Here is a 144,179-nt window from a genome sequence, read left to right as displayed (position 1 = left end):
AGGCATCCAATTTAAAAAAATTTTGTTTAAAATTTTATTATGTTGTATCCGAACCATTAATCTAATATTATATAATGAAAATTAAAATTAGAGGTTCGACTTAATACCAACTCCCCTCCCCCACCAATAATTACCTTAATCGGCTACTAGTGCCTCAGCCGCTAGTTTTTTATTAAAAATACATGCATTTTGCCAAATTCATTAGAATGATTAATAGCTTATTTAAAGCAAGCGCATAATAGAAACATAAATAGTTGATAAAATATGTAGAATGATTAAAATTTTAAAAATACGGGAAAGTATTTTAAATCCTCAGGTAAAAAAATACTTATATATACTTACACCTCAAAAAAATTTAACTGACTATTCAAATTTTAATCGGTCACTGTTGATTTTGTTCATTTAAACCACTTTATTTCAAATACTGATCTTTATTGAACCTTCTATTGTTTTGGAATAAGCAAAAAACAGCAAAAAAAGCTTTCTAAAATATTTTATTCTTTTGCATAATTATTTTAACAGCGAAGTAATAATTCTTTGAGAAAAGAAAAAAACTAAAGAAGGATGCAAAATTGTATGATTAGTACTCTATTAAGTTTCAGATGTAAAATATTCGTTTATTAACGAAAATATTGATTACCTATGTATATTTGTATGCAACGGTCATAATAATTTGAAATGTGAATAAAAATCTTATAGCTACATAAAGTTATGCAAAAACCAATTAAAAAATTGCAGACATTTGAACCTTTATTGTACAGGTACAAAAAAATATTCCTTTTAATTAACTTTTAGCTGACTACAAGGTGTAACTATATTGAAAATTTCAAATCAGGAAAGAAATGAAATAAAAACAAAATTTGAAGAAAATTAAGCTATACAGATAGACACACATACAGACAGACTGAGTGAGACAAAATTAGCTGTTTTAAACACGTTATAAATGAATTCCCATCCAAACTTTTTTAAAAATATAGGCAGAATAATATAACTGTATTATTATTATTAATTATAAAGTCTAATTAGTAAACTTGTGACCATTATCTAACAATAATTAAATGGCCTAACCTTTTTAAATCAAAGCTAATCTTACATAAGGCTTGTGTTTAAGTAACTTAGAATATAAGATAGATTTGTGATGTAAGATAGAAAACTAAATTTTTTGTGTAGATTCCCACATTGTGCAGAATTAACATTCTATTGCAAAAAATTAAATTTTTTCCCATTCATGCTAAAGGAGGGATTGAGGGGGGGGGGACGGGAAAATACGCCCCTATAGTCCACCCCCTTGACAAGGCTCAATTATCCCCATAAAACATTTAAGAGTTGTGTCAATTTTAAAAGTCCCATATTGAATTTAAATAAGGTGTGAAAAAAATGCGTCAATTTGTCAATCAAAAGACTCTTATTTCACTTTTGAGAGCGTTGATTTTGGTCTAAGGCGGGTATTAGAATTTTCAAGAGCGATTCACGCACCCCCAGGTACCACCCTGTGCACGCCATTGAGTTGACTGTATCCTTCGTACCATCAAGTGACTGCTTATTAATTACTCACATACTACACACACACACTCCCATACACACCAACACTGCACACACAAACATACATACACACACACTCACACATATATTACACAAATAGTATGAAAGACAGTTTTAATTAACATTTGACTTCATATAAGCACATTATCAAGATCAATTTACGTAAAGTTTACAAAAATATTAGGAATTCAATATCTTACCTGTTCTTATGTGGCTGTATCAATAGCGATACTACTCAATCAATCTTGCTTGATAGTCTGTACTTACATCTCTAGAGGATGGGCTATAAACCATTTAACTTCACACCAGGCTACAATTAAATCAAAACAAAAGTAAGTGCCGAGCTCTATGACCTATGTATGGTGAAATTTGACATAAAACCATGATGATTCCAGGTAAAACAAAATATTTCAGCGGGATCTTTTTGAGAAAATTAGATTTGAAAATTTCAAATTCAACTTTCACCCCCTAGGAGTTGCCACATAATCAAGACAAGAAAAGCAAAGATTATCAATTTGAAATTTTGAACAACGTTGCTTTTATGAAAACTTTCATAAAACCTCTCTATATATGATTTATTTAAGGATGAATTTCCGTGACCTTAGCAAAACAACTGATAAAAATGGCAACAAATTAACTCCCTTCAGGAGTGGTTTTTAATTTTTTAAAAGCAAAGTTGTTCAAAATTTTAAATAAATAATCTTTGCTTTTCTTGTCATGATTATGCAGCAACTCCTAGGGGGTGAAAATTGAACTTGAAATTTTTAAATCTAATTTTCTCAAAAAGATCCCGCTGAAATATTTTGGTTTTACCTGAAATCATCATGGTTATATGTCTAATTTCACCATACATAGGTCCCAGAGCTCGTCACTTACTTTTGTCTTGATTCAATTGTAGCTTGGCGTGACTTTAAATCAATCAGAAAGGGAACGTTGGACTGTAAATCATACTGGTCCTCGAAGTATTTTAAACAGGTTCTCTCATTCGTTGGCTTGAAATCTTTTGGTCTCTCCCATTTATCCAAGCTATAATAGGTAGAATTACATGAAGATTGATTTCTTGTCCTATATCCTATACCTGTATTTATAAGTTGCGAGCACACTGAATATCATGGGGGTAAAAAGGGGTACCAAAAATTTTAAAAATTGAAAAAAAAAATTCTAGAAGGATATCGCCGAAATGTTAAGTTTTTAATGTAGAAATAGCAATCTATATAATATTAAATGTAGTTTTATTGGCTCATTTTTGATGTACTTACATCGACTTTAGGTCCTAAAATTTAGGAGAAATGGTAGAAATCTCTATCTACAATGTCATGTCTTTAATGAAGTCATGGCTTAAATAACAAGATATTCAAGTAAAAGTGTTTGATTTATACATTAATAGATCAACCTTTATTTTCTAACCCGATGGTATTTTTAATCTCACTTCATATAGATTGTAAATGTTTCTTATTATATGTATAAATAGGCTAGGCTTCTAGAGGGATATCAAACTTAATGGGATTGTAAAACTTTAAAAATCCTTTATAACCATTTATTTAAAAAATAACATAACTTTTTAACATTCAGATTTACTCAATAATGTTTTTTTTTGCAAAATTCAGATTTACTCAATAATGTTTTTGGCAAAAACAATATATTTTTAGCAACCCAGATAAGGTTAGAAGTATTGAAAAGGCGGATTTTCCTGCAGCTACGGGTTAAAACTGCTTAAAAAGGGCCGTTATTGCTTTCAGCTGCAATTAACTACCTTATCAAAGTGTGCAGAAGACAGGGTTAGCTGCTGTTCTATTGTCTCCCCGACGACGTCTGATTGTCCTAAATTTGGGCGGAAACTGTGGCTTACCTTCCCATAGGCGAGGAAGGAGATGTTGGACTGTAAATTACGCTGGTAGCCAAAATTCGCTTTAAAACTTTGGGAACTTTTGTTAATTCTTAATTCTTAATTGGTTGCTCTAAAAAAGCGTCCAGTTTCTTATCCCTTTAATGTCTTTTTTGCCTAGATATTAATTTTATATTTTATAACCTCAGCACAAGTCTAGTCATTAACTGTATGACAATAGAATCATTGTAATGACATTGTTTTAACCCCATTCAAGCCACACAAACAGATATCAGGGCTTCAGAGTTAGGTTAATTGTAGTAGTTACTTTTAGGTATGTCTTTGATTTGTTTAAATCCACTTTTAGCAGACCTCCTATAATTACAATTTGGACTAGAATTGAATATTAAATTGCATGTATTATTTAAAATCAACACAAATTAATTTAGTAATATAGTAGCTACATTGTAAATGTATAGATAATGTTTGTTGGATCTGGTCGGTTATGCAAGTAAGTTAGGTTTTAGACAACCCTATTTTCTGCTGAAGAAAAAACGCACATCGTCAAAACAAACATTATAGGACCTACAAATACCCTTAAATAGCTTATATTGAAAATAAGTAATTGCGCCAAAAACACTGATTTTATGAGTGATGAGAGTTTTGGCTCATGAAACAAGAATTCCATTATCCATAAATAGCGAAGCCAAAAAAATGGAATGGAACAACGAAAAAAGTAAGCTATAGAGGATAGGAAAAAAAAGAAAAAGAACAAAATATGCAAAACCTCAAATAAAATCACGAAACCTATAAAAAGGTGTATAACTGTTAAAGCAAGGCCGACGGACATAACAATCTATCAACTACGTAGATGAGCAGGAATATACACTCAAAATTTTAGCCGTCTAATTTTAATAGAAAATAACATATCCAGCACAATGTTACGGACTGACTGACGGACAGACAAAGTGAATTAAAAAGTACCTTCGCTTCAATACTGAAAAAAAGCCTTTCTTCTCATTTTCTACTTGGTCCTATTTGTTGTATGCAGGGATCCAAGGGATAAGACAATGGCAGATATATTGATGTATATCCCCAAAGATGATACACAATATTACTCTTTATGTAATCTAAAACTAGTGATTGAAACGTTTGGACACTCAACCTAATAATCCAACCAATCTATCAATAAAAACCCCAGTTGTTAAGCCAACGAATAAGAAACTTGAAAATTTGGGAACTAGTTTAATAAAGAGCCCAATGTCCCCTCCCTCCATGCGTTGTATATGTATAACTGTGACAAGGATCAAGAGATTAACAGTCAACTATTATGTCGACAACAGAAAAACCAAATATCAATTTGCGCATCTTATTGTGCTATCTTCAAATCTTGAGTCAAAAAGTTTTTTTGTGCTTCCCATAAAGTGCTTATGGAGCACTGGAACCCCCCACTCATTATTCTTAAATATTTTTAAAATGAGGTGGGTAGTTTCACTATGCCTAGACCATGCGAAAATCCCTTACCTTAGGGTTATCAGTACACAATATAACATATCCAAACCTGACACAAAGTAATAAACAAACAACCGAAAAACTAACCCCCTTCCATTCCCTTAGTTCCAATTTATTTAAAAGATAATTGGGGGGAGGGTTTGAAACTAAAAATTTTGAGGAAAATGCCATTTTTTTTCTTTTCGTCTTTGTGGATGCATATGTTGGTGTGGGGTTGGGGGGTTGGGGGGGCTGGGGTGGCAGGTTGTCTGCTATAGAAGATGTATGATATGAAATAAAACATACATTATTTCTCAAATCAGATATTTATAATAAATAAAAATAAAAATATTCAAAGTGTCACTAGAGGCCTCTAGGGGCGTAGCCGATAGTATAGTATATAATGACAATTTTACGATTGGACATAAACACTTATCCCAAACCCTAGGGCCCCTATCTAGAACTTAATCTCTCGGGGCCTAGATGGAGGGAGCTGAATATAACCCCTTCTATTATCTCTAATTATTTATTTTTTAAAAGTTTAATTAAATGTCAATGTTAATTTTGGATTCCTTTAACTATTCTCATGACATCACACACAGGGGTAGAAAGGATTAATTTTAGAGAAAATATTTTTAAAAAGTTTACAGGCAGACACCCTGCAATTTTTATAATAGCAAATGTCATGAAACTTAGATGTAGGTAAATAAGCCATATGAATCTACAAATATATAAATATCCTTAACAACATATCTTTAGTATAGAGGTATTTACAGATAACTAACTCTCCCCCTTTTCAATAACCTTTTTTGTGTGCTAGCAAATTGTTTTCTGCTACTTGGCTGTGTTAATATTCCCGTTGCCAGTGGTTGATTTTCGAAGACCCAATTGAGTGTCGGCACAAGGTCATTGCGATAGGGAGATACAGTTATTTTATCCTTTCTCCCTCTAGTATTTTACTCTAATTCCTTAACTATATTAAAGTAAAGATTGTTAAAAAGTAGTAAGTTGTGTGTAAGTGTATGTATCGAAAGATTAATAGATAGATAGATAGGAGATGGATATAATATATTAAATTAATTCTATATTTGATTACTTTTCAATGATATTTCATTAACCCTTGGGGTCTTCGCAGGATGAACTGAATTTTAGTTTCCGAAAGTGTACCTAGCATCCGCGTCCTATCTCAATATTTACTACTAGCTAAAAACTTCAAAAAAAATCAAAATTTTAAAAATTAAAATTTTGAATGTATAAATCGTTTATACATTATATCGCTTTTCCCTTTGACCGGAGTAGCTGAAAATAGTGTTTGCAATAATTGGGTTATCTGCTGTACACATTTGGAAATTATTGAATAAATAGGCAATCCATTTTCAGCACATCCTTCGCAGGTATCTTAAGGGATAGGGAAATAGCCGATAAATTTACATAAACTTCAAATAATGATAAATAAAATAATCTGGTTTTTTAAAATTTATTTGTGGAAATGTTTTTTCACTGCTATATTGGTGGAGTCTAAAAGGGTCCTGAATGTCCTGCTTGTACTGTCAGATATCTTGAATTTTTACGTGTTCCTTTTTTGACGACTTTTTATACAGTTTTGTACTATGAGAGGTGTACTTGGAATTTATAGTTGGGTGGGGAACACGAATATAATAGTGTGTTAACACTTTATGGACGAAATGGGCAAACTTTCTATTAAAAAGTTATGAGCTATTTTTTTAAAGAAAATTTAATAATAATGGGAATAAGATATTTAAGAATATCGCATTAATATTGAAAGAGGACAATGAATAGAAAAATTAATATCATTATGAATCTTTTGAAGCGAAGCTTTTCTAAAATTATGGTTACTTTGTCCGCCCTAAGCCCGCAGCGCTCGGCTCCCTAGTCTGCCTAGCCACAGCGCTCGGCCCTCTTGCCTGCCTAGCCGCAGCACTCTGCCCCCTTGCCTGCCTAGCCGCAGCGCTCGGCCCCCTTGCCTGCCTAGCTAGAAAAAAACGCCGATAATTAATTTAGGCATGCTAGAATTACCCTATGAATTTCAAAATTTGTATTATCATTCTTAATCTTAATGCATTATTTATAGGTCGTAGCAACTCTAAAAAACTGTATATAATCTTTAACAAATGTCTGTATGTCACTTTCAAACATGATTTTAAAACGTTGACTTTTAGGACGTTTAGGAACAATGTAATAATTAATGCAAATTGATGATCAAGTATAAAAATGTTGAAAAAAAGTTTCAGCCTTTTATTTTTTATAGGAGCCGAGAAAATCACGTTTTCCTTTAACTAATACATACAGACAGACGGACATTTTAAATTATAGAGTAGCTTCGTAGAGTTGACAAGAAGTTTCAGCCTTTTATCTTTTATAGGAGCTGAGAAAATCATGTTTCCCCCAAACTGAGACATACGGACAGATGGACAGACGGACATTTCAAATTATAAAGTAGCTTCGCTACTAAAAATGTTAATTCACAATTAACAAAGATGACAACATCCGTTATTAGCGAAGCACAGATGTATCCTATTGTATAAAGTAGTAAGCTTTTTTGTCTGTAGCTTCTTATTAGTCCAGGGAAGGTTTTAACTATTTTAACTATTTATAACAATAACTCTTATAGAGTTTCAGAAGCAGAACATTAATTTTTAAGTCTAAACAAAATTATACATAAATGTGTTGCAAAATTGCACATAGGATCAAATAAAAGGGCATACTTTCATTTTTAGGATTTTATTGTAGAGTTGCCTTGCTTATAATACTTTACCTTGTTGTCCTAAGAATCAATATTCCAAAAATCAGATGAATAGGAGAAGCATATTATACAACAACATGTTGTCAAAATGCTAAGCTTTATAAATTGTAACTAACTGTCATGGGAATCATCATGCAAAGTTTGATATCGATGGGACAATTCTAACATGCCAAAATTAACGAAAAGAGCTAACCATTACGGACGGACCGACCCTAATTTTACAAAACTCTCTCTTATTTGACAAAAAGGCGGGGTAGTTTATTGTTTGTTTTTAAAAGCGAAGCTTTTCTATAATTAAAGCCAGTCTGTCCGTCAGTCCGTCCGTAACGGTTAGCTCTTTTTGTTAATTTAGACATGTTAGAATTGTCCTAGCGATTTCAAACTTTGCATGATAATTCCTATAACAGTTAAGTAAAGATTTATGAAGCGTAGCAACTCTATAATCCTTACTAGAAAGTCCGCACGTCCAACCTTTTTAATGTTTTTAAAAGCGAAGCTTTTCTATAATTAGGGCCGGTCCGTCCGTACGTCCGTCCGTCCGTCCGTACATCCGTAACGGATAGCTTTTTTCGTTAATTTAGGCATGTTAGAATTGTCCTATCGATTTCAAATTTTGCATGGTGATTCCTTTAATAGTTAGGTACGATTTAGAAAGCGTAGCAACTCTATAATCATCACCAAAATGTCCGTACGTCCATTTTAAACATGTTGATTTTTTTACTTTTTTAACAACAAATTTTTATGTGATCTAATCATCCGATTGATCTGATTTTTGGTATATTGATTCCTGGGACAACAAAGTATAATGTAATAAGCGAAGCAACTCTATAATCAAGTCCTAGAAATGTAAGTATGTCCATAAACATTATCCTGAATCAAGAAGTTTTTCAACACATTTTACTTACAATTTTGCTTTGACTCTTATACATTTATATTATGATTATTCAGTTCTGACACTATATAAGTGTTAATGTCCGTTTGTCCTACTCTTTAAGTGCTTCGCTTTTATGGATGTTGTCATCCTTGTTTTTTTATATCTTATAATCAATCTTTATATCTGATTTTTAAAGCGAAGCTTTTCTATAATTAGGGTCAGTCTGTCCGTACGTCCGTCCATAACGGATAGCTTTTTTCGTTAATTTAGGCAAGTTAGAATTGTCCTATTGATTTCAAATTTTGCATGGTGATTCCTTTAGTAGTTAGGTACAATTTAGAAAGCGTAGCAACTCTATAATCATTACCAAAATTTCCGTACGTCCATTTTAAACATAATGAACAACAAATTTTACTTTTTAAAAGCGAAGCTTTTCTATAATTAGGGTCGGTCCGTTCGTCCGTAACGGATGTTTTTTTTTGTTAATTTAGGCATGTTAGAATTGACCTATCGATTTTAAATTTTGCATGGTGATTCCTTTAATAGTTAGGTACGATTTAGAAAGCGTAGCAACTCTATTATTATCACAAAAATGTCCGTTCGTCCATTTTAAACATAAAGATTTTTTTACTTTTTTAACAACAAATTTTTATGTATCTAATCAATCATCCGATTGATCTGATTTTTGGTATATTGATTCCAGGGACAACAAAGTATAATGTAATAAGCGAAGCAACTCTATAATCAAGTCCTAAAAATGTATGTATGTCCTGACATTATCCTGAATCAAGCAGTTTTTCAACAAATTTACTTACAATTTTGCTTTGACTCTTATACATTTATATTATGATTATTCAGTTCTGACACTATACAAGTGTTAATGTCCGTTTGTCCTACCGTTTCAGTGCTTAGCTTTTATGGATGTTGTCATCCTTGTTTAACAACAAATGTTTATGTGATCTAATCATCCGATTGATCTAATTTTTGGTATATTGATTCCTAGGACAACAAAGTATAATATTATAAGCAAAGCAACTCTATAATCAAGTTCTAAATATGTAAATATGTCCATAAACATTATCCTGTATAAAGCAGTTTTTCAACAAATTTACTTACAATTTTGCTCCGACTCTTATACATTTATAATCTAATTATTCAGGTCTGACACTATATAAGTGTTCACGTCCGTTTGTCCTACCGTTTCAGTGCTTCACTTTTATGGATGTTGTCATCCTTGTTTTAATACCGTTTCCTATTACATCTAGGTATAATGTTATAAGCGAAGCATCTCCAAAATCAAGTCCTAAAAATGTAAGTATGTCCTTAAACAGTGTCTGTATTTTAGCAGTTTTGCCTACAATTTTGTTGACAAATATACATTTATATTCTTCTGCTTATTTAGTTCTGACACTCAAGGGTTTATGTTCGTTTGTCCTACTGTTATGGAGCTTCTCTTTTATGGATGTTGTTATAATTGTTTTACTGTAGGTCAGGCATTATGTTATAATACAAAGAATTTCTATTATCAAGCTTTATAATATAAGATAAAAACCTAAAACCTAATTGGACAACAATTAATTTAGGTTAGGTTAGATTTAGTCATATTAGAATATGTATTTTAAAGAGGTACTAGCTAGGAGCATGGACTTAAGTCAAAATATATCTATTTTTCTCAACAATATTCCTAGTTTTAAAGAGTTCGCTTATCAGGCAGTCTAATTTAATAAGCTTCACATGTTTAAATATGAAATCCTTGTTATAATCGAAGCTTTTCTACAATTAAGATTGCTCCGTCTGTCCATTATTGTTCTATCTATTTTAAACTATGCATGTAGAACAGTGGGAAAAGGAGAAAAGGTGTTTTAATTGAAATGAAAAAATCAATCAAAACATTTTTAATTATTAATTTATTACCTATTCTTTTTCAATTAAACTGTAGGTAATTTTGATGAAATAAAATCTTAATTTAGAAAAAATTAAATTAAAACAATTTTTTTATAATTTTCCCAACAAGAAATAATGTAAATTTTTCATAAATAAAGAGATGAAAAAAAAGGAAGTATATGATAAAAAAAACATTATAAGTGACAAAATTATTTGTTTATTATGATACGGAATTTCGGTTAACTATTATTATGCAATAACATTTTTTATTAAAAATATTAATATGTACTTTATTACCTTTTCATGGAAACAAAGACAAGACTGGGGGCTCTACTTATAGTCAAACAAAAAGGGGGAAATGAACCCACCATCTAATTTGTTATTTAATAGATACATTACTTACAATTTTATGATAAGAAAAGGTAAAATAGATAATTTTGAAAGCGAAGCCATTCTATAATTGGGATCAGTCCCTCCTTACGTCTGTATGTCAGTTTGTACGTTTGTACTTTTGTACGTTACAAGCAGCTCTTATTGTTAATCTAGACATGTTAAAATTTCCTATTAATTTTATTTTTTCAATATCTAAGCGATTTTAGTATTTTTAGATTAAATCTTTAATAGGTTTTTTTTGGCTATTTTTATATTTTTCACATTTCCCGATTGTATCTTTTGTGGTCTGATTTTAAAAACTTCAGTAAATAAGGGTATTAACCCTTAACGGTCGGGGGGGGGGGGGGGCGTTGAACGCCCCCCAATCCAGTTTTTTCTATCTCATTTTCTGTGTGTGAAAGATAAAGAGCCCAAACTGCTTGACTTTTTAAGTATGGGTATGACACATAACTGAGAGCGGGCACAGGATGCCAGCAAACCTGGCAGGGTCATCCAGGTAAAGAGCAAAAATATTTTTTTGACTAAAACAAAGCATTTTATCATACCAAAATACTAAAAAATCCTCTAGTAGTACATCCTTATATAAAATACAGGTGTTCAAGTCACTTTCAGGTTCCAGGTATGATCCTGCAGGTCCTGATCCTCCAGGTCTCCAGAAATCTTTAAAAGGCTCCTGTGGCCGCAATTTTTGACTTAGAGACTTCAAATTTTAAACTTAAGCTTTTCTTACATGTTTACGTAACATATTAAAATTTCATGAAGATCCGCCGCCGTTTTCCCGCCGACCGCCGATTGCGGCGTCTGGCAGCTGCCAAGTACAGCTGCGGCCGCTGAAATTTATATTTTGATATTTCTAATGTAAAATTTACATAAAAATAAACATTTTCTGGGAAAAAATTTTTCTTCTAGCTTCAAAAATAAGAAAATTACAGCCGTTTGAAATTTTTAAATAAAAAAAAGACCTAAAAACAAAGGTTGTTAAATAAAAGGGTGAAGGAAGCGAAAATTGACTTAGACTTATAAAAGGTCGGAAATTCATTATCAGACAAACCACAAAAAAATTTAGCCCTCTAGCTCTAATAGGAACTGAGATAATTAGGGGGCGCCCCCCCCTCCGACCGATTAAGGTGCGGCAAGGGGCCCGACTGTAAAGGGTTAAAATTGAATTTTCCATCATTGTAAGGTATCTGTAGATGACAGGGCAAGTAACTTTTTCTTATTTCACATATTTCTTCATTTCTTGATAATGATAACCCTTTGTTCTTATCATCCTTAAACTGTTTTTAACCTATTTTTGAATGGGGGGTCAAAAATATATTAGGACACCTATAGAATCAGACTGCAGAGCCCAAATTTGTATTAAATCCCCAATAAACTTTTTTTGGGGGATTTAAAAATTAATTTTTAGTGTTGCTGTAATCATTTTGCAAAAGCTCTTTTTTTATTTCGGCTAATATTGTGGCTCACAGAACATTTTTATAAAATTCACTTTATATTGATACAATAAAAAAACATTACTCTGTTCATTAGAAGTAATTTTTTTTCCAAAACAATTAATTTCATTGAAACATCTAACATTTACATTAAAACAAATAATTCTGAAATCTAACCAATAAGAAGTCTTGTTTTATATAATTCTTTACAATTCAAAAAAAGAGTGTTTTCACAAAGTGACGTATTTCCAATGTAGTTAAATATTTTTTATTTAATTAAAATGAAAAGAATGAAAACCATACACATAAAAGATACGTTTTTTTTTAAATTATTTTAAAAGATAAGTTTGAATAATCTTATTGTATAACACATTTGTATATGTGACAAAAATAAATTTGTTGTATTGCATAAACATTTGTTGTCATTTAACCATTTACAGCCATTTTTTTATGTTTTTAAAATAAGTGAGAGAACACAAACATGTTAATGTTAATTTGTTGATATATTATAAAGAATTAACTTTTTAGTGAATTTTTATAGTAAAATCATAAGGCCTAATTTTACTCTATACCAGAATACAATATTTATGAAGCAAAACACTCTAAAAGCTACGAATTTTACCCAAAGAAAAAAAAGACCTTTTGCTTCAGTCAAAATGATCATGGCAACAGTAAAAATTAATATTTAAATCCCCCCAAAAAAGTTTATTGGGGACTTAATTCAAATTTAGGCTCTGAAGTCTCATTCTACTGGTGTCATAGTATATTTTTTATATATGTTTTAAAAATAGGTTAAAAACAGTTTAACCCTTAAAAGTAAGGCCCCTTGCTGCGCCTATTAGTCGGTGGGGGGGGGGGGGGGGTGGGGGTGCAATTATCTCAGCTCCTATTAGAGCTAGAAAGCTAAGAAAATTTGTGCATGTTCCCTGTTTAATAATAAATTTCCAACTAAAAGTGAGTCAAAGTCAATTTCAGCTTCCTTCACCCTTTTATTTAACAATCTTTGTTTTTATGTCCTTTTTTTATTAAGCAATTTTAAAAGGCTGCCATTTTCTAAATTTTGAAGCTAGAAAACTATTTCTTTTTTCAGAAAATGTTATCTTTATGTAAATTTTGTATTACAAATCTCAAAACATAAATTTTGGCGGGCACAGCTGTACTTGGCAGCTGCCAGCTGCCGCAGTCATCAGGCAAACTACGGCAGATCATAATGAAATTTTATTATGTTATTAAATGCCCCCCCCCCCTTTCAGTTTTTCATGTGTAAAAGATTGAAAACCTTAAATAAGTGACTTATTACATATGGATATAACATATACCAGAGACTTAAACAAAGAATTTACCTTACAAAGATACTAAATATCCTCTTTTAGTAAATCCCTATATGAATTATAAGTATAATTAAGATAAACATTTTCTTAAATATTTGCTTTTCTACCTTAAAAATAAAAAAAATACTTTGACTGACTTATAGTCTAAATTCATTATTAAACAGTGGCCTTGCATAATTCTTTTTAGGACTCTAGCTCTGAAAAGAGCTGAAATAAAAGCAAGGGTATTCATGCCACCCCCCCCCCCTCCCTTCCTACAGATTAGGGTCTGAAAAGGGGCCCGACTGTTAACCCTTAACTTATAAGTATGACTTTTATAAGTATGGGTATGACACATAACTGAGAGTTAAAACTTTTTGAATATCTCCATCCTGGCGGGAACAGGATGCCAGCAAACCTGGAAATTTCATCCAGGTAAAAAAGCAAATATATTATTGTGACTTAAACAAAGCATTTTATCTTACCATAAAACTGAAATATCCTCTAGTGATACATCCTCAGATGAAATACAGGTGTTCAAGTCAATTTCAGGTTCCAGGTATGATCCTTCAGGTCCTGATCCTCCAGGTCTCCAGAAATCTTTAAAAGATTCCTGTGACCGCAATTTTTGACTTAGAGACATCAAATTGCTTTTCTTACATGTCTACATAATGTATTAAAATTTCATAAAGATTTGCCAACATTTTCCGCCGACTGCGGCGGCTTGCAGCTACCAAGTACAGCTGCGGCCGCTAAAATTTATGTTTTGATATTTCTAATATAAAATTTACTTAAAGATAAACATTTTCTGCAAAAAAATTGTTCTTCTTGCTACAAAAATAAAAAAATTACAGCTGTTTGAAATTTTTAAGTAGAAAAGGACTTAAAAACAAAGGTTGGTTAATAAAAGGGTGAAGGAAGCGAAAATTGACTTTGATTCACTTGAGGTCAGAAATTCATTATCAAACAGGGAACCTGCAGAATTTTTTTTTAGCCCTCTAGCTCTAATAGGAAATGAGATAATAGAGGGTAGCGTTGAACGCAACCCCACCCCCACCCCAACCCCAATCATAAAATCATAAAAAATGTTGTCAAAAAGAAAAAATTTGCATTTTATAATGAACGTCTGGAATTTCTGGTTGACTACAGATATCGTACAGGCACCCTACTACTACGTTGGAAATCAATAAGACAACTCTAAAATTCCTAATGACAATAAAAGCTATCCGTTATGAACAAATCAACCAACGGACCATTTATAAGCTTTTTTTATTTACACAAGTATCATAAAATATGTTATTAAAAAGTGTACATGGACGCAAGGATTTTTTATTAACAATAAGCGATAATTGTTACCAACAGAAAGGCGGACCAACCTCAACTATACAAAAGCTAAACTTTTAGTGATTATAGAAAAGCTTTCTTTAAAAAAAAGTTGATTAATTTAATTCATTAAAAATGTCGCACATTACTGAGTTTGCGTTTTTTGAGATAGACCAAATTACATTCAGGACCCTTTTAGACTCCACCGCTATATTATACATTGATAGAACCTAATCAAAATTTAATGTAATAAAAGTGCTTAAAGTTTTTTTTCAAATTAATGCAAGTACGTGTTTATCAAACTTTGGGGACCAATAAAATCCAATATCCCATACCTCCCTGGGTCTTAGAGTAGGTGCTAGGAAGGTAGGGAACAATAGTTGTAATACTAATTATCGATTTTTCCCTAAATAAGTAACTACTATAGACAGAGTTTTTCTTATATCACAAGAGGAAAAATTACCAATTGCGGATTTTCCTAATTCTGTATCCCTGGTAGGTTTAGTACTTGGATTAATATTTTGATTTAGGGATGAAACAAAGTGCAAGTGAATTTGCTAATATCTTGGTTCCTTGTTTCTGATGTTGTACATAGGTGAGTGTGTGTGTTAATAGGGTTTGTGATTGTGTGTGTGAAAATGTGGGTGTGTGTTTGTGTGTTAGTAGGGTTTGTGTGTGTGAAAATGTGGGTGTGTGTTTGTGTTTGAGTCAATACGGGTTTGTGTGTGTAAAATCAAGTTTTAGGATTAACTTTTACTTTTTTATGTAATTCCTTAACGGGATAAGAAAAGATAAGGATTTTTCATAGATTTTACTTTTGGGTCCCATTTTTAAAACCATTTTATTAGTAACTCCTAAAGAGTTAGATTAAGAAGAATGGCATTGCCCATAAAGGGACGAAAGTCATCACCCTGCTCAGTAAGGACATTCAGTAAACTCCTTGTGTAAAATAAATTATTGGTGGAAAAGTTTGGACACTGCTATTTTGTAAGTACAATTCTATAAACTTTGGGTATCAGCAAAATTTATAGTAATCATTTTTAAAATTAAGTATTATACTTTAGGGTTTAAAAACATAAATAAATCAGTATTATAACTGTCCCTAAATTTATATTATTATAGGTTTATCCGGCAATACAGATTTATTTATCACCATTGTCCTTCAATGGAGCGTAATATACAAATCAAAGATTAAATCAAATTGTTAATTTTTTGCAATTTCATTTGAATATTTATTGTAAAATATGGAGCTTTCAATTTAGCATAAATTTTTTAAGAGGTTTGGTGTTTTTTCATCAGATTATATTTATTCTTGAAATGAAAGTAATAAGCATGCTTTACTGACTTGGTTTTTCATTTCAGAGAAGTTTCTTTTCATAGATTTTTAATTTGTTTTGGGTAAAGGTTTCAACGTTTTCCTTTTCACATAAAAGATTTTTTTTCTCCTTAAAAAAAAGGACATGTTACTACATCTAATTATCAAAACATTTTACATTAAAAAAAATGGCTCTTGGCTCCACTGTTCTTTTTATGATAATATTCTTCATGTCGTGACTATAGCTCGTCAGTAACAGCTAACAAATAATGTATTTCCCCAATGATAATACACAAAATTACCTATTCTGTAGGTTACCATTAAAGGGTCGAAAAGTTTAGACACTTCAAAAATTCAATAAAATTCCCCAAAGTTGTTTAAGCAACTTATACCAAAACGTTATTATAGAACTTTAATCACTAGTGGAATAAACCGCCCAATGTCGCCCCCCTCTCTAAAAGCTCGTCAATAAATTATTTTTCTTCTGGCCTATTGTGTATTTTGAAATTATATTTCATCTAGTCCCACTGTGGATTGTATGATAATATTCGCGATGTCATGACTGGCGTCAATAAAAGCTGCGAGATTCTGATACTGATCAAATTTATAACAATATCCATTTTAAGTAAAATGAAGGAATTTAAATATTTTAAAAGTTTGAATTAAAATATGATTTAAAGTAATTTCTTCGTTTACAATAAAATTTTTAACTAATCAATAGGAGATTAAAATATTTAACAAACTTTTGTAAAATAAAATTTAAAGAAGAAAAATATTATAATTTCATTCATTAGCAATTGAGCTAGCTGAAGGGAAGTATCATTACCCCCTTAAAACTGGAACTGGGAAGGCAATCCTTCCCTTTTTTAAATCAAGAAATACATCCCCCACCACCTACCTGTCAAAACTCTGTGCACGACACTGATTCATCATTATATAGTAAGTACAAAATAAAACGCAGAAATGCAGTACATTTTTAATTGTTATCTTGATGTTGATGACATTTAAGTTTTTCTTCGGGATCTCAATTCTAGTTTTTATATTTAGATACTCTAAATTTATCATTAAAAAGTAGGGCCATTATTATCCAAAGTGGACGATACCAAAAGCCACAGTCTTACATACACAATGAAAAATGATATAACAATAATATTTTAGATAATTTCAGCAGATAAAAATGTATTTATGGGTATTGAACCCAAACAATCAAAATAATTTAGCTTTTTACAATAATGTTTCTGTTTTGTTTTGTCTGAAATCTCGGACATAGAATAAAAATCTGACAAAATCCATAATAGCGTAGATAAAAAAAATCAGACAGACAAAAGAGTAAAAAAAAACATTAACATATATAACAGCTCATTTAATATCTAACATTATTTATAAGTTTCAACGAAAATATCTCAATATTACTTCAATATAGAATACTTGATAAGGACATGTAATCGTCATAGAAATAAAAATTCCATAAATCAAGTGAATAATCCTTGTACTAAAGTAACAGGATGTCTATTTGTCTGTCTATGTGTTTGTACCGAAGGATCTCACTAACCGCTGAACCGATCGGGTTCTTCTTAACAGGGTAGCTTCATAGGTCCCGGGAAGGTTTATAACTATTTTGGTGGAGGGTCAAGAGAAATCGCCCATAGAAAAAATTACCTCCCCAAAAAAAATTTTTAAACTTTTTCTTTTAAAATCTAAAATGATAAATTGGGTTATTAAATTCGACTCTCCCCTCTTCAAGTGCCCTTAGAGGCCTCGAGGGGCGTTGCCGCTAGTCCTTTTACTAAAGTAACAGGATGTTTGTCTGTGTGTTTGTATGTTCGTACCGAAGGATCTCGCTAACCGCTGAACCGATCGGGTTCTCCTTAACAGGGTAGCTTCTCATAGGTCCCGGGAAGGTTTATAACTATTTTGGGGGATGGTACCACCACCCTCCCAAAGAAAAATCACAATAAATTGAAATTTTTTTTCATGAATAGAGATTCCTACGTAACATTGCAAAGTATCGTAGAAATTTGAAAGAGACTTCGCAACATTGCAAGATATCGTAATTTTTTTAAAACACTAAACATTTAAAGTGCCATAAGAGGCCTCTAGGGGCGTAGCCGCTAGTATAATTATATAGTATATAAAATTGTATCTAAATGTTACAGAGATAATCATTAAAAGTTTAAAATACATAGAACAATTCTAAGCTTAGGTGATAAAATATCGGGATCTCATTTAGTATAGGCTACGCTATTTTGAATTGTTATCTTGTTAAGGTGTGTAGTGTTTTATCCTTGTTGTTTTTAACTAACCACAAATGGAAACCAATGCAATGCTGAAATATAATATTTCATTCAACATCTTCTTAATATCTTGTTGAATAGATATCTGGCTATCTAGCTAGTTCAGTTTCAAAATATCTATCTTCTGACTGTTTTTTTCAAGATATACATTTATAGTTGCTAAGTAGCTGTGCTCCTAATGTGTGGAGGTTAACTGATTACTCATAAATAAAGGGACGTACAGACATTTAAAGTTAGTAGCTGCGCTAATAAGGTTTGGAGGTTAACTGATTGCCCAGAAAGGATGGGACGGACAGGACATCAAAAGTTTAAAAAGTAGCTGCACTGCTAATGTGTGGTAAACTAGTTACCCAGAATAAAAGAGACGTACAGACATCTAAAGTTACAAAATAGCTACGCTGCTATGGTATAAATGAAACTTATTACCCAAGAAGAAAGGTATTGTACATTTAGAGTTATATAGAAGCTGTGCTGCAAAGGTGTGGTTAACTGATTACCCAGAAAGCTTCTTTTTAATCATAACAGATAACAAATCTGAACATTTAAGGGATAGAGAAATCAATTTAGAAAAACTAATAAATTACTGTACAACCGAATTAATCCGCAATTTTGAAGTAGAAAAAGCAAACACCACTCGAATTTTGGGCAATCCACAAGAAAAACAGAAATCTACAGCCAAAGCCTAAATTAGAAACTATAAAACTATTTTTTTAAATGCCACTTTAAGTTAGATTGATTTTGGATCTTTAATAGTGAAGTAAATGTCATTTTTCTTTACCATTGCTTATTCTTAAGTTGCTAGGTAAGAGGCATAATACGACTTCCAGGTTTCTGCAATCCTGTATTCTAGGGTTGATGCTTTCCCTCAAAGTAACTAGCGAGCTCAGAATCACCTCCCCCCCCCCCATATTCAAAATTAATTGGAAATAAAGGTGGGGTAGTTTTTATTCTTTATGTAAAACCCCTGCTACCTGTGCCTAAAATAACTTAACCTTACCTTCAAAATAAGTTCACTTTGGGATCATTGTCTGTAATGCGAATGAGATTTGTTGGTGCATTATAATGACTATAGTATAGTTTAACTTTAAACACAAAATATAAAATATAAAATATTTTGTAGAAAATTTGTCAAGAATTTAAAAAAGATATTAATCTGAACAATAATTTTAGTTGCATTTACATAAATATTTTTGGCTAGTTAATAAAATGTACATTTTTTATGAGACTTGCACTGATATTTCTAAAGTGATATTATAACAAAGTTTTGTATACATTTTCTTACCGGTTGGCTTAAAAACTGTTGCTTACAGTAATTTGAATTGTACATCAATTTATCGTATTATACCAGGAATTCTTAATAATGGGTTTATCAAAAAAATTAACTATTGATTTTATTTGATTGCAACGAGACTGTAACTAATTTTTTCCCCTGATTCTTCAAAGGATGTAGATTAAGTTAATTTATTTAGCATAATTAATGCAAAGGTAATTCTTTCTTGCTGTTCTTCATTTGTCAAATATCATCCTTGTTATGAAAAAATGTACAATTACTAAATTGTTCAATTTAGTTTCGAGAAGATTATATTAAACGGTGGTCAACAAATGGAACAGAAATTTTGTACTTTGCTACTATGGAAATCAGCAATTGCAACCGAGTTGTACATTTTTCAGTCGCAATCGCTAAATTCGCGGCTGCAGGCATAAGACATAGATTTTATTTATCTACAAAAAAAAGTTGGCGATTCGCAGCCATTCTTTCAATAACACATTTAAATACCCAGCAGACACCAAAACAGAGACAGCTGGCGAGCACAGCTAAATACGTACATACCGACGCGATCAAGTAAGGGGTATCTTAACCCAAAATTAAAATGTTTATCTTTTACTAGCGGTTACGCCCCTAGGTATCTATGTTGAGATATGCTGTTTACCAATAGATGGGGTCAGTTATTTTTTCTTTGTTGAAATAGATTTATCTTGGGAGGGTGGTGGCATCTTTCCCCGAAATAGCTATAAACCTTCCCAGGACCTACGATAGCAGTCGAGAAAATTACAATTCCCCCATTTCGTTACGGAAGGCTAACGGCCGGCCGGACAGACAGACAAAAAATATAGAGTAGCATCGCTAATTAAAATTATCATCGGTTAAGAAATTATATTTGAAGTGAAATGTACAAAGATTTATGGTCAAACTGTGTTTACCGATTAAATATCTTGATTAAAGTATAACCCGATATTGTGCTGCAAGACGCTCAGAAAAAGAAGGCTTTAAATCACTGTGGATCTTTTGTACCTAGATGCCTCTATATTCTAAAAGTAACAGGATGTCTATCTGTGTATCCTAATGTAGTAAATGATCTCGCTAACCCCTGGATGATTATGAGATTATTGAACTAAGCACAATGTACAATACCGTTGTTTATTTGTCTCTCTTTGTCCTGTTATATCTCATAAACGGATGTACTTATATTTGCTACAATATGTGAAGGGTTAAAGCTGCACAGTGGTGTATTTTGATATGATTCTGATTCTTATCTTGACAAAACTATTAATCCTCATTACATTGCAGTCTGCAAAGTGACCACGCCCGCATATTTTAAAACGTAGTAGCTTCATAACTCACATTGGCTGTATGTTTCTTATCAAGGGTAGGATTCTTACATTTTTTGTGATTTACTGACTCTTTCACTTTTTCGGAGATTTTCCTAAAAGTTAATAGAAAACCTCCTTTCCCATCTTACCTTCAAAAAATTCTAACAAACGAATGTAATATATAACTAAAGATATACATAAAAACTTGCAATACTTTTAGAGCAACTTCGACTACAAAAAAACCTAACTATCTGTGTTTTATGCTAACTATCGTTCTTGTAAGAACAAATATGAATTAAGCAAACAGAAATGTTAACAACATTAGTTTAGAATGAGTTAAAAGCCTTTCTGTCTTTTTGCACAAATTTATTATTACATGCGGAATAAAAAATGTAAAAAAGTTGAATCCTTTACAAATTAGCTATGTTGTAAATCCGATCTTTAAATATTTAATTTCGTGTTGTTTTACAATGACTATTCTATAATTTCTTAGTAGTAAGTCTGATTTATAAGCAGCAGAGACTTTTAGGGATGCTTTTGGGAAAGAGGTGGGATAAGTGAACCCTCCTATTTTAACTTTTTTTTCTTAAAGTAAAAAATTTGTGAGAGTGGTGATTTCTCTTGGGAGAGTTGAGGTACCATCCAAAAAAAATTTATAATCCCTTTCTCGTATTCATTCGAATCCGGTGGATAGGAACCGGTTCTCATCCATACGAAAAAACTATGTCTAGCATCGTATTATATCCAGCTTTCTACGAATATAAAAATGTACAATCATAAGATTAAAACCAGTTTTTTTAGCCCCGGGGTGCCGAATCTTTTAATCTTATAATTGTACTTTCTATATCCGCGGAAAGCTGTTTATAATACGATGCGAGAAATAACTATTCTGGACCTGTAAGAAGCTGAGCTGTAAAGGATAACCATGTTGGTCCAGTGGTAAGCTAGCTCTTAAGCTAAAGATAAACAATCAAAAAATCTAATTTTAAAACTGTTCCTGTGATCTTTTTGTAACTCATAACTTCAAAGTAAAATAAGAAACATGAAATTCACTTAAATTAAAACATAGTTTTTGTAAATTTTTTTATATGCATTTATTTCTCATTTTATTACCGTTATTTTAATTTATTTGATCATAAAACAATATGTAAAAGCTTTTTTTTATGAAAACGTTTCATAATATTTTTGTGTAAAAGAGCATTTAAAATTAAATTATAATTCATCTATTTCTTCCCTCTTATGATTTCTTGCTATATTAGAAGTCAGAACTTCACGCATAAATATTTGATGAAAGATTGTTTTATCGTCCACTGTCTTTACTTTTCTTAACTGAGAAAACCGGACATATTTGACAACCTATCGTAGCTTAACACGTAACGTATCCGCTCGTCGTCTGGGTGGTTAAAACGACGCTAAAGACGTTAAAAATAGTTCCTATTGCTGCTATGTCAAATGCATAGACGTCCAAGGGGGGGGTGGTAATGGGGCGTAGGCACCCCCAACCATTTAGGAGGGGGTATTTACCCCCCCCCAATATTTTAGGGGGGTAAATCCCCCCCCCCAAAATAAAAAATCTTTAACAAAAAAAATTTTTGCGCGCTTCGCGCGCATTTTAAATACTAAATTTTTGATAAAATTTAAATTACCCCCCCCAAAAATTTTACCCCGGGGGTGAATTTTTTTTGGGGGGGGGGTAAACAAATTTTACCCCTGCCAACAGATTTCAGGGGGGGTAATTACCCCCCCAAGCAAATTTTATCCCCAGGGTAAAAATTTTGGGGGGGGGGGGTAAAAAAAATTTGCGGCGCGCTTCGCGTGCCATTTTACCCCCCCCCCCCCCTCGACATTATTTGTTAGAGTAGGGAGAAAGCCTTGGCCCAAAACAGGCGCAATTCATTAATATGCACAGTTAGATCTTCCAGACAAAGGTCGTGCAATTAAAGATTTGGTTGTCCGTTTTATGTTACTTTACCTATTTGGACAGAAAAGGAGAGTATAGCCCCCCTTAGTTATCCTTACGTTAAAGAGTCATCGACAGCAGCCTCTGGCTCGTATGAGATAAATTATGGGTAGAAAATAAAAACTGACCTTTCTAACCATAATATATCAATATAAAATAAATCAGAATTCTTTAAAGCCAACATTATGGTGATAAACGACGATCTTTAAGGAATAATTTTGAAATTTTATGATTATTAGATTCGTAGTATAAATCTACATATACTAGGTATACAATGGCGGAGAGAAAGAAATGATAATATTGGGTAAGGTTATAAGTTTTAAAGAAAAGACCCTAGAGAAAGGGAAGGGGATATGACGAGAGTAAAAACGCAGAACATATGGTAAGGCTCCGAGAGAAATGGCAACAAATAAGAACTTGCTCCGAGAGCCACTTGAGGGATATGGAATGTAGCACAATTGAAAGAAAAGAGGGGTATATATGTACATTCAGTTGTCTTTCTATGTTTCGTTCAGTTAAGTAATTTACTTTGAATTGTGAGAAGTGCACATGGTATTTTTGGTAAGTTTATGTTGATATTATTCATGCAGTTAAAAAAAAACATATGTATGTATGTACATGTTATTTTACAAAATTAACATAAGTTTTTATAAATGTAAATGATTTTTAAACTCTTCAATTTTCATTTTTGTCCAAATTATCATGCATATCGTAACTCAATACAGCCAATTAGTCGAGAAAAAAACTGAATCCAAAATACTACCCATTAATGCGTACAGTTTCCAAAGGAAAGGAACTAATATCATGAAAATTAATTGAGAAGTAAAACATATTTAATTTAGAAAAGATTTATTTTGTGTGTTCATAATAAATAGAATAATATTGTCAACAAGAAGCGCAGCAATAACAACATAATAGCAATTCATATGAAAAAAGAATAATAAAGTATAATTTTATATAATAAGATTTGAATTATAACAGCTATGTACTAAAATTGTTTTGATGACTGGTTTTGTAAAGGCATTGTTCGATTTCACTTGATAAATAGCAAATATATTAAATTTTGAAGGTTAAGACAACGAAAAAAAATTGGTGGACATAATTAATTAAGATAAACAAAATTAACCCATCTGTATATAGTTGAAGATTAATTCTCGAAAAGTTTAAACACTGCACCGATGGTAATTTCTTTATGACAAGGGTTTATTAAAAGCAACCACAGATTTTAAACAACCGAATTAAATTTCGTTTTTATAAAACTTTGGGACCATTATGATTTATATTCTAATGTCATCTTCCGTCCTGACTCACATCTATTATCTTAGTCATTTTGTATTTCTGGACATAAGTCACTGCGTTTATGTTACTAATTTGTTATAGCTTATATAAAATACATTACAGGCAAAGCAACTAGTACATTAGATGACTGTTTTATCACCTTGTTTTTTTTTGTCAATAATATTAAAGCGATAATTAAACGATAAATTAAAATACATCCCCAATATTGATAAGCAGATTATATTAAAATTTTTGGTTGAAAGTTTGGACTCTATTAGTTTGAAACCACCCAATTAAAATTCTATACAAGAACCCAAAGTTTTTGAGCCAACAAATATGAAAACATGGTTATAAAACTGTGGGTACTATTTTGATTTACACTTCAATGTACTAGCATAAAGTGGCTTTACTTCTAATGTTTAGCCTATCCTTGCTAAAAAAAATATGTCCAATTATTGAACATTCTCATGAAAATTATACACTCAAACTGATTTGGACCGTTTCGTGGTAACAAAAACAGAATTATAATTCAAAATAGAATTTAATTGGTAATAAAATAAAATAAAAAAAAATAAGGTTTTTGATAATTAAATTGAAAAAAAAATCATTGATTATTTATGGATATGAAATGTTTTGCTTACAATTTTATATCTAATAAATTTATTATCTTAAAAATAAGCTCCTACAAAATCTTTTAAATAAGCTTATATAAACAACGAAATTAATTCAAAAAATCACGAAACTTATACATATTTTCAGCTGTCGTTGACGACCTTTCCATCAGTCCCCCAGATATTATTTTAGATTGATTTTGCTTGTTTGTTATACCTTCTACCTGCTTTTAAATGCTTGAATTTGCACTACTTGTGGATAATATTGTGCTTGTTCTATTAAAGATAGGATAAGATTTGATTGCTTGGTTTTCCGCCTTCTGTCTTATTAAAAATTATGTTGTGGGATGCTAACATATTTATCTCACGCATAGCTGCTGTACAATTGTAGTCAAATATCGTAAAACAAGGATGACAACTATCAAAAAAGCGAAGCTCAATTAGTACGATTTATATAAGAATATTGACAAATATGAAGTAACAACGCATTTAATATGCTAAAGGTTTAGAACTCTCAAACAAAAATTCCGTTAATACAAGATGCATAATACGGACATACTAACTTTTCAAGACTTATTTCTTTATAGAGATGCTTCGCTTATAATATAATTGAGAATTTGAAATTATCTAGTTTTTTAACTTTTAAGACATGTCAATAATCAATACTAAGACATAAAAGTTTAACCTAAGGACTTATATTAGGGTTATACAATTGGTTTACTAGTATTGTAAATAATGTTTTTTTAATAACATAATACGTTCTTATATTTTTTCTAAGGTAAAGAGCAAGTAGGTAAATTCTTGCATACATACACTTTACAATACACTTAAGATTCACGTATGCTAACATTTTGTAGGATTATTAATAAAATGATCGTGCACACTTCAATGGGGGCTTCGGGGTTTTTGCATGGTGAATGCTTTAAGGCTTTGGGGGATTTTTTGGGGGGAAGGTTTGTGGGCTTCAGGGGGTTTTGAGTGAGGCAGATTATTACATATTTAACCTATTGATATTTCCTACTTTTAAAAAACTGTCGTACCATTATAGAACAAAGACAATTATGTCCATAATTATTACAGCAATAATAAACACTAAACAGACATAGAAAAAGAATTAAAATTATATTGTAATACAGGAAAATATAGTAAATATGAGTCGATCATGTTTTGAAAAAAAATTTCTTAACCAAACCTACAGATAGACGGGAGGATATTCTGAAAGAACCTAGCTATAGAGTAGTTGTGCTTCTATTGATTTGATAGATTCAAATTATGTACATATAATATAGGCACTTGTCTGCAGATTGGAAAATGAAAGATTTTTTGGAATTATTAATGCTTGTTATTTTTCTTAATTTTTTCTTTTCTTTTTCGTAGATAATTTCTACATCAAACGATACATGGTTTAATGTGGTTATTTAAGTATGTCTGTTTATCTTCCCAACTGAATAAGGCTTGCCATCCAATTAAGCAAAATGATTCTAGGTTCAATACAAACAATTTTATGGGAGGTCTCAACTTAATAGGAGCGTAGCTTCTCTGTAAATAAATCTTTTTATTATAATTAATTTGTATAGCTAGTGCGTAAAATATGTCAAGACTAGATTTTTTTGTCATAAACATAGATTTGAGCCAATAAAAACATGCATTTTGTTAACAAATAAATAACCAATTACAAAAATACCTGATTGTCCTAGGAATCACTTTATCATATAACATTGATATTATGAATGGAACCGAGAAGTTAATAATAAGAAAGGACAGACATGTTGTATGGAAACTTAACGTTCAAAAATTGAAAGCAACTATTTTTTTGTGTATAAGTACTTCGCTTTTACTAATGTCATTATTCTTGAACTCTTAAAAATCTTCTTCCTTGTCCTCTTTGAAATCAAAGCCTTTCTATAATTTTGTCTATATGTCCGTCTGTACGTCCGCCCGTACGTAACAGTTAGATCTATTCGTTAATTCAGGTATTTTCGGATTATCAGAGCAATTTCAAATTATATATGGTGATTTCTGTAACAATGTAAAAAGCGTAGCAACACTACAAACAGAAAGTTTGTACGTCCGTTAAAAACATTCTGATTTTTTACTTTTTGGTCAACAAATCTAGTCCTGCAAATGTAAGTTTGTCATTAATCAGAACCCTATATTTACGTTTTTGGTATACATTCTGCTTATTATTCTGTATTATCTTGTTCTGCTTTGAAACTCTACAATGGTTCCTGTTCGTTTTTTTTCCTTTGATTTCAGTGCTTTTCTTTTATGAGTGTTTTCATCCTTGTTCTATACATAGTTTACATTCTTAATTACACATTTTATTTTATTAATAGTTTGCACGAAGTTATTGTATATTTTGTAAGTGTGCAACTTACTTTATATTTTACTAAAACTTAAAAATGGTACATAAATTTATCGTTCGTTGTCTTATCCCTTAAGTTCCATAGCTATTATAAATTCATAGATTAGTCTAAAAAACGAAAAAAGAAATTATTTAATTGGATCAAACTTATTGATTACCAATAATTATAATTTAATTGTAAAGCAGAAAAGTATGGTGGATATATAAAAGCTACACAACTGTATATTAATTGTACATAAATTGTTCGCAAGTTTAAACGTTTCAAGAATAAATGGAACAAGTTAATATCCGCAAAAATAAAGTTCATCTTGATATATTTTTTTTTAAAGCAAATCTTTGCTATATAATGTTGGTCCGTCCACCTGTCCGTAATTAATATCCCTCATCTTTGATCGTCCTATTTTAGACTTTGAATGATGATTTCTGTTTGTAAAGCAAATAGGTACACTTCTGAAAGCGTAGGAACTCTATACCCTATGTTTACCAAAATGTACTAATGTTTTGTTTGTTGATATACGCATATTTAAAGCATTTAAACATAAATCCCATTTTATTAAAATGGCATATAGGAGCCCTTTTGTCTAATATTTACATCAACATTATTACAAAATCAATGATTACTACTTTAATCCGACATATAATAAGTTTCGTTGCCATTAATGTAATAATGATATAAAGAATTATATAAACAAAATAGTCATAATCCTGTAAGGTTCATAAGCTAGATAACCATTGCCTTACATATGTATAGCGTAAACCCTAGGCTAGAATTAGCAATTTTATATTTTGTGTCCAAATTTAAAGTTTTAAGTTTAACAGTTTCGAAATACTTAAGTTTATTTAAATTTTACTTTTTAAGAATATACTATTCGCCTTATCCCGTCGACATACATATATTAAAGTATGGTAAGGCAAAAAAAATAGTGACTATTTACTTCCTTACTTTAAGCTATTCTTAAAATAATTTCATAGAGTGATAAAACAGTTATTTTCAAGTTCATACCAACCTGCAACTTTACTGTGATTTTTTATTTTAAAAGTTCTTAGAAATTAGTTTAGGTGTGTCTCTTTTATTATTGTAGCAGCATTTACATTAATAAATTTGCTGCTAATTCATATATATTGTCCGAAGGTAGTAAATTTTTTAGTAGCGAAGCTACTCTATAATTCACTTTGTCCGTTAGTCCGTCCGTCAGTCCATCCATCCTTAACGCTATGGGAGAAACGTGATTTTCTCGGCTCCTATAAAAGATAGACAGCTGATATTTTAGTGAAGATTCCTATGACATATGCCCATCTAATTTTTACATTGTTTTGTCCATCTGTCTGTTATTTTGGGTGCTAGATCGTTTACTAGATTTTAAAGTTTTCGTGATTTTCTCAATTCCTTTTCAAGATAGAGAGCTGAAAATTTCAGGGATTAATAAATTTTAGAATCTTCACGAAGTTTTGGTAAGATTTGTCTATTAATTGGGGTGCTAGATCGATGCCTAGATTTTTAGGTTTTCTGGATTTTCTCGATTCCTATTCAGGATTGACGGCTGAAATTATCAGGGATTGAGTTTGCTCATATTATACAAATTTCCAGCAAGTTTCATTCAGATTTGTCTATTAATGGGGGTGCCAGATTGATTCCTAGATTTTTAAGCTTTTGTGGTTTTAAAGGTTTCTTGTTTTACCTATTTTATCATGTTAAATGTTTTTTTTGTATATGACACTTCTCTAAAGTAATTTTTCCCTTTATAATTTTTGAGCTTCGTTACTTATGTATGTTGTCATCCTTGTTTGCAGTATTGTTCCTTAAGGTAATTTTGCTGCATGTATATTTTTATTAAAAAGCTTTATAACATTCACTTTGTCAGTCCGTGGGTTATTCTGTCCGTCTGTTTGTCAGTTCACAACGCTATGGGGGAAATGTGATTTTTTTCAGCTGATTTAGGATAGACTCCTGTTTTTGTGAAGACACTCTTTACCAAAGAGCATCTAGTATATAGTTGCTTCGTCAACATGTCGGAACATTAGAAATTTATAGGTAAAGGTTTCGTGATTTCGATTTTTTTGTCATATGCACTAAACTTTTTTTTAACAATCCATGATTTTTTATGCTTCGCTTCTTATAGATAAATGAGTACAATATTTAATAAATTAAAATGTACAAACGGACAGACAAGTGAGTTTTAGAGTTTATGTTCATCTCAAAGAATAAGCATAAATTTGAAAACACATTAACGAAAAAAAAACATGGGTTGAATGATAAATGCTCATTGATCAAACATATTATTGGCAAGCTATCTCCAACAGCTGCTGAGCGAATCATTTTTTCCGCTTTGAACGGACAAATGAAGTGATTTTTAGTAGCTTCGCTTCAACAAACTTCTAATTTTTTAATGGTCACGTTTTATATCCTTTTGAAAACGGTTGTTTTCTTAAACTCATTTGTATTCAAAACACCCATTATCATTGTCATAATTATGATAAGTAAATATTTAATTTTATTTATCTGTTTAGGCATCATCTAGGCTTTTATCTTTTCATGGGGTGTACCTATTTGTTTATCCAATGATATATCAGCATGTTATTTGTTGTTTTAGTTAACACTTGATGACGGGGGTGGGACCCTACACCCCTTTAAGGATAAAGTTCTATTCAAGGCCCGGCCGTCACGCAAGGATTTTAGCTACTTATGCACATAATTATCCTTGTTAAAACACAAAAATATTCATGACTACCAAAAAAGCAGAAATCTACTTTCCTTTTTTCGCCAAAACTTGTAATAAAAAATAGTTTTCTAATTTTATTCTTTTTATTTGGATGAGCAAATGTTGTGGGTGGGGAGATAAGAAATTATAATATCGAATAAGGAATATTTGTCTCAAAAGTAAATAGCCAAGTCAGATATATTCTAAAAAATATTAAATTAGAAAATAAAATAAAATCTGCATAAGGACTTTTTATGTCGTCAAAAGTTATTAGTATCGCAAACTTAAGTACAAAGTTCCCTCCTACATTTATTTAAACTAATCACAAAGCAGTCTCTCTAAATGACTCTAATTTTCTAAAGAGAAACTTTTCTGACTTCTGTTTGTAACGGATAGCTCATAAATATCTTTAATTTTAATTAAGGCATATTAGAATAGTTCTATTAAATTCAATCTTTTGCATTATAATTCCTAAAAGTCTATTATAAAGGAAGTTGAATTTTTATATATTTGGAATTTCTTTCTTTTGTTTTTAAGAATATTTGTTCCTTTTTGATTAGAAAATTCACGAAGGATTGCGGCGCCCTTTATTTGAATGGACCAAAACCATCCCACGAGTTAAATCATAAAATCAGATGACTTAAAACAATCCTGTGTACAATGAAAAGCTTCCCCAAAATAGAGAACAAATAACAATCTACTTTATGTAATTGAACCAATACAAAGCCCTTTCTGGAACTATTGGGTTCCTATATATTCTTATTTAGATTCTACTGTAACAATGAAAATTAAATGTTCTTTTATTATATTCTAATATTCATGCATGAAAATTATGTGGAAAGGCAAATTTATAGAGTAGCTACTATAAAATCCAAACCAGAAGCGTGCAGAAATTACATACACCCCCCTAATTCACTCAAGGGGATGTCTAGGTATAAAAGTCAAACATACTATAAATTTTAAGGGGTTGTAATAAAAATTGCGCGCTTCGAGCGACAATTTACTAGTTAATAGGAACATTTTTTACTTTATAGAATGTTGATTATGTGGGGTTGGACTCACTTCCCTTGCACTAAAATTACACTCCCACTTGAAGATAATACAACCCATTCGTTTTTTGTTTTAGGGAGGGTGTACAATTTTTTTAGAGCGCTTCACGCACCCCCTTGGTAAAATCCTCTGCACGCCTCTGATCAAAACTATTGCACAATTATCAAAATTTTGTATGTTATCAAGTCATACTGACAGATGTTACAACATTTATTTAAATTTCGTCAAACTGGAGAAGTTTTTTGGATGGATATATTAAAGGAGCGCCAAACAGCTTAGGGTTGGGATACGTATTCTATATAAAAAAATATGCATAATTATTTGTCCTATCGATTTCAAACTTTGCATGGTGATTTCTGAAGTAGTTAGGTATGATTTAGAAAGCGTAGCAACTCTATAATCATTACCAGAATGTCCGTACGTCCATTTTAAACATGTTGCTTTTTTACTTTTTTAACAAAAAAATTTTATGTGATCTAATTATCCGAATGTTCTGATTTTTAGTATACTGATTCATGGGACAACAAAGTACAATATTATAAGCAAAGCAACTCTAAAATCAAGTCCTAAAAATGTAAGTATGTCCATAAACATTATCCTGTATCAAGAAGTTTTTCAACAAATTTACTCACAATTTTGCTTTGACTCTTATTCATTTATATTCTGATTATTCAGTTCTGACACTATACAAGTGTTAATGTCCGTGTGTCCTATCGTTTCAGAGCTTCGCTTTTATGGATGTTGTCATCCTTGTTTTTTTTTTGCAAATTTCTGTAGTCAAGTTTTCCAGCCAGGTATTCCATTATTGGGTCCTTCAGATTATTTGTAGGTATTTTGGTGCCCATTTAAACAAGGATGTACACTACGAACATCCTTTTGCCTTTTGGGGGTTAGCAGGCAACCAAGTACAATAAATGTGAAAAGAAGGATTAAAAATGTCTTCGTATTTTCATCTTGTTAGTAAGGTTTCGTGATGTTTTAGTTCATTAATTGTGAAATTTAAATATATTTGTTAATATTAATTTTGTGTAATATAATACAAACTGTTAAATTTAGACTTTAATTCAATTAATTCGCCACAATATAAGATTAATTATAAATATATATAATTGTAAAATGGCTTGTCCTTAAAATAAGTTTATGGTCTACTTCATTAGTAATTTACAAAATTATTATATTGCTAAAATTTTAACTCTAAATTAATTATCTTAATGAAATAGTCTTTAAGAGAATTTGATATAACTTAATCTACTACTCTTTCTTTCCACCATGATAATTAGTTACTAAAATAATTATTTCATTTCATTTTAGAATAAATTAATTCATTGTTTATTAAAGGTCTAACCAATGAAGTCCAAGCTTTTTATTTTTTGAAGGGTGAAGTAGGGGTAAAGTAAGAAATTTCAAAGGTGAGGATAGTGGGGTATTAAATGCGCATGTGCATTTGTTTTTGTTTTTTTTGGGGGGGGACACCCCTTTCCCTTCCTACTTGGACGTCTCTTGGTCTGATTGAAAAGTATAATTGTTGATATTAAAAACGTCAAAAAATATTTCTTTAAATTGTCTCAATAAACCTAGCACACCGTATCTAGTCTGTATGAAAAAGGGACATATAATCTAAATAGTTAATATCAAATAAACTTAAAGCTGTCGACTTTTAATTATTCTATATGTCATTTTTTGAAAAAAAGAAAAACATATTACTGTACCTAATAAATTGTATTATCTTATAACAATATCCCAATAATCATTTATGAATCTAATTTTACGTTTATTCACATTATAGAAGTATAGTAATATTTACTGTAACATCAAGAAAAATAGCTTTTATAACCTCATTTCGACATTATATAGCTACTCTATAATTTGAAACGTCCATCTGTCCATCCTTATGTCTGTATTTAAGTATGATTGTCTGAAACTTTTTAGGGGAAACGTGATTTTCTCAAGATAGGCGCCTGAAATTTTCAACGCCTTGTAATCGTTACTTAGTTCTTGAAAATAACAAACAAAACTTAAAGGGTCCTACGACAAACGCAGGAGTCCCAAACGTCGGACTTTTTAAATGCCTTACCCCTGCGGGGGGCTTATTTGTTCATTCATATCGTAACCTAACCTAATCTGTATAGAAATACTTAATAAAATTAATATTTAACACTCCTGCGTTTGTCCACTCCGACGTTTGGGACTCCTGTGTTTGTCCTGGAACCACTTAAAGTTGTCAATTTTGTTTAACATTTTTCTTTTGAAAAAATTATCCATTTCCTTGGTGAAGAATTTTATATGGCTATGGATAATATCATATACGAACAGGAAGGGTGGGGCGTATCAAGACCTACCCCCCCCCCCCCCCTACGTCCCAAGAAATACTTACATATCCTCTAAACAATTAGTGTATAAAAGTATCCCCTTAATTCAATAATATAAAGAAAGGAGGACAAATAGACAAAATAAATGTTTTTTTTATAATTTTACTACAATGTTTAATACAAGCATCTTTTTAAAATGTTTATAGGTTTTTTCAGGTTGCGCCCATATCATCTACGGGGGTCTGTATTAAAAAGGGTAGAAAAGCACAAAAATAAAAATAACCCTTCAAAAGCTACTATGAAAATACGATGAAACCGGCAACTTCGTTTTCTTTCCATGATCCAAATAGCCTAATTACACCCAAAGACATTAACCCATAAATAAAATAGTCAAAAATATCGAAATCTTAAGCTGTGCCTCTAGTATAAATCTGTAGGAAAAGAAAAAAGCATCCCTGTACCTATTTGGAGCTTATCCAAAATTTAGAACTCAATCGGTTCAGTGGTTAGCGAGATCTTAAAGGTAAGACAAAAAAATATTAGATAGGATAGAAGGGAAACAAGAAGAAATTAATTCATCCAATACACACATTGTATTATTTAAAGATGAAAGCGTGATGTTAAGTTACCAACCTTTCTATATAACCAACAATAAAGTGTTCCCATCGAAGCGTGTCATATGTCAATGTTATGAACGGGATTGACAGCCGTAAAGCCAAAACTATTTTTGCCGCAAAATTTATTTTCTGTATGCCTACACTATTTAAGACATTTTATCCTCATTAATAACTAAACCCCCATGGTTTTCTCTTTACTTTTAAAGAATCGAACCTTGTAACAAAACATTAATATGAATTATGTCTATAAGCGGTGTAACTGTATTAAGTACAACGTACATATTCTTGGCTATTATTGTTTGTTATAAAAATTTAAGCTTTCTTATGTATTTTATAGCATTAGACAATCCCCAGAAATGATAGGCAGATTAAACAATATCCTTATTTCATATCAAGACATAAAAATAATTCTGTTTTGTCAAAATAATAATTTAAACATCTTAACCTAGTTTTCAGTTTTAGTTTTCGGTCATAGGACGGATTAAGGCTATTTTATCCCTTCTCTACCCTTTTGAACACAAAGCCCTTTTGTGCTAGAAGTGCATTCACTAGTTACTACATATATAGATTTTATGAGTAGGAGCGATACTAAAACTATTTTCACATAATTTGGTTCCCTAGGGCTAACCATTTTGTCAGAATGCATTAAACACTTTCTTAGGGGGAAATAGAAACGGCCCAAAACATTTGGGACTAGCATTAAGAAAAAAAAAGTTACCATAAAAATAACTTCCTCTATTTAAAAGTGACATAGGTCATAGACGTCCAAGGGGGGGGGGGGGTAAAGTGGGGATTACCCCCCCCCCCCCCAAATGAATTTAGGGTTGCCATAGGCACCCCCAACCATTAAAAGGGGGTATTTACCCCCCCCCAAAAAAAATAAAAAAATATCTAACAAATAAAATTTACCTCTGCCAACAGATTTCAGGGGGGGGTAAATACACCTCAAGCAAATTTTACCCCCGGGGTAAAAATTTTTTTTTGGGGGGGGGAAATTTGTCATTTTACCCCCAAAAAATACGAATTTCCCCCCCCCCCCCCCTTTAACAAATTTTTACCCCCCCCCAAAAAAAAAGCTTGGACGCCTCTGCATTAGGTCAAACAAATATTTTGAATATCCTTGTATAAAAGTAACAGAAGATTTGTCTGACTATCTTTGTTTTGTCTGTAGCTTAAAATTTAGCTAACCGCTGGACTGATAAGGTTCTCCTTCACAGTAAGCTTATAGGCCAAGAGAAGGTTTATAACTATTTTAAGAAAGAGTACTCCCACCCTCCTAAGATAATTTATCTCTGGAAAAAAATATCCCCCTCCAGATATATAAGATACCTTTAGAGGCGTAACCGCTTTTAACTGATAAAGAATTTAAGATAGGGTCAGACTGCTTAAACATTATTTTTACAGGAATCTGCATACAAATAAATGTAAGGTTTCATTAGTTATCTTATAACATATTTGTTGACATACTGGTACAGACGGACAAACGAACGGATATATCCTAAATATATAGTAGCCGCGCTACTAAACTGTAACTATTTTGAAATATTTAGTTTTTTAAGAATCCTACTCCTACACTCAAATAGACATTAGAACAACTTATAAATCTTTAAAGACAAAATAATACAATTTTGCTCAAAATACAAGAATGGTGTAATTCAAAGGTAGCTTATTTTAATTATAAAACTATAGTTTTTTTCATTTTAAAATTTTAGACCGATCATGTACTTGATCATTTATTCGCTTAGATTTATGTTTCGTCGGTAACTATTGACCCCCAACCGCATACTCAATTAAATCTAAAAAATAAATTAAATTTTTTTGATGTTGTTGTTACCCTCTCCCAAAATCTCATAAACCTGGCCTTTTAGGACCTATGAGAAGCTAAATTGTAAAGAAGAACCATATAAGTCAAGCGGTTAGTGAGATCCTTCGGTACAACCAGACACACAGACATTCTGTTACTTTTTACATACGGATTATTTATTACCCACAAACAATAAATGGAAAGGAATAGATATTCTAAACATTAATTGTAGTAAATAATTTCTTTTAAATAGCAGTAAACATAACACATATCATTTATTATTGTAGTATGTAAATTAAAAACAATTGTAAGGGGAAATAGTTGTTTATTCTTTTCCCCTTAAAAGGGTTGACCTACCACCCTACAAATAAATAAAAACCTATCAATATCTTTAATAAAAATTCCTTAATTAAAGTTTTTTAACAGAACTACACATAGACATTAAGAGATATAAGTTTTCCGGAATTGTAATGTAGGGAGTAGATTTGAAATCTGCATCAAATTTTAAGGATTTTTTATAAAATTCGTTTTTTGTATAATTCTTTATCTAAAAGCGGAAATACAAATTAAGTTAATTAATTTTGGCATCTGTGATTGGTGAATTTAAAAAATCTGCGCTCTGATTGGATGTCGTACATCATTCAACCAATTAGAGCGCAGGTAGTTTAAAATCCACCTATCCTATTGGTCAAAATTAATTAACTTAAAATGTATTTTCGCTTTTAGATAAAGAATTTTACAAAAAACGAATTTTATAAAAAATCCTTAAAATTTGATGCAGATTTCAAATCTACTCCCTACATTAAAATTCCGGAAAACTTATATCTCTTAATAGACATCCCACTTCTTTTATACAAAGTTTGCATATAATTGTATCTGCTCCTGCGAATTAACTAATTGCTCAATATCTATACAGAAATTTTCTAATTATTTTAATCCTAGATCTGAAAGTTTTATGGCTAAAAAATTATAACTTCTATTCTTAAACGATAAAAGGGTTTTATCTAAGGTAGAATAAATCAGAAAAGTTATTGCTCTTAATGAGGGTTCTATTCATTAAACATCCTTGTCTTTAATTTTGTTTGAATTGTTTCTTCTCTCTCTCCAATTCCTCCTTTAAATCCCTTTATAATAGGAGACTATGCAGTTTTAGCTTTTGATACATGTTTATAGCTTCATTTATTGTAGTGTAGTAAAATACAATCGTAAAACTAAAAAAATCCTAGATTAAATGCGTTTTAAAATATATGTATCGCTCGTTGAAAACATTTGTAATCGCATTGTAAACAGAAATAGTTGACAATTCTCAAAATTGCACAAACTGTTGGCAACTTAAAATATTTCTCGAAAACTTAAGGCAAAAGGGTGGGGTTGCCCTCAAACGATAGCTTCCTTTTACGAGAAATTTAGTATTGATCCAGGGTATGTTTTGGTCTATTTAAATGGGCAGAAGCTACGTATTCCTTCTCAGCAGATTAAAAAGATACTCCCTTTCCCTAAAGGGTTGAATCTTTTCTGATACAAAAATAAAGATACTTTTGATTTATTTAAGCTAGTTTTTTAATTTCAAACTTTTTAGGCTAATTAATTTGGTATGTTATTGTTGACATCCTTGTATAAAAAGAAAGCCTTTATATAAAGCACATATATAAATTGGCTAAAGCGACAATTTTTGGGGTAATGGAGTCTAATTAGAGTTTTAGTGAGCAGCTTGCCTGGAATTTCCTTCCCTTTTTCATGCGTACCAAGTCTTTGTAGGGGGCATTTGGATAGCAGTGAGAAAACCTGGGACATTCACATGTCTCCTGAAAAAAAGTGATTAAAATAATTCGTAGGACTATTGGAAAAGTGAGTTAAAAAGCATATGTTCAGTTGTCCAATGAATACGTAGAAAATCAAAAAAGAAATTGTGACAATTTTAAAGAAAGATAAATGTCTTTTGTAGCTTGACCGACAGACCAACGGGCCGAAAGGTTATAATTGGAATATCATTAGTATAGAGAATCTTAACACACAAAAAAAGATCAGATGACATATGGATTTGACATTTTATTAGATTACTTTTCTTAAATTGTTTCAATGAGTAGCTCTGCCAATTAAGGATGCTTTCATCCTTGTCAATTTTATTTTTATAATTTTTCTTATTAAGAATCTAGATTTTCGATCATTCTTAAATCTACTTATTTCTATAAAAAAAATTAGTTTTTAATATCCTAATATTAACTTTGAGAGAACTCTTCTGATTCCCTGTATATTAGTGGGCAGATAAAGTTGCGGAATTTTATTACTGGCCCTATCTTTTCTATTCTTAATCCAGACTTTCCTATCTTTTACATAAACTAGTATGTTATATGAAATACATAAGACAGGTCTTTTATAAAAGCCTTTCTTATATGATGATGATTTTATAAATAGTAGTTTTAATGTATTGTATTTATTAATATTTCTTTCCTATATGTATCTAATTTGTTTCTTTGAAATAAATTATTTATGAACAGAAAGTGTTAGTCTTATTCAAAAGAGATTAATTTATCAGCTAAAAACATTAATTAAAACTACAAAAAGAGAATTTTACCATAAAAATGAAAAAATGATCTTATTTAACTAAAATTTAATTATTACTTCAATAAATAGGATAAGCTTAGATAAAAAATAAAATAAAAACATGAATTAGATAGGGGAAAATCATGGGTTAGACTTTGATTCCTTGTTAATTTTAAATAATATTTCTAGCTGTTCTTTTTTTCTTTTTCTAATCAGACAAACAATAATATTATTACATATTATGTAACCTCTTAAATGTTTTGGTAAGTAGACATTAGAAAATAGTATTTTAATATCTGTAATATGAAAATATTTAATCATTAATAGAACAGGGTAAATAAAGGTGTTTAAAATAAAGTTTCATTTGAAATCTTACTTAGAATAAAAGCCTCATTAAGATGGATTTTTACAAATAACATTCGAGTGCAGTAATAGCTATAAAAGATAAATAACAAGCAATTGGATATAATATGGATATAAATGTTTTGGGTAAATAATTAAAGTGTTACTATTTATAAATTGAATTATATGTGAAGTTTGTTCTACAATTTTCTTATTTGGAGTTTAGTCAACTAACACCAAAACATAATCTTAATAAAATTTCTTTAATTGCCAACCATACTGAAGCAGCTATCCTTTTTTTATAAGCCACGGCCTTATATTGAAGATCGCAGTAAGAGAGTAAGTATAATAGTTATTTCTCGAATCGTATTAAAAACAGCTTTCCGCGGATATAGAATGCACAATTATCAGAATAAAACCAGTTTTTTTAGCCCCGAGGTGCCGAAGGAACGGGCTAAAAACTGGTTCTAATCTTATGATTGTAAATTTCTATATTCTTAGAAAGATGGATATAATACGATGCTAGACATAGTTTTTTCGTATGGATGAGAACCGGTTCCTATCCACCGGATTCGAATGAATACGAGAAAAGTATTTATGGTTACAAGGTTTTAAGCTACTGAATTTTGCAAGATCTACAATAAAAGATTCACCAAACCTTTCCACTATCTAATCAGAAATACCTGTAAAAATAAAATAAAAACATAGTCTAACCATGAATTATAAACAATTTATGCTTCGCCTCAAGCATCGAGGGGAAATTGATTGGAGAAAGTAAAAAAAAAAGTCTAAACCACTCAAATACTTCCATAAAGGTTACCTGAAACCCACATACCAATCAGACCAGTCTATAAATAATAGCCCAATACAATCTAAATTTAATAAAATAGCTTAAAACCACCCCTGAACATATGTATGTGAAGCTTCCCTAAAATGGGGAACTCAATCGGTTCAGAATTTATTTAAACCTTAAGCTACAGACAAAAAAAACCTTACTACTTTATAGAATAGCATATAGTATCATTTTAATGATACAGCCATCTCAGAGATATTAGAAATAAACAAATTCCTTGTCTTTTTTATACATTTAGTGCCTTACTAGTCATTAAAATATTTATCCCAGAAGCACACAACCAAATACTTTAAACCAATAAAGAACATATTCTAGTAGTGTGAGATACCCAGTAGTTCGAGAATGTACTTAAATTAAAAAAGTACAAGGGAAATTAACTTTCTGAATACTACTTCGAAAAATAAAAAAGTTAAAGTTTAAACTAAACATTCGGTTTTGTTAAAAAAAACATATTTTTCATGCTTACTTTAAGATTAAGTAACAGTTGTAAGAATCGTGCGTATGGATAGGGACCCGCAAGGTTAGAGCCTCTGCACGGGACAGAAAAGATAAGGGAGTGAGGTTCACGAAATTAGTTTGATTGAAAACGTTCATTTTAGTATTTACAATAATTTGATAATAGTTTAAGTCTTTGCTTGTTATCCATTTAGATGTATTTCATTTTGCTACTTTACCAGGGATCTAATAGGATAAGACAATGGCCGATACATTGATGTAAATTCCCATTAATGTTACACTAAATTACCCTTTCTGTAGATTAAAATTAGTGATTGAAACGTTCGAACACTCAACTGAATGAATCAACCAATCATAGTTCACTAAATTCCCCAAAGTTGTTAGGTCAACGAATAAGAAAAGGTTATTATAAACTTTGGGGACTAGTTAATAAACAACCCATTGTCCCCTCTCTCTCTCTCTTTCTCTGCTCTTTACCCATTAAATATTTCGTAATTAAGATTCTTGGCTTCTGCGAACCATATAAATATGTATAAACAGTTTCGTGTGCTCAAATTCACTACAAGCTTTTTTATGGAAGGAGGTTATTTAAGAAATTATGTAAAATATTCTAGTGTAAACAAAATTGAAAAATGAGTAATTTATTGAACCAATTTGCATCTGGAAATGAAATCCAAAACAAAAAAATATTATAAAAGTGATATATAATTTAAACAAAATACATAGAAACTTATCCATAATAGCTGCTATATTCCCTTGAAATTCTTTATGGGTAGGTTGTACATTCCCCATAGTTTCTTTTTAAATTCTATATAAAAAAGTTTTAAAGTTCAGACCATAGGCGTCCAAGGGGGGGGGGGGTAATGGGGCGATTACCCCCCCCCCCCCAAACGATTTTAGGGGTGCCGTAGGCACCCCCAAAATTTTTTTTTCATTTTACCCCCCCCATTCAAAATTTACCCCTACCCTGGGGGTGCCGTAGGCACCCCCAACCATTTATGAGGGGGTATTTACTAAGAGATATAAGTTTTCCAGATTTGAAATCTGCATCAAATTTTAAGGATTTTTTATAAAGTTCGTTTTTTGTATAATTCTTTATCTAAAAGCGGAAATACATTTTAAGTTAATTAATTTTGACCAATAGGATAGGTGGATTTTAAACTACCTGCGCTCTAATTGGTTGAATGATGTACGACATCCAATCAGAGCGCAGATTTTTTAAATCCACCAATCACGGATGCTAAAATTAATTAACTTAATTTGTATTTCCGCTTTTAGATAAAGAATTATACAAAAAACGAATTTTATAAAAAATCCTTAAAATTTGATGCAGATTTCAAATCTCCTCCCTACATTAAAATTCCGGAAAACTTATATCTCTTAGTATTTACCCCCCCCCCCCCCAAACAATTTTGAGGGGTTAAATACCCCCCCCAAAATAAAAAATCTCTAATAAAAAAATTTTTTTGTGCGCTTCGCGCGCATTTTCAATACTATATATTTAATAAAATTGAAATTATCCCCCCCAAAAATTTTACCCCAGGGGTAAATTTTGGGGGGGGTAAACTAAATTTACCTCTGCAAACAGATTTCAGGGGGGGTAATTACCCCCCCCCCAAGCAAATTTTACCCCCGGGGTAAAAATTTTCGGGGGGGATAAAAAAAATTTGCGGCGCGCTTCGCGCACCATTTTAACCCCCCCCCAAACACGAATTACCCCACCCCCCTAAAAAATTTTTACCCCCCCCCCAAAAAATAAAAAGCTTGGACGCCCCTGGTTCAGACGAAGAGAGAATGCAGAAAAATGTAAAGAAAGGGAAATAGGTTTTGTTAAGACTGTATACAAATGAGCTTTAAAGAATATGAATGTCTTTTTAAAATATATAGTAAAAATACAGTTTTGCCATTTTGAACCAGCCTAATTTATATGTACATGATACATTTGATGCTTTAAAAGTACACACCCTTGTAATGTAGTTCATGCAGGGACCCTGAGGGATAGGACAAACCTTATATGACAGGATGTATATCTGTGTGTCTGTATGTGTGTACCAAAGGATATGGTTCTCCCTTACAATTTAGCCTCTCAGGGGTCCTAGGAAGGCATATTACTATTTTGGGGGTAGGTCGAGGCTTCTAGAGGCGGAGCAGCTAGTGGACTACTAATATTGATAAAATCCCCAATGAACAAAAGTACCCCTTACGGCGAATATTATTGATTGAGTCGGAGCACAACTGGTTTGAAACCAACCAATCAAAACTCAACAAGTATGATAATGAGATTATAAATGTTTACTACCAGTGTAATTTACAGTTCACTGTCCCCTCCCTCCCTGAGTTCATGTGTATTTGTACCAATTTGTTCACTACCAAAACTATTTACAAGTATAGGAAGTATTATTTTTTTATTCAAACAGGGGTAATTATTTCATTGGTTGGCCTATTTGTTGGTTATTCCTTTGTGTAATAACTTTAAACATAGGATATCTAAAAATCTAAACCTAAATCTAAAACTTGAGTTTAGTGTTAGCTCTCAGAGCATACAGTCGCATGCACAATGTGAAAGCTGCAGTAAACTCACTTGTGACTTAAGTGAGTAACTTCACACAAAAAATAAACTACAACTCAAAATGGATCTAAGTGAAAATATCTACATCCTACAAACCCAATTCAATGTCAACCACATTTCTAAAACAATATCAACACTTCATCTTCAAAATTTCATAATCCTCATAAATTAAAATCGCTACTATGTCATCTTTGCCTTCATTTATAAAAATAAAATTCTTCAAATTTAAAATATTTTACCTAAAACGGCCACTTATCCCAAGAAAATAAGTAATATTTCATAGTCAACTTAGCCTTCAAAAAATTAATCTTCCATCAAATCTTCTAATATAACTTAATCTGCCAGACATTAGTTGTAAAATCATGCTTACAACACTCACTTCTGAATATTCATAACAAAATTGGCCTAGCATCAGAATTCTGCTTTCTAAGTGTGTGGGTTAGCATTTTTCTAGGTTTTATGTAGGTCTCCAAAAATTAGTCCTTAGATTTACGCTTAATGGTGTGGGGCATGAATCTATTTTGACTACATATAATAATTTAAAATTTCAGAGGCGTTTTTTATTAAGTAGATTTAACAGCAAATGTCACCAATATCAACTTCAAACCTAAAATAATGTATCCTAATCGGCCACCACGTTCAATTCTTAATCTGCTAGACATTAGTTATAAAATTATACTTACATCATTCATTCTGTAATAAACATGACAACAATGGCCTAGTATCAGAATTTTGCTAGCTAAGTTGTCGGGTTAGCATTTTCTATTATAAAGGTCTCCCAAAATTAGTCTTTAGATTATGCTTAAGAGGGCAAGGGCATTTATCTATTTATGACTACATATATTAACCTAAACTTTCAGGAATGTCAATATTGTATAGATGATTTAACAAAAATGTCAGCAATGTAAACTTCTCCAAACCAAATTACAGTATCCTAAAAGGCCACCACATTCCATTTTAATAAATCACAGCTGCAAACAATTTAAACATCTAAATATAGAGTAGCTTCCTTCTAAATATCACAATAAAATTTTTTTTTTATTTATGATACAATCAGCATAATTTTCTTCTAAACACACAAATCAGCATATTTTTACACTTTAAATGACATTCATTATTTCTACAATTTTTTTACTTAAAAAACTTCATTATAACTACAATAATAACTACATATATAACTACAATATAACTACATTAATAACTACATTTATAATCACAATATAACTACATAATAACCACCAGTTAAGTCACATTTAATTTTGCAATCATATCTCCAGGGGGGTTTACTCCCTTATCAGAAAACACAAACCGCGGCTTGGGTAAACCCTCAAACTTGACTAATGGTCATAAATGAGGTGTCAAGTCGCAATTATTTACTTATGACTGACTTTATGTTCTTTTTTGCATTATGATTAATTGTAATTGTTTTTTCTTCTATAATCCACTTACATAAACGTTGTCATATGTATAATAATTGAATTTGAAATATACATACATACATACATACATACATACAATTTGATTAAGCCACCTGTTTTACATATTTATCCCTGTAATATTTAAGAAGCGTGTGTAATAATTTTAATGGTTGGGCGGAGATATAAATATATACAAGATAAAATAATCTTTTTAATAGTTTTATTAAAACTTAATGTTTCTGGTACTGTTAAATAGCAGGGAGGGAGGGGACATTGGGCTGTTTATTACTTTAGTCCCAAAAGTTTAAGATAATGTTTTCTATTTGTTTGCTTAACAACTTTGGGGACTTTTATTGAATTTTCACTGAAGCCTCAAGTATCTTTGAGTTTTTTTTTTATTTTACCTTTACCATACCCCCTAGAGTTTTTGGGGACAAAAATAAGTATTTGTGATTCAAAATAATTTGTATTGTCTAAAGCTGATTGTAATTAAAGTGTATAAAAGTGGGAAATAAATAAAGATAGCTTTCTTTAATCCAAATAACACAAAAGGAATGTAAAGATCACTTAGACATATTTTAATTAAACCCTTTGAAGGAAAATAAATAAAACATTGGCTATACATTCATTTCTTTTAACTTAAATTACTGTTGCTACTCTATAATTAAAGTCAGTCTGTGCGTCTTCCTTTTTATCAATTCGTGCCTCTGTCCTTCCAAGATAAATGCACAAAGTAAAAATTCAAAAAAAGTTAAATTTAAAAGTAAATTTAAATTCAAATTTAAAAAACGAGATATAAATGCTTTGTTATTCTAATTAAAGATAATAAATTGTTATTAGAAAGGGTTAATTAAATATCTTAACTAGGAGGGACAAAAATCAATATCTTTTATATAAATTTTAACATTGGACCCCTTTTATTTTAATTTCAATTATTTCCAAGAATTGTCAATAAAGAACTAATTATGATAATTTTGTTTGTTAGTAAATAAAATTTCAAGCTTAAGAAATAGTTAACGTCATGTCAAGTTAATTAATTTGCAAGGCAGGCGAATGGACATGTGTATTTACATAGGAGCCTCATAAATAATATTAAATTTAATTTTTAGAAAATGATGTGGACAGAAACGGAAGGAATTGGGAGCCATATTGTAACAAATCAGGTAATTATTATGAAAACTATACTTTTGGGAATAATTAATTATTCTTTCTTCAATTTTGCATTTTATACTTACAGTTATAGGGACAGCAAAATATTTTTCAAAATAGATTTAGTGCCATTGTAATACCCAGTTTGGCTTCGAATCCGATTATTTTTTTCTTGAATAGAAACCAAAATGCAAAAATCAATTATCAACAATTTTCCACAAAAAATAAAATAAAAATATGTGGAAAGCTGTCTATAATAGATTAGATAACTGTGAAGACCTTACGGGGTAAAAAAATGTTATTGGATTAAAATATTCTACTCTCCTATTAATGGGGGTTTTGAATATGTAGGTTGTTCTTTATTAATTTACTTGGAAATTTGTTAAATAAATTGAGGATAAAAAGGAATCAAATAGAACGACAGTGACAACTTTTCAAAAAATAAAACTTTTTAAGTAAGTTCTGACACATAATCATAGTTACAGTACAAGCCAAAAAATCTACCAATAACCTATTTTAAAGATTCAATCACGATTTCCCTCTTAAAGAGGGCCTCTTTAGTGCATATACGACACCCTTATTTTAAGTGGAGGTGGTTAGTTTTTCGTGTGTTAGGAAATTGGCATAAAAAAAAGAAATACCTCCCCCCACCACTTTTTAATTTTTTTTTCAAAAATAAAATGTTGTGTGCTAGCTAGGCACTCAAGTAAAAAGCACCGTTAAGTGTTTACACTTTTCTTTCATTTCTTAATTTCATTTAAAATTCTATAAAAATTGAATTTTATTGCTTTAGATATACACAATGCCGCGTGGATAAGAAAACTTAGCTTCTGTTATTACTTTTTCCTAATACGTATCCCTTTGTATAAACTGGTAAAATATCTATTGCTGCTAAAAACACGCAGAGTAAAAGAATGTAAGGAACGCTTAAACAATGTTAGGCTTTAAAATGATCAATTTTTAAATAATTTTTATACATTTTATGTAATAATGACTTTTATAAAATTTTTTAGTTTATTAGTGAAGATACTCTATCATTAGAGTCTGTCAGTTCTTCCGTCCTGTACGGGTATTGAATGGGAGGAGGATGGGGGGTAATTTTTACTTTTACATGGAAAAGATGAAAATAGTTTTGAGGGTGAAGGTTTTAGGGTATTTGCACTAAGACGGGTTAAGATATCCTCTCTCGAAAGAGTTATACATCTTCCCCGGACCTATAAAAGCATCACTGTAAAGAAGAATAATGTCGGTTCAGCGGTTAACGAGATCCTTTGTAACACACACACACACATACACACATAGATAGACACCCTATTACTTTTCTGTTATAATTGGCTCCGTATTTTGAGAAATCATCTTCTTTGTAATTTTTGTCTTTAAAACAAATATTGTTTAAAAACTGTTTGATAAACGGGGACTTTTGTGATTATAAAAAAGGGACAAAACTGGGGGAAAATTAAATTAAGGTGTGACAAAGACATAAACACTGAGAAAGGAGTTAAACAAGAACAAGTCAATTGTATAGAAGCGTGCCAATACAAAATTTAAAAGTTTTATAAGGATAGGTCAATGAATGAAACTTTTTTTGCCGCTATTGATATTTTTCTCCTTTACAGTGAAGCTGTTTATAAGTCTAGGAAAGGGGAAGGGTAACCACACACTCCCAAGAGAAATCCAAGAAAAAAATTAAAATTAAAGATAGAGGCCACAAGGGTCGCAACCTCTGATTATAAATAAAGAAAACCAGAATTTTAGAGTAGCTACTAAACTAACAAATAGAGGGGAAAGAAAAAGAATAAGGAAAGAACGGACTGAGCTATTGAAAAAAAAAAGAGATATAGTTTTTTTTGATAATGGTAAAAATAGTCAATGTCCCGTTGTTTTTTATGGTTCATATAGGCTTGGTAGATCGAAATTAATGATTTTTTTATTTTTATTAGCGAAGCTACTCTATAATTCAGTTTGTCTTTCTGCGTCAGTACGCCAGTAAAGCTATGGGTAAACAGCTACTATTAAAGCTAGACCCCTAGGGTATATTGGAGTATTTAACATCCATTACAGTCCACCTGCTTTAAAGAGGCTTTTTAGCCGCTTTTATTTTATAAATAATTTACAAATTTCCTTTTTTATGACCACTGAACATTTGCTTTGTTCACTTTGTCTGTTTGTCAATCCATGTTTTTGTTTGTTTTACATTTAGGCAAGCTTCTTTAAATTTGTGAAAGGCACTTGTAAATTTATTTTTCACTATTGTTCATTTTTGATGATCTAATTTTTTAAATCCATTATTTGCTATGGAAATAGTTTGATAAAGAATTTTATATCAAGGTTTGGTCATTGAGGTGGGGAATGATGCGCCAAAGGCGGGGTCTGGGAAGGTTTTAGGACGGTCAACTTGTTTAAATTCCTATCTGGATTAAATATCTTTACTAAGGATCCAGGACAATATGTAACATTTTCCTTACATGGACTTTTGGGGTAGAAAACCCCACTCAAGTTTTTACTGATTGCAACCCTTAGATCATAGGGGGTTACTGGACTGGTACCAAAAGTTTTATAACCATATAATCTTATTCGTTGGCTCAAAAACATTTGGTACTTTTATTGAATTTCAATATGTTGGAGCAAATTACCCTTGTCCAAACTTTTCAACTTTTAATCTAAAGAAGGGGTAAATTTTTTATGCACCTTAATTCATCGATCTTATCCCTTAAGATTTCTGCTTAATTAAGGATCCAAGACATTATAAAACGTTTAGGACTTAAGGGGGTAGAACACTCCTAAAGTTTTTAATCATTGCACGTAGCGGGACAAAGTGTCTCAAAAATCAGCCATTTATAAAAAATAAGCGATTATCCATCTCTTTTTTAGGGGTTTTCTTTCCCACTTCTCCTATCATCTCCCTCATTTTATGACGTCACATGGCTGAATTTTGAGATACTTTGTCCAGCTACCATTGCACCCCTTGGCTAGATTAATTTTTTGTGGCTTACTTAAAAACATTACCATAGGATGGTTGGTTGAGTCGTGGTTATCATTATATTTTAATCCAACAATAATTTTATTACATTGACTTTTTCTTCTCTATAAATTTGATCAAGTAAGCAGATCATGTTAGAGCATCACTGAAAATCATAATAGTCATAAACTTTTCAGGTAATCTTTAATGGGTTGGATAGAGACTTTTTTACCAAACTTAGTAGGAAAATGCTGATTTAAATATATGTACTTTTTGCAATGAGTCAATAAGATGCGGATAAATAAGACATGGGATAAGACAATGGATGATAAATTGATTCGACCCACGAATTTAGATTTTTGTTTTACATAAGATAAAATAAAATTTTTTATATTTTTGGGATGGGGGCATTTTTCTCAGGGGCGATTTCTAATAGGATGGAATAGCCCTCCGTAAATTAGCTTACACTTCCCTGTATCTATAAGAAGCATCATTGACAGAGAAGAAATCTGTATTGGTTTAGCGGTTTCACAGGTCTTAACCTACTGACAAAAATACATCCTGTTTGTATATTTTTTTCTTTCTGACTTTTGTTAATTTAATTTTAATTTCTGTGTCATATATCATCAATTTGGACGTATAAAAAGGGTTGTGGGAAGGGGGAGGTGTAAAGGGGTGAAAATGTATTAGGTTTTACCCGAAAGTTTGCACGCCAAAATAAAAACTTTTAAACAAGCGTCTATGGTTTAATTTTTTTTATCAGATGATTTTTTTACATTACACACACAATATTATTCAATTACTCAAACCCATGTATTTTTTTCTGGGGTGGGAGGGGGATTTCACGCTCTGTCCACTATATTACCCTTAAAAGTTTTTTACTAGATCCCTTATTAAAATTTTGATCCACCCACCCCCCTCCACAAAAAAAGGTTAGATGTTAATAATTCTTTTCCAACTTCTTGATTCAAAATCATTTTTATTTTTATATTAAAAGGAAGTTCTAAGTAAATTTTTATTCTTATTGTATTATCTTAAATGATCTGGAAATGGGTTTTATAATAGTTATTTGTCGCATCGTATTATAGACAGCTTTCTGCAGGTAGTAAAATAAAAAATTATATTATTTAATTTTAATGGGGGTATTGAAACTTTCTACACCACCCCTACTGAACGCCACTGCTAAAGTGACTGTTTTTTTTGTTTGACAATTCATCCAAAACATTATTTCAATATTTATGTATCAATAATTTACTTATATTTTATGTTAATATGAGACAAATTTTTTACTCTTTGACAGATTTCCTCTACTTAGAAAGATAAATATTTTTAGGGATTTTATGAAAATAATAATGATTTTAGAGACCTAAGGAACAAACATAATTATTTATTGATATAGTTCTTACTTTTACTTTTTTATTATTTCCAGGTTCAGATTTTTGCGCTGTTTCCTGTTAAGATGTGTCATTCTCCGGTCAGCCTGATAGTCCTAGCCTCTGATTGGCCAGCTTGTAAAGCTCGTCTGCTATTGGTGAGAAATCGCAGAGGTCCGGGTATAAAAAGTTGAACCTTTCGGCCTGAAGCTCAGACTTGTTTAAGCCTCACACATACATTATTGACTAGGTAAGAGCTTTTTAACGGGACCTTTTTAAACACTTTTAGTGAAATAATGCAATATTCAGGTATTCTAACTTTTAAGTGAACAAGTTTCTCTAATCTCTTCCTTACTTTTTGTTGGTCTTTACTTTTTGTAGACTTTCCTTATTAATTGAATTTCTATTTTTTAGATAGATTATTTTTCTTCTCTATTAAGCAGCTTTTTAAATAACTTTACTTTTTCCTAATATTTGTCAACTCTTTTTTTATTGTTGTTTTATTATTAGGAAAACATGCCTGGCCATATCAAAAAGACTTCTGGACCTGACCCAGATCCCTCCCCCTGGCTCTGCGTGTCCCACGAGCTCAAGGAGAAGAACAAGAAGAAGCCCTATGACCCCAAGAAGTCTGTGTGGGTGCCCAACAAGGCTAATGGTGGCTACCTTGAGGGTACCATGGAGTCCAAGGATGGAGCCAAGGTCACAGTCAATGTTGGGGGTGAGATGAAGGTGTTCAAGGAGGAGCAGGTTTGTCAGGTCAATCCTCCCAAGTTCGACTGCTCTGATGACATGGCTGGCCTTACCTACCTGGGTGATGCCTGTGTCTTGTGGAATTCCACCATCAGATACGTCAATGAGCTTATCTACACCTACTCTGGTCTTTTCTGTATTGCCATCAACCCCTACAAGAGATTCCCCATTTACACCCTGAGAACTATGGAGATGTATGTTGGCAAGAGGAGAAACGAGTGCCCTCCCCATATCTTTGCCATTGCTGAGGGTGCCTACCAGGGCATGATGAACTCCGGTATCAACCAGTCTATCCTTATTACTGGTGAGTCTGGTGCTGGTAAGACTGAGAACACCAAGAAGGTAATATCATACTTCGCCACCATCTGCTCTTCTGGTAAAAAGAAGGAAGGTGAGGCCTCCCTTGAGGACAAGATTGTCCAGACTAACCCTGTTCTGGAGGCCTGGGGTAATGCCAAGACTGTGAGAAATGACAATTCTTCCAGATTTGGTAAGTTCATCCGTATCCATTTCAATGCCTCTGGTAAGCTGTCTGGTGCTGACATGGTTGTCTACTTACTTGAGAAGTCTCGTCTCACCTATCAACAGCCTCTTGAGAGATGCTACCACTCCTTCTATAACCTTATGTCCGACCAAGTTCCTGACCTAAAGGAAAAGTGTCTGCTGTCTGACAACATCTTGGACTATTGGTATGTCTCCCAGGGTAAGCTCACTGTCCCCTCCATTGATGACAAGGAAGACATGATGTTTGCTGATGAGGCCTTCAATGTTCTTGGCTTCTCTGAGCAGGAGAAGTATGACACCTACAAGAACACTGCTTGCATGATGCACATGGGTAACATGACTAAAGACTTTGTGCCTGTGGGTAAGGAAGAGCAGGCTGAGATCAAGGATGACTCCAATGCTCAGAAGGTTGCCACCCTGGCTGGTATTGACTGCGAGTGGATGATCACTTACTTCTGCAAGCCCAAGTTGAAGGTCGGTACTGAGTGGGTGCAGAAGGGTTCCACCTGTACTGGTGCTGCTAACTCTGTTGCCGGTATTGCTCGTGCCATCTACGAGCGTACCTTCAGACTTATGGTTGAAAAGTGTAATGAGACTCTTATTGACAAGACCATGAAGAAGGTTCACTACATTGGTGTACTTGATATTGCTGGTTTTGAGATCTTTGACTACAATGGTTTTGAACAGATCTGTATCAACTACGTCAATGAGAAGCTGCAGCAGTTCTTTAACCAGCACATGTTCACCCTTGAACAAGAGGAATATGTAAGGGAAGGTCTTGACTGGGCCAATGTTGATTTTGGTATGGATCTGCAGCCTTGCATTGACATGTTTGAGAAGCCTATGTGTTTCCTTGCCATCTTTGAGGAAGAGTCTCTCTTCCCCAAAGCTACTGATGAGACCTTTAGAAATAAGCTCTTTGACAACATGCTTGGCAAGCGCCCCAACTTTGCCAAGCCCAACCCCAGACCTGATCCTGATGCTCACTTTGCTATTGTTCACTATGCTGCCACTGTATCTTACAATTTGACTGGCTGGCTGGAGAAGAATAAGGATCCTCTTAATGACACCATTGTTGAGATGATTAAGAATGGTAGCAATGCTCTCATGATCCAGTGCTTTGCTGATCACCCTGGCCAGCCCACTGAGACTCCCAAGGATGATGGTGGCAGAAAGAAGAAGGGTGGTGGTAAGACTGTGTCTTCTTACTTCAAGGGTCAGCTGGATGATCTGATGACCACTCTGTACAAGACTGAGCCTCACTTCATCCGTTGTGTTGTACCCAATACTCACAAGATCCCTGGTGGTGTTGAGCCTGATCTTATTATGCATCAGTACCAGTGTAATGGTGTACTTGCTGGTATTGCTATCTGTAGGAAGGGATTCCCCAACAAGATGTTGTACCCTGAGTTTAAAGCCAGATACAACATTTTGGCTGCTAAGCTTGTGGCCAAGGCCAAGAATGACAAGAGTGCTGCAGGTGCTGTCATGGACGTGATCCAGCTTGACAAGGAAAAGTTCCGTCTTGGTCACACCAAGGTATTCTTCAGAGCTGGTATCCTTGGTTGGATGGAAGAGGTTCGTGAGGACAAGATTGGTAATGTGCTGTCTTGGCTGCAGGCTGGTGCCAGAGGTAAGGCTTCTCGTATGCAGTTCAAGAGACTGCAGGATCAGAAACTTGCCCTGTACTGCTGCCAGAGAACCATTAGGAACTACTACATTGGTAAGACCTGGCTGTGGTGGCAGATCTGGCAAGCAATCAAGCCCAACCTTAAGTGCACTCAGTTTGGCAAGTACAAGGCTGAGTATGAGGAAAAGATTGCTGTTGCTGAGGCCAACATTGGCAAGGCACTTGAGGACAGAACTAAGGTTCAGGCCGTATATGATGGATTGGCTGGACAAAAGAATGAGCTTGAACTTGCTCTCAAGTCTGGTGGCTCTGCTGTTCAAGAAATCATTGATAAAACCACTCGTATTGAAGCCATGGCTAATGATGTAAAGAAAGAATTGGATGGCATTCTTGCCAGAATCAAGGGTGAAAAGGAGCAATGTAATGCTTTGGAGGCCCAGAGAATGAAGATTGACTCTACTGTTGCTGCTCTTGAGGGTGACCTGCACAACCTTGAAGGTGCTCTGAACTCATCTGAGCAGGATAGAGCTGATAAGGATGACCAGATCAGAACTCTGAAGGAGGAGATTGCTCACCAGAGTGAGATGATCACCAAGTTGGGCAAGGACAAGAGATCAGTTGGAGAGTCTCGCCAAAAGACAGAGGAGGATATCCAGACAGCTGAGGACAAGTGCAACCACCTTTCTCGTGTAAAGGGAAAGCTTGAGCAGGCTCTTGATGAAGCTGAAGATGCTCTTGAGCGTGAAAAGAAGGTCAAGGGTGATGTTGAGAAGGCCAAGCGCAAGATTGAGGGTGACCTTAAGCTGACCCAGGAGGCTGTATCTGACCTGGAGCGTGTCAAGGCTGAGCTTGCACAGTCTCTTGCTAGAAAGGAGAAGGAATGGTCTGCTCTTGGTGCTAAGATTGAGGATGAGGCTTCTCTTGGTTCTAAGTACTCCAAACAGATCAAGGAACTTCAGTCTAGACTTGAGGAACTTGATGAAGAGCTTGCTCTGGAGCGCACCAATCGCGCCAAGGCTGAAAAGTCCCGCTCCATGCTGAAGAAGGACATTGAAGACCTGTCCTCTCGCCTAGAGGAGGCTGGGTCCAACACTGCCACCCAGGTTGAGCTTAACAAGAAGAGAGAGGGTGAACTTGCTAGGCTTAAGGGTGAACTTGAGGAGCTCAACATTGCTCATGAGGGTACTCTTGCTGCTCTTCGTATGAAGCACAACAACACCATGTCTGACCTTGGAGAGCAGATTGACAACCTTAATGCCAACAAGGTTAAGGCTGAGAAGGACAAGGCTGGTATGGAGAGAGATCTTGCTGATGCCAGAGCTAGTCTTGAAGAGGCTGTTAAGGGCAAAGCTGAATTGGACAAACAGGGCAAGCTTATGCAGGGCTTTATTGTTGATGCCAACACTAGGCTTGATGAGATGGCTCGTGCTCTTAATGAGGCTGAGTCTTCCAAAAAGCGTCTTGTTGTTGAAAACCAGGATCTGGTCAGACAGATTGAGGAGCTTGAGAATGGTATTGCTAGTGCCAACAAGAACAAGACTTCTCTGACCACTCAGCTTGAGGATACCAAGGCCTTGGCTGATGCTGAAGCCAAGGATAGAGCTGCTCTGCTTACCAAGTATAAGGCTCTGTTTACTGACCTGGAGAACACCAAGGAGAAGATTGAGAATGAGCACATGCGCAAGTCTGATGCTCTTAAGGCTCTGTCCAAGGCCCAGGCTGAAATTCAGCTGTGGAGATCCAGATACGAAACAGAGGGTATGGGTAAGATTGAGGAGCTTGAGAGTGCCAGATCCAAGCTTCAGGCCAGAATTGTTGAGGCTGAGGAGAATGTTGATGCCCTTAATACCAAGATTGCCAACACTGAAAAGTCTAGAGCCAGACTTGCTGCTGATCTTGATGAGGCTGCTATGGAGTATGAGAGAGTTCATGCTGCAGCTCTTATCACTGAAAAGAGAGGCAAGAACTTTGACAAGGTTCTATCTGAATGGCAGGCCAAGGCTGCTGATGTTGCTGCTGAGGTTGAGGCCTCCCAGAGTGAGGGTCGCAACTACAGCTCTGAGCTGTACCGCCTGAAGGCTGCTCAAGATGAAGCTGTTGAACAGCTAGATATTGTCAAGCGTGAGAACAAGAACCTTGCTGATGAGATCAAGGATCTGCTAGACCAGCTTGGTGATGGTGGCCGCTCCATCCATGACCTGGACAAACAGCGCAGGCGTCTGGAGCAAGAAAAGGAGGAGCTTCAGGCTGCTCTGGAGGAGGCTGAGGGTGCTCTGGAACAGGAGGAGAACAAGGTGCTAAGAGCTTCACTGGAGCTTAGCCAGGTGCGCCAGGAGATTGATAGACGTGTTGCTGAGAAGGATGAAGAGTTCAACAATACAAGGTAAGTAATAACAAATACATGACATTGAAACCTTAAAATATAAATCTTTCAAGGTAGATACAAGAAAACAAGGATGACAACATCCATAAAAGCGAAGCACTGAAACGGTAGACAAACGGACATTAACACTTGTATAGTGTTAGAACTTAATTATCATAATATAAATTTATAAGAGTCAAAGCAAAATTGTAAGTAAATTTGTTGAAAAACTGCTTGATACAGGAAAATTTTTATGGACATACTTACATTTTTAGGACTTGATTATAGAGTTGCTTCGCTTAATACATTATACTTTGTTGTCCCAGGAATCAATATACCAAAAATCAGATCAATCCGATGATTAGATTACATAAAAATTTGTTGTTAAAAAAGTAAAAAATCAACATGTTTAAAATGGACGTACGGACATTTTGGTAATGATTATAGAGTTGCTACGCTTTCTAAATTGTACCTAATTACTAAAGGAATCACCATGCAAAATTTGAAATCGATAGGACAATTCTAACATGCCTAAATTAACGGAAAAAGCTATCCGTTACGGACGTACGGACGTACGGACGGACGGACGGACCGACCCTAATTATAGAAAAGCTTCGCTTTTAAAAATTTTATTTATGAACAACAAACAATGGATTAGCAATTACCTTCAATCACAATTTACTATTACTATTACAAATTTTTGTCTTCCTTAAAATAACTTTTTAAAAGGAAATCTTTTCTATAATTAGAGTCAGTACGTCCGTGTGTCCGAAAGGGTTAGCTCTTATCATTAATTTAGAAATGTTAAATTGTCCTATCAATTTCAAACTTTGCTTGTTGATTTCCATAATAGTAAGGAACGATTTTAAAAGTTTCAGAACTCTATAATTGTTACCATAATGTTAAAATATGATGATTTTAACCATTTTGACCAAAGAATTATGTGATATATTTATTCTATTAATCTGATTCTTATTACAGCAAAGTACATTTTATAAGTGAAGCATCTCTAAAATTAACTCCTAAAAATGTCGGTATGATCTTAAACAGAATCTTGTATTTAAGTAGTTTTACAACAAATTTATTTACAATATTGTTTTGACTTATACATTTATATTCTACTCTTTCAGTTCTGACACTCTAGAAAGGTTAACATTCGTTTGTCCTACCATTTCAGAGATTCCCTTTTATGGATGTTGATAAATTATTTTTTGTAAAATTGTCCTTAATTTCATGATATCACTATATCCTAAATGTTAATAATTAAATACCTAATCTTGGGCTCATACTCGAGACATTGTAGCATTTTTTCTTGAGGGGGAAAAACCTAATTATGGGGATAATTCAAAATTTTGGGGGGGTTATCAGCACATTACATTCCCTTACCCCCTGAAAGTAATTTATCTTTTTAAACTATAGTTCTTTTTATCAAAAATGATTGAGTGATATTTTAGAAAGAACCACCAACGTGCCATGGAATCCCTGGGCGCCTCCCTGGAGACCGAACAGAAGGCCAAGGCTGAGACCCTGAGAATTAAGAAGAAGCTTGAGAGCGACATCAACGAGCTGGAAATTGGACTTGACCATGCCAACAAGGCCAATGCCGAGGGTTTGAAGTCCATTAAGCGCTACCAGCTGCAGCTGCGTGAAACCATCCAGGCTTTTGAAGATGAGTCCCGCCAGAGGCAGATCATTGCTGAGGCTGCCGGCATTGCTGACCGCAAGGCCGCTGCCCTTAGCGGTGAGGTTGAGGAGAGCCGTGCTCTGCTTGACTCTGCTGACCGCAACAAGCGCCAGCTGGAAATGGAGATTGCCGACTCCCGCAATGCTGCCAACGAGCTGACTTCAATCAACAGCCGCGAAATGGCCTACAAGCGCGGTCTTGAGGGCCAGCTGCACACCATGCAAGCTGAGATTGATGCCATGCTTGGATCTGCCAAGAATGCTGAGGAGAAGTCCAAGAAGGCCATGGTTGATGCTGCTCGCCTTGCTGATGAACTGCGTGCTGAGCAGGACCATGCTACTTCCCAGGCTGGTGCCAAGAAGAGCCTTGAGAACCAATTTGCTGAGCTTGAGGGCCGCTACAATGACGCCCAGGCTGCTGCCATGAAGGGAGGCAAGGCCGCCATGGCCAAGCTTGAGAACCGCATTCGCGAGCTTGAATCTGAACTTGGATCCCTGCAGGGTCGTACTTCTGAGGCCATGAAGGCTTACCAGCGCGCTGAGCGCAAGACCAAAGAGCTCGCCTTTGCTCAGGATGAGGACAAGAAGAACCAGGACCGTATGTCCGACCTGGCCGCTAAGCTGCAGCAGAAGATCAAGACCTACAAGGGCCAGATCGAGGAGGCTGAGGAGATCGCCGCCCTGAACCTGGCCAAGTTTCGCAAGGCCCAACAGGAACTAGAGGAGACTGAGGAGAGAGCCAAAATGGCTGCCCGCTTCTAAACAGCCAGCCACCTTATTTTTATGGATACCACAGCCTTGACGACTTTTATCGGACTTGTTTGATGGACTATGCCCTTGCTACGAGTATGTACCTGCCAGGCGTATGTAGCTTGCTAGTAGGTACACATTCCCTATTAGTTATTATTTTTAAAAAGAATAATAGAGCTTTATTTTGAATGTTTTGTTTTAATGTTGTAATATTGTTCCCTTTAATAAATTTTCCCGAGCATTATATGTGTTTAAATTAATATAAAAGCTTTCCTTCAAGCCATATATGTATACTGTATAGTTATCTTTATAGATTAAAAAACGAATTAGTGGACACTGGTTGAGAAGGAAAATCAACAAGAATGATATTTTTACTGATAAATTTTGTCTCACAATGACAAGTAAGATGTGTTGATTTAAAGCCAATAGAAGAGTTAGACACAGGAAAAATAAATAATCACAAACCAATGAAGAAATATTTATTCAATTTATATTTTGAAATTCTTATTTAATCATAGAATAAGGACAATCATTTTCTTTGTATTTAATATGATTTACAAAAATAATTTTGAAAGAAATTCTACTAAAATTTAATAGAATTATTTAAGTCAATATGATTTGATTAGTTTAATCAAAGTCCGTGTAAAAGAAAAGTAAAAAGTTCTATTAAAATTTAAGACACAAACAGATTGATAAAATAATTGGAATAATTTGATGAATCTTGAAATAGGTGAATGAAGTTGATCCACCACTCAAACTGTCTAAAATTAAAATATAAAATAATTTTAGATTCTATATAGATAATAAACGCTGTTTGTTGGCAAACTCATGTTTGTCTTTTTACTAGATTATCTAAGGATAGATTAATTTGTACCGTGTCAAATAAAATGCTTTTTTACAATTGAAAACAATCATTCCTATATATATACATTAAGGTTACTACTTGACTCTCTCACACACCAAGCCATACAGACTGTTACACAAACATAAATATTAAAATAGTAATTTCTTCTCTATTACAGCTTACTGTTATTTTCTTAACTCTGGAAAATCACTTTTTTTGGCTGCGCTACTTATGGGTCTAATTGTCTATGTCTTACAGTGCACTGTGGGGCAAACCAAAAATAGGACTAAATTATTTTCAGGGTTCTTATACAAAACAAAAACAGGTTTTTGTGTCAAAAAATCTTTATTACAACCTGATGTGATTTTAATTATTAGGATCTCCTCTACGAAGCAGTTTATAGTGCCTATAAAAAATGACGTCATTATGGACTACTATTGGTCAATTAAAATCTTAACTGGCCTGTCATTGGTAATTTAGTTTGTGTATTGGCCTATCATTGGTCATCTGTATTGAATGACGTCATTTCTTAAAGGCACTTTTTTAAATTGAAAAAAAAACTGTCTATAAGTCTATAAATCAGTGGATAAATCAAATTTTAACTGGCAATTATGTTATTTGTTTAGTGAACAAAATCAAGTTCATAGCCAGCGGCATCCTACAAAACCGTATTAACAATGCACTAAAATCCTGTGCTTGTCCCACTGTGCAGTGTATCTCCTGTATTATACCTGGTTTGTTAACCGGTTTACCATCAATGATAATTGGTTTTGCAGTCACTACCTCTTCTAAAATTTTATGTAAAATTAAATGTTTTTAAAGCTTAAATTAGATTTAGAAGCTTATTTGGAGTTAGCTAGATAAAGGAGTCAATTTAGTAGCAATGCAATCTATCAATAATATAATTATCCTATTCATCTTATTTTTGGAACAACAAGGTACAATACTGTACACAAAGCATCACTATAATCAAGTTATAAAAGAAGTAAGTGTGTCCTTAAATATCATCCTATATTTAAACAACTTTTATATAATTTTGTTTATACCTAAAGATAAATTTTATGATCATAACTTCTGACTACATGTGTTAATGTTCATTTGTCCTACAACCATTTGTATATGTAACTCTATCTTAATGGATGTGTAATCCTTGTTTCTATTTTGTACTCTTGAAGTAGAAACTTTGTTACAGCCTCAAGAAACAGTTCTAACCTTTTATATTTGTAATGGGTATATTATCTGCAATTGTATATTCATAATCATCAGCGCTTTCTTCATCCGTACCATCTAGAAGACAACAAAAACTATTTCTCTTGTCTATTTTATTTCAATTCTTATTGGTTGGGACCAAGGCTTAAACGAAGCTCCCCCCACCCCCACCCCACCACTATGTACAATTATTTTCTGTGTGAAATAATTCTATCTTATGGAAGATTTTCGTAGATGAGCAGGAAGATTTCGATCTTCTTTTGGCTATTGCGATTCACCCGGCCTCAAGATTTAAATTGCCCTGAGAGGCCTTTGGGGGCGTAGCTATCTTAACTCACCAAATTTCTGACTTAGCTCTGGAAATATTTGTGTGAGAATATCATCATTGATCACCCAGGAATGGTTGGCATCAAGAGTGATCTAAATAAAAAACAAGGATGATAACATACATAAAAGCGAAGCACTGAAACAATAGGGCAAACGAACATTAACACTTGTAGAGTGTCATAAATTAAAGATTTGATTTAAAAGTTGCCTTGCTTATAATACTCTACCTCGTTGTTTTAAGAATTATTATTTAAAAAATCAGATCAATACGATAATTAAATCATACAAAAAGTGTTGCCAAAATGCTAAAAAATGAGGATATTTTAAATGAACGTACGGACTTTCTGGTAACGATTATCGAGTTACTAACTTTATGACTTAAGAGAAGCTGCGCTATTCTTTATTGAATACAAACAAAATACCAAAATTCTTCCTCCATTAGAGTCTCTTGTCAACTTTAAAAAATCGCCCAAATCTAAATTAAAATCTATCTTTAAAAATAAATATATGTTTGTATTTTGATATATATATATATACAAGTTTAAATCAATCTCAAAAGCAAACATGAAAATTAAATTGATATATTTTTTTAGTTAACCTGTTTTATTTCCGTTATTTAGCATTGGTGTTCTTCCTTGTTCTGTTCCATCTGAAAAATAAGCAGGGATGACAGACCTATGACACAATGATCTAAAGGGATAAGACAATAACCGATAAATTGATGTACATCCAAAATGATGATACTCAAAATTAATGGGACTAAAATTAGTAATTGAAAATTTTTGAACACTCAACTTCATTAGCCAAGCAAACAAGTCCCCAAAGTTGTCAAGCTAACGAATAAGAAAACTTTAACATAAAACTTTGGGGACTAGTGTAATAATAATACGACTGTGGTATAACACGTAGCGCATCCGCTCGTTGTAGGAAAGCTAGAATCTCGGCACAAAACCGCGTCAAAACAAAAGATATCATAAATTATAGACAGTAGTCTTACAATTAAAGGGTTGGTTGTCTAAAGAGCGTTTGACCCCATAATCTTGTTTTTAATTAACCAGATTTGATTCAGAGACACACCAAATTGATATATTGTGGTGTATCGATCCAGGTTAAACTAGGATGACAACATTCAACAAAAAGAACACATTGCAATGTACAAAATATATTAAAATATCCCGGTGTTTTTCCTCAAAGCGTCTGTTAGGCACTGAATCCTTTCCTTATTCATTTTTAAAAATTAAATGGACAGTAGTAATATCTCATATGCTTAACCTCTTTGCTGGGCCCTAAACCTGCGGGGATACTAGGTACCTAATATGACCTGACCTAACTTATTACAAATAAAGAAATATTTCAATATCTAAATCCCTAGCCTGGTGGCTTGACAAACCTTTAGAGATATTTTTACTTACCTGGGTTGTAAGGTTTTCTACCATCCAGTAAAATAGGCTTAGCCAGAACCGGTTTTGTTGCCTCCCTTTTGTCTCCAGGATTGAACCCTTGTCCTCCTGGCCCGTTTTCAAATGATCCTAGACGTATTTATCAATTTTCATGTATTTAGATTTTGTTTCTATGTGTTTTAATATCACTGATGTTAGAAAACATAATATATTTTTGAAAAGTTTTGCCCAACTAAAGCAGGTTATAATTTTAACTTCTGATTTTACTTTACCTCTGGCGTCTAACGTAGAAAGTTGTCTGAAATCTATTTCCCATGAATATTTTTTGGAGTTCCATTCTATCTAAATAAATTTTGTCAGATTATTTTGGGGAAGGGTACCTCCTCTCCACACTCCTCAGAAAAATTGACGATGTTTTATTTAATGTCTAAAGTTTTAGATGACTCTTTACCAAAATTTTGGTTGGACAACTCATTAAGTTATAATGTAACACTCGCAAAAAATTACACCTTCTGTCAGTGCTAAACAAACAGACAAAAAAATATTTGAGTAGCTTTGCTAAAATGAATAAATGTGTAATACCTCTATTTTATTTTCTTTTTGGTTTCTTTTTATCAACAAAGCATTGTCTAGTGAAATAAGGATAGTTATATATCACATCGTTTTATAGACACCTTTCCGCGTATATTAAAAAATTATAAGCTTAAAACCAATTTTGTTAGACTATCTAAAATAAATTAGGATCTACCTGAATCTTTAGCATATGCAGAGTGATAAAACAAAGTTGCATGCAATATCAAAATAAAGCAAAAAAGTTTCATTCTAATTTACTAAATTTAAGATATCTGAAATCAAAAATTCAAAGCAGATACAACTTTCTGTTTTATAAATTTGTAGTAATTAGATTATTACATTTTAAATAAATTTTTTGGTAGCGAAGTTACTTTATAATTAACTTTGTCTGTCAATTCGTCAGTTGGTTTGCAACGCTATGTGGTTTTCTCAGCTGATATTCAAGATAGGCGGCTGATTTTTTGGACAAGATTTCTTATACCAATGAGCATACAGTATGTTATGTACTTGGTAAGTCATGCTACAAAATATTAATATTAACAAAAACAAAAATGATAAGAAAGGTTTGTGTTTTTTTTTTCCATGGTATTTAATAAAATGCTCTTTAAATCTCTGCAAAAAACTCTTTTTGAGGGGGTAATTAGTAATTACCTCTTTACCCATCCCCCCCCCCCTTGGACGTAATTGAATCTCTGTAATCCCATTCATGATTTATTTTGTGCTTCGCTACTTATGGATGTTGTCATCCTTGTTTTTTATGCAGATAATCATTAGATCATTAATCTTTTTGGTAAATAGAGCTTTGAAATTAGTAGCTGGTGGTAGTTTATCTTATTTAATTTCTTTTGGCTGTTCCATAAGAAAATATTTTTGTAGTATTAGACATACAAAGCAGTACATACAAGTGTTGTAATAATTTGAAAGAAAGTGTTTTCAAATCTGGAGCCAACACCTAAAACAAGAATTAAATTATTTACAAAAAAATATCATTTCTAAATTCAAAACTGTTGAAGAAGAGGTTTAAAATTTAAGATTATTAGCAAAAATAGATTTTTTTATATTTCTGTTAACCGTAACAAACGTTGTGCAGTATACTGAGACACAGGACAAGTTTCATTTCCATTTGACGCGCATGTAAATGTACTTCTATATCTCTAAACAATGTGTCTTTAAAAAATGGTGTTTAAAAATAAAATGGATTTTTACCAGAGGATCTTGGAGGGCTTGCACCTGGTCTTCCATTGCCTCCATTATTGAACCCGTCACCTCCATTTCCCCCAAAGTCAGGTTTCCCATTTCCTCCATTGTTAAACCCGTCACCTCCATTTCCCCCAAAGTCGGGTCTTCCATTGCCTCCATTATTAAACCCGTCACCTCCATTTCCCCCAAAATCAGGTCTTCCATTGCCTCCATCATTAAACCCATCACCTCCAATGTCAGGTCTTCCATTGCCTCCATTGTTAAAACCGTCACCACCATTTCCCCCAAAGTCGGGTCTTCCATTGTCTCCATTATTAAAACCGTCACCTCCATTTGAAGAACCACCATTAAAACCCCCACCTAAGATATCAGAAAATTTGGCTTAATTTTCCTCCAGCCAAGAATAAAAGTTCTTGTTAATCGTCTTTTAAAATTTTCATAAAGATACAGAGAAAATAATATTTCTACAGATACCCTATCCATGCATCATAAATTCAGATATGAAAAAAAATGGATGGATAATATTGCATTGATCCAACTAAGCAAATGTTACCTTGGCCTTTGATGAGACTGCAAAGACAGCAAAAAACTAGAAATTTCATAAACAAAGCCTTCATTTTGGTCTGCTTCTTTTATCTGTAATAAACAAAAAACCCTAATTTCATGTAGTTTGAAGCTTATTTAAGCAAAAATTATTCGCAAACATCAATACAACAGGTTCAAAATCAATTAAAAATATTTTGTTAAACTAAGTAGAAAAGGATCTCAAAACATAGCATCATAGCGATTTCAATAAAGTTTCTTATAAATTGAAATTATCACAAAACTAAGTTTACCCCCTCCCCCCCCCAAAAAAAAAAAAAAAAAAATAATACTTATATTTATATTAAGTTTAGATAATTCTGATTGTCTACTTAACCTTTTCAATAATTGTTTATCCTATTTTTTTTAGAATAAAATTAAGCAAAAATAAATGGTACAAGTGACAAAGCTATGGAAAGAATAGAAGAAACTGTCAACATGTTGGCACTGCCGGGTTTGGGAGAGTTACCATCATGAAAACCATCTCCACCATCTCCTAACACATTTCAAACAGATTATTTCCTTATGAAAGTTCTATAGGCTTTCACTGCATTCCAAAGATGAGATGGAGGTTTAGTGAAGCATTAGGGATGAATTTTCTAGTATAGCTTCAAAACTGATTAATATCTTCTGGATTAGAACCGGTTCTCAGTATAGTGTCGCATTTCAAATAAATTTTACGAATATACAAATAAAATTTATAACTTTAAAATGAAAATATTATTTTTCCTTCTTATATCCGCGGAAAGTGACTCAAAAATCAGCCATGTGAAGTCATAAAAATGAGGGATTATCCATCGCTTTTTTAGGGTTTTTCTTCCCACTTTTCCTCTCATCTCCCTCATTTTTATGACGTCACTTGTCTGATTTTTTAGTAACTTTGTCCCACTACTTAATATCAGACCCTGTTATTTATTCGTTGTAATATATATCTCCGTATTCTAGCATTTTTTTACATGTCTTTTACCATTACCTCGTAAGGGCGGGATTCTCCTTCGATTCCAAGTGATAATCCAGAGAATCCGGAGCATCATCCGTGTGTAATGGGATGCATTACTCTAACACCCAAGAGTATTAGGTTAAGATACTTCCATCAGACAACCCACCCTTTGATTGCACGACCTTTGTCTGAGAAGTCCTAACTGTGTATGGTAATAAGTTGCGCCTGTTTATGGGCGAAGGCATTTTACCTACTCTTACTGTTTATGTCACGCACCTGACATAGCAACAGTATGAACCATTTTTAACGTATTTAGTTATGACGCGGTGTCGGCCCGAGATTCGAACCTATCACCTCCCAGGCGACGAGCGTATGCGCTACGTGTTGAGCCACTATCGTGGTTTTTTCAGATGTCTTATTAAGATTAAAATTGAAATGATAAAAGTATTAAATTTGGTAGGAATAAAAGTTTGAACCTGTTGGTGAAGAAATAGGTCCATTAAGTTCGCCAGGAAGAATGGTTGGCTTATCTAAAATGAGATTGATGGTTATATAAATAGCTGTTTATTACATTAGTCCCCAAAATCTTTTATAATGTTTTCTTCGTTTGCTTAACAACCTTGGGGACTTTTATTCAATTTTGATTGGTTGGTTCATTTAGTTGAGTGTCCAAAGTTTCAACCACTATTTATAATCTACAGAAGGGGTAACTTTGTGTATCATCATTGGGGATGAACATCAATTATGTCAGCCATTGTCTTATTCCTTTTGATCCCTGGATTCCTAGGATAATTATTTGTAAATCATTCATTACCGTGTACTCCTATATTGGCAGGAAGAGTGATTGGCCTATCTAAAATAAAATCAAATGATGAAGTTGTTAATCTTTAACTTAATTTTACATTTTTTCATATAATTCTGTTTAAAACTTTTTATTAATATTTATTTCATAAAATTCTGATTCTGATTTACTTTCATCAAACCTATTTCTTTACCCTTTCCACCTTTATTTTTAATTTTAAAGAAGGTAGATGTATCTCTCAGGGATCTAAATGGATAAGATAATGGCTGATAAAATAATGTATATCCCTAAAGATGATACACAAAATTACCCTCTTTACAAATTACAATTAGTGATGTAAACGTTTGTACACTCAATTAAATGAACCAACCTAACAAAATTCAATAAAAGTCCCCAAAGTGGTCAGGCCAACGAAAAAGAAAACGATATTATAAAACTTTGGTGACTAGTGTAATAATCAGCCCAATGTCCCCTCCCATCATGACATCTCTATCCTCTGCAATCAATAAATAATTTTACCTTGTTGTGCACTGATGACAGCAATGAAAGCGATCACAAGTAAGGCAATGAGTAGTTTTGATGCCATTGTAAGCTAGCTTAAACAAAGGTTGTCTGAAATTAAATATATTCTTTAAAAATACTATCAGCTTTGCCTGAGCCTGGCCTGAGCCTCTTGAAATGTAATTAGATTAAAGGTAACCCACATAATCCTATACTCTTGATTTTTTGTGGCTTAAGAAATGATTTTAAATTTCTTTACTCATTAGTTGATTATTACGGATAGCTCTTTCCGTTAATTTATAAAGCGAAGCAACTCTATAATCATTACCAGAAAGTTCGTACGTCCATTTTAATCATGTTGCTTTTTAACTTTTAACACAATTTTATGTGACAAAACTATCCGATTGGATTAACTTTTAGAGTACTGATTCCTAGGAAAACAAAGTACATTGTTATAAGCGAAGCATCTCTTTAATCAAGTCCTAAAATACATACATCCGGCTACTTTAGATTACAAATATTATTTAAATAATTGCAGCTAAAATAGAATATATAATAAAATAAAACTCTTAAATTAAAGAATTACATATAAATTTTGTCAAAAAATATATATCTGAAGGCATTTTTTAACTTATTTTTTTTTAAAAATGTAAGGCCGATTTTGTAAAAATTATAATAAAAAATGTATAATGAATAAATATAAAGAAATTATAAGAAATGGCATCTTTGTACATGATTCAGAATTGTAAAGAAATATAGAATTTTTATGTTTATATCTGAATATTCGGGGATTTCTTGATGAGTCTAAACATAAAGGATAAAATTTTACAACCAAATAATAGTTATTTATAGCAGAGACTTATGAATAGCTTTCCGCGGATATAAAATTGTACAATTATAAGTTTAAAACCAGTTTTGTAAGCCCCGAGATGCCGAAGGCACGGGCTAACTAAACTGGTTTTAATATTATGATCGTACATTTTATATTCGTAAAAAAACAATACATGATATTTCAGTGTAGCTGAGAACCGGTTCTTAACCACTGCATCTTATTCATGGATACTAATCGGAGAATATCTTTATTTCTGGAATGTCTTACACGTTCGATATTTGAAGCTGTTTGAATTAATAAGCTGTACACAAAGAAGAAAAAATAGATAGCGAAGGTAAAGAGAAATAAAAAAAGAATGGAAAAAAAAGAAAGGGTTAGAAAGATAAGAGAGAGCAAAGTGAGGGGGGGGGGGGAGAAAAGAGAGAGAAAGATAGAGATATAGAGAGAAAGATAGAGATATAGAGAGAAATATAGAGATATGGAGAGAAAGATAGAGATATAGAGAGAAAGATAGAGATATAGAGAGAAATATAGAGATATAGAGAGAAAGATAGAGATATAAAGAGAAATATAGAGATATAGAGAGAAAGATTGAGATATAGAGAGAAATATAGAGATATAGAGAGAAAGATAGAGATATAGAGAGAAATATAGAGATATAGAGAGAAATATAGAGATATAGAGAGAAAGATCGAGATATAGAGAGAAATATAGAGATATAGAGAGAAAGATAGAGAAATAGAGAGAAATATAGAGATATAGAAAGAAATATAGAGATATAGAGAGAAAGATAGAGATATAGAGAGAAAGATCGAGATATAGAGAGAAAGATAGAGATATAGAGAGAAAGATAGAGATATAGAGAGTTAGCAAGAGAGAGTTGTATGAATTAAGATATTTAGTTTAGAAAAGAAAAACTTGCAGCAATACTGACAGAAGGACAGAAACAGAAAGAAGGACACGAACACTTATAGAGTAACTTTGCTACTGTAAAACCCAGGAATCTTAAGGGATAAGACATTAGACAACACATTGAAGTCCATTTTTAAATGTTAATAAACAAAACTATTCCTTCTGTAGATTAAAGTTATTGGTGTACAAGCCTGAACACCTCTTTTTAAATCAATGAATCAAATTCAAATGTAAGTACCCAAAGGAACAATATAATGTGGCTAAAAAAAATTCGGGTACCTTTGTAAATTCCAGTCTAGTGTTCCCTACATTTCTGATAAAACCCGCTCAGAGAAACTTTACAGAGTGTATCAAAATCAGCCATGTGATGGAGGAGAAGTAGGAAAGAAAACCCCTAAAAAGAGATTGATTTTATGACGTCATATGGCTGATTTTTGAGACACTTTATAAAGTTACCCGCTCAGGGTTGGACTGGTTAATGGTAAGAAAGAAAACTAAGAATAGAATAATCCATAATAAGGGTACAAATATTTCTTTTGTATTGCTTTGTTTATTTTTTTTAAAGATAATTTTTTTTTATCTTTTTCATCCTTTATTCCTGTATTTATCATTGGTGGTTGTGCAGAAATTTCGTGAGATGGGGAGATTGTCTGTGGAGGTATCTGGCATAAAGGGCCACACACTCCCCATTTTCCCTGGCTAGCGACATGCACTCCCTTGACATCCACCTCTGTTGAACACCATGCCTAAAGATCAATACAAGATCATTTTTGGGTTATAGTCCCTTCGTGACAACGCCTCTCAAGGGGCGTTTCGTCATATTTTCACGGTAGATTTTCTCCTATTTTAGCCAGTGCGTGGGGTCCTAGCACTGCGGGGAAAATTGCCTAACCCTGTGTGGCAATCACCTAAGCTAACATAACCTAAAATAATCAAAAGCTACAGTGAAAATACAACGAATTACCACCATGAGAGGCGGTGTCACAAAAGGGACTATATCCCATTGTTTTATCATGAATCAGAAAATGCTGTACATCAATTTTAGAATAAAAATCAGAAATTTATCAAAATATATAAATATGCAGAGAATCAAAATAATCAATTTATGTATTTAAAAAGCCCAAACCTTTCCAATACTAAATAAAAAACCTGTACATTTATGTAATTTACCTGGTTTTCAGTATTTTTAGAGTCGACCCATGTACATGTTTCATAAGTGATGTTTTTGTAAATAAAAGGTATTATACAGGCCTTGTTCGTTGAGGCGCCCCTAAAAAGTAAAATAATTAGATATGAAAGGCTAAAATGGTTGGGTACGGATTATTAACTTTATTGTGGTTTTATCTTTAGTGTCTATAATGAGATGACATCATACAATACAAATGACAAATAAAACGCCTATGAACTGACCAAATTACCAATGGCATTCCGATATACATTTTAATTGACCAAGGGCAAGTCAGTATGACGTCATTTTTTATAGGCACTATAATCAGGGAAAAGGGAATGTGATTCTGACAAACAATTCTAAGTGAAAATTTCCCCTCAACCCCCTTCCCTTTTTTCTCCCCTTCTTACCCACTTCCCTTTCAGTTACACAAAAAAAAACTTTTACTCCTACTTTACTCCAACAAAATATTAAATTTTCGGCACTTTCAAATGGAATTAATTGGCTGAATAGCAGTTCCTGACTATAAAAAGCTTCCTCCATTTCACAAAACTTTTAATAGCCTACATTTATTTTTATCAAAACTTTTGTTCTCTAAAACTGCCAATTTTAGTGAACCTTATTATCTTACCCTATTGTTATGCAATTAGTCTTTGGCTTGCAGCTGTTCACTCCTAAACATTCATCATTCAAATATTCAAGAAAAAAATAGTGAGGCGAAAAAAATAATGGATTGACAAACGGACAAAGTGAGCTACAAAGCAGATGTTCAGTTGTATAAAAAAAGATAATTAATGTTTTATAATTTAGAGAAAATGACGAAACCTTTCTGGTCTTTTAAAGCACGATCGACAGTCCTATGGATAAAGTAAATTATACACTGGATGTTTATTGACACAGAGGGAATCTCCAACAAAAATTTCAGGTATAGTCCCTTTCGTGGGAATGCCCCTTAAGGTGCGTTTCATCGTATTTTTACAGTAGCTTTAGGAGAAAAATTTCAGCTATCTATCTTAAATGACACCCGAGAAAATCAGATATCCCCCATAGCATTACGGACAGACAGACAAATTACATTATGTAGTAGTTTCGCAACTAAAAATATAAAATTTTGTAGCATTCAAAGTAAGTAAAAAATAACATTTAGGAACTTTTTACTTTGAAAAGAAGGTATAGAAACAAAATACCTTTCAAATTTAACCAGAGAATTAAACCAATACAAATTAAATCTGCCATCAAATGCATTAGTATTATAGATACATTTAAGTCTGAAATTTTAGAAAATATTTTCCAGGCAAGCTAATTAAATTATAGATAAAATTTTGTACAAGAGAAACAATTTTAAAAGTAATGATTAATGGTTGTTTTAGGTTACAAGCATTTCCGCTGTTCTTTTCTAATATTTGTTTCATTGTTTCATCAGTATAGTCGTCTTCGTGTTCAAAATCTTCTCTTGGTTTTAAATCTTTGGCTTCTATGGCTTTCAAAATTTCTATACAAAAGAATTAAGAAAACAAGGATGGCAACATCCATAGAAGGGCAGTCAAAAACTCATATAGACACAGACAATTTTAATAAGACAAATTTAATTACATTATTCAGTAGCCAAAACAAAAATTCAATATCTGTGCTTAATAGGGATAAACTTACATAAAAAAAACTGAATTAGCTTATAACATTATACAATCATCTTTTGAGGGGTGTTTCTCCCATCCCTAACATTTTTGGCCGTACTTGAAATCATATGATAAATTACTTGATTTACTATAGGAGCTGTCTGTTACGGACTAAGGAATTTATAACCCCCCCCCCCCTTAAATCCAAGGGTGGTATGAAAAAAAAATTGCGCTTCACGATTCACGTAGGAGGTTGTCAAAATCGTTAAGGGGGTGTAAATTTCCGGGTGCACTTCGCGCTCCCTCCTAACAAAAACCTGTGCATTTCCCTGCCCTAGATCCTTTACAGTGATAGGTCTAGACGAAGTTATTAACAATTTTTGGAGGAAGGTACCTACACCCCCCTCCCCTTCTCCAAAAAAATACCAAGATATCAGAATACATGAATAAAGATTGACAAATGGACCATAAATTAAGCGTATCCTTATAATACAGTAACAGGATGTCTATCTGTTTGTCTGTGTGTTTGTACCGAAGGATATCGCTAACCGCTTAACCGATCGGGTTCTCCTTAAAAGGGTAGCTTCTCATAGGTCCCGGGAAGGTTTATAACTACAGTGTGTTTTTTTTATGAGAACTTTTTTGAAAGCAATTTTACCCCACTTATAGTTATCAGAATTTAATGATTAATGGCTTATTTTCTTTGTTTTTAAGGCAATTAATAGAACAACAAAAAAATATTTCAGTTTTTATTTAAAAAGTACAGTAAAATCCAAATTTCAAAACTTAGGTGTCAACATATAAAAATGGTTTTAGCGCATTTTTCTTTAAAAAATGGATTTTCTGTAGTCGACTTTGGGGGGCCAGTTCTCCCTCCCTGGTTGAGATATGACCTTCAAACTTTGATATGTTCTAGTACATGTCCCTAATAGTATCTGTATACATTTTTAGCTCTATATCTCAACTTTGAAGTGTTTAGCAGCCATTCTTGCAAAAGGTTGATTATTTGAGCATAAGAAAAATACGCTAAAACCATTATTAGATGTTGACACCTACGTTTTGAATTTTAGATTTTACTGTACTTTTTAAATAAAAACTGAAATATTTTTTTGTTGTTCTATTAATTGCCTTAAAAAACGAAGAAAATAAGCCATTAATCATTAAATTCTGATAACTATAAGTGGGGTAAAATTGCTTTCAAAAAAGTTCTCATAAAAAAACACACTGTATTTCGAAAGAGGGTACTACCACCCTCCCAAGAGAAATCGCCCCTAAAAAAAATTCCCCCCCCCCCCAAAAAAAAAATAAAAAATTATTTCTTAATTTTTCTTTTAAAATCTAAAATAATAAATTGGGTTATCAAATGCGACTCTCCCTTTCTCAAGTGCCCCTAGAGGCCTCTAGGGGACGTAGCCGCTAGTTTACAAAAAAAGTCTCATTAAAGCCAAATAAAGATACCTGTTTGGGAAAGGAAAATGCCTAAGAAAGTATACCAAACTTCAAGTCTCATTTTATGACTGAAAATTCGTATAGCCAACAATAAAAATAAATCTAAAATAATATTTGGGGGGCAATTTTACAAAGTGTTGCCCCCCAACGACAGCTGAAAAACACGTATAGGTTTCTAAAATTTTTTTCGAATTAAATTCATTGTTGGTATAAGCTGCTGAAAATTATTTTTCATCATTTTTTTTATAATTAATTCTTAGTTCAATAAAATTGTGTATGACTTTAATTAAAACATATACTTTACAAAACTTGTAGAAACTGTATGGAAAAAGAAAATCAAATACAAAATTGACGGAAGTGTAGTAATGTTGATAAGAAATTTTGGTTTTAATTCATTACAATATGAACTTAATTTTATGTTTAAAATCATAAATTTGTCATTAAACTATTTTAAAATGTAATGAGTATATATATTACAAGCGGCTACGTACGCCCCTAGAGGCTCTTCCTTTACTCCTTTTTTTCAGCAACCTTTTGATGAAATATTTTTTATTGTATATTGTCGTATCCATTCACATAGATAAAGCAGCGCAAACATAAAGGAGGAAAAGTTAAATAAACTGAATCAGATATAAAACTTGGATTTTTACTTTTAATGATATGCAAATTAATAAATAAATGATTAATTGAAATTGATCATGCCTATTTGTGTTTTTGTGATTATCTTAAGTAAACCTTCGTCTGATAAAAGAATAACTTTTCTCGTATTCATTCGAATCCGGTGGATAGGAACCGGTTCTCATTCATACGAAAAAAACTATGTCTAGCATCGTATTATATCCAGCTTTCTACGAATATAGAAATGTACAATCATAAGATTAAAACTAGTTTTTTTAGCCGGTGACTTCGTCACCTTGGGGCTAAAAAACTAGTTTTAATCTCATAATTGTACATTCTATATCCGCGGAAAGCCGTTTCTAATACGATGCGAGAAATAACTATTCCAGTATTGCTTCGAAACCGGTCAATATCAGCTGGATTAGAACCGGTTCTTAGACATGATGGAAAAATCATGTATCGTATACTATCCAGATTTCTTCGAATAAAAGGATGTGCAGTTATAAGATAAAAAGTTGTGTTAGACTGTGCCTTCGGCATCTCGGATCTAACAAAACTGGATTTATACTTGTTCATTTTTACATCCGCGGAGAGCTGTTTATAATACGATGCGTTTAATAACTATTTAATGGTATTCTACACAAAATAAGAAAAGTTGCTTTGGTTCTATTACCGAAAGGTTAAAGGATCCATAATGATGAATTTTAGATCCATCATCCCATTCCTATATCCCTGGGAATGACCACTACTTAGTATAACAGAAAACAGGTGGCTAGTTAGTTAGTATAATCCAGAGACGGTTAAATAACATTTGTGAATAATCTGTTAATATACAAGTGAAAATACACGTTTAAGATAAATTTTGAAAGGATAATAACTTGTGATTATGATGCTGCATGTGAAAATAAGATACTATAATATTAGACTTTAATAATATTACTCTCGAATAAAGACTTTTATTTTTCAAAAAAGGTGTCCTAACTTTTGTGATTTTTTTTAAATAGCTAGTCGGTGCGTTTAGTAAGTAGTAGATGTAAAATGATTCAATTTAGATATACAATCGGTTTTTTTTGAAGGCCTTATTTTTGAAGTAATTTAAGAGTTCTTAAAAAAATTAAGTTGGTTTTATGGTACTAAAACGCAACAAAAAAAGAGTAAAATTGTCATTATGAACAAAAATAGTAAGATCTTTAATTTGACACCTTACTTTTTGAATTCTGTTGAGTAATTATTGAGAAAAAAAATCTATTTTGTTGAACCCCAGAGATTCAAAACTTTGAACTTTGGGAGCTTGTCACGAATGGGATAAAGAAAAATCACAAAAGTTAGGACACGTTCTTTGGGAAAATCTGTCTTGATATCATGTTTGTTGATCAAGAGAAAGACAGGACAATGGAACAGTAAATGATTCTTCTCCCAAACTTCATCCATTTGTTAAATTTAAATTCTTTAGATTTCAGCTAGGATTAGTAATGGATTGGAGAAAGTGCAAATTCTCCAAACTTTTTCTCCAATAATTTTTATCCGGGAAATCATGAAAAATTGCAGGCTGTCTAGTCATGCTTTTTTAAGCTTAATCATCCTTCCAATAAGCTTGTCTATTTAGATTAATGGTTCACCTATCTTGACGAAAGATATACCCAATTCCACTTAAAGTGTTTATATAGACAAAAAATATGAAAAAAATCAAGGTTTTTGGCATAAAACTTTATATTTGCAAAATTAACATAACAATGTTAGCATACTAAAAGCGTATAAAAAAATAAATGAGTCAATATTTATAAACCTTAGTCGGTGATATTGTTACAAACAAACACGAAAAAGATAAGAAAGAATATTTGTGATAGTGTGATATTACTTCCGTGAAATGTATTAAATTATTAGAATTACAAATTATTACAACTATCTTACACCTTTTCTTTGCTCTAATAATTAAACACCATTCTAATATGTTTGCTAATATTGTGTCTTTGCATTAAATTTGCGGATATATTTATATATTTGCGGAACTAATGGCACAACAGTTGTAAATAAGATTATACATTTTGACAAGTTTAGTGCTGTATAGTTGTAATAGAGCTTGTTGACTACAAACATTGACAGGTCAGATTTATTTTTTTTCATACAAAGCTTTTTAACTGTCAACTTTATTTTATTTGTGTTTGATTGTTCAATTTGCAACCACTTGCTAATCATAATTGTTTATCAGCTAATATTGAGAGACAAAAAATATTTTCTGGTGGTTCCTATGCATTTTTAGAGAAAATTACTTTTTCTAGTTATATCGATCAGACCACTCCTTAGCCGCCAGCCGATAAATATTAAAACAGTTGTAGACAGTTAATAATAAAGCCAGAAATAGCAAATTTTAGGTGGAACTTTTATTTTTCATAACAAAAAAGTAACTTTTTCTGGCCATCGCCGAAAAACCGCAAATAACGGAAACCGCCATTTTGGGCGGTAAAACGGCGGTTGGCGGCGCCAAATAATATTTTTATCTGTTTCATATCAGAATAAAAGACTACATAAAAAAATTTAGCTGGTCCAAGCTGTTTAAAAATTCGGCGGCTGGCATATTAAAAACGGCAAAATAACAGGTAGGAAATAGAAAATCGGTCAAGGACTGGACAAACATGACCTTACTATTCACGGATGTTTATTATTGCTCAAGAATTTACCACAATTTTTTTTAGGTCTCTAGCTGTGATATACGATATTCACGATTTTCATGAAATATGTCTATAGTAAGAGCCGGGGGAAAAATCGGCCAGGCAGCGGTCAAACGGTCATATGGTCATAACATCACTTTTCTCAGATGTTTATTGATATTTAAGTATTCACCAAAATAATTAGGTCTCTTCCTTATACACAAAAGTCATAATATAGAAATTAAGATCTATTTAGAATTTTTTTCTAACTTTGGTGTAACCTAACCGACTTTGACCGGACACCACGACCGACACAGACCAGATATCCTTATAAAATCAACTTTTACCGACGTATAATTACTAAACTTAAAAAGTCATAAAGTCACAGCTCACTTTTACCTACAAAAAAATTGACATTGAAAAAAAAAACTAGAAGGGGGTGGGGGGTCTTATTTGACCCCCCACCCTGATCTCTAAGGGTTAAAACTGGAGGCTGATTTTTCTCGTATATATATAGCCATAGAGCATGATGGACATGATTGATCTTGCTTTGGCTAAAAGCCTTCGTAAATTGTTCCAATTGTAGTATGTACAGCCAGTAAATTCATATAATAGAAATAGAAGAATAGAAGCATATTCTGAACCCCTTTTTCGTCAAATCTAAGAAGGAACATTTCTAGCAGACAAAAGTATTGTTTACTTTCGACTCAAGCTGATGTGGATTCTAAAGAAATTATAGACTCGCTACTCGATAGTGAGGCAAAATTATTTTTGTGAAAAATCATCCAAAAGCACATTAAAAATCTACAAAAATTAAACAAAATCATATGTTAATAACCCTTTTAAGATTTTATTTAATTTTTGTAAATTTTTTTATTCGATTTTGGAGGATTTTTCACAAAAATAATTTTGCCTCACCAGCGAGTAGCCAGCCTAACTGTTTTTTTAAGAATCCACCTCGTTACTAAGCTTTCAAATTTAAACGAAATTTTTGGGCAATTAATTCTGATTCCGCAGAGCTTTCTACTAAGAAAATATACTGTTTACAGCTGACTTTTATCTAAGTGTGAAATGAAAAAAAACATGCATTCGTAACAAGATGTGTACAAAATTTCAACCAATGAGATTAAATGTATGTACCGATGCGATTCTCCTATTGGCTCAATCAGACATTCCCTCTCTTTCTTAGTACCTTTATTATTCATATCTATATTTTTTCTTCAAACTTTTTATTAAGAAATGTTTGCGGACACCCTGAAGTCTATGCCCACAGATTGGGCTCCATGGTTCGATGTTTGTCACTTTCTCCTAGCGGCTCTTGCAGTCAGGAATCATTATTTGATTTTTATATATAATGTTCTTTACTTGTTAATAAATGTAGAATGTAATATCTATTAAGAAAATCACCAAAAAAGGATTATTTGATAGAGGGGATACCTTATATGTCAAGCTTCCTCAAAATGCAAAGAACTAGAAATCATAGAAAGTAGTGTATGGATCAAACTGAAGATAAAGATGAATTTTTATGAAGTTTAGTATATAAAATTCTTTAAATAATAAACCAGTGACTAAGCCCCTAAAGACCTTGAGGTAAGAGGGGGAGTCGACTCCATTCCCCACATTCAAAAAGGAAAAATAATATAAAAAATTCTGTCATTCCATCATACTTCATGTCCTTTATATATTACAATAATGATATCTGAAGAAAAGAAGTTGGTTTGTCATTCAGTAGAAGCAATCCACTGGCAACATGGTTGGCTACAATGACTGCATCTTTTGCTGGCAGCATGGTTGCTAATCCTTTGTTAGGTACGTGGTAATATTCTGGCAACATGTTTTGACATTGTAAATTAATGATTTTTACTATATTAAAGACTAGTGGATATGCCTCTAGAGGCCTCTAAGGGGCACTTGAGAAGGGGTTAGTTGAAATCGATAACCTGATGTTTATTATATAGATTTAAAAAGAAAAAGGGTTATTTTTTTCTAGGGGCAATTTCTCTTGGGGGGTTGTTCTCCCCTTCCCAAAAATATTTATAAAGCTTCCCAGGACATATGAGATCCTTTGGTACAAACAAACAGAGAAACATCCTTTATTATAAGGATTTCAAAATTTCTGATTTTGTGTACACTGTACAGATAAGCTTATTTTAAGCCTGGAGTAATGAATATTTTAAAAATTTTATATTTGAATTGTTATCAGCAATAAGTTTACATTGTGCTTTATCTATTTTTACTCTGTTATATGATTCAGAAATTTGTAAACAAGGATTTTAAAAATTTGTGACCTCACTAACATGTTAGTGACAAATTCATCATAGATATTTTAAAGAAAATATTTATTAAAATATTTTTCTTATTAACAATAACTAGCAAGCAAATAATATCTATAATATCTATCAAAGTAGCTTGATGTCTGTCCGTCTGAAGCTTAAGATCTCAGTAACCATTTTTTTTTAAAAGATTACTTCTTTGGGCAAAGCCCCTAGAGGCTAGGGGCGAATCCGCTAGTTTTAAATATAGTAATAAATATTCTCGTATTCATTCGAATCTGGTGGATAGGAACCGGTTCTCATCCATACGAAAAAACTATGTCTAGCATCGTATTATAACCAGCTTTCTAGGAATATAAAAGGTACAATTAAAAGATTAAAACCAGATTTTTTTGTCGGTGCCTTCGGCACCTCAGGGCTAAAAAAACTAGTTTTAATCTTATAATTGTACATTCTATATCCGCGGAAAGACGTTTATAATACGATGCGAGAAATAACTATTACATTTTTTTATTGTCTAAATTTAAATAAATCTTAATGTATCAATTCATCAATACAGAACCATCTCGTTAACTAAAATTGAACCATATTTCAGGGAAACCAATTTTTGGCGCAATTAGCAGCGAGTACAATCTTGGTCTGGCGACACTTGTCTTCTGGGCCGTCTTTTACTCTCCGGGAGACATCGTCTACACATGAAAATATCATACATAACATTTATTTTTTTTTTTAAACAGAATGTCAGTATTGCTGTAACTTAATCTAAAAGATAGACAGCTTGATTTTGTTTGTTGATTCCGTTGACATTTTTCATTAAATCACCCAGTCCTTCCAAATGTTATTGCTTTACGAAACCTATACATGATTTTTAGATGTCGTTGGGGGGTAACACCTAAAAAAATTGACGACCTTCATATCTGCCCCTAAAGATTATTTTAGAATTATTTCTCTTGTTGGCTATAACTTATTCCTGGTTTCTTAGCTGCTCCTTAAAATCAACTTTTAGAAATTGCCAAGATTAACCTGACTAACAAGCATCAAATCTATAACTTTTGTTCTAATCTGTTTGTTTTTCTGATACTCAAATATGTTTTGATGACGTTGCTTTGACCTCTTAATACTTTCATCCTTGTTTAAGTTTTTAGTAGAGAAACTAGTATATAATTTGAAATGTACATATGTAGGAATCAGAATTTTTGCTCAAATAGTGTATTTGATTTATACAATTGGTTTTCTTATCTTAATTCTATTTACATTTCTCCCTTCCTTTTTATGAACACTAACAGATGCGCAATAACTCCCTTTGTCAGCTTGCCAATACATAATTAGTTTTTGCTTCGCTACTAATGGACGTTATAATCCTATTCTCACATTTCTTATAATAATGTATGATATGAAAACCTAAACTAGTGGTAAAAAATCCAGTAAGTATTTTATTTCACTGTGTCTAATTTGAACAACAAAGAATTTTTTTTTCATTTCTATGACTTTGGTTTATTTTACCACAAATACGAAAAAATATGCCTTATTTTTTTGGTAGCCTTATTAATTTTAGGGCAATATTATGCAGTGGCCAAAATCGACCTATAATTCAACCCTATAAGTTGAATATAACGTACTATTATTTTCAACTTTGTTTGTTGAATTTTCTGTTTGCCCAGCAACTCTATAATTTGCAGCCTAATTTCAGTACTTTAGCCGAGCTCAGGATAGATCATACAACAATTTATAAGGAGGCTTGGTTCTTGGCAAGTTTTCAGAGTAGCGTCCACTGAAGAATTTTACCAAAAATATGGTTTTTTTTTGTCTACATTTTACTTGGAACAAAAATAAAATGGGGCTTTTGCAAAGGTTGAGGGCGAAGCAAATGGTATTTTTTTTTATTTTCAAAGGCCCTGTATGTTCCAATCTGCGTGGTGAAGGAGATCTACAGAGCAAAGAAAACCCTAGGTAAAGTAAATCAAATAAATGACAAGGATGACAACTTTTTTTCCAGCGAAATTACACTTTAAAATAATCTGCTTATCTTCTATTTGGAATATGAAGTTTTTATATTGGAAGATAAAAGCAAAGAACATTTTTTTTTGAGAAAATATACATTAAAAATTATTTCTGAGGTATTATTTTTAATATCAGTTACATTAAAGATCTAAATGCATAAGTAAGCATAAAGTGAATTATACGTTGAAAAGAGACTTAACCACAAAATTAATTACATTTCTGTACAAAAGTTTGTGTGAAACAACTTTGAATTAGCTTTATTTTAAGGTGGAATCAATGATGCAAAGAAGGTTTATCCTGAGCATGAGCTTATACAAATAGTTGTCGGAGTAATCAAGGGTAATGGCTCTGCCTTTATCAAACCATTCACCAGGTAACATTACAAGCAATTGGGAAGATAAAAAGCTAAAGGGGTGGTTGCACGAAATGCATTTAAGCTTGAATTTGGTGAACTGCATATTTCTTCCTGTCTAATGGTTTAGAGTACATCTATAGGGCATACATTAGATATACCGTCCCAAGGCTTAAATTTAAAAATGAAATATTCTGAAAACCATCCTGGGAGTTTTTCCAAAGAAGAAAAAGTAAATTAGATCATTCGTTGAAATCTTAATCTTCTGACAAAAAAACGTACTAGGTATTTTATATTATCCTATTATGTAAAATACTACCTAAGGTTTATTTGTCTGAAGCTTGAGATTTCAATAACTACTAAACTGATTGAGTTATCTTTTATAGGAAAGCTTCACATAGGTTACGGGATGGTTTTAGGCTATTATAATAGTAGAATTAATCTTTGGGATGGTTTTAGGCTTTTTTATTTCCTTTTTTTACTCTATCAAACAAAGAGCTTCCTAGATGCTAGGGGCGGAGCCAATTGTAGGATATATTTCATCTAGTTTGCTGTAAGATAAAATTTATACATTTAGTACCTAATGATTTCAGATTGGTAGCTGGACAATGGAGCCCAAACAAAAGCGAGATCCTCAAGTTTTCTGTGACAAGCAAGGGATGTCTTGTAGCTGCGATACTTCTGGTTCTAGATGCTAGCGGGTATGTTTAAATTTATCAACCTGTAAGCCGCAGAATAGTCGACGCTATACTGCGTAAAGAATTAGCTGAATGTCGAAAACTATTCCTTATGTAAAGCAATGCGTCCGTTTAGCAAAATTTGTTTAAATTTCGGCTGCCGAGATTTCTGGTTTGTGCATTATTACAGGAAGGGTTAGGTCATTATACTATAAATTACATAAATAATACACAAAGTTTTTATTAACATGATCTCCCATTCGTTGCTTATAAACTTTGGGTACATTTATTATGTCTTGATTAGTTGATTTATTTAGATGTGTCCAAGCTTTTCAACCACACAGTGTTTTTTTTCTATTATTATTGAGGATGAATATAAATTTATCGTCAATTGTTTTACCCCTCTATTTTTACATCTCAAGTAATGTTATCTCGACTCGAACCCGACACTTTGTATGCACACTTTTTTATATTTTGTATTTAGATATTTGATACCCCCAGTAACCGGTGACATGTTGTACCTCGGCATCGTGACAACCTTCATCATGACCAAGCTCTCTGGGGTCCTGGCAGAACAAATTGATCCCTACGCTCCTTTGGACATTGTTGTTCGTGCGGCCACAGGTAAAGGATGACTAAGGATGAATATTAATGTACAGCGCAGATAAAAACAAGTGAAAGAAAATGTTCTAGTATATTTATGTATACATAGGTCAAAATAAATGCTATGATTGCAAGGTAAAAGACTTGCAGTGAAATTATGAATTATATTACTAACTTTTAAATTTTGTTAGGCGGGCTCTGGGATGGAGAAGTAAACGAACATTCTGATTAGACGGATATATAATTTATGAATTATGTAAATTATTGAAAATTCAAAATATAATATATGGATTTCAGCTAAAATATGCCTGTTTATCAGCGCTGTTCCTCTATAATTAGGGTATTTAGTCTCCATCAATGAAGCCTTTAAAAATCTACAAAAATACGTAATAGCTTTTCTCGTATTCATTCGAATCCGGTGGATAGGAACCGGTTCTCATCCATACGAAAAAACGATGTCTAGCATCGTATTATATCCAGCTTTCTACGAATATAAAAATGTACAATCATAAGATTAAAACCAGATTTTTTAGCCGGTGCCTTCGGCACCTCGGGGCTAAAAAAAAATAGTTTTAATCTCATAATTGTACATATGATTTTATATCCGCGGAAAGACGTTTATAATACGATGCGAGAAATAACTATTAATATTCTTCTATTTATGAATATAATATTCATTTTTATTTGGAACCAGAGTTTAAAATGCAACTTGTGTTTGAATCATAAATTAAGTTGATAAAATTATTTAACTTCCGTTCAAAAAGTTGTTATATTAGTCAAATACAGAATTATTAATTTTTCAAATTTCAATGTAGGGGATGATCCTTTTTAACTTATAAAAACCCTCATAAAATTAGGTTTATATCCGGCCGAATACCTAATGTTGAAATATATATATACAACTTAAGTAGGATCAATTTACTACATAGTTGCTTAATTTTTAAGTTTTAACCTTTTTTTTATAATAAAACATCATTTTATAAAGAAATTTTTTTTAAAATGTAAGTTTAGTTGTCATTCCTAATATACGTAAAATAACATCACTCTCTCTAGTTATCTGCATTACATCTCTCTAGATTTCAATTTGATTGTAATTCCACAGTATGAATTCTTGAGCTTTGCCGCTATGGATAATATCATCTTAAGACTTTATCTTAAAGTTTTTTTCCCTTTATATTAATCAAACAGTGTTTTTTATTTAATTTTATTGATTATTCGATAGGAATATAAACAAATATTATGCAAGTGACAACTTGAAAAGCTTTATATCACATAGGTATATATTTATATGCCATTCATAATTATGACTTTCAAAATCACAAATATCTGATCCAGAATGAATATATTCTTTTTCATAATAAAAAAAATAGAACTTTAATAAGTAGAAAATTAGAAAATCATAATACATATATAACTAATCATGTACCCAGTAGGTACTTAACTTTCTTATACAAAGAAATATCTAATAAGATATAATTAACAAAATCTTTTTACAAATTAATAATAAAAAAAGAGTGTATACTCACAAATAAATTAAAAAACCAATTGAAGCTTACAAAGTAAGACAAAAAATAAACATCATCATAGGAATAACTAAAATTTTACAAATATTGTTTAACTTTCAAATAGTAGATTACAACCGTTTGATTTAATCCGTATCAAAATCCTCCATGTTGTCTGAATCCCCGTCTGACTCGCTACTGGTATAGGCGTAAGGATCCCTGCGGGGACTTACACAAGGTGAAACATTATACAATGTGGCACCTTTTCTCATATTTTCAAGCTCCTAAAAATGGCGTCATTATCTAGATGCTGATTAAATTCAAGGTCTTAAGAAATGATAAAAAAAACAATAGATAAAAATTGAATTACAGCCCGGCCCCAATAACAAATAACTCCTTCTATAAATCAATATTATTTGCCAAAAAGTAAGGACTGAAATTTTTCAGCTGTCGTTGGGGGGCAACACATCGTAAAATTGACGACCTCTCCATTTGAGGAACCCCTAAATATTATTTTAGATTTATTTTGCTTGTTGGTTATACCTTATTCCTGCAACGAATGAGGGATAGTGTTTCCAAAACTTAAGAATAGAACAGCCGACAAACTTCTATTTCAGTCAAAAATGCCTAGTATTAATTTTATATGATTTTAACGAAATAAACTCATTACCTCTTTGTCAATTTGAACTTCCAAAAACTGGTTTTCTGCTTCTATACGTTTCATTTTGTATTTTGCCTAAATATTGAAACTATTTAAAATCCAGATAACACTTATTATTAGACAAGAGCTTTCCAAACTTAATACAATTCTTTTATGACGAACAGTGAGCAAAATTAATTATATATAAAGGCGAAGCTTTTCTATAATTAGGGTCGGTCCGTCCGTCCGAGACAGATAGCTTTTATTTGATAATTTAGGCATATTTGAATTGTCCTATCGATTTCAAACTTTGCATGGTCATTCCTGCAGGGTGGCCACAGACTTTTTTTCAAAATAGTATAAAATAGTATGCAAAAAAAAAGTAAATAGTATGCAATAGTATGTAAAATTTTTAAAAATAGTATGCAATAGTATGTAAATTTTTTAAAAATAGTATGAAATAGTATGCATTTTAAACAAAATAGTATGAAATAGCAAGCATTTAAAACACTATAGGGCCTTAAAATCACTGGTCGCGGAAGGGAAAAGCAGTTTTTTGAAAGGGGCTATCTGAGATTATTACAGATTCTGATTTATACATATAGAGACTATTGAAAAATGCAAAAAACAAAATCAAAAGCGTTCCTTCTTAGGAGAAAAACCGGGAAAAAGATTTTAGCTATTTTTAATCTAAAATTCACATTGGGAATCCTGCAAAAAAATATACAAATATATTAAACATGTCATTGCTCAGCACTTAGAAGTGGTAGAAAAATGCTATGTATACCATTGGAAAGCTCATAACCTCTAGTTTTCATAAAGGTATAAAATGTTTTTGTACTATAATTAGTTTTTGAGCTATCCTCTAAAGATCTTAAGTTTTAAAAATGCAGATTTTTCATGAATTTTAAGTTTGATACTAGTTACACAAACCTTTTTAAAATTAGATTAGCACTTAGGAGTTATATAATTATTTTATAAAGGTACATTTGTATATTTTGTGTAATTTCAATTTTAGCTTAATTAAAAATTGTCTTTGAAATGGGTATAGTTTGTAGTAAAAGAGGAGGAAGGGCGGAGTTTATACACTTATAGGAAATGAAATGCAGTATAAAATTTTGCCTGATTATTAACCTGATTATTTTTGTAAAATTACATGATTAAATATACCAGTTAAACTTTGAAAATTGAATTTTGGCACTTTTCTTCTAGGGGCTAATGGGGTAAAACAGCCCCTAAGACACTAAAATCTAATGTCTAAGCTTATTTTTAGAGATATTAAGCTAAATTATTTAATGTAAACCTTTTTTTGTATAATTTAGCTAGGTAGCCACTAAAGATTTCATTTTGGCACTTTCCTTCTTGGGGCTAGTGAGGTATTTCACCCTCCAAAACACTTATATTTAAGACTTGAGGTTTTTTTTTAGAGATATTAAGCTGATTTTTTGATGTAAATTTATCACATAATTGAGCTATGTAGCAACTAAAGATTTCATTTTAATACTTTCTTTCTCGGGGCTAGTGGGGTGAAACAACCCCCAATTGTTAAGTTATAAAATACAAGGAAGGGGGGGGGGGAGTTTAAAAAATTTAGTCCTTAAAAGATGTGCCTAATTGAAATCTATAGTGATTATTTAGTTAAGTTATTTGAAGAAAAAAAGTTTTCATTAACAAAATCAGCCCAATATTTAAAAAAAAGCCCAGAACTTAAAGTTTTAGTAGTTTTGGGGGAAGTTTGACCCCACTAGCCACTAGAAGGAAAGTGTCAAACTTAATGTTTATTGATAATTAATCATATAAAAGAGTTTACAAAAATAATCAGGTTAATAACTATACCCACTATTTTAGGTTAGGTAAGTGTTAATGATTGCCCCGCAGGGTTAGAGCCCCCCGCAGGGACTAGAAATAGGAGAAAAGATACTGTGAAAATGCGATGAAACCTGCTACTTGGCTTTCTTTTCATGATCAAAAAAATCAGTTTGTTTTAGTTACCTAAAAATTGAAGATTTATCTGAAATCCAAAGAAATAGTGGAAATAGTATGCAATTTTGGACAATAGTGGAAATAGCATATTTTTTTGGAATAGTTTGCATAGTATGCAAAAATAGTGGAAATAGTGGAAATAGTGGAAATAGTGGAAATAGTATGTTTGTGGCCAGCCTGTTCCTGTAGTAGTTAGGTACGATTTAGAATGCGTAGCAACTCTATAATCATTACCAGAATGTCCGTACGTCCATTATAAACATGTTGATTTTCTACTTTTTTAACAACAAATTTTTATGTGATCCAATTTTATATGTTTTTTTGTATACTGATTCCTGGGACAACAAAGAACAATATTATAAGCGAAGCAACTCTATAATCAAGTCCTAAAAATGTAAGTATGTCCATAAACATTAACCTGTATCAAGCAGTTTTTCAACAAATTTACTTACAATTTTGCTTCGACTCTTATAATTTAATATTCTGCTTATTCAGTTCAGACACTATACAAGTGTTAATGTCCGTTTGTCCTACCGTTTCAGTGCTTCGCTTTTATGGATGTTGTCATCCTTGTTCCTTTTCAAGTTTTAAAAACGAAGCTTTTATCTTAAATTTAAGCATGCTATATTTGTTCTATCGATTTTAAACTGGGCATAATAATTTCTGTAGCAATTAAATATGATTTTTATTTCGAAAGTGTAAAAGCTCTATTCTCATTATTAATAAATCTGTAGGTCCATTTAAAATAAGTTAATTTAAAAACGATTTTTTATTCTTATTCATCTCTCTAGAAATATTAACGTTCGTTTTCCTACCGTACGAATTTGTAGCTTCGTTTATATGGATGTTGTCATCCTTAATTACAAGAATATAAAGTTTAGATAAAAGCTATCAAAGATTACCTCGCAAAGATGTATAAATGTTTCTGGACACATTACCAGAGAGGTATACAACAGACTTTGTTCTTTTACTAAAATAACATATGTACCAATGTAATAGAATATTTTAAAGACATGTAAAATCTTTCTGAAACCCTCTAATCCATATAATATTATTTCAAACGCGTCAACGTTTAGCATGCAACATGTTTTTTGTAACAATGTGGTACAAATCTGAAAGCGCAACAGCTATTACCATAGTTGCCAGAAAGTCCGTATTTCAATTTCTAAAAACTTAAAGGTCTTTATTTTGAAACTAAACTTTTATATAATAAAAGTATGCATATAAACTACCTTCAAATAGTTCTATAAGTCTTTTGTCCGCAGTCCCTTCTTTTACCATAGGTTCCACAATGTTTTGTCGAATATTTTCTATGACATTTGTCTCTATACAGTCAAGGTCTCCAAAAAATCTTCCATTGGACAGGTTGTGCAAGTAGCTTGTGCTTCTTCCGTTGCATTGCTCTCGTTCGTTCCTGTTCAAATATTTCAAATACATTTTTATCCTAATGTAAAGTTAATAGGATGTGTATTTGTTTTACTTACGGATGAGCTGATATGGTTCTCATTTGCCGAAAAGTTTCTTATAGGCACAGAAAAGTTTAAAAGAATTTTTTTGATAACCTACCACCTTTCAAAAGAAAATTCCTTTTTTTAAAAGGCTACCTGTCTTATTTATGCTAATTTTCGGTAAAATTCCTGTTTCCTTATAATCGTATTTCATCCCAGTGAATGAAAACACTGAAGTCAAAAATGATTTTTTTACCTAAAAAGAACGTGTGAACTTTTTCCAATGTACAAATTAAAAGTACTTACTTGTTAAAGAATAATTCATGTCTTTTAGATGAGTGCTGTCCCTTTATTATTGCTCTCATTCTCTCCATAGCCACAGGACACCTAATAATATATGTCCCGCAATAAAATAATGTAGTTGTAACATTTATAAAAGACAGACATGATTAATGCATAGGAAAGGGAATGTGATTCTGACAAACAATTCTAAAGGAAAATTTCCCCACAACCCCCTTCCCTTTTTTCTACCCTTTTTACCCACTCCCCTTCAGTTACACGAAAAAAACAAGTTATACGCTAACTTTACCCCAACAAAGTATCAAATTTTGCGGCATTTTCAATTGGAATTAATCGGCTGAAATAAAGTAAATTGAGTATATTCGAATAGCATGCAGAGGTGGATGCTTTAAAAAATTAGAATCGCTGATTCGGCTATGGCAGTCATATAACCAAAATTGTGTTTGTAATAAATCCTCCAAAATCATATAAACAATCTACAAAAATTAAGTAAAACCCATGGGTAGCTATTCTAACAATCAATTCTACAAAAAAAATCACGAAACCTTTTAAAGTAAGGTGGAAGTATATTTTGTTTTTTCATGTAATTGAAGAGGGGTGGGTAAGAAGTAGAGGATTCCCTTTTCCCTTAGTAAAACCCTTCTCTGATTTTAGAACACTTTTCTTTTAATTTATAAAAAATAAAATTGCCGATTTAGCGATTCTAGATCTTTAAAACCCACCTCAGTACATTTCTGTTATAAGGAGTGAGTGAGTCAGGCAATTACTCATAGAGATGCTACGCATCTAAAGATTATACTTACGCAATCCATCTCTCAGCTTCATCCATAATTTTGGCATTGAGTTTACTCCTACCCGGAGTCAGCTTAGCCTCGAAAGAATCTCCGATCTGAACAAAAAATATAAAAATTGATTTTTCAAGCTTCAATATTATTAGCTTAAAAGTTTGTAATTTAAAGTAATTTTAATTTCAAATAAGACGTATTTATCCAATACTTAAGGTACCTAGCAGCACTGAAAACTATGTGAAAGTTTAATATACCTACCCGTTATGTATTAATTTATAGAGTCTTATGCCTAATCGTCGTACAATCTCAAATAATATATATTAATAAGTTCACACACGATTAAACAGTAGCGAAGCTTTTTGAAATGATCTAGTAGTTCTCTAGATATTTTTGCAAGGGTGTATATTCTGAATAGGATCCCCGGCTAAAATGTGAGGGTGGCAAAAAAATGAAAAAATAATAGTAAATTGAACCACATTTGTAATATAGGTATCTAATAAAATAAAGAAAACTTTAATTTACTGAATGCATTAAAAAAAGGATTTCCCCCTCCTTGGAGGGAAAAACTAGAGGGGGAAGAATGAAATACTTTTAAGCAGGGGAAAAAATAATCTTGTGCAGAATATGCACCCTTGAATTTTGGTTAAAAAGTCTTAATGTGGTATTCGCCACCCAATGCCCCTAATTGTAGGTTAGCTTTGCTTCCAACTTAAGGGCGGTCCTAGTGATCTCCCCTGAGGAGGTGGGGCCATTAAACACCCCCAAGTAGTAAAGTACATATAGTTTGACAACCTTATTGTGTGTATTCTGATTTCTCTTACCATTCCCCACCCCTTTCGGGGAGGGGGATGACTTTTGCCAATTATTGTTGTTGTACAGATATATTTAACCTCTGATTTTGATTATTAATTATTCCAATCCATGTATTTAGCATTTTGTTGTATTATAGTTAGTACTTTGTAAACCTTTAATAAATCCACATCTTAACTGATATTCTAGTTGTTGTTGGTGAAACATAGAGAAGCACAGCTCCTCCATAACAACGCTTGTCCACGTCTGTTTACACCGCCGTAATACCCGAACTCAGTGACGGCTGATAACTGCGGCCGCTACTACATTAACATTACTAGCTTTAAATGAGAAAGCAAGTCTAAAGGTACCTACTGAAGGACACCATCAGTTATCGAGTAGCTTCGCTTTTAAAATACTTGGATTAATTACCTTGATATAACGAACACCGTGGTCATTGATAAGATGATGTTTAAGATCAATATCCTGGACAAACATTTTCTCACAACCTATTAATGTACACTCAACATTGTGCAGCTTGGCTATGTGCCTAGTTTTCAATTAAGATTTATTATTTGTGTTGATTTATAGGTACCTAGTTTGCTTTTATATAAAAAAAATTCTAAAAATATCAAGAATATTGTTAAATAAAACATAAAATACAGATGTACAAAATCTCTATTTGTAAAATAAATATTAAGCCAGAAAAACTGATTGTTTGTGTGATTAGTAATAGAAAAAACTGAATTTAGGAAGTCATATATTACCCTTTTTTCAGCCCCTAATGGTTCACATTCCCCTGATGAATTGCTATGCAGTATGCACCCCAGTGATAGATTTGCATTAACAGTGAATTAAATCTCTTCCTGTCATAATTGGCTCTCTTGCTATTCTCTTTTCCACAAAATTCACAGGTATAAGCTCCAGTAGTGGGTTGGATCCTGCTGGGTGCCCCAGAAACATCAGTTTTGGATCCATGGACTTTCTCCGCGTGGGCTTTTAAATCCATCTCCTAAAGTGAAAAAACTTAAACACTGATTAATATTTAAGGGGCAGTTTCACAAAAGGGTAGGTACCTAGTGTATTTGATTCATAACTTAGTGAACTCAGTTTATTTTTTTTTGGATAAAGCCGATGGAAAGTACTTAGGTATGAATTGAAGAATACAAGTAAATGGATTCAAAGAATTTTATAGCTGTGTATCTTGCCCCTTGTCCCCTGCATGAAGGATATCGGTGCAATCACACATAATGCAGGTTGAAAAATGATTTTAAAAAGGGGAGATTTTTCCCCTATGTATTGTCTATTTAACCACTGCGGGGTGCCCCAACCCTACAGGCCCTAAAACTGAGGAGCGAAAATTCATGATATTAAACGGCAATTTCACGTCAAGTAATGCTTCTTCAAATTATTCGTTATTTTCAAGAGGTTAAAAAATTCTTTCGAATGTTAACAAACTTTTGCTTACCATGATGAAAGTCATCTTACATCCTTTGCAGGGGAAACTATGTTTGATTTCTGCATGTTTATGATATTCCAGTGGGGTGCAGAATTTTACTCCACAATGATTACAGCTACTCTGTGTCACCATTTTAGACTTAAAATAAAACAAATCAATTATTCTGGATGATGCCAGATCAATGTTTCAGAACTAGCGGCTACACACCCAGGGGCTTTAAGAGAAATGGGCAATTGGACCAACTTTAATTAAAGTTTTATGACTAAAACGTCTCTGGGGCCGGGAGTGAGTTGTTTTTAGAAGGCTTTTTCTTTTGGGATTTTAAGGCAACCTCCTTAACCAAAATTTACAAAGTTGAAAAAAAACTTTCTAAGGGGATAACGCCTTCCAACCTGTTTTGATTCTGAATGTACCAGTTTAAGGTGACCAATAAGATCTTCAGTTGGTAGGTGGCACACATGGCAGAGTTGGGTGGCCGCAGCTGGCTCCAGCGAGGTATCCTCTCCCTCCTGCTCATCCTGGTCATACACACATTATATTACAATTAAAACAAATCTACTAAATACGTTAGTAGGGTGTTGGAATATTCCAATCACACAATGTCCGACTTCTCAATGAATTATATTCTTGTGATATTCTTTAAATGTATTAAATTAAGTTATTTGACTCCTTCTAGTTCTTTTATCTTGATAAATCCTCCAAAAGTCCAAAAAGTGTATACGTAATATCATGATTCATGCCTAGTACATACGGATGACATCCAAGTTAAAAAATAAATTACAGATTTAACAAGAAATTTAGATTACCAATAGTCCTATGTAACTATATATATCTATCTATATTTGCACCTGCTTTTCTGGTTCAGGGGAAGATGGAATATTGGAAGGCTCCTCGTCGTGTTCATACTCCATGTGACGTTCATAATCCCCTGAAAAAAAAATAAAAGATTTCGTGAATATTCCTTAATGTAATTAACATATTTGGTAAGATGCGATGCATCTCTACAATTCTTTTAATCAGGAAACAAAAAGAAACATTAAATATATAATTAAGATTTTTTAAAAATAGACTTTTATTTACTGTTAACTGATTTTACAAGACAATTGAGAATAAAAACCTTAGTTTTTGAAACAAATATTTGGCCTGTACAAAGATGTTATTTTGATAAAGTTGCCTTAGGTTGAGATGGACCAATAGCTATTTAAAACAGATGAGGATGTTTCTCTGTCTGTTAGTAATGCTGAAAGATCCTGCTAACTAACTTTAATGCTTAATAGGGCTCACAAAGAGGGGGCTGGGATACGTAATCCCATCCCCAAGTTTGTCTGTTTGTGAGATAATAGCGGATTTACATATTACTACATTAAACTATGTGATTGTAAGGACCGAGGATGCAAGCTTTTCCGGAGTGGTCCTATCCGGGGAGATGGAGAAGAAGTCCCCGGGCAAACCTGCATCAAACACACCTGCTTGACCATTGATTGCATAGTTAAATAAAGGACTATACCTTTATTTTTAAACTGGGCATCACACTGATAGCACTGCAACTGTTTTCGATATTTTCTGGCCATATCAGATTCCAGGTATTCCACAGCATCAAAGGATCTAAACATACGGATACAGGGTTAAACAAATTTATGGAGATTTTAATATAATTCATTCCCGGGTAAAAGTAAAAAAAATTATAGATGGATTAATATTTCTTCAGGAAAGAATTTTTTTTCAATTTCGTAAAAGAATTAAATAGTTCTGAGAACATCTAAAGAAAAGCAACAAAATTAGGGTTGGCAATCCGAGTCCGGAATCCGCCAATTTTTGAATCCGGATCCGAATACGGAATCCGTTCTTAATTGGTAGGCTTAAATTAGCGTCTTGGGGTTTTTCTTTAAACTCCGCCTTTTTGAAGATAAAGATTATCATGCATTATATATAATATCTTTTGAAATCTGGTTCGATTCTCGCAAGTGAATTATAGATAACACCAAGAACATTAATTTTTAGAACATATGTAGCACTTTAATTTTTTAATTTAAAAAAAGCCTTATAAAATATTGCTAAAATCCGGAATCCGCCAAAAATAAGAATCCGGAATACGCCTTTTTTTTGACGGATTCTTGTAAGAATCCGAATCCGGTCCAAAAATTTGACGGATTGCCATCCCTAAACAAAATTCTAACAAAATTGTTTTTATGAAAACTGATGTCTTTATAAAATACACAAAGAACACCGGTCTTTCTTACAAGCTAAAAATAAGAATGGCGAAGTTATGCAAAATTTCGCTAAGACAGACCATGTATCACACATTCTACAATTAATTTAAAAATACTTATAGTCGAGTTAGCTTACAAGTTTCGGAAAATCATTTCTACACATCCTTCCTGTGCGGTTTGTATGTCATCACACGAAAGGACAGTAATTTTTTCATTTAAACAAAATAGTAAGTAAATTTGGTGCAAAACTGCTTAAATATAGAAAACTGTTTAAGGACATAATTCCTATTTAAGACTTGATTACAGAGATACTTCACTTATAAGATTGTACCTTGTTGTAATTAGGGATGGCAATCCGTCAAATTTTTGGACCGGATTCGGATTCTTACAAGAATCCGCCGCGGATTTCGGATTCTTATTTTTGGCGGATTCCGGATTCTAACAATATTTTAAAAGGCTTTTTAAAAAAATTAAAAAATTTAAGTGCTACATATGTTCTAAAAATTAATGTTCTTGGTGTTCTCTATAATTCACTTTTGAGAATCGAACCAGATTTTAAAAGATATTATATATAATGATGATAATCGTTGCCTTCAAAAGGGGTAGTTGAAAGAAAAAGTCAAGATGCTAAGTTTAGCCTACCAATTTAATTAAGAATCCGAATCCGCTATTAAAAACAGATTCCGGATTCGGATTCCAAAATTGGTCAAAAATTGGGTGGATTCTGGATTCGGATTTCCAACTCTAGTTGTAATAGGAATCAGAACTATAAAAATTAGATGATTGGGATAATTATATCATGTTAAAAGTCGTTGTCAAAATATTAGCATATTTTAAATGGAAGTACGGACTTTCTGCTAACGATTTTATAATTGTTACGCTCTCAAAGTCGTATCAAACTGTTACAGGAATCACCATGCAAAGTTTGAAATAGATAAGAAAACTCTAACATGTTTAAATTAATTAGAAGAGCTAACCGTAACGACGGAAGGGCCGACCCTATTTATTTGCTTTTAAAAAAGTTATCAGTTTTCACGAAAACTAATCTTATTTACCTTGAAACGTTTACACTGCTGACAGAGGCCCTTTCGTCATAACTCACATTGGCAGACGAACAATCAATAAGCATAGAATCCGTAAAATTCTTCTTCTTGCTTATAAATTCTGAACTTGGTTCCTAAACACATTAAACTTGCTAAGATTTAAAAAAAATATAATGTACCCCTCTGTTGCTTAGCGAGTACCTAAACTGTGAAGATACGACTGCAAAACCAACACCCAACTATATTTGCAGTAAAAATAAAGCAACAATCATTATCTATTAACTTAGCTACTATGCTAGGTACTTCATTGATTTTTCCATTTTTTCTCTTCTAAATATCATGTTTCATTTTCCTCCAACTATAGGGGGCTGGGGTTGAATATTTTTAGCATATATATGGGAAAAAATGGATCTTATGCAAAATATACACCCCTGTCATGCAATAACTGTAAAAAAATTTAAAATCTTAAAAATAAATATAAAATAACCCACCTGATCATTATTAAACTGTGGACTTCCAAGTAGATCATCTAAACTCGTGTCTCTATCACTGGCATAAAGTAAATCATCATCATTTATTTTCTGACTAGAACTAACTTTTCTTGTTTGTCTTTTCTGTCCAGTCGAGTATCCGCCACTTGTACCTTGTCCCACAGCCGTACAAGCCTCAAGGCCATGAGCATTAAATTCATGCTCAAGTTTAGTGTCTTCATGAACAAAGGAAAGCCCACACAGAATATCTAGATATAAAAAAACATCATAACAAGAAGGGGGGCACAGTAGGATTTTTGGTCATTTTTTAAATTTCCTCAAATTTGAGTTAAATGTCCCAAAGGCTAGTATTACCATTCAAAAGTTGCTATACAACAGATTTTTTTATATACTACAAAATTAGGCAAAATACAGCCGTTTTGCTGAACGTGGTCAAAGGAATATATTTTAAAAAAGTGAATTTTTTCATTAAAATCATCATACATTGCTTTTCCTACTTTTTCCTAGAATAAATTGGTGTAAAAATCTGATTAAATGATATGTAACAATATTTCATTGATATAGACAGATGTTTCTACTTCAAAATGCCAAGAAAAAAAAGAAAAGTTGTCATAAATCTGTAATTTAAAATCCAAGAACACCTCAAATTGCATCTTAAAATAACATGTATTTTTTACGTTTAAAGGTTTTTCTAACTTGGGGCTACGAGGTGCCAAAAGTTATTTAGGCCCTGATTAAATTCAAGTATTCATAATTCAAGATTAGTTCATAACTTTTGGCACCTCGTAGCCCCAAAATGGTAAATTAGCTTTAAAAATGGACAATTCTTAATCTTATTTATATATATCAAGTGCTATTATAAAGTCAAAATACCATCTTTAAAGGCGTTTAATATAATATATATATTTTACTAGAGGCTGCATCCCTATCAATTAATGGCTCTGTATTAAAGAAGTCAGAAGAAGTTTAAAAAATACCTTAAAACCTTCCTAGGACCTATGTAAATCTTTCTTAAAATGAAGAACTCAATCAGTTAGGTAGTTATTGTAGTTTTAAGCTTAAAACTTAAAAACTTACTACTTTATATAATATAATAAGATGAAAACCTATTTTTAGCACAACTAATCTATAAATCATAATGTCCGTATGTCTGTAAATCTGTCCATTTGTACGCAAGAAATGTTATTGGCGGAAACATGAATTTCTCAGTGGCTATTTAAGAGACATCTGAAAATGAATGTGAATATTCCCTACACTAATGAGCAGCCAGTTTATAATAAAATTAGTCTGTCAGTCTATTGTTAATTCTCTGACAGACAATTGATTTGTATTTTAAAAATTTCATCTACTCGGCTGATTTTTATATAATAATAATTTTCCTCATATCTATATCTTGATTGGTACGTCAGTATGTCTGTAATGATCTAGCGGTCATCTTTCATAAAATGGCTTGACAATTAGATAAAATTTTTGTGCTAGTCTTAATAGGTTTAGAATAATTTTTATATGATACTTTTTGGAGCCAAGCCCAATATATATACATGAAGGTCATGCTGCCTGCCTATCTGAAATTGTTATGGTTACATGGTTTCTAAGCCTGACAAACTAGCTTTTTTCTGCATTTTTTGTCCGTCTGTTCTTATATAGCTCTGAGTAAAATATTTAATTATATTAAAGGTAAAATTTTCAACTATCAAGTGCTATTGGTCTCTAAATGTAATGGATTTAATCTTATAATCTACTTTCATTTACTCTATTACCTCAATGTTCGTCCAACTTTTTATATTCTTAACATTTAAAAGATTTGAAAATTTTTAAAAGTTTACAATATAACAAGAATGACAATATCCATAAGTAACGAAGCACAAAAAAATTGGAATATGCAAACGGGCAGAATGGGGTGGTGGAGCAGTTGTTCAGTTGTCAGTCATAACAAAAGAGAGAGAGAGAGAGAGATTATGGAAAAACTTTTAAAAATCACAAAACCTCTAAAAAATGAGACTTATGTCTTTTAAAAATGACCGACAGATAAACGGACAAAATAATGTATATAAATCTTCACTACAGCTGTAAAAATCACATTTCTTCTATGGCGTTACGGACTGATATGTTATATTTTTTAAGATGTTTAAAAAGTCATATATATGTATAAAATTAACGTTAGGTAGAAATCATAATAATATACAGAAGCTATAATACTTTTTGTTATTGATAATATGATCTAGAACAACACTCTTAGATATCCTATAATATAACCTAAAGTTTTTTTGTCTGAAGCTTAAGATCTCAATTAATACTGAAATTAGGTTCTCTAAATTAGTACCGTGTTGGTTTTATGCTATTTCATTTTTAGATTTAAGACTTTAGGGTATTTTTCTAGCCCTTCTCTGTCTCTTTTAATACAAAGCCCCTTGACTCCAGGGGCGCAGCCACTAGCACTTAATTTAAAGTAGATTAATTTGATTTGAAGAATATTCTTACTATAAACACCATGAATTAAAATCAGTTTATCGATTTGAGAACGTAAGTAAAATTATAAACAGCATCTCCTATTTTTTTCTATTTTCATCGCATAATAGGGCTTTCAGGGTTTTCAGCCTGTATGCCTCAGGAAAACCCTTTACAATTTTAAAAATCAACTGAAAGTTTAAACTTGACCCAACTTGGCATTCCCTCTTATAAAGAAATTTTTTTAAAACATCAAAATGGATCTAAAAAAATTTGTGGCTTGGACACGGCTGACGCGCGGTTGCCGAGCCCTGTATGATATTGTTGAAAAACTATGTATATTAATCGTAATCACCTTAATAAGACCTAAAAGTTATAATAAGTTATAATTGAGGTATAAGTCAGTGCTAAAAAACTTTTCTCTCCAAAATGAATTAAATTATAAATTTTGAATTTTTAACCATTTGAGTAGGTTAGTTCTTGGGACATTTTTCTTATCCTGAATCACAATAATATGTGCATAATATGTTATATTATACAAGCCATTAACTGTATGTGATAGGTTTTAACTTTATTTTCATTTAATATAAGCTTTTGTTGGCATTTGTGACTGGTAAAGTTAAAAAATCCCCAAACCCGCCAAAAATTCCACTGTGGGGGGGGGGGGGGTAGTTTGTACACTTATAGGAAATGAAAATTCAGTATCAAATTTTGGCCTGGCCTGTTTTTATAGTTATTAACCTAATTCTTTTTGTAAACTCTCTTTCATTAATAGATCTACCTGTAAAACTTTAAAAATTGAATTTTGGGACTTTCCTTCTAGGGGCTAGTGGGGCAAAAGACCCCTCCAAACACCAAAATTCTAAGTACTGAATTTATTTTTAAAGATATCTAGCTGATTTTTTATTGGAAACTTTTCTTTTCACATAACTGAAATAAGTAGTAACTACAGATTTCATTTACGCACTATCCTTCTAGGGGCTTTTGGGGTAAAACAACCCCCCCAAATACAAAGTTTATAAATTTTAAGCTTACAAGCCCTATAAAAGTAAAGTGCAAAAATCAAATATGGGGTGGCTAATCAACTCATTTATGTAATAAAAGGTTCCAGTTAAAAAATCAGCTCGATATCTTTAAAAATAAGTTCAGTACTAAAAATTTTAGTGTTTGGGGGGTTCTTTTGCCCCAATAGCTCTTTGAAAAGTCCCAAAATTCAATTTTCAAAGTTTTACATGTAGATCTAATAAAAAAGAGAGTTTATTAAAAGAATTAGGTTGATAACTAGGCCAAAATTTGTTACTGAATTTTTATTTCCTTAAAATGTACAACCCCCCTCTCCTTGTTACATAAAAAATAATTAATAATATAGATTTATAGTAATTGAGCAAATATATAGGAAAAATAGTTTGAGGGTGCAATGGCACAAGATGTTGAAATGAGACACGCTGTAATAAACGAAGAAATATGAGTGTCCGCTCGTCATGTCATGATATACTGTTCAATAAAGAACATCTCATTTGAAATATCTAACAAGTGGAGTCTTATTAATTCTAGAAAATATTAAGAAATGAATATATCTAAGTGTTGCATTTTATGAGTGCCAAAAAATCTTTCATTTTATAAAAGTTAGTTTTATGAAATCGGTAAATACCTGAACATACGAAGTCATGTTTAAGATCACTATGTTCCATAAACTCTTCAAACTGAAACCTCATCTTACAGAACTCACAGAGCATCATTTCTTCATCTCCACTTGTATCCACTCCCAGTGTAGAATTATCATTCTTGTTATCGCTGAGAGTTGAACTAGAAACAGCAACTTCAATACTGGAGCTAATGCCTTTCTTCCCTGCATTTGTCTTTGGTATAGTAAATGATTTGAGATTAGCCCTAGAAGTGCTTGTTGATTCAGGCAAAGGTAATATAGGAGACGAAGTAAGGGATTTAGGCAAATCTTTTGCTTTAATTGTTAATGTTTCATCTGGGATGGCCTTAACTTTTTCTGTTTTACCTTTATCCTTACTATGACCATTTGCTATATGGGAGGATAAATCAGATGACAATACAAAAGCCATTTTACATCTCTTTACCACACATCTGTATTTGTGTAGCTTTTCTGCATGACTTTTAAATTTCTTTTCCCGTGTAAAGCTTTTATCACATTTAATGCAGAGCCAAGCTGCACTATTACAAATATCTGCCTCCATGTTGTGCTGACTGGCTATGTGGTCTTCAAGTCCATGATTGTAGGTAAACTTGAGATGACAGTACGGACATGCCTTGCTATGGTCTTGCTTCACGTGCGCATCATATTCACCAATAACTTTCATCTCTAGTTCACAGATCGGACATTTTTTCTTTGTGTGTTTCTTCTTTTTCTTTTTCTTGGCACTACTGGGAGTTGAGGGTCTTGTCAGAGATCTAAATGGACTTCCTATCGTGGCAGCAGGACTGCTTGATGAAACTCTTCCAATCTTTTCAGGAGTTAAAGACTTTCTTGGAGATTCAAATGTAGACATTTTTCTGGGTAATTCAATGTTGGATGATTTAGGAGTTAAGGATTTTAATGGTGATTCTGGTTTGTATGCCCTTTCTGAGGAACCAACAGTAATAGGTTTACAGGATTCAATAGCTTTCAATTCATTCTCAGAATTATTTGACAATTTAGAAGTACTAACACTTAAAGCTCTAAAACTTTCAGGCATAAAACCGAATGGAACAAAATTATAGGAAAGTGAATTTGAACTTTTATTTGAATAATCATTACTGTAGATTTTATCTTTTGAGATATTGGATGTTAAATTTTCAGTTTTGGTATCAGAACGAAGAGAAATGTATGGTTTTTCAGCAAGTTCACTATCATCTTCATCACTTTCTGCTAGAAGGTCATCAATGATGCCATCACCATCTGATAACTTTGTCAAATTCATCTGTGATGATCCTGGTCTAGTCGTGTTCATCAATGATGATCCTGGTCTGCTTGTGTTCAACTGTAATGACCCTGGTTTACTTGTGTTACTCAGTGATGATCCTAGTCTGCTGTTTGTTGATTCTGCTGCCTCATGGTTGTTAATCAAGGATGACTCTGTTCTGTTAATGTTCATCAGTGATGATCTAGGTCTGAAATTATCCTTTGTTGATTGTTCTCCTATGTCTGTTTTCATCGTTGATAATCCTTGTCTGCTAGTGATTATTGTTGGTGACTTAGGTTTATTTCCAGCAACAGCTTCTGATGAAATAAATGCAGAGATACTTTCAATATCTTCATTACTCTTTTGCCTGTTGGTACTCATCAGTTGAGACCCAGTTTTATTTTGTGCAACTTCTGGTTCAGATCTTGATGATTGGGAGAAAATAAATGCGGAAATACTCTCCATGTTCTCATTACTGCTATTCTTTTCATCTTCATCAGCACTATTAGTTGAGTCATTGTCAGGTGTCACAGAATATTCAACATCTGATAAATCAGCAGATTTTAAATCTTCATCTTGTTGAGTTTTAGGTACATCTGGACTTAGGCTAAGTGGGGAAAACTTTCCAAGTTCATCATCATCAGAATCTAAAATTAGGTTTATGACTAAAACTTATTAAAATTACACCATAGCTGTAAAATTAAAATATTTTTTTCCCTTCTATTTTAAATCGGTATCATAAAAACTTAATGCTTGATCAACTATTTGATCATGAACCTTACACGTGAAACAAATCTTGCCTTAAAACAATTCTTAAACAAACACATTTTCAATCTTTCTCATTGGAGGTTGCTTCCCTAAAATGATTAAAAACCTTCCTGAACCTACAAGGAGCATGACTTAAAAGGAAAACCTTATCAGTTTAGCGGTTAGCAACAAACACACACACGAACACAAAAATTCTTTTACTTTTATACAAGGAAACAGAAAATGTAATGCTTACCAAGATCATGTTTGGAGGACGTTTTATGAATGCTTAAACTCTCAGATTTTTCTGGTATTTCAGGCACATACTTTTTCTCTTCTATTCTTTGACTAGACTTAATAAGCTCTTGAATGGCCTCTATAGACTGTTCTTCATTTACGTCTGGCTCTACTTCCATCACAGAATCACCTGATACGTTGATTTCTTCATATGCAACATTTTTGTCATCAGTTTCAACAGGATTAATATTTGAAAAATCATTTACATCTACAATAGACCTAAAATGAAAATACATTAGATTACCTAGCAAAAATTCTAGCTATTTATCTATACTAGAAGATAAGAAAATTATGTTTTGATTTAGCCTTACATGCAGAAATACGTAAGAGGAAAGTTTAAAAAACTAACAGAGAAGCACGCAAATAAAAATTACTGGTAATTCATGCTGCGAATAAAGAGGACTATCCACGAACCAGAGCAAGGGATTCTAAGCATCTTCCAGCATTGACCCATAGTATTTTTTTAGTGAATATACTAGGTTTATGCTTAATATTTGCTTTATCGACTAAAAAGTTAGGTTTCACCATGGTTTTATATGAAAAAAAAACTTTGAAATGTAAAGCAATTTTTAAAGCAATATCATCAAATGCTTTGTTGAGTTCAAAGGACAAAATAAAATAACACTACAGAAAAGCATCAAATGTTGTAAATTGCAAAAGTACATTAATTAAACTGTTCACAAGTTACCAACCCTTTTTCTAAATATACATTTTTAATCACAATAATATACTTTTGTGGCAAAGCTATTAAACAACAGTTTAACAGCAAATATTAAACATAAACCTAGTATATTTACTAACAAGGATGACAACATCCATAAGTAGCGAAGCACAAAATTTCGTGGATGGGACTGACGGTCATTGTTGTTTTCTTCAAACGACGGGAAATTTAATTTTAACATCTTTAACTTAAAAAATTTTGAAAATCGATTAATAAACACCAAAGATATGGGGGAAAATGTAAAAAATATAAAAATAGCCAAAAACCTGCAAAAAGGCAGTCTGACCGTCATTGTTGATTTCTTCAAATGAGCGGAAATTTAATTTTGATATCTTTAACTGAAAAAATTTTGAAAATCGGTCCATAAACACCAAAGATATGAGGGAAAATGTAAAAAAATATAGAAATAGCCAAAAACCTGCAAAAAGGCAGTCTGACCGTCATTGTTATTTTCTTCAAACGAAGGGAAATTTAATTTTGATATCTTTAACTGAAAAAAGTTTGAAAATTGGACCATAAACACCAAAGATATGGGGGAAATTGTAAAAAATATAAAAATAGCCAAAAACCTGCAAAAAGGCAGTCTGACTGCCATTGGTGTTTTCTTCAAACGACGGAAAATTTAATTTTGATATATCTAACTGAAAAAATTTTTAAAATTGGACCCTAAACACCAAAGATATGAGGAAAAATGTGGAAAATAAAAAAATAGCCTAAAACCTGCTAAAAAGCCGTCCGACCGCCATTGATGTTTTATAGTTAATTGTGCTCCTTAATGATGGGAATGTTGTCAAAAAATTTCAGCTTTCTATCTTTTATAGGAGCTGAGTAAATCCCATTTCCCCCATAGCGTTACGGACTGACGGACTGACGGACGGACTGACGGACGGACAAAGTGAATTATAGAGTAGCTTCGCTACTAAAAAAATACTATGGGTCAATGCTGGAAGATGCTTAGAATCACTTGCTCTTGATCGTGGATAGTCCTCATTTAAATTCAAACATATCACGTTTGCTCAGAACTGTCAGAAAAAATTTGATTTTCAACATTAACATGTTATTTTGCTTATATATCCAGGGGCGTCCAAGCTGTTTATTTTGGGGGGGGTAAAATTTTTTTAAGGGGGGGGTAATTCGGTTTTGGGGGGGTAAAATTGCGCGCGAAGCGCGCCGCAAATTTTTTTTACCCCCCCCAAAATTTTTACCCCGGGGGTAAAATTTGCTTGGGGGGGGGGGGTAATTACCCCCCCTGAAATCTGTTGGCAGGGGTAAAATTTGTTTACCCCCCCCAAAATTTACCCCCGGGGTAAAATCTTTAGGGGGGGGTAAAATGAAAAAAATTTTGGGGGTGCCTACGGCACCCCCAAATTCGTTTGGGGGGGGGTAATCGCCCCATTACCCCCCCCCTTGGACGCCTATGTATATATCTATCATATTTGTTTACAGTTCAGCATTAATCGTTGTTAATACTTTTTTTTCAGTGTTTCGGAGCCGGAGACGGGAGCAGCAACATTTTTGGTGGAGCCGGATCCGGAGCCATATTTTTCGTTAAAAACGGCTCCGACTCCAGATTAGCTAAAAATGATTTTTTAAAGAAATATTATAATTTGGCAACGGTCTATTTTCCATATAATAAACTGAAAAACTATTGTTACTTAACAAATAGACACACATCCTTCTACTTTTATATAGCTTTAATCAAATAAAAGCAAAATATTTTACATTATTTATTTTATTTTATCAAATTCAATACCTAATGAACAAAAAATGATATATTAATTTTAAGGTAGGAGCCGGAGCCGTATTTCCAGATACGGCTCCGCGGAGCCGGAGCCGCATCAAAATTAAACGGCTCCGACACCCTGCTTTTTTTAGAAGGTTTACTCGCAGTGACTTAGTAAAAATACTTAAAATCACTTACCTTTCATTATCCGAGTTTTCTTTGTTATCCCTTTCCTCCTCTCGTATGCTTTTCTCAAGATCATCAAGTTGACTAAATAAATCAAAGTCATCTGCTCCTCCATCATCTTTGGTCACTTCTATTTCTTCAACTTTCTCCTTAGAGCTAGAATTTTTGCTAGATAATTTTTCAGGGGTTGATTCTTTTTCAATTAAACTTTGCTTTACCAAGTCAAAAATTTTGTTATTTGCATCACTAAAAAGGTTAGAGTTAATATTACTTTCAGTTGAAGTGTCACTGATAACTATTTCTTCTTTAGTACTGGTAATTTTGTGAGCTTCACCTAAAGATGTCTCTGTATATTTAGGTCTTGATCTTACAGAATTTGTTGCAGCCTTGTTTGTTTTAATATCACCCTTCTTAGGTCTGCCTCTTTTCTTAACAATAGGCTTTTCTTTGACAAAAGAGTTTTCTTCGATATTATCCATTTCTTTCGAATATTGCTTGGTTGTGCTTAGTTTGATTTCACTATGTTTCTCCTTGATTCTATTTGAATTATCGATAACATCTATATCTTTAGAGGCTCTTCTATTTGGTGTTGTAATTCTTTTTAGACCAGGGGAGGGGCTTGATCTTTCTTTTTTAGGAATCTTGGGCAGACTTGAAATAATCTTCGCCATGTCAGGTGCTGGTGGTACTGGGTTGGTTGATATTAAAGACTTTGTTGACATTATCACAGATGGCCTTGATGTATTAACCTGGTTAATAATAGTTTTATCAACTAAAGTGTTAGTTTGTTTGGGAATTTTAACATCAACCCTTCCTAATTCCTTTTGCTTGTCAAGATTGCTAAATTCTCTTGCTCCTTTGTCAGCTCTTTTCTGCTTCTTGACCTCATTAATGATTTCTATATCAGAACTAGTATTTGCTGCCTTTTTAATATCGTCTAAGATTGAAATAATATCAGCAGAATCTTGCAATGTTTTTGCATTTCCAATTCTTTTTGCTTCAACTTTATCTTTTTGTTTTTCTTTTAATTGGTTATCAACCTCCTTGTTAACATTACTATTATGAGACATATTGTCCTTTGATGTGTAATAGTCAACTTTAATAATGCCAACACCTTCATTATCACTTAAAACTTCAAAAGAAACATCATCTGTGTCTGCTAAAGGACACTTTGAAACAGTATTAACTTCTTTATCAAGGATTACATTTTCGGCCGTTTCATTGGTATCATAGTCTTCATCATTATTTTGATAAATATGAGCATCATCTCTAAGCTCTACAACCTCACTCTCTTCAAACAGATGAATTTTAGATACAAGAGATTTCTGTTCTTTTTCCTTTTCTATGTCAATTACAGATGTAAGATATTCTTGATCTGATGTAACAGATGGTATTTCAGTTAATTGCAAAGGAGGAACATTTTTTCCTTTCTGTTGGTTGAACTTGATTCTGATTTTTGAGGACTTTGTACCTTCAGTTTTGATAATAGGATTGATTTTAGTGACATTAGAATCTTTGTTAGTTGACAAAGAATTGATAAAAGACAGGTCAGACACATTCTGATTTGTTGTCTTGAATGCTGTTTCTGTTTTGTATTTATTTACTTGTTCTAAATCCGTATTCATATTATCAAGAGTATCATTGAAGGTATCAAAAGTGTTATCAATAGTAATTGCTTCTCTTCCTGTAACAAACTCTTTATTTATATTTTCAGATTGATCAGTACTAACATGCAGGTCTTCTTTGTTAACCTTGTCCACATATTCTTTTGGTTCAATACTATTTACATTATCTAACTTTAATTTGTGCATTATTTGACCAGATTTTACAGATGTTACAAGCCCCTTTTTGTTACTGGATGATTTTTGTTCTTCAATTAAAGCTGTTTCAACCTCTTGCTGCTTTAGATTGGAACTTTCTGTTTTAATTTGCTGCCTCAGGATGGAAGATTTTTGCTGAACAGAATTAGCATTTTGTTTAATTTCGGACGATTTTTCTGGAATATTAACGATTGTTTCTTGAACATCATCTTCTAATGATGAGAGTTCAGATTCTGAGTCAATAGAGTAAGGCACCAGTGGTCCACCAAGTAGAGAAAAGGGATGTCTGAATATTTTTGATCGTTTGTTTTATTTATTAAAATAAATTTTAATTTTATATAAAGGGGGAGAGACAGAAAAAAGTTTTTAAGTGACACCTAGCCTCCCACACCATGTATACAACAAGTCAGACAAAGAAATAAGTACATTAATTTGTAAATAGGTATTTGATTAATTAAATCAATGGAAACCCTTTTTTTTGAAAATCTTTAGAAAATACATACCTACCTAGACAAGATACTTAATTTTTAAAGTTAATTCTGGCAACTAGAAAAAAAACATACAATCATCCCTGGTTTGAGTAGGTACTGTGTTTTTGGATGCATTCATTTCAACATTTTCTTGAGATACAAAATTAAATTCACTTTTGACTTCTACCTTGATATTAAGAGGCACATTCCCAATATTTGGGGCTGAATTTAAAGTCCCTATATTTGGTATCACATTAATACCCGGGAATGGAGAATTTATCTGATTTGTAAGGTTTTCAGAACTGGTGGATTGTCTTGATGTTCCAGGTAAATTTTGACTGACGGGTTTACTGGATTGTTTAAATGTTTCTGGTAAATTCTGACTGTCAGGTCTCCTTGATTGTCCAGAAGTTCCAGGTACATTCTCATCTGCCAATTGATTTAAATTATCAACAGGAAATTTAATATCACATTTGATGTCTTCTGCGAAGCTGGAATGGACTGAAGTACTTTCAGGTGAATAGGACGGACTAAGACTGCGGACAGGATTGGTTATCAAATCAGTTTCATCTATGGTAGAGGACACGGAATAATCCTATAATAGAATAACATTAATTTCTAAAGAAAATATTTTACATACTTGTAAAAAAAATTATTTTCTATATTTTCTAAAGTACTGCATAGGTTTTTGTTTGGGACGTAAAAAAGGGAAAGGCAGGTATCCTAATTTTTATTAAGGTGTTGACATCTCCCCTCCCACACGCCCACATCTAAAATGTCACATAAACAGGTAGGTGAATAACGCAAGAAAATGTAAATCTTTATTTTCTTTTAAAGGTTTGATAGTAGGTGTATATTAAACTTGTAACTTTTTTGGCAGTTATTTAAACTTTATTATAAAGCTTGTAAATTAAAATGCTTTAAAATTAAGAAAAAACGCCACTTAAAACTAGTTTTAAGTGAACATCAAACTTTAGTTAGAGCAAAAATGCTACAAAAACTACCTGAATATCGTCAAAATTGATGTTACATATTTCCTTTTTCGGTGATAAGCTCAACATTTCTCTCAATCCCTGGTGTAAATTACCATCCTACAAAAAATAATATTTTGAACATAATTATAAGAAAGGGATAGTTCAATATATTATATTTACCTAATACCTATTTAACAAGTTAAGGTATAAAAGAGTGTGATTTTAAAGTATTTACCTAACATTTACAAAACTACTTAAAATAGAAACTTAAACTTTCAGACATGTAAACTGTAAAGTGTGTCAGGGACTAGGGAGGGATCAGTCAAACAAGTGAAAATTTCCACAACCCTCTTCCCTTATTTCTCCCTTTCTTACCTACTTCCCAATAACTTCATCAAAAAACAAGTTTTACGCCAACAAAATATTTAATTTTCAGCAATTTCAAATGAAATAAATTGGCTGAATCACAGCCTCTAAAGTGTGTGTGTGTTAGGGAGGGGGTGCCCTGGTTTGTGAGCCACTTTTTGTACCCAGGAGACCCAAAACAAAAGAAACTCAACCAAATAAGAAATTTTCCTTTGTGTTTAGGTTTGGTTTTTAAAAATGGGTTCATCCGCCCCTCCCCCCTTTTTGTCCCCTATTTTTAGAAATATAATTACCTGACTTCTACGACCGTACTGGTTTAATCTTCTTGCCTGGCCTACAGTATTTGTTCCTGGTGGTCCATCAACTTTAAGTTTTTTTACATCACTCCTTCCTTCCTGGGCAGATTTACTGCGTTTCTTCTTGGGACGTCCTTTATTCTTGTTTAAGTTATCTTCATTCATTGGCTGTGAAGGCTGATTTGTTTCTTGTTTGACATGATTAGTAGTTGTTTCTGCAATAGCATTATTGGCTTTGGTGTTGTTATCTGCGACCTTATTAGTAACTTTACAATATTTGATTGTAATTTTACCAATATTATTTTCAAGTTTTTCATCTTTAGGAGAATGATTTGTTTGAGGTAAAATTTTCTCATCTAAACTTTTGCGCGAGGGTCGACCACGTTTCTTTTTTATCTTGTCTGTATTTACTATTAAAATGTGTTCATTAAAGCTTATTTCAAAAATTAATTCTTGGACACCTCCCCAAAGTATTACATAATACCTTCTTATTTTTTGAGTATCTTAACATCAGGGAGTAAGGGAGGGGACAATGGATCGAATATTCAATTTTTAGGAGTCTCAGACTTTTGGGACTGGCTTAAAGGGAATGTGCAAGAATTTAGCAGTTTCTGACTGAGTTTGGGGACTTGCGCATGAAATGCCGCTACTCGTTATGTATGTTTTGAATATTGCAGACGAGGAGAAGGGATAAGGGAAGTGGGGGCAAGGGAAATAAACACTCGTTGTGTTAGTTTGGAATGTAGCAGACGGGGAGAAGGGAGGTGGGGGCAAGGGGCAAGGGAAATAAACAGAATAAAAAGGGGCAGTCATATTCTTGCTAGCAGCTGGCCGGGTCCAATAATCTTTTAATATAAAAATCACACCAAAAAACCTCAATATATTTCATCAAAAACAAGTTCTGATTTCACTTTACATGACGCTATGGAAATCTATTATTCAATTAACAATCCCTTTATAATTTCCTACAAATTTATTGGATTAAACTGGATTTCATGCCCTTTCTTTGATAACTCTTATATTGAATTAATTGCCCATTGTCCCCTCCCTTACTCCCTGTCTTAACATAGTATCTTATTCTTTAGTTTGTAATTAGAATGAAGCAAACTAATTTCCATACACTAAATAATCTACTTTAATTTTGCACAGCTAAACTACCTACTAAGATAGTACGTCTGATTTTATGGTTAGCAAAATCATTACAATTTCCTATTATTATAAAACTTTAAATAATGACAAAAACTCGCAGGCTGACACGAAACCACAAACATATGCAAGATATACAATAAAAAAATTTAGTGGTGGTAATCCGTTAAATTTTTGGGCCGGATTCGGATTCCGGAATCTTAAAAGAATCCGTCAAAAAAAAGGGCGGATTCCTTGCAGATTCCGGATTCTAATTTTTGGCGGATTCCGGATTCGGATTCTAGCAGTATTTTAAAAGGATTTATAAAAGACATATAAAAAATTAAGTGCTACATATGTCCTAAAAACTAATGTTCTTGGTGTTCTCTATAATTCACTTTTTATAATCGAACCAGATTTTAAAAGATTTTATATGTAATGATGATAATCTTTGCCTTCAAAAAGAGGCAGTTGAAAGAAAAAACTCAAGACACTAATTTTAGCCTACCAATTAAGAATCCGGAATCGGCTATTAAAAAACGGATTACGGACCCGGATTCGGATTCCAAAATTGGCCCAAAAATTGGACGGATTCCGGATCCGGATTGCCAACCATAAAAAAATGCTAACTTACTAATCCTCATTCAACCCTCGCTGTTGCTGCGCTACTTGTAGACATAACTGTTATTATTAATACTGCTATTATATTAAAAATCATTTAAAATAAATCTTCAAAGCTTTCAATAAACACATTCCTTCAGTAGCCGTACTAGTAGATGGTAATGACTCAATGAAAACTTCATCATTTTCAAAACTTTGCTGGATTGGTTCAATCGTTTGTAGAGGACAAGATTCACTTGCAATACTACTACTATGTTTCATTTATTTTTTTTATGTAACTTCTATAGGTATATTTAGATAAAAATTAACTTATACTTTATGTCCTGGATAACCTTATTCTTTTCTTAATCAAATGAAATAAAAAAAAGCAGTTTTGATATCAAAGAAATTTTAGAAGCACGAGCAAAACTTGATGCTAATGTGTCATAGTATTTAAGAGCTGTATTCTTAATATGAACGGTCTTATATTTATTTCAGAACTTTTACTTGATTTCTGTTTAAATAATGATATGGTCGTAGGAGGTACATTATTCCAACACAAAAACATTCACAAATATACCTGGACAACACCTGATGGACAAACAAGAAACATGATTGACCATATTATGATCAATAGAAAATGGGTCAAGTCAATGCAAGACTGTAGGAGCTATAGAGGAGCCGACATATTCAGTGACCATGAACTAGTTGTCAGTAAGATTAAATTAAAGCTGAAGCGTACTGGCCATGATAAAAAGAGTGAGATTGGTAGACAATATGATTCTTCAAGATTAAAGGACCCAGTGATAAAGAATGAATTTGTCTTAAAACTCAGAAATAGATTTCAAGTCTTAGAGGACCTAAATGACGAGACTGAGATCACATGGACTTCAATTAAAGAAAACTTTCAATCTACTGCTAAGGAAATCCTAGGACACAAGAAACCAGAGAAAAAGGACTGGATCTCTGAAGAAACATGGAACAAAATAGAAGAGAGAAAGAAGCTTAAAAACAAAATTCATAATGCTCAACATTTGGCTGACATGGGCAACTTAAGAGCTGAATATACTGCTAAAGACAAAGAAGTCAAAAAGTGCACAAGGAAAGACAAGAGAGATTACATTGACAATCTGGCTGAAAAGGCCCAGAGAGCAGCTGACTTCGGTAACATGAAAACAGTATACAACATAACCAAGCAATTAAGTGGCAAATATAACAACAAGAGTGGTGAAACTATCAAGGCTAAAGATGGTAAATTACTCACTACAGAAAAAGAAGTTGCTAAAAGGTGGAAATCGCATTTTGAAGAAGTGTTGAACAGACCTGAACCTGAAATTACTGCTGAACCAGAACCAGGACATGAAATAGACATAGACACACGACCACCAACTATTCAAGAAGTTAAAGCTGCTATACATAGTCTAAAGAATGACAAAGCACCTGGACCTGACTTGATAACTGCCGATGCTTAAGGCAGACATAGATCTTTCTGCTAGGACTCTGACTGATCTCTTTGATAAAATTTGGAGACAAGAAAAGATACCAACTGACTGGTCTAAAGGTATAATCATAAAACTACCTAAGAAGGGAGATTTGAATAATTGTGATAATTGGAGAGGAATTATGCTGCTTTCTATCCCAAGCAAGGTCCTATGTAAAGTTATTTTAAACAGAATTGATGAGAAAATTGACAATAAACTAAGAGAAGAACAAGCTGGATTCCGTGCTGGAAGAGGCTGTGCTGACCAAATTTTCACCCTTAGGACAGTTATTGAACAATGTGTTGAATTTAACAAGCCACTCCATGTAAATTTTGTTGATTTCTCTAAGGCCTTTGACTCCATACACAGACAAACACTCTGGAAAATACTAAGAAGTTATGGTATACCTGAAAAGATGATAATTATGATAACTAAATTTTATGACAACTTCCAAGCCTGTGTTTCAGTTGGAAACAATAAGACATCTGATTTCTTTAAAATAAGCACTGGAGTTAGACAGGGATGCATTTTATCACCTATTCTATTTATATTGGTCATTGACTGGGTGATGAAGAAAACCACAGAGGACAAAAAACGTGGTCTCCAGCTGGGCATACTAGGACACCTAGAAGATCTGGACTTTGCTGATGACCTGGCACTGATTTCAGAAACAATTAAACATCTACAAGCTAAGACAGATAGACTAGTCAAATACGCAGGACAAGTCGGGCTCTTTGTTAATGTCAAGAAGACTGAAATTATGAATATACCTACAAACCCTGATCAAACTATAACAATAAATGGTGAACAATTGAAACAAAGCAACAAATTCACCTATTTGGGGAGTGTTATCAGCAGTGAAAATGGCTCAAAAGCTGATATTAAAACCAGGATTGATAAGGCTAGGGTTGCTTTCAACAGTCTACACAACGTTTGGAATTCAAAGAAACTTGCTCTGAAAACAAAAATCAGACTTTACAACAGCAATGTGAAATCAGTTCTTCTTTATGGAGCTGAATGCTGGAGAACTGTGAAAACTGAAACAAATCAACTTAATGCATTTCACAATAGCTGCCTAAGAAGAATTTGCAAAATATTCTGGCCAAACAAAATATCAAACATTGAGCTGTATGCTAAGACCAAGTGCAATAGTATTGAAGCAGAAGTGCAATTTAAAAGACTAAGGTGGCTAGGACATGTGCTTAGAATGGAACAAAATAGGCTTCCAAAAAAGTGCTTAAAATGGAACCCCACCACTGGTAAACGTAAACGGGGACAACCAAAAAAGACCTGGAGGCGGAGCACTGAAAAGGACCTCTTTAATTTGGAATTAACATGGGGAGAAGCTGAAGCACTTGCCAAAAAAAGGAATTCATGGAGGAGCAGGGTGGCCGTATTCTCTGGACTCCACAGTCCAAAAGAGAGACGCGCCTGAACTGAACTATATTTATTTAGTTGCTCTGCTTATAATTTCATTCCTAATCGTCCTATGAATAGCCATTTTCAATAACAAATTAAAAAAAAACAATTTAATATGAAAAAGTCCTGCTTAAAAAAACCTAAAAATAATCATGTTAAAATCAAGAGTTGCGTTGCTTTCAAAAATGCCTAAGTATATTAAACCAAAATCTATCAGTTACGAACGTGCGAACACTTATGGAGAAAAGCTGTGATTTTAAAAGATACAAAGAAAATAAATTCCTAAATGTTGGTAGAATATGATGGAGAACTCTGTGATTTGTTATAGAACAATATGTTAAGAGGTTACTAACAAACCTAAATATTCAATATAATCATTTATTTGTATTAAACTTATTATACCTAATAATTAAAGGTGCTTTCCCACAAAATGTCAAAGGTTTAACACAAAGGACGGATAGTTAGACAAATGCGCGAAAAGAAAGGTCTTTTAAGCAAACTTGTGTGCCTTGCTGCTAGCAGGTTTTATAGTTGAAGGAAAAAATGTATTGGTTAAAGATGAAGAAAAATGTTACCTTAAATTACACTGAGGACACTGTTCTGAATGGTTGGATTTTACATGGGAATGTATTGACTTGCCATCAATGCCATGTCCACACATAGAACATTCCCTGCATAGTACTTTGCCTACTGGTGCCTTAATCCCAGGGTGTGAGTTGTAAAAGTGTGACATTTCAAAGGAACCAAGGTGAAATTTTAGATGACAGGTTTCAACACTGTTCAAAACAAAATAATGAATTCATAATTAATAATAACCCAAATAGACTTTGTGACATGAAACATTGTTCTTTCATTTATTTCGGGTTAAATAAACGCTAATAAGCCTTAAATTAAACCAACATTGGGTACTAGTAATGAAACCTTAACAAACTTATAAATATTTATTTTCCTGCGGCTTGGCTTGCAGGTGACTTACACGCGGCTGTCAAGTAATTTTTTTGCTGCATTGAGACAAGTTCTGTGCAAGTACATGTAAACTGTTTAACACTTGTGTTGTGCCTTTTGGAAGGAATTATCAGTACTAAATCTTTGTCGTATAATCTTTATACATTCTTATTACAGCCTTCATTTAAAAAACACATGTGATCGAAAGCAATTAAAAAGCATTATAAATGTATTCATTAAAAAACTGTAATTTTTATTAATGAATATCTGTATCTTGGCAAACTTAATACATGCCCTTTAAACATACATACAATAAAAAATATTGTCATTATAGCTATACTATTTAAACATACCTAACGTTTTATCTTAAATAGACCCTTTTTTAATCCTATTATATAAAGTAGTAAGCTTTTTTTGTCTGTAGCAAAGGATCTCTCTAACCGCTGAACCGATATGGTTCTCCTTTACAGTGAGGCTTCTTATATATCTTGAGATGGTTTTAGGCTATTTTATTTTTAAGATTAAGTTTGGTATGGTTTTAGGCTATTTTTCTGCCCTTTCATATCCCTTTGATTATATAGCCCCTAGATGCTAGGGGCGCAGCCGCTAGTTTAAAGTATCCTAAATAACCTTAAAAAGGCAGGAAAACGGTCCTTTTCATTCTTCCTGAACCAAACCTTGAAACAAACAACCTTAAGACAACTTATCATTTCCAACCAAAGCCTTACAGTAAATAAATATAAATGAGCCGCGCCTGTTTATCGGCCACTGTACTCCTCCTTAACTATCAACGTCAGGTGTCTAATAAAATAACAATAGGGACCAATTTTATCGTCTTTAGACACGCCCCACTGAGGGCTCAAAGAAATTCATCCAATCTAATTATACCAATATTTTAAAACAACATTATTATGAATTCATGATTTCCTGCAAGGAATATTGTGATCTTTTTTGAAATGTTTTTCAAAAACATTCTCCTCAAAATAGAAGAGGCAAGTTGGACATTCTTTAATACCCTCCTCTTTAAGTTGTGCGTAAAAAGCATTGTTTTTGATTGGTTGATTTAACATTGGTTTAAAATCTTCTTCAACTTTAAAGAGTCCTAAACAAAAGAAAATAAATGAAAATTAGTTTTATAAAGACCTTTTAAGTAGGTATTTCATGTCTTTGTCTTTTAGAATTAGAACTATCAAATTAGGGTGTATATACCAAATTTTGATTGGGTTGTAGATACTAAGACACACATAATACGTAAATTTATTGCCCACTGAACAAGATGTTCACCTACCTCCCCCAAAATACAAATTTCATTAAGATTACAAACAAAACTAAATGCCGGCCCCTGTGGGGATCTTAAATCTGCATGTCTCTTCTATACTTTTTAGACATGAACTTTCCAAAAAGAAGTCTCAATAAATACGTTTCTTAAAAACTAAACTGAACGGAGGAAAGGAGAAGGGTGCTCTAATTGCGAAGATAATGCTGAATTTATCAATCTACCTTCAGTGATGGGATCGTGCTCCTTTTTAGAAGAACGTCTTCTTTTCTTTTCTGACATTTGCAGCTCTTCTTTTGAATCGTTTTCAGGTTTTTCTTTCTCAAGTTTAACTTGAATCTGATCTTGTTTAATTTCTACTTTAGGAATCACAAGAACTTCATCTGATAGTTTAATTTGTTCAGTCAAATCTTCTTGGCTTGCAGTGAACATCTAAATAATTAGGTATATATTTAAGCAAAACGAACTATTTTTAAAATGTTTTTTACATCCCAACATATCTATAATACAAAGTAGAACGATGTCTGTATGTCTGTTTGTTTGTTTGTAGCGAAGGATCTCGCTAACCGCTGAACCGATCGGGTTTTCCTTTACGGGGTAGCTTTTCATAGGTCCTGGGAAGGTTTGTTTGTTTATTGTTATTTTACTTTTAAGAACCCAAGTAGGGTCATAGTATATAACATATATTATAACTATTTTCTTGGGGGGTGGGACACCCCCAACCCCCCCCAAAAATTAAAAATACCCCACCCCCCAAATTTTTTTTTATTTTCTTAAATCTAAAATTAAATTAGTGGGGTCGACTACTCCCCCCCCCCCCCCATGAAAAAAAAATTCCTCCCCCCCCAAAGAATCTTTTTTTAAAATCTAAATTACGAAAAAATGGTTTGATCAAACCTCTAGAGGCTAGGGCGAAGCCGCTAGTTACTAATATTACAAAGTTTCCTTGATAGTTAAGTGTTTCATTTTCTAGTAAAATCTTACGTATCATTGAGAATAAAAAATACATAAAAATGCTAGACTTCGTACATGATACAAGTAAAAGGGCATAATTGAATAAAATAAAAAAAGCGACGCTAATATAATAGTTATTTCTCGCATCGTTTATAAACAGCTTTCTGCGGATATAAAATGTACAATTATAAAATATTAGATTAAAACTATTTTTTTAGCCTCGAGAGTCGAGATGACAAAGTCACGGGCTAAAAAAACTGGTTTCAATTCTATGATGCTAGACATAATTTTTCGTAAGGCTGAGAACCGTTTATAATCCACCGGATATTAATCGGATTAGAATGAAAACGAGAAAAAAGTTTACCTGATCTCCTTCTGAAATGTCATGTTCCAATAGCAAATGTGCAAATAACTTTTTCTGTAAAACACAAACAATTAAACTTTGTGGAGATTTTTAAAACTCGAAACAAACAAACGTAGAGAAACTAGATATTTGGTGTATATTGTGTGGAAAAGTGAAGAAGGGGCAGTTTTTAATCAATGATAGTCAAAGAGAGATTAACTGGCAGAATTGACTATTCTTTATTTAAATTATTGTTATTTTTTATTGTGTTCGTCTACTTATGCAAATTTCTTTAAATTGTTTATTAAACAAAGTAAATTAATTTACAAATTTTAGTACTTCAAATATCAATAGTAAATGGAAACAGTTTTGGTCTTGTGCATTTAACTTATACAAATTGCATGTCATCAATGTTATAACTCAAATAAATTTTTTTTAAATTGTTTCCTGAGTTTTAAATGGTTTATCACAGACGTGACATTGATCCATCGCTGAAGATACCCACGATTTTCTGTTAGAGTTGGCGAGAAAATGAGCTGTTCGTCTGTGGTGCTGTAAGTCAGCTTTGTCAGAAAACCTAAATAAACAACGTTAGAAATAAATAAGTTTAAATGTTTCTAAAATAATTAAAATTCGAATTTAAACAAAATAAACAGGTATTTATGCTACTGTTTAAAAATCATGCAGTTACGAATATGCTTACCATACAAAACAATAAACAAATCATTTATATCATATTTTAAAGTAGAAGGATCTTTGTCGGTCTTAAATTAATAGGAAACATTTTTTAAACGGCTTGAACAATCGTCCCAGTGCATATTGTTGATTTTTGGCGGAGGATATTCCACCCTCTCATTTTGTTATTCCTTCTTGGAAAGACAAATATGTTTGTGAATTACATACCCTTAATCCTTTTGTTCTAAACCCCCATTTTCTACTCTATTTTCTAAAGTTTACTCGAATATAAACAGATTATGTTACAAGACAAAAACAATAAAAATGAAGGTAGGTAGGTATTTAAGAAATAAAATAAACATGCATTTCTAAACATAAATTTACAAAATATACTAATTGAAACAAAACAAAACAAAAGAAGGACCTAAGCGTGCAGCCGGGAACAGTACATTCTTGTTCATGTGGCAACCTGTTATGTCTCCTGTACTCGGTCTGGGTCATCTCTTTCAAACAAGCATTACATGTGACCATTGTTGTTGTTTTTAAAGGAGCAGATTTTCTTCGCATTCTTCCTTCAGTGCTATCTGTTCCTTCCACCTTAGTAATTAAAATTCTTAATTAAGAGCTGGAAAAAGCAGGTAAATAGCACAACTACTCAAATATTCTATGATATCCGTTCGTCTGTCCGAATTCCATGTCACAAATCAATCCTTATGAATCTTTTCAGTAAAAGCATAGTCAAGGCTCCATATTGTAATGTAGTTTATTGTTAATAATATTAGCTGTTTTTAAAGACGTAAGATGATAATGTTACCTCAGATTCTGAGCTAAGAGAAAGCTTTCTTTTTGGACCTGCTCCACGACCCCTGATAAAAAATAATCTAATTATTTGAACAACATAAACTATTTCCTTATTTAAGTAATAACTGATAAATTAATGACATTACAATCAATATAATATAAAGGTATTAACGGCAGTTGAAAAGATTATTTAACGTAAAAAATATGAATTAATGATAATAAATGTTCTACCTTTTCTTGTGATTTGATGACATTTTTGTTTCCGAGTCAATTTTCTTCTTCTTTACTCTCTTCTTAAAGATTTCATCGGGGACCTTAAATAACAAAGATCTCACAAGATGCAAAAAGGCTATGATCCATCAATTATTTAAAATTTTATATTTAAATATTAAAATACCTATTAAATAAATATTATAATTAAATAGGTATATTTATTTCTGTTTAATTATTAACAAAATAGCAAACCTTAGATGGTGATAACGTCAGCTTCTCACGAGGTTGCGTAGAAGCTTCAAATTCAAATGGTTGATGAATAAACTCTTGAGTTGAGCAACCATCCGTATGATGGGGAATATTTGGAGCAACTACACAGTCCTCAGGTTCAATTATCTTGATAACTAAAACAGATAAAAATAAATCTAGTCAAAGTTGAGAACCTTTAAACTTGCCCTTTATAATTTAACACGTATACAAGAAAATGCACATTGCTAATGATACGCAACTTTATCTATAAACGTACCAATACTTTGATAGTATACTAATATGGTAGCTAGCTACGTAGCAACTCTTTTGATAGGATACTTTTTTATTATAGTCTATTTAACTAATTTGCAAATAATAGGAATTAACTTATAATAAAAGCTTCTTTAAAGAAGGTATTTTTAAATATTACTGCAATATAGGTATGACATTAACTAAATATTTATAAAAGTTAAAAAAATTTAAATATAGTCACCATCCGTTTTGTGTTTCTTTCTTATTCTGCCTTTAATCTTATCACTAGGAACATCTGACACTTTTCCTTCCGTGCTTACCATGGGGGTAAATTAAATTTTAAGCTTTAATTTTCACATGAAAATATAAAAATTTAACAGTTAAAATTTGCTTTTGTTTTTTTCTCCGTGGTGCAACAATCTATTAGCAAGCAAAATGAAAACATTAACAGCTGATTTGTTGCGCGCACAAAAATACGCGGCATTATATGGAATAAGTATTTTATTTTCTTTCAAAATTAAATTTTATCAATTAAATTTCTAATTTTAGCGAAATTTTTCTGAATTATTTCATTTAATAATGTAACATTCTGCAATTTATTTCAATATTTATTGTAATGTTTCAAATAAAACTGTTTCTTGATATTTTCATAAATGTAACTGAAATAAGTAAAAATAGCACATAAGATGAAATTATATCCTTTTATTTTAAAAAAAATTTAAAAAATAGAAAACCAATGAGAATTATAATCAAATCAGGAATGTTTTTTTTTCAAATTGCAGCTTATAATTAACTAAAACAATAATACAATACCCAGTGGCGTGCGAAGCACTTTGTCTAGGGGGGGGGGGGGGGCATTTTGATTATATATACTAATTTTAAAAAAGGGCGTTTTAAGGGGTTGGATTGTTTGATTATGGGCCTTCTAATTCTTATTTCTTCTTCCCCATCCCTATTTCCCATTTATATCCCTCATCTCTTCTCCCCCCCATCTCTTCTCCCCCATCCCTTCTCCCCACCCTGCAATGACCGAAGGGAAGGGAGCTAGAAAGCATCTTTGAAAAAAAAGTACAGAAGATAAATTAACCTTCCCAAACCCCCCCCCCCCCCCACAAAACATTTTTTATGGGTGGAAGGGGATGTTATAAAATCTCAGCAGGAAGGATGAATAACCCCATTAAAAAAATTTTGGGGGGGGGGGAGATAAAAACACTCATTTTGGAAATAATTTACCAAAAATTAACCTAATATGTAAAACTGATTTTAAATATTTCTTTATTGTATGACAACAAGGATGACAACATCTTTAAGAAGCAAAGCACAAAAAATCATTAATAAGAATACAGACAAGTAGATTTAAAGAGCATCTGTTGAAATAAATATATATTTTAGGTAGAAAAAGTCATAAATCCTTTTTCCTGTATGTTGTGTGATGACAGTCAAAGTAAATTACATACTGGATGATCGAAACAGCGAGAAATTTTATTTTTTTAATATTATAATCCACAAAAAAATTTATCGTACCATCTACAGATATAAAAAATCTCTTAGAAATATGGAAAACTTTGTGGTATAGTCTCTTTTGTGGCAACGCCTCTTAAGGGGCATTTCGTCGTATTTTTATAGTAGCTTTTAATAGGTTATTCTAGGTTAAGTTAGGTCAGGTGATTTCCCCGCAGGGTTAGGCAATTGGCCCCGCAGGAGCTATAAATAGGTGAAAAGCTACTGTGAAAATACGACGAAATGCACCTTAAGAGGCAATGTCACAAAAGGGACTATACCCGAAATTTATAAGATACAAAAATAGCCAAAAACGTCCTGAAAAGCAGTCCAACCTCCATGAATTTTTAAAAGTTAATTATACTCCATAATGATGGGAATGTTAACATTAAGTTTTAGCCTTCTATCTTTAATTGCAGTTGAAAAAATCTCATAAAATACTTCCTATTACCTGGTTTGTTATGTTCAGTGAAAAAAAATTATAACCTAATTTCTACACTAATTAAAAAATTTGGTAAGGTTAAATGAATAGCAACTGTCTGTATGGCGCGAAGCGCCAAAAATTTTTTTTGTGAGTATTTCTTGATTTTTTTTTGGAAACTGGGATAGTTTTGCTTTTTGTAGGGTAGGGGGCAAAAAGGGGCATTTCTGTTGACCAGGGTGGGGGCAAAATGGGGCATTTTTCAACATTTAGGGGGGGCAGGGGGCGGTGGCTAGGGGGTGCAGGGTGGACAGGGGGGGGGGCGTTTTGGTCGCTAGGGGGGGGGGCGATTGCCCCAAATGCCCCCTTCGGTTCGCACGCCACTGACAATACCCTATTTGTTTATTATAAGGAAGCAGACAAGATTTAATTTTAGCGCGCTGCACACTTGTAAACATAGGCAAGTTGATTTGATGACGATGTAAGTGTAACAGCCAAGTGGTCAAGAGGTCTATGTGAGCACCTTTCCAATTTTTAAAGTTATTTTCTCGTATTCATTCGAATCCGGTGGATAGGAACTGGTTCTCATCTATACGAAAAAACTATGTCTAGCATCGTATTATATCCAGCTTTCTACGAATATAAAAATGTACAATCATAAGATTAAAACCAGTTTTTTTAGCCCGTACCTACGACACCTAGGGGCTAAAAAACTGGTTTTAATCTTATAATTGTGCATTCTATATCCGCGGAAAGCCGTTTATAATACGATGCGAGAAATAACTATTAAAGGATGAAATGTGTATTTTTTGGAAAAAATTAACCATAATAAGTATAAATAGTTTGCTTCATTTTTAATAAATTCTCAACGTACGGCTCTATTTATCAATTGTTCCGTACATACGTACGTTAGCCCCAAATGATTTCTAAGTTGTATTTATTTCAGGAAATAACCTATAATGTCTGGAATGTATATCTACTCGAACGCTGAAGGACAGGTGGGTGTCTTTAAGAAAAAGGAGTTATCTCAGCAAAAAGTTATATGGGTCTAAGTCTAGCAATGATGATTTTTTCTCAATAAGTTTGGAATGCAGCATAATCATTCTTATATTAAAATACTCTATTGTAGAGGAACATAATCCTTAGATAGAATAAGTCCATGGTAATTAGTTTGATAAACCAAATAATAATGTTATAGGAATATGTAGAATATGTAAGTCACACGTCAAAATTGTATTGCTTTATATACCCTCTGCTCAAAGTGCCTGTTAAGACATCCTCTTTATTTTTTAATTAAGAGTGGGTTGGGGGGGGGGGGGGGGTAGTTTTTTTGTTCTGAGCCGTCAAAGCCCTAAACGATCGGGGCCTAAACCTACGTGCTGCCCCAACCCTGCGCTTGGAGCCATCTAGGACCCTTTATAACCTAAACTGAATAACTGCTCCATATTATTTTTTCTTTAATTAACCTATACCTCTAGGAAGACAAAGAGAATGTTTCTGGTGTAGGAAATGGTAATGGTAAGTACCTATTAGTTTTTGAATTCTAAAGATACATGAATTAGTTCAGGGTAAAGGATTCTATATAATAAAGTAATTGGATGTCTGTTTACAGAGATCACGTAAACTGCTAGACCGACCGTTCCACAATAATCAGGGAAGTTTGATATTCATCAAGGGTACGTTTTTTGCTATTCTGTAGGTAAATATGACATTCTCCTCCATGGCCTCCATTAAACAAAAAACATAGGAGGGGTTATCAGTTCACCTTTCTCCCACCGATCTCGATGACCGAAGCCTCTAATGCAGGTTAATGAAAAAGTCTTTTAGCTATTCAAATATTAATATACTAGCGGCTTCGCCCCTAGCCTCTAGGGGCTTTGCCCCAAGAGGTAATTAATGAAAAAAATTATTTTTTCATTTTTTGGGGGGTTGGGGTGTCACAGGACCAGTAGGTATATTCCCTGAAGAGTAGTATCCGATCGTTTCAGTGGTTACCGAGATCTTAAAGGACAGACGGACGGACGGACAACAGACAGACATCATTCTACTTTGTATTATATATACCTAATTGTCTTCACATCAATGAAAATACTTGCTCCTCATTGGTTTTTATTTATTTAGGTATATGATTTATTTCATCATGATTAATAATATAGATATTTATTTGGTGCTCTTGGGAAAATAACTTATATATTCAGGAGCTCAGAAAGATGGGCGAAGAATTACAATCATACCTAACAGGCCTGGATTTATGACAGTTAGTAATTTTCCTTATAAAAAATCATCGGATTTTAATGTAAATGATTTTTTTTTCCACGTTTGATTTAGTAAAATACTATTATAATTGTTATCTTCATTTTCAATACACAAATAAAAACTTTAAAAACTTGAGCGAATAGGTAGTCAATTCTTTTCATTTTTGGCGCATAATAATTTTCAGTAGTGAAGCTACTCCATAATTCGAGATGTCCGCATCAAATTCTAAACAAAACATAAATTTATTTTTATCTTTGGTCAATTGCTCTGTATTTCTTATCTTCGCAAATTATGGATTCTGTAATTCTTGTTTTGTTTAGGTCTCCACCATCAATATGGAGAACAACATGGTTTCAAACATTGAATATTTACCAAATCCATTTGAGGTAAAGGTTTATAATTCGACAGGACTTTTCTTATAAAATGTTAGGAAAGTTAAAATATTTTTTTGCTATTGGTTGGCTGACTTTTTGATGACTTTGCTGGCCTATCAGAATCATCTTGATAACTTATGTGTTCGTCGGTGCTCTAGATTGTTTCATATTTTTAAATTATATAGGTATGCGTTTTTCTCAGAAGTTTTCAAAGATTCAAAAATATTTTGTGAAGACTGTTATTACAACTTTATTATAGGGCCTTCTACTATACCTCTTACTATGTTTCTTCTGAATTTTTATTTTGATGTATTTTAATAGATATTCTGTTTAGGAAATATTATCGTCCTTAAAAATAGTTATTTTAAATCATTTAAGAGTTCCACGAATAGTGAGTATTATGCTTTAAGCTGTTCGTCAAAATTTAATATTTTTAAACTTCGCTTCTTATTTCTGCTACTTATGGGTGTCTCTCTTCCCTAATAATTAACTAAAAGAATGATATTTTTTGTTTTGTTGAAAACTAGCCTGTTCTGTTGGATCCTTCTAATTTTGAATCCGCCGAAGCTTATGAGAAATACAAGAAAGCAAAGCAGCGAAAACATGATAGGTAAACAGAAAGGGCCTGTTGGGCGCTTATACTCCACTCCCTCTTCTTATTTTTTAAATAAAATGTAGGTAAGTAAAGAGGGGGGGGGGGAAAGGTTATTTTGTACTTAAGGAACTAACCTCTGTTTGTATATATAATCATATAATCAAGTTCCTGTGTATTAGTTAAGACATGTTTAGTGAATCATTATTCTTTAGCTAATAAAAAAGTCAAAATTCAAATGTATTAATTTTGTTGTAGTTCTGGATCATGGAAAGAAAACGAAGTAGCGGGTTTCGTCGTATTTTTACAATAGGGGGGCTCTAACCCAGAGTGGCGTATTTCTTAGCCCTGCAGTGCAATCATTAAGATTTACCTATCCTTAAATCAAAAGCTACTGTGAAAATACGACAAAACCCGCTACTTCGTTTTCTTTCCATGATCCTTAGTTCTCAAATTCTATGCATTAAGTTTTAACTTTTATGGAATATACCTTTAGCTCAATATTTATGAAGTTACAGCCAATTTAATAAACAATCATAGTATACTTATAGTTACTCTAACTGACCTCAGCGTCGTAAGGACTGGTCAATATTATAGAGTAGTTGCGCCACAAATATTTTGTTTCGTCGAATGTTATATAAAAGTCAAATAGTTATACATTTTTTTCATAACTAAAAATTACTTCGCTTAGATGGTCTTTAAAAACCTGAATTTTGTTTGTAACATTTTTTTGTGTGTCAGATGTCGCCCATGGAAATCGGTAAAGAAGTCAGAAAATGTTGAAGGCTACATTGGAGATAAACCACTAGAAGAAATTCTTAAAGTAATATTTTTGAGAAGATTACCTAGTTTTTATTAAAAATTACCCATAAGACGGACAAAGTGAGTTAGACTGCAGATGTTCGGTTTTCCTAAAGGATAATCATAGACAATCACAAAACCTGTATAAAAATAAGTATTTTATGTCTTTTGAACAAGACTGACAGAACAACGGACAAAGTAACTTATGCTTGTTGGTTTAGGGAATTATAACCAAAAAAATTCAGCTGTCTATAGCAGCAGAAAAATTAACAATTTCCCTTGAGCTTTACGGACAGACAAAGTGAATTATAGAGTAGCTTCGCTACTAAAAAATCACATTTCCCACATTACGTCACGGACAAACGGACGACAAAGTGACATAAAGAGTAGCTTCACTGTAAAAAATCATATTTTTAACAGTATGGTTAGTGGTTACAGATGGGCGGACAAACTGAAAATAAAATCATTCTAATCAAAAATAATAAAATACATATGTTTTGTTTTAGGATCTTGGAGAAACAAGTACAGAAAACAAGAAAGGGGGCGGAAATAAGAAAAATAAGTCAAAGAAATGACCTGATGCTATTTCACATTAAAAAGAGTAAAAAGAAATTACCCAATACCATATACAACCTAACCTATTTACCCTTACGGACTAAGGAATAAACAAAAAATGGAAAAATATCCCCCCTTCTCTTATTTTCAATTTGAGGGAAAACGCCAATGTAGTAAAGATAAAAAGAGATTATTTTTTTGTTTGCATGTATGTATGTTTTTACACAATATTGAATTACACCAAATGCTAGGTATAGTTATAAGAATTCTACTTCATTGTATTTTGTTTTCTAGTTTACTGCTCTTTTAAGTCAAGAATATTGTACAAGTGATTAATATTTCTTCTTTGATTTTTACAGGCTATTATTCCTATGTAACTATTTTTATTTCCAGAGCTAAAAAGACAAAAATGGGGCTAGGAGCGTCTTCTCTTGCTCTTGGTTACATGGAGGGACACAGGCAAAATAACACCTTAGAATTTACAGACAATGCGCTTGAGAAGGGTATAGTTGACACACTAAACAGAAGTGAAACTGTAAATAATTGTAGTGCCAACACAACACATGAAATTAACCGCACCAAAGATGAAAATGAAAATTTTAAGAAAGCGAGAAATAAAAATTATTACTTTGGGCGCTCGACGCCTGTCTATAATTTGACTGGGCATGAGAATATTTGGAATACTTCTACTAGTGGCAGAGATACTCCGGTTCTTCATAACAGAGGCGATGCAGGGATAGAAAGCATGAGAAAATTTGTAGGTAATCAGAATATAAATGTATAAATGTCGAAGCAAAATTGTAAGTAAAATTGTTGAAAAACTGCTTGATACAGAATAATGTTTATGGACAATCTTACATTTTTAGGACTTGATTATAGAGTTGCTTCGCTTATAATATTGTACTTTGTTGTCCCAGGAATCAGTATACCAAAAGTCAGATCAATCGGATTATTAGATCAAATAAAAATTTGTTGTTGAAAAAGTAAAAAAATCAACATGTTTAAAATGGACGTACGGACATTCTAGTAATGATTATAGAGTTGCTACGCTTTCTAAATCGTACCTAACTACTACAGGAATCACCATGCAAAGTTTGAAATCAATAGAACAATTCTAACATGCCTAAATTAGCAAAAAAAAGCTATCCACTCCGGACGGACGGACGTACGGACGGACCGACCCTAATTATAGAAAAGCTTCGCTTTTAAAAATGCAGGAAATACAACAGTATTTCTTTATGAAAATTGTCATGAAAATGCCTTTGTAGGTCTATTTCACCGGCTTTTTAAAAGCGAAGCTTTTCTATAATTAGGGTCGGTCCGTCCGTACGTCCGTCCGTCCGTACGTCCGTAACGGATAGCTTTTTTCGTTAATTTAGGCATGTTAGAATTGTCCTATCGATTTCAAATTTTGTATGGTGATTCCTTTAATAGTTAGGTACGATTTAGAAAGCGTAGCAACTCTATAATCATCACCAAAATGTCCGTACGTCCATTTTAAACATGTTGATTTTTTTACTTTTTTAACAACAAATTTTTAAGTGATCTAATCATCCGATTGATCTGATTTTTGGTATATTGATTCCTAGGACAACAAAGTATAATGTAATAAGCGAAGCAACTCTATAATCAAGTCCTAAAAATGTAAGTATGTCCATAAACATTATCCTAAATCAAGCAGTTTTTCAACAAATTTACTTACAATTTTGCTTTGACTCTTATACATTTATATTATGATTATTCAGTTCTGACACTATACAATTGTTGTTAATGTCCGTTTGTCCTACCGTTTCACTGCTTCGCTTTTATGGATGTTGTCATCCTTGTTTAGACCATTATTGGGGACAAATCCTTGATTATTTACGTAGTAGTCTTGCCCAAAATCATGTGCAATAACATAAATACCATTTTTAAATTTTGAAAATGGAAATGTGGAAAAAGACTCAAATAGCTTAATGTAGATCAGACCACTTGATATAACCACCATGCCTTTAAAAAAAACTATAGCTTTATAAATAATGAAATGTTGAAATAAGAAAACGATAAAAAAAAACAGTTTTCCACTCCTTTCTATATATTAGAAGGTGACAACAGCCTAGCAAGTGAAGCCATAGACATAACCAATGGTTCTGATGAATATAGTGATACAGAGACTGCTCATGAGTGTGTTGTCATTCTGGGTGATAAAGATTTTGATCTGATTAATAGAGTGGCAAGGATTGAAGCAAAAATGAATACTTTTGAGGAGGAAAAGGTAGGTTTATTGTTTAATTATAGAAGTACCAAGTTCTTGAGAACCAATACTTAATTAAAGGGATAGTTTCAATAATTGTATTTAGAGACCAAAAATAATTTTATTAAAACTTTTTCAGGAAACGATGAAACGATTTATGGAAAAAGATGCTATAATTAGAGATTTGCAAAATCAACTTCAGGTTTAATATATTTGATATCAATGATATTCTTCCTAAAACTAAAACTTACTTGTTGTTTATCTTTGTGAGAGTTTGTCACTGTAGTAATCTTTAGACATCTATGCTGTATTTTGTTACCTAGTTTGTTTTCTCAAAAGGCTTCGTCCCTAACCATAAAAAAATATCAACAAAAAATAATTTTTTTACTGTGTCTAATTTATTGTTCACTAGAGACTACTCCCCCTAGAGGCCTCCAGGGGCAGTTCAGTGGTTAATGAGATCCTTCTGTACTAAAAAACAAACAGACAAACACCCTGCTACTTTATTATAAGGATTGTAAAAAAGTTAATTTGTTTAAATTCTAGGCTGAAAAGAACGCAAGTGCCATGAAGGACAGAGTAAATCAAACAAAAATTTATGATCTTGAAAATCAAATGGCGTCACAAGCACGGTTAGCTCAGGTACATGGAATTAAGCCACTTGGCTTTTTTTTCAACTAAAGACTTAACTGCTCTTTTAAATATGGTGTCCGCATGCATAGGAATGAGATACAACTATTTGCAAAACATTGCATAGTCAAATGTGTTGGAATAGAGTAAGCAAGCCATGAGATGAAGTAAAAGATATCAGCTTTAATGCTTTGAAGTAAGAACAACCTTTTTATCTGCCCCCCAAAATAATTTTAGATTTATTTTTCTTGTTGGTTATGAGTTACTTATGAAAAGGTATGTTTAAATGATTAGGTACATAGGGGACTGTTCTTAAACGAGATGTAAAGATTTTTCTAAAATATATATCTATCTGATTTCAAAGCCAATAATAGACTAGGTGTAACTGAGAGAAAAAATTATAAGAAAAAAAGTGTTTTTTTCATATTAAACAGTTTTAAATTTTATATCGCTATGATTTGTTGTGTTAGCTGTTGTTTGTCCATTTCCAGTCCGAGATTTTGCTAAAGGTCCATAGGAGTAAGATTTGTGGGGTTATTTGGGCATGGAAAGGGGGGGGGGGCAGTTTCTGGGGTAGGATTTGCGGGACATGATGGGCAGTTGGGGGTTAGAGAAATGGAAGTAGCTTTGGAGTATAGGACAATAGTTAATTGAGAGATGATGGTTTTGTAGTGCCTGGGAAGTTGGAAAATTATTTCGATAAAGCATTTGATTCTCAAATTCTCTACAAATGATTAATATTCAGTCTGTAGGTAAACCTATTCATTATTAATACCAACGCTAAAATTTAAATTGAATTTCCTTTTTTATATTTTGTAGGAGGAAATAAAAAAGGTTTCGTTAGAAGCTAAACAACAGCATGAAAATTTTGAAAAAATTATAAATACGTTAAAGGTAGGGGATTATTAAATATTATTAACAATCTTTTCTTATTTAAATATACATATAATAAATGATCAAAATATACCTATATTTTTTCAGTGTATTATAAGTTTTTCAATCATAAATACTTCAGTATTTTTTATCATCGTATATTAATGCCAAACAAAGATGACAATATCCATGAGTAGCGACGCACAAAATTACGTTATAGACGTAATGCGTATTGGCAAGGAGAAACTAAAATAAATCAGGACTTCATCTTCAAAAAGCTAAAAAGGGAGGGGTCGGGTGTGACACTTTTTTAAAAACTAAATATAAAAGTCAAAGTAACTCCACTTGAAAAAAGAGTTACAGTACTGAAATTTAGCCCGACAGTCGCTTTAATGATGTACGTACAGGAACTGTGAAGAAACGGCGGCCTAACCGCCGCTCTCGCTCTATTTTTAGTTGATTTAGTTTTGGTTAAAAAAGTGTCACACCCGCCTCCCCTCTTTTCAATGTTCAATATAAAAAAAATTCCATTAACCATTATAGCGGTAGAAAGAAAGAAAAATAATTTAGAGATAGACTGGTTACTTATTAGTAAGAAGAATTATCACAATAAATTCAGTCGTCTTTATTTAATAGGTACTAGTCAAGACATTCCCCAATAGTGGCACGGCCAAAGTAAGTATTATATTATCGTACCTTCTTAAGATCTATTTCATCTTTAGGAGGAAAAAGAAAATATTGTGGAGAAGCTGATAGGCAGAGACAATGAAATGTCTTCTTACATGGAGGAAATTGAAACTTATAAGGTTGTTAATGATTATTCATTTAATAGAAATTATATAATATAATAGGACGCTGTCTGTTGCAAAGGATCTCGCTAAACACTGAACTGATAGGGTTCTTCTTTACAATGAAGACTTCTATAGGTTCAGGTTTTTTACTATTTGGGGAAAGATACCTCCACCCTCCTATTAAAAATCGCTCTAAAAATTTTAATTGGAGGATCGACTTTTAATCAGCTGCCAGGTTTATTTATAGGGTCTTTAATGCCCTAGATTTTAGTTTAAACTAGCTAGATACAACTAAATTTAAAAGATGGACTAAACAATATTACAGGAATCCAAAGAAGCAGAGCTGGATAGTTACAAAAAAGCTTTGGATGAATTAGAAAAATGTAGACTAGATCTAAGGTAAACTTTATACCTAGAGGTTATTGATTTGTTTTTCTTGAAACTTAACAGGATGATAACATCCATTAGGAGCAAAGCACAGAATTAAAACCATTATTATTGTAATCCAGCCAAACAGATGGACAGAGAGATATATTGACAATATTGATTTAAATTGCCTTGAGAAATCTTTTAAAGTAGTTTCAGTGTTAGTATAACAGGAGAACCGGCGCTTATTTATTTCGGAACCGTATTATATTTAGCCACTGTGTAAATGATTTTTACTCTTGAAAGTTATTTTTCCCTTATTTTTAAAAAGTGTATTGTATTAGGTACAAATATGAGGCAGCAATTCAGCTTGTCCAGAAAACAAGGAACGAAATAAGCAAAAGAACAACTGAAACTCAAGAGGTATTATATCAATATTATGGTGAAATTGCACCCGCCCATTTTACAAACTGGAATTATTGGGTGAGGAAGGTTTATTATAGTCAGATTAGGTAAGCCCCTCGCAGCTGTTTGTCTATCGTTAGTCGTAGGAACCCTTCAGGGGCTTGGGTGCAGTTATTGGGTTCAATTCCTTGTGGGTGGTATTTTAATATTACCTTATATCATACCTTTAATTAATAGGTCTTTCAATCTACTTTAATAAAATTTATATATATATTGTCAATTAAGAGATTAGATAACCAACATTAAATTTTCAAAAGTTTATCAAAATGGAAACTGAATTAATTGAAATAAAACAGGAAAATGTTTCTTTTGATGAATAGAGTTTTGGAATACGAAATTATGAGAATTTTATACTATTATTTTGATGTATTAATCCATCATGTACTTAAGGCTGCCCAAGGCTGACGTTTAGGATATGTTGTTGTATCTATTAGAGGTTACTTTAAGGGGGGGGGGTTTTTAATGCAACCATCTCGTAATCAGTGAGCAAATGGCACTTAGAATTCGAATTTCGAGCTGAAATTTTGCATGGGTAATCCTTGGTAGGTATATTTTCCCTAAATCGAACAAAAAGTTGGAAAAGTAACGGCTGGCGGCTGCAGCTTAGCCGTTTAGCCGTTTTTTGCCTATTTTTAGGGCAAATTCATCATTATTTACGTAGGAATCAACTTTTTAAAACATAGTTTTGGTTTAATTCATATTAAATGATAGCATTAACCATTTTTTAAATTTCTAGTACCAGCTGCTAAACGGCTAGAACCGGCTGAAAACGGCTGGGAGCGGCCAAGAGTATGAAGAGTAGATAGGGCTTGTGACATGTCTAGGGGTAGGTTTTTATGGGTGCTGAGCTCAAAAATACTACTAAAAATAGTTACGGCCAATCCATATGGCAGCTGGGTAACAGCTGCAGCTCAGCTGCGAGCGGCCAAGAGTAGAATGAGTAGATAGGGCTTGTGACGTGTCTAGAGGTAGGTTTTTATGGGTGCTGAGCTCAAAAATACTACTAAAAATAGTGACGGCCAATCCATATGGCAGCTGGGTAACAGCTGCAGCTCAGCTGCGAGCGGCCAAGAGTAGAATGAGTAGATAGGGCTTGTGACGTGTCTTAAGGTAGGTTTTTATGGGTGCTGAGCTCAAAAATGCTACCAAAAATAGTGGCGGCCCATCCATGTGGCAGCTGGGTAACGGCGGCAGCTCAGCTGGGAGAGACCAAGAGTAGAATGAGTACATAAGGCATGTGACATGTCCAGGGTTAGGTTTTTATGTGTGCTGAGCTCAAAAATACTACCAAAAAAAGTGATAGCCAATCCATGTGGCAGTTGTGTAATAGCTGCTGCTCAGTTGTGAGCAGCCAAGAGTAGAATGAGTAGATAGGGCTTGTGACGTGTCTAGGGGTAGGTTTTTATGGGTGCTGAGCTCAAAAATGGTACCAAAAATAGTGGCGGCCAATCTATATGGCATCTGAGCAACAGCTGCAGCTCAGATGGGAGCGGCCAAGAGTAAAATGAGTACATAGGGCTTGTGACGTGTCTTGGGGTAAGTTTTTATGGGGAATGATCTCAAAAATGCTCCTAAAAATAGTGGCGACCCATCCATATGGCAGCTGGGTAACGGCTGCAGCTCAGCTGGGGAAGGCTAAGAGTAGAATGAGTAGATAGGGCTTGTAGGCTGTAGCTGTTACCCAGCTGCCATATGGATGAGCCGCCACTATTATTGGTATTATTTTGAGCTCAGCACTCATAAATACCTACCCCTGGACACGTCACAAGCCCTATGTACTCATTCTACTTTCGGCCGCTCCCAGCTGAGCTGCCGCCGTTACCCAGCTGCCACATGCATGGGTCACTACTATTTTTGGTAGCATTTTGAGCTCAGCACTCATAAAACCTTCCCTAAGACACATCACAAGCCCTATCTACTCATTCTACTTCTGGCCGCTCCTAGCTGAGCTGTAGCTGTTACTCAGCTGCCATATATGGATTGGTCGCCACTATTTTTAGTAGCATATTTGAGCTATAAAAACCTACCCTGAGACACGTCACAAGCTCTATCTACTCATTATACTTTTGGTGGCGCGCAGCTGAGCTGCAGCTGTTACCCAGCTGCAATGTGGATGGGTCGCCACTATTTTTGGTACCATTTTTGAGCTCAGCACCCATGAAAACCTACCCCTAGACACATCACAAGCCTTATCTACTCATTCTACTCTTGGCCACTCGCAGCTGAGCTGCAGCTGTTACTCAGCTGCCATATGGATAGGTCGCCACTATTTTTGGTAGCATTTTTGAGCTCAGCACCCATGAAAACCTACCCCTAGACATGTCACATCATATGCCCTATGTACTCATTCTACTCTTGGCCTCTACCAGCTGAGCTTCGGCCGTTACCCAGCTGCCATATGGATGGGCTGCCACTATTTTTGGTACCATTTTTGAGCTCAGCACCCATAAAAACCTACCTCTAGACACGTCACAAGCCCTATCTAATCATTCTACTCTTAGCCGCTCGCAAATGAGCAGCAGCTATTACTTAACTGCCATAGGGATCGGCCAAAACTATTTTTAGAAGCATTTTTGAGTTCAGCACCCATAAAAACCTAATCCTGGACACGTCACATGCCTCATGTACTCATTCTACTCTTGGCCTATCTCGTCTGAGCTGCGGCCGTTACCCAGCTGAGCTGCGTCCATTACCCAGCTGCCATGTGGATGGGCCTCCACTATTTTTGTTAGCATTTTTGAGCTCAGCACCTATAAAAACCTACCCCTAGACACGTCACAAGCCCTATCTACTCATTCTACTCTTGGCCGCTCGCAGCTGAGCTGCAGCTGTTACCCAGCTGCCATATGGATTGGCCGTCACTATTTTTAGTAGCATTTTTGAGCTCAGCACCCATAGAAACCTACCCCTAGACATCTCACAAGCCCTATCTACCCTTTATACTCTTGGCGGCTCCCAGCCGTTTTCAGCCGGTTCTAGTTGTTTAGCAGCTGGTACTAAAAATTTTAAAAAATGGTTATTATTATCATTTAACCTGAATTAAACCAGAAATATGTTTTAAAAAGTTGATATCTACGTAATTAATGATGAATTTGCCCTAAAAATAGGCAAAAAACGGCTAAACGGCTGAGCTGCCAGCCGCCAGCCGTTACTTTTCCAACTTTTTGTTCGATTTAGGGAAAATAGACCTATCAAGGATTACTCATGCAAAATTTCAGATCGAAATTCGAATTCTAAGTGCCATTTGCTCACTGATTACGAGATGGTTGCATTAAAAACCCCCCCCCCTTTGTTTAGAAAACAGATCTACATTATAGATGTTTATACAGATAAGTACCTCTCCCCCTTTTTCAATAACCTTTTTCGTCTGCTAACAAATTGTTTTCTGCTACTTGGCTGTGTTAATATAACTGACACCATTAATTGCTTTTCAATGACCCAATTGAGAGTCGGCACAAGGACACTGCGATGGGGAGATACAGTTCTTCTAGTGTTTTACTCTAATGTTTAGAATGTAAAGGTGAAGCCATCTACCCCGAGAGCTCCCTCCAAGCTGCCAAGTATGTTTCACACTGGCATCAATACAAACATCGAGAAGATGGAAGGGGTATTCAAGAAAATGGGTACAGTTTTTTATCTCATCGTATTACGGACAGCTTTCCGTGGATATTAAAATAAAAATTATAAGATTAAAACCAGTTATGTTATCCTTGAGGGGCCGAAGGCCAGGGCTAGCAAAGTTTATATTTATTTTACTTTTATTTTGATATTCGTAGAAAATTGTTTCTAATACGATGCTATATATGTTTCAGTATGGCTGGCAAACGGTTCTAATCCAGCGGTTATTAATCGGTTTTGAAGCCATACTGAAATGCTGTATTACCAACCAAGGTTGGCAATACGAATCTATTTTAGTTTGATCTTAAATTTTTATTAAAGAAGTTTTAAAATCCTCGTAAATTAATATCTGCTTAAAGGGGTAGTTGCTCGAAATGAATTTAAGCTTGGGTTAAACTACATCTATAGGGCAAATATTTGAAATATTATCTATTTACTACCGCATAGTTTAAAATATATTAAGTCTTGAAAAAATCATATTCTTTGACTTATAAACTGTCTTATTTTCACAAAAACAGCGTAACAATTCTTATAGAAGTGCAAATTTTTTTTATTCATAGTAATAAAAGTTATGTTCAATTTTCATTGGATGATATAATGCAAATACCTTCATAGTTAAAAAAAAACTTCAGTGTATTGCTTTGGCAAAGTGCAAAGCTATTATATACATTTATATTTTTATGCGTTGAATTTTAAACCATACAGACTAAAATAAAGTTTTAAATTTTAATATAAAGATTTATGTTTTTGTTTTGGTCTATACCTATCTTTTTAGATCATACACAACTTATTTATATTATTTAGCAGATAAGATGCCATCAAATAATCAAGCAACCAATCCTAAATCAAACAACCAAGCAACTGAAGGGCTCTCACAAAATCAAAGAAAATCTACAAGGACAAGTAACATGCAAAACAACCAAAGAGCTAACATTAACAATAATAAAATAAACCTTAGAAGATCCAGTCCTAAAGATAAGGTCGTCTTAACTGATAAAAAATTTAGAAGATCAACAATGCAAGTGAAAGGTGTTGATGTGAAGAATAATAATAAGAAAAGTTACACTAAAGAAAGAATTCTTGGAACAGGAATTGCTTAACTCCAGCTTTTTTTAATTTAAATGAAAAATAATCTTAAATTCGTGTAAGAAAACAACAGTTATATTTGTGTGGTTTAGACTTTAACAAAGTGGTTAGCAAAAACATATGACCCTTTGTAGGTAGATTTTTCCAACATGACTGCTCATCTATTTATTTCACAAAGACTTTGCTAACGATTTATGCTTAAAATTAGATGTAAAGTTTAGCAAATGCGTTTAGGAAAAGAATCCACAAAAGCTGACGACAAAAAGAAGCTGACAGTGCCGGACAAAAAACAAAATGGCGGCCAATCAGCTGTTTCACCTGAAGTTCATTCTGTAGCATCACTGTTGAAACGACATTCATCTGGATATCCTAGAAGAAAGGTAGGCTAAACACCAGAAAAGCTGTCTATTAAAATACTTCCATTTAAGACATGGATATTTTATGGTGAAAAGCATATGTAAGGGGGGGGGGGGGTTAATGCAACCATCTCGTAATCAATGTATAAATGGCACTTAGAGTTAGATTTTCGATCTGAAATTTTGCATGAGTAATCCTTGGTTGGTCTATTTTCCCTAAATCGAACAAAAAGTTGAAAAAGTAACGGCTAACAACTCAGACGTTTAGCTTTTTTTTTTTGGCTATTTTTATGGCAAATCTGTCATAAATTACGTAGGAATCAAATTTTGAAACATATTTTTGCTTTAAATCATGTGAAATAATACAAAAAAATCACTTTTTTAGATTTCTAGTACCAGCAACTACCGGCTAGAACCGTTTGAAAATTTTTTAGAGCGGGAAAGAGTATTATGTGGAGATAGGTTTCGTGATGGATTTACCTTCAAAATAGCTTAAAAATGGCTAAACAGCTGAGCCGCCAGCCGTTAGGCGTTATTTTTTTTAATTTTTTGTTCGATTTAGGGAAAATAGACCTACCAAGGATTACTCATGCAAAATTTCAGATCGAAATTTGAATTCTAAGTGACATTTATACATTGATTACGAGATGGTTTCATTACCCCCCCCCCCCCCTTTACTCGTTTAAAAATTGCAATTAGAGATATTATTTCCCTTAAAAAAATGTTATGTAGTTCTTTCTTGACCTTGCTATGGCTGCGCTATCTTTAAACAGCTATTTTTGTTTTTATTTCGAATGTCTTCATTAAGTTCTTGATTTTTTAGGAATCCGCAGAAGAAGAAACCATTAAAAAGAAGGTAAACTACGCTGAAACAGATTGAAATCGAAACTTTATATTTATAATCATATTTTATATATATCATATGAATAATTATTAATAACTACCTATAACTAAAAATTTTTGAATAAAAATTGACTACATTTTGGTAATTTAAATTTTACATTACTTCAATAATAATTTTATTGGATTTTTTGTTTAAATGAATTTTTTGACAAAATTTAAAACATGAGAAAATAAGACTTTGATTTCACGAAATCTTTTCTGCTGCTCATTCAAAATTAAGACCTTCTTAGAGCTTATAATATGTCAATGAAAGCAATACCCCTGCTCCATTATTTATTCCCCAGGGCAAAAAATATTCATTCTATAAACAAAAAACTGGATAGGAATACCCCATTCATTGTCTTATCCCTAATAAATATTCCATGATATGTAAAGTGATGGTGTATTCTATTTATTGATAGTAAAATTTCTTTTAAAAGTCCGGTTCTTAAATATCATTGATCAATGATCATCTTTTTGCTCGACTTTTCCAACAGCATTTAAAACTGATCCCCAAGTTAAATAAGAGGTAATTAAAACTAGAAATGGTTAAGATAGTATTATTTATGTGGGAATAACCATTCTCGTTCGAACCACTTTTTCATAGAATAACGGACTAACAAACTAATAATGGAAGGGTAATTTTAAGGTTCAAATCAAAATAAGATGCTGAATTTGATGTTTACGTCACGGTAATTTATTTTCTCGTATTCATTTGAATCCGGTGGATAGGAATCGGTTCTCATAAATACGAAAAAACTATGTCTAGCATCGTATTATATCCAGTTTTCTACGAATATAGAAATGTACAATCATATGATTAAAACTAGTTTTTTTAGCCGGTGCCTTCGTTACCACGGGGCTAAAAAAAACTAGTTTTAATCTAATTGTACATTCTATATCCGCGGAAAGCCGTTTATAATACGATACGAGAAATAACTATTAAAGTCCACTTATTAAAAAAAGAATGTAATTGTCAATTTACGTATTTCATGTTAATTGTAACTTGTATGTAACAAATTGCATTAATATTAGCAAAAATAATTAAATTTAGATTAAAGGTTTGGCTTATGTATATTTATGATATAATTTTCAAAACCATAGAAGAAATTCAGTAAATTATGCGATATCCAGCAATATGGAGCTGGAGCCGTGATACTTAATAAGCGGCTCTGGATCGGAGCCACTAGCTCCAGGTGCGGCTCTGGAGCTGAAGCCTCTAGCTTCAGTGCGGCTCCGAAGCTGGAGTTACTAGTGTCAGATGCGGCTTTGGAGCTGGAGCCGCTAGCTCTAGTTGTTGCTTCGGAGTCGCAATACTTAAAGTTGCAGCTCCGAAGCTGAAGCCGCAATGGTTCATTTTGGAGTTCGTTTTTAGCTTGAGCTATAAAAAGCATTATTTTTGTTGTTGAATTAAATATATCATACAAAATATATGTGAAAGCTCAATTTTAGTTTCTTCGTTTGTATAGTACAATCTAAAATCATTAACAATCAAAGAGTTTAGTGACAATGTCGGTAAGAATAGTTAACTTTATTGGCAGTTTTCCTGAAACCTCTTTTTTTTTAATAAATCCAAACGAAAAGAAACATAATAATAATAGTACAAACTGAACAAGTAATATAATTGTATCTTGTCGACCATTTTAGGAAGTACACGATAAAATTGGGAAAGACAAGACAAAAACATAATTTACTGCAATTCTTTTTAATTTTGTCAGCAATAAATTGTGTGTTGTCTGGTCGCTGAATTATAGTCCAAATTTTGGGCCTAGAAAGTCGTTCCGTTATTGTTTATTACAAATATATTTGTAGCAAGTCATATCTTAGTTAATACTGTGTTGAAACGTAACATATCGTCTCTGGAAACCTTCTTGAATTTGGAAGAAAAGCTTGCGTATGTATGTAAGTTTACAACATTTGATAGCAGAAAGTAATTAGAATGGATGAGGTTTACGCAGTTAAAGTTGTAACACACACAACAATGATGACAACATTCATAAGTAGCCTAGCTATTAAATATAAAATTAAGAACAGCCAAGCGGATGAAAGGAGAGGAAGAACAATAGTATTTCCTCAACAGAATATCATTTCAAACACACATAGAAATAGACATACTATTTCTAGATTACGCTTCTGACCCGAGTTTTCTTCAAATCTTAAAAGGAACATTATTAGCAGACGATAGTATTGTTTACTTTTGACTCAAGCTGAGGTGGATTCTTTTAAACAAATAGACTCGCTGCTAATATTGACATGTTTGAGATATGTGAAGTGTCACGTGAAAATATAAGAGAAATTTTTATGAGAAAAAAGTTTATCTCAGATGATTGAGAACTGTCTAATTTGGCGAAAAAAAAACAAAAAAATTCGGCAGGAAACGGCGGTTTTCGGTGGGAGCGGCGGAACCGCCGCCGTTTCTTAACAGTTCCGTATTGTTCTCCACAAACGCAACTGCTGTGCCAAATTTTAGAGCTGTAACTCTTTTATGGGCTGAGATCATGCACGTTTTAATTTTGTTTTCAAAAAGTGGCACATCCGCCTCCCCCCTTATAAAATTTATTCCCCAAATTTAAGAAAGGTATAAAAAATCTTTTTTTGAGATATTTTCATAGCTACCTCCGGATCCACATTTCCAGAAGTGGATCCGGTTCCAGCTAATTATGGTAGATCCGCAGAAATCTTAAAAAGAAAGCGTTTTATTAGTATGGGAAATTGATAGTTTTGAAATATACTACGAAGGTTTAGATTTTAGCAGTTGATGGTAGAATTTTGCTTTCAGTATGTACTATGTAGTAATAACCTTATTTTTTAATCGCTGACTCTGAATTGTCAAATATTCTCAAACTAAAATTTTCCGTTGTTCTAAAGTATTTTTGTTTACGTAGATTGAGGGAAAAGTAGCTTTATTATTCATTTTTAAGTATTTGGTATTTTTGTTTCGATTTTAAAATTTTTTGGATAATAGTATCAAAATAAAAATTTTCGTAGTTTTAAGGGATATGTGTGTTCACATAAATGAAAGGACAAGAAGATTTGTTTATTTTTTTTACATATTTTGGCCGGTTTGTCTGAATTTAAAATGTTTAGGATGCTTACATTACCTAAAGCTTAAGCTCTAGTTTTTCTAAGGGTTATATTATTGTAAATAAAATTGCAGGTAGCTTTAATGCATAATCGAATATGCATCTGAAATTATATCTGACAATTCATCTGATTTATTAGCATCTATTCTATACTATGTTCCTTTGTTTTTCTGTTTGTTTTCTTAACATCTTTTGATATTTGTGCTTTATGGATATTTTCATCCTTGTTTTTTTATTGTTAAGTTTCCAAAAAGAGAAGTATGTATGGATTCGGCTGCAGAGCCCTGATAATTAAGAAAATTCTAATTTTGTTTTCTCTAAGGTACATTGTTACAAAAAAAACCTTTTAGAAGAATAAATGTCTATAATATGTAAGTATGTAAGTGAAAGATACATTTGCATATGCCCTACAAATGTAAACATTAATATTTCAGCCATTTATCAACCAAACAATTCCTACCATTCCCATCTCCCTCTCTCTATCTCTATCTCTCTTTCTCACAGTCACTTAATCTTTCTCTAGCTACAACATACCCTTTTATTCATATATCTTTATCCTTCTCACTTAATCTTTTTCTCTCTCACTCTTACCACATCTCACTTATATTGTAAGGAATAAATCTTTCTAGCTTCATATTATTTATAAAGTCTAAGTTGTTATATACTTTTAAAAAGTTAGTAGTGTAATTTTTAATAGCGAATTAGTAGCACCGCTACTTTGTAGTTTACTTTGTCTGTTTGTTCTAGATGGGCTGTTCTCATAGGTGGTTGTAACTCATTTATTTCAGCGTTCTGATTGCCTTGCTCCTAAGAACATCAAGATTTATTTAAATGATGGTTTTATTCTTCCAATGAAGATACACGGCTGAATTTTTTTATGAAGCTTGTTAAGACCAAAACCTTTAGAACACCTTTACTGATTAAAAAAAAGAGGATATTAAGTGAACTAAGATTAATGAAAAGTAAACTGAGCAAACTTATGAAAACAAATTATCTAATTTTTCTCAACCATATCTTTCAACACAATTTTCTAACTTACACAAAAACTTAAAGAATAAAGAAATTTTCTCATGAAATTAATTTAGATTTTTCAATTAAAACTTGAAAAAAATTATGAAAGTTTGTTTTTTAAAGAAATATGTATACAACAATAATTTTCTGTCAGACAAACATAGTTAAGCATATTGCAATTTAAAAAAAAAATAGATACTAGTATAAGATTGATGGAGAGTATCGTTATTCCCTTCAGGTAACTTTTTTAGGAAGGGATAGTTCTACAAAATGCATTTGCCTAGAGAAGAGGTCGTTTACAAATGTTTCTGTTATATAAAAAGTATGGTTTGATTTTAAAGATTATTAAAAGAAATATTAACCTTTACCGCTTTCTTGGAAAGTTTTATAAAATCTCTTTTTGCTCTTCTTCTATAATTGCAAAAAAGAATATTTAAAATCAGTTGATGTGTGCCTTGTATCTCAGGGCCTGGATTTTTGGATGAACAAAAGGGGCAAAAAATAGCTTAAAACCATCCACATGACTACATGATACGGTTTCAGGTTTCAGAGGTTTGCATGATCTTAATGAACAAACATAGAAGTCTTACTTCTTTATATTTACTGTTGGATGTTATTTTGGAAAGAATCTAATCTAATATAATTTATCTATGACTTGGACGCTTCTAGATTAAGATGTTGAAAAACTGATTAATGAGACAATAATCAAGAATTTAGGTATTAACTTTCACGTTAATTTTAAACGCTTTTTAAAAATAAAGAAGTACCAAAAAGATAAATTGACATATGATATATGCTTTTGAACACCCTGACTTATGTCTTCATGTTTGCCAATGCCCATCCATTGCGGTATAGGCTAGTTTGCATTTCAATTTCTAAAATTTTAGTTACTTAAACTTCCTTTGAAAAAAAAATATGTTAATCGGCAGCTAGAATATTTTTTGTTGGTACCGACAGGCTGAAGCCCTAGCCAACAAGAAATAGAGTAATCTTAGGATATTTTTTTTCTTATCGTAGACAATTTATAAAAACATATAGGTACCTAGTAGTTTTCATAACGGTTTTCATCCAGCAGAAAATGATTCAGAATTTGAACCGGAATTACATTTCCCTAATTTTCCTGAATTTTTCTTATAAAAGAATACTTCATCTTGATAAATAATGAGTGGTTAAGTTATTTGGCACCTTGATAATCGAAGCTATCATATCTATCATAGTTCATCAGGGTTATCCATCATAAAAAGATGGAAGGGAAGATAGAGGTAAGTATGTAGAGTACGGGTACACTAACTAGTATCCTTAAAGTTTAAATCGAGATAGTGCCTTAACACGTAGCGTATCCGCTACGTATGTCGGGAAGGTGAAAGGACGGATTTTAAAAATGGGTTATATTGCTAATGTTTTAGGTTTGCAACATTAAAGGAACCATGCAAGAAATATACCGCTTTAACTGACGAAAGACTGCCACGAGTAGACCCAATACCCCAAATTTGAAGCCTTCAGCTTCTTTAACAAAAAAGTTCTATGCATTTAAAAATGACATTTTATATACAATGAAAATTTTGAAAGAATTACAATGCTAATGTTAGAAATTATGAAATTAAACTACGTGGCCTAGAAACAAAATTATAAGCTTATTTTTGTCATAAATTTAGCATGCCAGTAACTGATAATGTTTATACAATAAAAACACTCTTCTTTATAGTCAAAATCATTAAAAAAAATTCAGTTTATATTGCGTTGTATTGAGAGTACTGTAGCGTGAGAATGCCAGCCTCTAGGATTTTCAGCCAATCAGAAGCCTGAGTCTACGCTAAGTCCGCTGAACAACCAATCACAGCTGAGCATCTATATTACTTACATTAGTTTAATTTTTTCCCGCTATGATTTTACGCTTTCAAACGCAATTTAAACCGAATTTTTAAAAGACATTTTGACTATAAAAAGGGGCGTTTTTATTGCAATAATGTTATCAGTTACTGGCAGTCTAAAATTCTGACAAAGATAAGCTTTTAATTTTGCTTCCTGACGACGTAATTTAATATTGAAATTTTCTTTTAGTACAATGAAAATCTTTCAAAATTTCCATTGTACTAAAAGAATCATTTTGAAATGTCTGTAACTTTTTTGTTATTGAATCTGGAGGCTTCAAATTTTGGGTATTGGGTCTACTCGTGGCAGGCTTTAAGCAGTTAAAGCGCGGTATTTCTTGCAGGGTTCCTTTAATAGTCAGAGTAGGGTTAGTGCCTTGGCACAAACAAGGTGTAACTTATTATGTAATGTCGAGGGCATGATCGCTAACGGCTTGTTTTGTAGAGAAACTTCGCTTCTACCCAATAACACAGGTTACAATATAATCAGGGTTGGCATATCGGGCGGGCGGTTTTGGGCCGCCCTTTATCGGTTCTTTTGGGAAGATTTGGGCACTCCCCATTTTGGGGGGTGAAACAAAGGGGAGTTGGTGAGAAAAGACGGGGGGCTGGACTATTTTTTGGGTGATATTATTAACTACTATATAAATTAGTAAGCCTTTTTTTGTATCTAGAGAAGGATTCCGCTAACCGCTGAACCGATATGGTTCTCCTTTCCAGAGGAGCTTTTATAGGTCCTGAGATGGTTTTATATAGGTTATTTTATATCCTTTTTATATGCTTTTTACGACATTTGCCCAAAACCCTTTTGGGCAATCAGGCGGCCCGTTATCGAAAAAAGTGTATTAAATATTAACAGGTTACAATATTTAGGTTAGGTTAAAAAGGGGTTAATGCATGTTCTTTCCCTTCGTATATTTGAAGAAATAATAAATATTAATGCTATATATATATTACAATGATAATAATAAAACTAAGCTACACAAAATAGGTATTAAATGAGCTGAATTCAGTTTTCCCCAAGCAGATTAGGTCTGTCCAATTGCAAAGTTTCGTAACTTTTTGGTCCCTTCGGATCTTTTGTAAATATAGAATTTGGTCGAATATTTTTTCTTTAATATTGTATTTCTTATTTTTATCTTTGGTCTTAATAGATCTTTTTTCATTATGGTCTTTTTATGTCAAGGTCTTTTGTACCAACGCCTTTTTCTGTGCATTGTAGAAAATTTTGGTACAGTCAAATCAAAATATTTGGGATTACTTCAGAAATTTTTTTTCCTATCCATTTATAATATTCTAGACAGTCAATTATAGATTCATAAACTATATCCATATGAATCATAAATACATCACGAGATGGACGACATGGCCTTTTTGTAACCTTATAAATTATACAATTTTTTTATTTATGCTATCTAAATGACTGCGAAAGGTTATTTTTGAAAAGTTCTGCGATTCACATGAAAATTATTTAGTATGAAATAATGTACCTCTATTTTAGGATAAAATTGTTCTAGTTGTTTAAAGTGCAAAGATAAGATGGCAAATATATAAAAATGTGCTAAAAATATTGGGTTTCATTATGGTTTTACATTTTTAGCAATGTTTGCTTTTCATTGCTTAAACAGAGATTGCGTTAAAAAAAGATCAATACTAAAAATTACTTATACACTAATCATTAAATTATACAATCTCGGCTTAACTGAAAATGAAAATCCCATTCTTTAAATTAGTACGATGTAATAGGGGGGAGGGGGGTGGGTAAAAAAAATTTCAATTTTGTTTCGGAGCTAGAGACAAAAATCTGTATTTTAAATAGATTGTCTCGGTCATTTATTGTTTGATTGACTTGATAAACATAAGCTGAAAAGGGCCAAGCGAAACCAAAACGTTCTTCACAAATATTGAAACAAATTGAAAATAAGGGGGGGGGGGGGTTCTTTATCCCTAGATGAGATGTGTATATTTTATTGTCATTGTCCTGTCCCTGCCTGTTAAAGACCTTGTGAAAATCTGGCAGGCACTGGAATCAATTTGTCTGCAGATTTATGTCATCTTAATTTTGATAATGGAAAACTATTTCATCAATTTCCATTTAAAGTTGATGTGTCCTTTAATATCGCCCCCTTTTCCCCTCTCTAGATATTTGTAAAGATGACCAAAAAAGAACCTGAGGCACTGCTAAATCTTATTAGGTATACAAAGTGGTAGGGGTTTCTTTGTTTGTATCTTAAGATTTCGATAACTGCTAATTGTTTGAGTTCTTCTTATAAGTCCCTGGATGGATTTAGGGTATTTAATTTGTATACCTAAGTTTTGTGTTATTTTACTACTTTCCATAGAATACATAGCTTCTAGATTCTAGGAGCGCAGCCGCTATTAATTAATAACGTGTCAACTTGCTTATAATTGTAGCTTCTTTGTCAAAAGTGTGACATTAATGGTAAGATTATAGGGAAGGTATTGACCCATCTCATTTGAATATGTACTTTTAGTAGGGTTGGCCACCCGTTTAATTTTTTGACCGGATTCGGATTCTTACAAGAATCCGTCCAAAAATAAAATGGATTTTCCGCGGATTCTGAATTCTTATTTTTTTGACGGATTCCGGATTCTGGCAACATTTAAAAAGGCTTTTTTAAAAATATATTAAGGGATTAAATTATACCGGGTACTGGAAAGAATCTAAAGCTGCGTTTTTTCATCTTATTTCTTATCTCTCCACTTGGTGGTGTTGGTGGGGAGAGATGGGGGAGTGGTGATCTTTGCCTTCAAAGAGGGGGGCTTGAATGAAAAAAACTCAAGACGCTAATTTTAGCCTAACAATTAAGAATCCGAATCCCTTACAAAAAAAACGGATTTCGGATTCTGGATTCCAAAATTGGGCGGATTCGGATATCCAACCCTAACTTTTAGGACTCCTATGAAAGCAATTGGCGTGCGATACATTATTTACATTACATTATTGGTTATTACTATACCTTGCTCCCTTTCCTCAACAGAATATTTCAAGCTATATAGTAATTTTTCTACTCGCTAAGGGATAATAAGGCATTGTCTAATTCAACATGTAACATTTTAGTTTTAAGGCCAATTTAAAAAGATTTAAGTTTAGTAAAAGATGTGCCTTCCTCTCAAAGTACAGTTCAAAGTATTTGATGTCATCCTTTTTTTGTCTAAAGAGGAATACAAAAAGATTCCATTTTAATATAAAAGATAATGCCATTAATTTATAGTAAATTTATGGCCCTCTTGGGGTGATTGAATAGGAGCAGAAATATAGGCCAGCTAGATCTCCACACATAATGCAAGCAAGGATAGGCATTGAAAAACGTAATTTTATACAGCATATGATCTGCATGTAGAAATAAAGACATAAAACATTGTGTAAATAAATTTATTACTTAGTTACAGAGTGATATTACATATATTACATTGGTTGTAGCTCTTTTTTAATGTAAATTAAAATGATTTAATATTTACGACCTCTCTACCTTTATATGAATGAGTAATAACAATAGAATAAAAATGATGAAAATCACATCCAGAAAAAGACGGAATTGATATTATAGTTAATTCTTTTATTTCATCCTTTCAAAAATCAAGGTAATAGGATGATTTCAAAATTATGTCAAAATACTTTATTTTTATATTGAAACTTGCTTAAAATGAAGCCTTTTACCTTGTTGTAAACTTTGAAATTGAATCTAAAATTTATACTTTTACATTCAGCATATTTACAGTAGATGTATTATTGGCAAAATGTCATAAATACATCTAACACTGGCAAAAATACAACAATATTTTTTAACTTATGTAAAAAATACATCGTAAACTGGCGCATTTATACACCTATACTTTTAT

The 144,179-nt window shown here is 32.7% G+C and overlaps 8 protein-coding genes and 2 long non-coding RNA genes across 15 annotated transcripts; 4 read left to right on the top strand and 6 right to left on the bottom strand.

Annotated features, from left to right (window-relative positions):
• Positions 1 to 45,017: 45,017 nt before the first annotated feature.
• On the top strand, positions 45,018 to 57,322 carry LOC145309991 (myosin heavy chain, muscle-like). The gene is made up of 4 exons (XM_080150375.1): positions 45,018 to 45,078; positions 49,453 to 49,646; positions 49,907 to 54,666; positions 56,100 to 57,322. The coding sequence occupies exons 3-4, from the start codon at positions 49,913 to 49,915 to the stop codon at positions 57,088 to 57,090; spliced, it is 5,745 nt and encodes a 1,914-aa protein (XP_080006501.1). The 5' UTR covers positions 45,018 to 45,078; positions 49,453 to 49,646; positions 49,907 to 49,912; the 3' UTR covers positions 57,091 to 57,322.
• Positions 57,323 to 57,543: 221 nt separating this feature from the next.
• Positions 57,544 to 61,739, bottom strand: LOC145310065 (uncharacterized). 2 transcript variants are annotated; one of them, XM_080150380.1, is made up of 10 exons: positions 61,607 to 61,739; positions 61,441 to 61,487; positions 61,131 to 61,200; positions 60,871 to 60,987; positions 60,057 to 60,107; positions 59,881 to 59,933; positions 59,470 to 59,551; positions 59,135 to 59,209; positions 58,654 to 58,710; positions 57,544 to 57,839 (listed from the first exon to the last, which is right to left on the bottom strand). In XM_080150380.1, exons 1-10 carry the CDS (start codon positions 61,677 to 61,679, stop codon positions 57,745 to 57,747), a joined length of 720 nt encoding a protein of 239 aa, XP_080006506.1. In that variant the 5' UTR covers positions 61,680 to 61,739; the 3' UTR covers positions 57,544 to 57,744. The 2 variants fall into 2 exon arrangements, with proteins under 2 accessions (XP_080006506.1, XP_080006507.1); XM_080150381.1 differs by lacking the exon at positions 57,544 to 57,839 and adding an exon at positions 58,125 to 58,197 and having other exon boundaries at positions 58,655 to 58,710.
• Positions 61,703 to 63,323, bottom strand: LOC145310107 (uncharacterized). Its single transcript, XM_080150384.1, has 3 exons — positions 63,185 to 63,323; positions 62,638 to 62,991; positions 61,703 to 62,383 (listed from the first exon to the last, which is right to left on the bottom strand). Exons 1-3 carry the CDS (start codon positions 63,246 to 63,248, stop codon positions 62,310 to 62,312), a joined length of 492 nt encoding a protein of 163 aa, XP_080006510.1. The 5' UTR covers positions 63,249 to 63,323; the 3' UTR covers positions 61,703 to 62,309.
• On the bottom strand, positions 63,262 to 65,987 carry LOC145310123 (uncharacterized). Of its 2 annotated transcripts, XR_013876545.1 has the most exons (4): positions 65,475 to 65,984; positions 64,968 to 65,006; positions 64,630 to 64,683; positions 63,262 to 63,709 (listed from the first exon to the last, which is right to left on the bottom strand). It is a non-coding gene; the product is annotated as an uncharacterized LOC145310123 (long non-coding RNA). The 2 variants fall into 2 exon arrangements; XR_013876546.1 differs by lacking the exon at positions 64,968 to 65,006 and having other exon boundaries at positions 65,475 to 65,987.
• Positions 65,988 to 67,802: 1,815 nt separating this feature from the next.
• LOC145310165 (uncharacterized) lies at positions 67,803 to 71,503 on the bottom strand. The gene is made up of 5 exons (XR_013876548.1): positions 71,443 to 71,503; positions 69,556 to 69,860; positions 69,000 to 69,042; positions 68,371 to 68,470; positions 67,803 to 67,946 (listed from the first exon to the last, which is right to left on the bottom strand). It is a non-coding gene; the product is annotated as an uncharacterized LOC145310165 (long non-coding RNA).
• Positions 71,504 to 73,997: 2,494 nt separating this feature from the next.
• On the top strand, positions 73,998 to 80,908 carry LOC145310039 (trimeric intracellular cation channel type 1B.1-like). Of its 2 annotated transcripts, none has more exons than XM_080150378.1 (10): positions 73,998 to 74,154; positions 75,937 to 76,027; positions 76,405 to 76,508; positions 77,568 to 77,669; positions 78,383 to 78,396; positions 78,865 to 78,922; positions 79,241 to 79,346; positions 79,919 to 80,026; positions 80,487 to 80,626; positions 80,797 to 80,908. In XM_080150378.1, exons 2-10 carry the CDS (start codon positions 75,939 to 75,941, stop codon positions 80,835 to 80,837), a joined length of 762 nt encoding a protein of 253 aa, XP_080006504.1. In that variant the 5' UTR covers positions 73,998 to 74,154; positions 75,937 to 75,938; the 3' UTR covers positions 80,838 to 80,908. The 2 variants fall into 2 exon arrangements, with proteins under 2 accessions (XP_080006504.1, XP_080006505.1); XM_080150379.1 differs by lacking the exon at positions 73,998 to 74,154 and adding an exon at positions 74,593 to 74,648.
• Positions 80,909 to 81,795: 887 nt separating this feature from the next.
• LOC145312498 (uncharacterized) lies at positions 81,796 to 104,506 on the bottom strand. The gene is made up of 18 exons (XM_080151755.1): positions 104,490 to 104,506; positions 102,305 to 104,398; positions 99,622 to 99,881; positions 97,358 to 99,265; positions 93,259 to 93,506; positions 92,780 to 92,901; positions 91,022 to 91,119; positions 90,363 to 90,442; positions 89,907 to 90,032; positions 89,524 to 89,652; positions 88,924 to 89,067; positions 88,488 to 88,607; positions 87,282 to 87,367; positions 86,485 to 86,565; positions 85,963 to 86,144; positions 85,633 to 85,700; positions 82,778 to 82,843; positions 81,796 to 82,391 (listed from the first exon to the last, which is right to left on the bottom strand). Exons 1-18 carry the CDS (start codon positions 104,504 to 104,506, stop codon positions 82,254 to 82,256), a joined length of 5,967 nt encoding a protein of 1,988 aa, XP_080007881.1. The 3' UTR covers positions 81,796 to 82,253.
• A 151-nt stretch (positions 104,507 to 104,657) lies between these two features.
• LOC145309965 (uncharacterized) lies at positions 104,658 to 117,024 on the bottom strand. Of its 2 annotated transcripts, none has more exons than XM_080150371.1 (15): positions 116,793 to 117,024; positions 116,303 to 116,454; positions 116,069 to 116,151; positions 115,851 to 115,902; positions 115,461 to 115,633; positions 114,812 to 114,938; positions 114,383 to 114,439; positions 113,289 to 113,496; positions 112,719 to 112,890; positions 111,419 to 111,622; positions 111,129 to 111,200; positions 108,101 to 108,217; positions 106,216 to 106,630; positions 105,587 to 105,673; positions 104,658 to 105,177 (listed from the first exon to the last, which is right to left on the bottom strand). In XM_080150371.1, the coding sequence occupies exons 1-15, from the start codon at positions 116,872 to 116,874 to the stop codon at positions 104,659 to 104,661; spliced, it is 2,520 nt and encodes an 839-aa protein (XP_080006497.1). In that variant the 5' UTR covers positions 116,875 to 117,024; the 3' UTR covers position 104,658. The 2 variants fall into 2 exon arrangements, with proteins under 2 accessions (XP_080006497.1, XP_080006498.1); XM_080150372.1 differs by having other exon boundaries at positions 108,101 to 108,214.
• Positions 117,025 to 118,904: 1,880 nt separating this feature from the next.
• Positions 118,905 to 123,140, top strand: LOC145309939 (uncharacterized). Of its 2 annotated transcripts, none has more exons than XM_080150370.1 (7): positions 118,905 to 119,470; positions 119,951 to 119,984; positions 120,671 to 120,729; positions 121,049 to 121,114; positions 121,630 to 121,712; positions 122,436 to 122,517; positions 123,002 to 123,140. In XM_080150370.1, exons 1-7 carry the CDS (start codon positions 119,432 to 119,434, stop codon positions 123,068 to 123,070), a joined length of 432 nt encoding a protein of 143 aa, XP_080006496.1. In that variant the 5' UTR covers positions 118,905 to 119,431; the 3' UTR covers positions 123,071 to 123,140. The 2 variants fall into 2 exon arrangements, with proteins under 2 accessions (XP_080006496.1, XP_080006495.1); XM_080150369.1 differs by having other exon boundaries at positions 119,951 to 119,990.
• A 313-nt stretch (positions 123,141 to 123,453) lies between these two features.
• Positions 123,454 to 134,458, top strand: LOC145309923 (uncharacterized). The gene is made up of 12 exons (XM_080150368.1): positions 123,454 to 123,811; positions 125,132 to 125,304; positions 125,423 to 125,485; positions 125,830 to 125,925; positions 126,733 to 126,807; positions 127,509 to 127,592; positions 127,903 to 127,976; positions 128,288 to 128,366; positions 131,920 to 132,031; positions 132,831 to 133,118; positions 133,350 to 133,492; positions 134,292 to 134,458. The coding sequence occupies exons 1-12, from the start codon at positions 123,460 to 123,462 to the stop codon at positions 134,346 to 134,348; spliced, it is 1,596 nt and encodes a 531-aa protein (XP_080006494.1). The 5' UTR covers positions 123,454 to 123,459; the 3' UTR covers positions 134,349 to 134,458.
• Positions 134,459 to 144,179: the final 9,721 nt, after the last annotated feature.

This window comes from Acartia tonsa, chromosome 2 (genome assembly GCF_053477335.1).
Source record: "Acartia tonsa isolate MP-2025a chromosome 2, ASM5347733v1, whole genome shotgun sequence".
Taxonomy (NCBI): Eukaryota; Metazoa; Arthropoda; class Copepoda; order Calanoida; family Acartiidae; genus Acartia; species Acartia tonsa.
The sequence above is the reverse complement of the archived record's forward strand: the minus strand, read 5'-3'. Positions and strand labels throughout refer to the sequence as shown.

Excerpts from the sequence above, each read along its gene's own strand:
- LOC145309991 (XM_080150375.1), top strand. The coding sequence starts at position 49,913 with ATGCCTGGCCATATCAAAAAGACTTCTGGACCTGACCCAGATCCCTCC. Across the intron at positions 54,667-56,099 it reads GAAGAGTTCAACAATACAAG|AAAGAACCACCAACGTGCCA; the intron begins GTAAGTAATAAC and ends GTGATATTTTAG.
- LOC145310065 (XM_080150380.1), bottom strand. The coding sequence starts at position 61,679 with ATGAAACTTTTTTGCTTTATTTTGATATTGCATGCAACTTTGTTTTAT. Across the intron at positions 61,488-61,606 it reads TGCATATGCTAAAGATTCAG|ACAATGCTTTGTTGATAAAA; the intron begins GTAGATCCTAAT and ends TTATTTCACTAG. Across the intron at positions 57,840-58,653 it reads TAAACCGGTTAACAAACCAG|ACAGTTTGAGTGGTGGATCA; the intron begins GTATAATACAGG and ends TTTTAATTTTAG.
- LOC145310107 (XM_080150384.1), bottom strand. The coding sequence starts at position 63,248 with ATGAAGGCTTTGTTTATGAAATTTCTAGTTTTTTGCTGTCTTTGCAGT. Across the intron at positions 62,992-63,184 it reads CAGTCTCATCAAAGGCCAAG|GTGGGGGTTTTAATGGTGGT; the intron begins GTAACATTTGCT and ends CTGATATCTTAG. Across the intron at positions 62,384-62,637 it reads AAGCCCTCCAAGATCCTCTG|GTGTTGGCTCCAGATTTGAA; the intron begins GTAAAAATCCAT and ends TTCTTGTTTTAG.
- LOC145310039 (XM_080150378.1), top strand. The coding sequence starts at position 75,939 with ATGTTTGCGGACACCCTGAAGTCTATGCCCACAGATTGGGCTCCATGG. Across the intron at positions 76,509-77,567 it reads GGTTGCTAATCCTTTGTTAG|GGAAACCAATTTTTGGCGCA; the intron begins GTACGTGGTAAT and ends ACCATATTTCAG. Across the intron at positions 79,347-79,918 it reads TTTATCAAACCATTCACCAG|ATTGGTAGCTGGACAATGGA; the intron begins GTAACATTACAA and ends TAATGATTTCAG.
- LOC145312498 (XM_080151755.1), bottom strand. Across the intron at positions 86,566-87,281 it reads GAAGCTGAGAGATGGATTGC|GTGTCCTGTGGCTATGGAGA; the intron begins GTAAGTATAATC and ends ATATATTATTAG. Across the intron at positions 85,701-85,962 it reads ACTTATAGAACTATTTGAAG|TAAAAGAACAAAGTCTGTTG; the intron begins GTAGTTTATATG and ends ATGTTATTTTAG.
- LOC145309965 (XM_080150371.1), bottom strand. The coding sequence starts at position 116,874 with ATGGTAAGCACGGAAGGAAAAGTGTCAGATGTTCCTAGTGATAAGATT. Across the intron at positions 106,631-108,100 it reads TCTACTAGTACGGCTACTGA|AGTAAATACAGACAAGATAA; the intron begins AGGAATGTGTTT and ends ACACATTTTAAT. Across the intron at positions 105,674-106,215 it reads AGTACGGTCGTAGAAGTCAG|GATGGTAATTTACACCAGGG; the intron begins GTAATTATATTT and ends TATTTTTTGTAG.
- LOC145309939 (XM_080150369.1), top strand. The coding sequence starts at position 119,432 with ATGTCTGGAATGTATATCTACTCGAACGCTGAAGGACAG. Across the intron at positions 119,471-119,950 it reads ACTCGAACGCTGAAGGACAG|GAAGACAAAGAGAATGTTTC; the intron begins GTGGGTGTCTTT and ends CTATACCTCTAG. Across the intron at positions 120,730-121,048 it reads ACAGGCCTGGATTTATGACA|GTCTCCACCATCAATATGGA; the intron begins GTTAGTAATTTT and ends TGTTTTGTTTAG.
- LOC145309923 (XM_080150368.1), top strand. The coding sequence starts at position 123,460 with ATGGGGCTAGGAGCGTCTTCTCTTGCTCTTGGTTACATGGAGGGACAC. Across the intron at positions 125,926-126,732 it reads CACAAGCACGGTTAGCTCAG|GAGGAAATAAAAAAGGTTTC; the intron begins GTACATGGAATT and ends TATATTTTGTAG. Across the intron at positions 126,808-127,508 it reads AAATTATAAATACGTTAAAG|GAGGAAAAAGAAAATATTGT; the intron begins GTAGGGGATTAT and ends TTTCATCTTTAG.